At 47.9% G+C, this 138,879-nt stretch overlaps 6 protein-coding genes and 1 long non-coding RNA gene across 16 annotated transcripts; 4 read left to right on the forward strand and 3 right to left on the reverse strand.

The window, feature by feature from the left end:
* Window positions 1-11,337: 11,337 nt before the first annotated feature.
* YWHAB (tyrosine 3-monooxygenase/tryptophan 5-monooxygenase activation protein beta) lies at window positions 11,338-25,176 on the forward strand. Of its 2 annotated transcripts, none has more exons than XM_058036150.1 (6): window positions 11,338-11,434; window positions 18,819-19,119; window positions 20,142-20,265; window positions 21,215-21,378; window positions 22,717-22,812; window positions 23,274-25,176. In XM_058036150.1, the coding sequence occupies exons 2-6, from the start codon at window positions 18,826-18,828 to the stop codon at window positions 23,328-23,330; spliced, it is 735 nt and encodes a 244-aa protein (XP_057892133.1). In that variant the 5' UTR covers window positions 11,338-11,434; window positions 18,819-18,825; the 3' UTR covers window positions 23,331-25,176. The 2 variants fall into 2 exon arrangements, with proteins under 2 accessions (XP_057892133.1, XP_057892135.1); XM_058036152.1 differs by lacking the exon at window positions 11,338-11,434 and adding an exon at window positions 15,515-15,586.
* Window positions 25,177-28,367: 3,191 nt separating this feature from the next.
* On the forward strand, window positions 28,368-39,446 carry PABPC1L (poly(A) binding protein cytoplasmic 1 like). The gene is made up of 15 exons (XM_058036304.1): window positions 28,368-28,560; window positions 29,268-29,461; window positions 29,938-30,053; window positions 30,783-30,922; window positions 31,699-31,793; window positions 32,021-32,158; window positions 32,624-32,719; window positions 33,556-33,822; window positions 34,661-34,751; window positions 35,040-35,168; window positions 36,124-36,263; window positions 36,544-36,637; window positions 37,769-37,899; window positions 38,688-38,776; window positions 39,348-39,446. The coding sequence occupies exons 1-14, from the start codon at window positions 28,368-28,370 to the stop codon at window positions 38,769-38,771; spliced, it is 1,908 nt and encodes a 635-aa protein (XP_057892287.1). The 3' UTR covers window positions 38,772-38,776; window positions 39,348-39,446.
* A 2,836-nt stretch (window positions 39,447-42,282) lies between these two features.
* On the reverse strand, window positions 42,283-47,130 carry TOMM34 (translocase of outer mitochondrial membrane 34). The gene is made up of 7 exons (XM_058036264.1): window positions 47,007-47,130; window positions 46,827-46,926; window positions 46,565-46,717; window positions 45,852-46,012; window positions 45,441-45,585; window positions 44,603-44,729; window positions 42,283-43,358 (listed from the first exon to the last, which is right to left on the reverse strand). Exons 1-7 carry the CDS (start codon window positions 47,128-47,130, stop codon window positions 43,260-43,262), a joined length of 909 nt encoding a protein of 302 aa, XP_057892247.1. The 3' UTR covers window positions 42,283-43,259.
* A 102-nt stretch (window positions 47,131-47,232) lies between these two features.
* On the forward strand, window positions 47,233-95,907 carry STK4 (serine/threonine kinase 4). Of its 2 annotated transcripts, XM_058036368.1 has the most exons (12): window positions 47,233-47,311; window positions 50,006-50,086; window positions 50,916-51,044; window positions 53,224-53,338; window positions 53,839-54,003; window positions 54,405-54,572; window positions 55,140-55,277; window positions 55,938-56,066; window positions 56,491-56,544; window positions 58,309-58,495; window positions 70,677-70,834; window positions 92,824-95,907. In XM_058036368.1, exons 1-12 carry the CDS (start codon window positions 47,280-47,282, stop codon window positions 92,980-92,982), a joined length of 1,515 nt encoding a protein of 504 aa, XP_057892351.1. In that variant the 5' UTR covers window positions 47,233-47,279; the 3' UTR covers window positions 92,983-95,907. The 2 variants fall into 2 exon arrangements, with proteins under 2 accessions (XP_057892351.1, XP_057892352.1); XM_058036369.1 differs by lacking the exon at window positions 56,491-56,544.
* A 4,673-nt stretch (window positions 95,908-100,580) lies between these two features.
* Window positions 100,581-101,443, forward strand: LOC131090708 (uncharacterized). The gene is made up of 3 exons (XR_009115333.1): window positions 100,581-100,997; window positions 101,028-101,345; window positions 101,376-101,443. It is a non-coding gene; the product is annotated as an uncharacterized LOC131090708 (long non-coding RNA).
* A 124-nt stretch (window positions 101,444-101,567) lies between these two features.
* KCNS1 (potassium voltage-gated channel modifier subfamily S member 1) lies at window positions 101,568-113,754 on the reverse strand. Of its 8 annotated transcripts, none has more exons than XM_058036258.1 (4): window positions 112,540-112,556; window positions 111,279-111,468; window positions 107,142-108,134; window positions 101,568-102,015 (listed from the first exon to the last, which is right to left on the reverse strand). In XM_058036258.1, the coding sequence occupies exons 3-4, from the start codon at window positions 108,105-108,107 to the stop codon at window positions 101,578-101,580; spliced, it is 1,404 nt and encodes a 467-aa protein (XP_057892241.1). In that variant the 5' UTR covers window positions 108,108-108,134; window positions 111,279-111,468; window positions 112,540-112,556; the 3' UTR covers window positions 101,568-101,577. The 8 variants fall into 8 exon arrangements, with proteins under 8 accessions (XP_057892241.1, XP_057892239.1, XP_057892242.1 ...); XM_058036256.1 differs by lacking the exon at window positions 112,540-112,556 and adding an exon at window positions 112,320-112,373; XM_058036259.1 differs by lacking the exons at window positions 111,279-111,468; window positions 112,540-112,556 and adding an exon at window positions 112,991-113,754.
* Window positions 113,755-124,914: 11,160 nt separating this feature from the next.
* Window positions 124,915-125,629, reverse strand: LOC131090762 (caltrin-like protein 2). Its single transcript, XM_058036340.1, has 3 exons — window positions 125,556-125,629; window positions 125,239-125,400; window positions 124,915-125,078 (listed from the first exon to the last, which is right to left on the reverse strand). The coding sequence occupies exons 1-3, from the start codon at window positions 125,617-125,619 to the stop codon at window positions 125,074-125,076; spliced, it is 231 nt and encodes a 76-aa protein (XP_057892323.1). The 5' UTR covers window positions 125,620-125,629; the 3' UTR covers window positions 124,915-125,073.
* Between the last annotated feature and the right edge of the window lie 13,250 nt (window positions 125,630-138,879).

The raw sequence follows: 138,879 nt of genomic DNA on the forward strand, positions 1-138,879 counted from the left end.
AGTTTAACAGCCTCTGTGCTTTGTTTTGCTGCCTGCTGGTCACAAGCTCTGTGCAGCTGCACTGTGGACTTGTCATTGCTGAGATTTTGAGGTGCAGTTCCCACAACATTGTCCTGATCCCTCACAGTTATTGCCTGGGTTAATGCCATTAACCACAGGGCCAGACATGCCACAGAAGGTCCCTAGGCACTGTGACAGGATTGTCACATCATGCATACATCGAGGCTTGGCTGCCATCCTGCCCACCATGGGGCTTCCCCAGGCCCAAAGTGCAAAATGACAGCTTTGTCAGATGAATGTGATGTGATAATGCTGCAACAGGTCTTGATTGCGGCTCCTATGGTCACAGGCAGGCTTCAGAAGAGCAGGGCTGCAGCCTCTCCTGCCTTTAGATGGCATTAACCATCAGCTCTGTCACCAGCACTGCTGCACCCTGGGAAAGGGTTTCATCCCTCCTGCCTGCAGCTTTGGCTGCAGAAATGAACTCTCTGAGCACTCCCATTGGAAGCAGAGGATCACCTGAGACCTGGGCTGGTGTGCAGCACAGGATCAGAACAGCCAGAGCAGTAGATGGCAGGGTTTGATGGAGTCCAGGATGTGGTTGCCTGACAGGGGTGTATATTTGCCTCTATTCTTACTCAAAGGTCATTGAATTAAGATTTCATGAGACCCCGCACTGCTATAAATGTTGCTGAGCTCATTTCCCACACTGGGCAGTGATTTATCTCACAGCCTTGATAAAATGACTAAGCTAAAAATGTCACCCAGTGTCATGGAGGTGTAAGGTAGAAGGAACAGGAGACTGACACGATGGATTTTCCTAGCAAGGGAAGCATTAATAAATGGTTTCTTTCTGATGTTCTCATTAGTTCTCTCTCATTCATCCTCAGGACCTGCCAAGAACAAATGGCACCACCATTCTGCACCAGAATGGAGAGCAGATGCCCCCATGCAACCTTTCTGCATCCAAAACCCCATTTCTATCTCACCCTGCTTAGTAGTTGATGTATCAAGGGAAAGCAAGCAAGATACCACAGTACCTCAAGAACCTTTTACTGTCACATCCAGCCTTGTCTCCTGAAATTTTTTACACTCTGGAAGGAATGGTTTAGAGGAGGCAAGTGCAGCACCACAGTTCTCTGACACAGTCCTTTCTCCCTCTTCATCCAGCAGTGCAGGGGGTCACTTATAAAAAAAAATATGTCCTGGATTCATTTCCCTTCCTTTCTGCCTGTGAAGAGGTTATGGACTCTTCTACTTTCTTAGAATCTAATCAAGAATATATTTTTTTCCTTGACTCTTTACTCTGAGGAATGAATGCCAAAGAATTAGTCCTGTCATGATTAGTCCTGACCATGAATCACATTAAATTGCTTCGGTTCCTTTATTGGACATGCTGGCTGGATCCTGGCATGTGTTATTAAATTACTGCTCTGACAGAGAAGAAATAACAATTGTGTGGCAAGTGAGTGCCATAGGAAAGAGGCAGATTTGGGAGCATTGCAGGATCACAGTCTCTGTTTTCCCTGATAAACAGGAAAAAATCACGTGTAGGAGATGACTTCAAGAAGGAGGCAGAGCAGTGGGCTTTGAGGACTTTTGCCCAGGGTTTCTGAGCACCCCAAAATCCCAGCTATGTGTGAGGGTGTGTTCAGAGCAGTGCCAGGATATGCTGTGCACATCAGGCAAAGTTATTTTGCTTGGGATGGATCAGGTGGATCATGCAGCAGAGCAACAGGGAGAAGAGAAATAGGGGAGCTCTAACACAACACTCCAGTGCTGCAGAAGGCTCCATACAAGCAGAGATATGGCTGATCATCACAAAAATTGGTCAGAGAGAAGAATTAGCCAAGAACTGGAGGTGGAGGGAGGTTAAACATAGGCTGAAGGAGGCCCTGTGGGCATCAGGATGTCAGAAAAGTGAATGTTTCTAAACCACTTCTGTGTGAAAGGAACACAAGCCATGCTTGAGCCATTTTCTGGACTTTTTCTCTGAGTGAGCTGTTCACAACTTTCTCCTGGGTCAAATGGCAAATCACAACACTTCTGAATATTATAGCAAAGCAATAAAATTAAGGAGAAACAGTGGGCATGAAACAGTGCACGTGTGTATAGAAACTTGCATCATTGCAGCTTGCTGAGCAGAGATGCTAAACCACAAATGAGGAACAGCAAAAGAAAAGCAACTTGACATTGCACCTTCATGTGCATGTGCAGATCCACAGTTACACCAGCTTGACAAGATCAGAAATATTTGCCTTCTGCTCTTCCATATTGCAGTTCTGAGGAGTTCATTAACACTGAAGTGTCAGTTTTCCCACCCCTCTTTGCTTTCCTGATGTGGCAGCAGTGTTGCTGTACCCTTGTTTAAAAGAAACAATAAGTGAAGCAAGACCAGCTTTGGGATGTGGAAACTCTTCCTCACATCTATGTGTTCAGATCCCTTATTTCTTTGCACCATCAGAGGTACAACACAAGCCCTAAAGAAGGACATATATGTGCTGATTCCAGACAAATCAGCGAGTCTGTTAAATTATACCTTGTCTCCTGCACTGCCAAGTTTGCCCTCCCTCTGTCTGCAGCTGATGGGTGCAGTTTGAGTGCAGCTCTGGGACATCTAGTGGCTGGTAGCACTTGTAGTTAAGGGCTTACAGCAGTTTTGTGGTGCTTCCTTCAAGCAATCTGTCAGAAAACCGATTTAAAACAAAAAGACACCCTCTGCCTCTATTCCTGGGACTACAAAGACTTCATCCCTTGATATATTCATGTTTGTAAAGTGTTTAGGTGTGCATTTGTGATGATTCCTTTGTGTCTCTGTCTCACCCAGCCTGGGAAGACATCTTCAGCTATCCTGATTTCATTGTTTCTTTACCAGAGTTTTTTCTGTATGAAAGGCTTTCCATGTTCCAAGCAGCTGGCATCAGCATAGATAATTGGATAATGTTTTGGCAATCCAAGAGTGGATGTGTTAACACACTCCCATGTACTGCCCTGGCCTTTGGCTGATCTGTGAGCATTTGATAAATGAATCAGGCCTGAAATAAAGATGGCTTGCAAAAACCAGACAGATCTTTAATATTAATAGGGAAGTGTCAATTGGGATTTTCATGAAAGCCTCTGTCTGCTATGGGCCCCAATCCTTATTCCTTCAGGACTGAACTTAGGCTGGAACCCAAAGGACTCAAAGAAGCAGCAAGAGCCTGGTGTGTTTTATGAGCCTGGATAGTCTACAAGGAGCTGCAGTATCCTAACCAGAGCTCTAGTCACAGTTGATGGCTTTCTGGGGATTTGAGAAAAAAATTCAGCTCTGTCTTCTCTTCAGTCTTCAATGCAGCTTGTACCTTTCCATCCCTGATGATAACTATTAGCCCTGGACAAAGCAGAGAGTGTATCTCAGCCCAGGAGATTGCCAGGCTACCAGGAAAAGGGATACAGTGCTGAAAAGAGCTTTGTAACTGTGCAATCTTTTCTGATTCATGTTTGTGTCTGCACTGCCCTGAAAAGGTGACTTGAGGCACAGCTGAAAGTGCAGCAAATGGCCCAGGGCAGACCCCCTGCTCTTTCCCTTGCCAAATCCTTTATCAGCCATTTGGGAATCTCCTGCAGTGAATCCAGGTCTGCAAGATCAAATTAATTTTGTTATAAACTCCTGGGTGTCACGTACCCCAGAGTACATTCTGTCATGGGTTAGATACTGAGTCAGCTGTACAAATGTTAAGAGCAGGATCAATTTTCCATGATTCTCTTCCAGGAATCCTGTTCAGGAAACTCAGGTGACCCAGCATCAGTCTTCAGATTGTTTTCTTGCTCTGTTCCTGGAAAGCAGGAGAACAATGCTCATGATGTCAAAGGGTTCATTAAAAGGTGGATGTCAAAAGTGACTCATTTGGAGAGTTTCTCCTGGAGTCAAGGACTGTTTAAACAGTTCCTTAAAAACACAAATGAACCTGCAAAATGCTGACTTGCTCAGGAACCCAAATTCTGGCCATCTCAACTGCCCCCCACTGCTCACATTGAGGTCAGCAGGAAGGAACTTTTTGTTTACGCTGTTGTTGACTTCTGCCTGGGATAAAAATATGTTCTGTGCTTGGAAATCATTGTGATTTCCAAAAGCTTGTCACTGGGTAAGTCTCAAAGCTAAAGTGAATCTTGGTTTTGGATTCTCTTTTTTGTTTTGCCAGATCAGACTGTCTTACAGTTCAGCAGGGAAATGACATTTTGTTTTGTAAATACTCACAGAGAACTTGAGGTTTCCCTTAAAGGCCTTAAGCTTTGTGGAAAAGTAGATCAAATCTAGTAACATATTGAATCTGGTTAGTGAAATTTCAGGAAGAGCAGTGTGATGAAATGTCCTTACTTCGCCCTTGGGAGAAATGGTACCTTCATTATAACCAAACAGCTTTTTCATATGGAAATAGCAGGTGGCAGGAGTAGAAACAGACTTTCATTTTCAGAGAAACAGACGGAACAATTCCAGTAAAAGCGGAATAGCAGAGCTAGGTTGAAATGGTTGGCAGCTTTATTCTGCAAAAATATTCTACTTTTGCCATGAGAAGACGTGTCACTCCTTCCCCTCTCTGTTTTTCAGCCCCCTCAGTACAGCTCAAATACAAGTGTCTGCTATAAGGACCAGAGTTTATATATAATTTAGGAAGAAATCTAGTTCAGTTTGTTTGGGAAAACTCTCCAAATCTATCCCAGAGCTGCACACAAACTTCCGGGGAGAAAAAGCAATTAAGAGCACTGAATGCACAAAATAATCCAGTGGAGCCAGTGTCAGACAAAACTGAACTCACAGCTCTCAGGGCTATGATTTATTAATCCTTTTATCAGGCCTATGCCATTCTCTGAGTTATTTTCCAGCTCTGACTGCTGGCAAGCATTTCCTTGGAAGCTGTGGACTGTTAAACTATTAACAGTCTAGTGCTAGGTGCTTATTAAGAAAAAGACACCTTGAACCACAAGCCAGAATAAAGAACAGATATCCAGCTGGAGTTGTGCTACTTCAGAACTCTCACCCTGACTCGTCTGAGAAAAATCAAGTTTTTGAGAGTCAATTGCACGGGGAGGGGGATGAACAGTCATCTCCTCCTCTGCAATTGATTCATTGCACTCTGGAATTTGAGATTTGGGGCAGAAATGGAAAGAAGGAAATTGCTGTCCTATTTAGGAGCAGATAAAACTCCACCCTGTGCTGTAAATTCTTTTTTAAAAGTCAGGGTTTTCACAGGATGAAGGTTAAATATTTAATGCATTTATACTAATTATAAAGAAACACTTTGGAGCTCCAGGCAGCTTGTATAGTTCTTTAAACTTCAGATTTTTAGCCCTTTGGATAGTTCCTGTTTAAAAGGAGAAAAGCAAACACCAAAAACCCAGGCTGGACTTTGAAGTATGGCCTGAAACAGATCCATATTGCTGGGAGAGAAGCTGCCTTTCCCCAGAGACACCCAGAGAAAACGTCATGCCAGGCTCCCCTATGCATTATACCAAAGAAGGAGCTCTACCACTCTGTGTATTAAGTAGATTTTTCTCCCAATTTTCCATAAGGGGCCTGGACTTGTCCAAGCTGATCTCACCAAATCCCAAAGGGACCCATCCCTCTGCCAAGTGGAGATTTCTCATCTGGCTGCATCTTCCCATAAAGAATTCCAGCTGACCTGCACATGCTGAGGAGTGAAGCATCCAAACCTTAGCAGACCTACCTGTCATTACCACAGGGAGGGTTATTCCTCCCATAGCTGCTTTTCTAGCAGAAATCCCACGTCAAAGGCACCTGGAAGATAGCTGGCTGTGAGGAAGCTGGAGCTCTGTGGGACCCAGGCAGCCAAGGCTTAGAAGAGACAGTGCCTTGGAAGTTCTACACAGCAGACTGGTATTAAATACCAAGAGAGAAAAGAATGAGAAATCAGGAAATGGAATAATATTGGTATTTCCTAAAGATCAGAGTTTCCTATGAAAATGAACACATGCCATGCAATTTCAAAATATCAAGACATTTGCCTTTCTTTAGAGCTTGTCAGAAACAGCTAATAAATAAAGTTCAGGGTTTGGGAAGTCACCTCTTCAAACCTCTCTTCATATGCTGCTTTGGAACTGGATTTCCTTAGGGTCACTGAGTTGGCAGCTTTGAAGGGTTTACTATGTGTTCCTTGGCTTGAATTTTTCTTAGGCATTACCTGGCATCAGAAGTACACACTGACTCTCCAGGTCCCAGCAGCTACAAAATTTACAGCAATATATTCCATTCCATTTCTCCTTGTTTTTATACACTGCCACTTTTTATGAGCAGAACATAAATTACCTGAGTTTAATTCATGACCCAGAGTTCAGTGCATTTACCCAGAAATAGCATTCTCTGTTTGGGGCACTACTGCCAAAATTGCATTCCTGGAGCTGAATTCCTATCCCATCCAAGACATTTGTTCCAACCACATTTCCCATCATACTGTTTTATACTATTTAGGTCATTTATATTTTCATGCTCCCACAGTTACTTCTTGTAAGTTGCTTTGCAATTATGCTCTTAACTGAGTTCTCTAAAGTCACCTTCAGACCTTTAAACACCTTCAAATTAAAACAGCCATTTGACTTTTGTCCAAATCACATTTAATAGAGAAGCTGCACTAAATCACTTGCATTCCTTGGATAGAAGGAAGGACTGAAAGATGCCCAAACAAAGCATTATTTAGTCTAGCATTTAGTTGGCAGGGACCATGAGGAAAACCTGATGCTCTTTGCTTTAAAGGTTGCGTTAATTAAACTTATTAATAGTTCTATCCTATGCAAGATGCTTATGCCTGTGCCCAGTTTAGTTGTAATTTTAGTTCTAACTAACCTAATTCTAGTTTTAACTTCATCACAGTAGTCTGTAATGTCACAAGCACCTTATGCACAGAGAAAATACAAGACTTTTTGCAGAAGTTTTTCCCTTGGAGCTTTTTAAAATTTCCTATTGCAGAAATATTAATTTTAAAAATACTGTTTTGCTCTTTCACGTTCCTTGTTGCTTCCTTACAAGTCTCCTTTCTTAGGGCCATCATGTGCAATTCAAAGTACACCACAACCCCCACTGGCAAATTATGGAATTCTCGATATTCTGATGAGACTTCTGGTGGACATTCCAGCTGTCAGCTCCAGCAGGTCAGTTGTGTCAGCTGCCATAAATCACTACACCAGTTCCATGTGGGATCCATCACCTAATCCACTATTTAGAGATCTGGGAGATCCAGCTTAGAATAATTGAAACATCCAGGCTGTACACTCTTATACACAGAGCAGAAGATTGGGAAGATGAGTACCAGAACAGTCAAGAGATAAAATATACTCAGTCGGTGGCGATTGCATTTTGTGAATGTCTTTCCTACGGCATGAAAATGAAACACCCTCGTTTTTCACTCAGGCTGCAGGGGGAGATCGGCTGCAGGGACAGCGATCGTGCAGTGCCATCAACCGTTTGCTTCTGGTACCTACAGCAGCTGAGACCTACTACTTTCAACACAAATGACCGAAAACAAAAAAAATCACAAAAATTGAGCGACGGCTCACCATGGCATTTCTGAACAAAGCTTTATGCACTTATTTTAGTACAAATCTCAGGTTCTTCTTTCCTGTACCAGCAGCCGCACACCTGAGGGCAGGTACGGGCTGCAAGAGCAGAGACTGGAGCAGCCCGAGCTCTTGTGCCATCTGCTGGGAACAGAGATCAGAATGTTCTTCTGACACTGCTGCTCGCACGGGGAGTGGAGCCAGCCCTCCCTGTTTGGCATCTTTGTCAAAGAGCTCGTTCCACTTCTTTTACCTGCTCTTGATGGTAAGCACTAACTCAATGCAAGAGAAGTGGTTTGGAGATGGAAGTTCTCTCTCTCTGGTGGATCAGTTGCAAAAGACAGGAACAGTGACCCTGCAGCCCCAGCTGCCTGCAGAGCCTCCTTTGAAAGGTGAAGCCTGGGGTGTATCCAGGGAGGGCTCAGGTCTCACAGTCCTTGGAAAGAACCGCTCCTGCAGCAAAGGGACCCCACCTCGGCCATGAGCTGTCTCCTCTTTCAGGGCAAATCCCGTGATTTCCTCCCGTCTCGATTTACTCTCTGTGAAGCTGTAGCTCAGGGCAGCTGCTCTGTGCTCCCCACGGCAGTGACAGGGTTAACACTGACCAGCTGCTAAAGCCAAATTCCATTTATATCTCACCCTTCTCTACCTGAAATGTGGCTCTTTGGGAAAAACACACAGCAGGAGAGCCAGGCAGGCTGGTCTCTCTGTTGTGTTGTTTACCCAAGGATCCAGCCTGCCCCTGAGGAAAAGGCTGCTCCTGCACAGAGTTTGGTGTCTCCTGTCTCAGCTCCTTTGAGCTGATGTGCACTTCCTCCTCTAAAGGTGACACATTGAACCACGTGCTGCTGGTGCAAGCTTTTCCAGAGTTGAAGTTTGGTGTTGGTTCCAACCTTCACCATCCCTGGAGGAACTGCAGGGTGATGCGGTATTCATATTTTTTGAACATGATTTTTTTGTTAGGATTTTTTTTTTCTGGGAAGCTGAAAAGCAGCTAGAGGTTTTAGAGAAAAGAAAAATAATTTTTATTTCATTTGCTTTTCTTTTGTTGATTTATTTATTTATTATTGTGTTTGGTTTCTTGTGTTGTAGAATGTGTTTGGAGATTGTTTACTTACAGGTGATTGCTTAATTGGATTTTGGTGTGAGTTGTTCTAACTCATTGACTAATTAGCGCTAAGCTGTGTGGGACTCTGAAAAGAGTCAAGAGCTTTTATCATTACTTTTTTAGTATTTAGTAAGGTGTTTTTGTATTTTTTAGTACAGTATTTTTAATATAATATGGTATAATATCACGACTTTTCATTATTATTTTTTAGTATTAAGTAAGGGGGTTTTTTTTGTATTTTTTAGTATAGTATAGTATTTTTAATACAGTATAGTATAATATCACAAGTTTTCATTTCTTTTTAGTATTTAGCAAGGTTTTTTTGTATTTTTAGCATAGTATAGTATTTTTAATATAATACAGTACAATATCGCGAGTTTTCATTATTATTGTTTTATATTTAGTAAGTTTTTTTGTATTTTTTAGTATAGTATATTTTTAATATAACATAGTATATTATATTAAAAATAATATATATCATTATTATTTTTCTAGTGTTTAGTAAGGCTTTTTTTGTATATTTAGTATAGTATAGTATTTTTAATATAATATAGTGTAATATCACGAGTTGTCATTATTATTTTTTAATATTTAGTAAGTTTTTAAATGTATTTTAGTATAGTATTTTAAATATAATATAATATAATATTATATTGTATTATATTATATTAAATAATATATTGTTTAATATAGCATTTTTATTACTATAGTATAATAAAGTAATAAATTATTTTTTTAAGAACATAGAGTCAGATGCATCATTCTCTTCCTCATCAGCAGACCCTATTTACAATAGGGTGCCCTGCTTATCTCTTGCACCAGAGCAGGCACAGGGCTGGGAAGGGCCCAGGGCAGGAAGAGCTCGGGGAGAAATGATCTTTATCATTAACACAGTTATGTCTCAGTGGCCTCTGGCCCAGCAGGAACCCAGCAGCAGGAGCTCAGTGAAAGCAGAGGGTGATGCTTCACCTCTATGACTACACAGCATGGAACCGTCCCACCTGGATACCGTGGTGGAGACTGCACGTTCCAAAAGCACCAGTTGAGAAGGACTGCGAGCACCTCAGAGGTGATGAGGAGACTTCTGCGTGGACAACTTGGAGGAGCTGTGTGAGAGAAGCTCAGCGCACCTCACTGCAAGTAAGAGGCACGAGCTGTGATAAGACAGGCAGGAAGGGGAGAAGGGTGAGGGAGGCACAGTGAGAGTCTAAATGAACAGGTGTCGACAGCACACCTCTGCAAACTGAGTATGGCACACAGATATGCAGGCAAGGAGTGCAAGGAGTGTCAAAACCAAGTGATTCTGCCATGAATCAGCACCCCCAAGGCCTCAGCAAGAACACTGGGAATGGCCCAAATAGAAACTGAGAAGATAAGGACTATGGGGAAGATCAGGGGGAAAAACAAGTTTTGCCTAGAAAAGAAAAAAGGGAGTGATGACAGCAACTAATGGAGCTGAATCAGTGTTTGCAGCTTAAGATAACTTGTGGGTGCCAAGTAATTTTCCTTCTGACTTTCCAAAGTAATTAACCTTTGGACTGAGACTAAGCAGGAAATTAATGAAGTCCCTTCCATCACCAAAAAGGAATCTCACAGTGACTTTGATGGGCCCAGGACTGTATCTGAAAGTAGAAGAGAAAATTGGACTCTGGGATGCTGTAATTGAACTGAGCCCAAATAATAACACTGACGAGTGCTGCTGCCATAAATTTGAGATCTGGGTGCAGAGCAATGGAGTTGTGTGTCCTGTCACTTCTTATCCAAAAGGATTATAAGGATTACAAAACTGAACTCTTTTACTTGGATTCCTTTTTGGAGACTAAGCTAGACTTCTCCTCATGCCCCAAAAATGTTCTCTTTTGCCATTTCCCTGGAAAATGTAGTTTATTAGTTGCATAAAACTTATCTAGCCAGTAAGGATCTTGATTTTTCAGTGAAAACATGCAACTGAAGGGAAGACATTTTTCAGGGAAAATATGCAACTTGAAGTTGCAGGGAAAAGCTGCAACTAAACCAGCATTTAAAGGTGATTTTGCAATTCAAAGCATTTGTGAAATTTTATTTTGAGGGTGCACAGAATAACTGCAGTGCCTGTTTTCTGAGGATATGTCCCTTTGGAATGGTGTGCTCGGGGAGGTGGCAGGGTCGCTGTCCCCGCTGGTGTTTCAGGCCGGGCGCAGCACTCCGTGCCACCCTCTAACTGGCATGGAGGAGGTCAGTCACAGGTCGGACTCGATGATTTTAGAGGTCTTTTGCAACCTAATCAATCCTGTGATTCTGTGACTACCGCGAGCTCCAGCCAAAGAAAAGGCAAGAGCTCCAGCAGCGCGAAAAAGCAAGAAAACCACAAATTGTTTCTTTTGTTGGCGGAGAAACTGCCGCCCTTCCAGGCCGCAGCACCCCCTGCCCGGACTGCCACCCCAGCACTTCCTGCGGCACCGGAGAGCTCCGCGGAGACAAAGAGCGGCGGGTGCGGGGGTGTGAGCGCCCCGCGGGCCGTGTCTGGGGTTCTCCCCGCTCGGGGTGCGCTCACACGGCGGGCAGGCCCCGCGGAGCCCCGGGGCCGGGCCGGGCCGGGCCGGGCCGGGCGGGATGAGCCCCGCTGCCATGGTGACCGTCCCGCCGGGGCGGCGCGCGGGGCGGTGGCGCCCCCTGGCGCCGGAAGGGGCGTGTCGCGCGGCGGAAGCGGGGCCGAGCGCCGCAGGGTGTGTGCGCGTGTCCGTGCGAGCGGCCGCCGCTGCCGTCGCCTCCGCCCGTGGGATCCGCGCGCGCCGCCAGGTGAGGGCCCGCGGCCGCCATCGCGGCGGGCATCGCCATCGCGGGGCATCGCCATCGCGACCCGCGGGGCCGGCCCGCCCCGGCCTGCCCCCGCCCTGCCCGCTCCGCTCCGCTCCACCCCGCGCGGGGAGCCGCAGGCCTCGGCGGGCGCGCCGTGCGGGGGTCCCCGCGGGAGGGTCCCCGGTGCTGCCTCCCCGCTCCTGCGTCCCCCGGGCCGGGTAACGGTGCGACCCTCAGCCGGCGGGCCCCGGCGGGCGGCGCCGCCCCTCGGGAGCTGCCGGCGCTGCCCCGCCCCGCCCCGGTGAGTCACTCGGTGCCCTGGGCGCGGCCGCGCTCACCTGGGCCCGCCCGGCAGGAAGGGCTGCGCGCCCGGGGCCCGAGCGGCGCTGCCCGGAGCGAGCCCGCACCGCCGCACGGCTGGGCCGGCCCCGGGCTGCCCTACGCCCGGAGCTCCGTGCCCAGCCCCGAGAGCGCAGCTGCCGCGGCCGTGCCCGTGAGCCGGCCCACGTCGGTGGTCATGGCCGTGTATGAGCGCTCTAGACGGGAACAAAATGGGTTTAGTATGTTCCGATTTTGATCATTCGTGCCCATTTGGGAATAGGGATGCGTTTAGGGAGGGCTCCACAGGGAAAGAAGGTTGGTTCAAGCCAGTCCCAGCCTGCAGAAAGGTTGGGCAGTAGCTCAGACCTAATGGCTGTGGATTTTGTTTGAGGTAGGTATAACCAGGGATGTTGAAATAACAGTGGCACACAACCGGTGTAGTGGCATAAATGCATCTCGCATAAAGATCACCATATAAATTGATTGCTTTCAGATAGGTTCCTTATTAATAGTTAAAATACATTTTCAGTGATAAAATAACACATCATGCAGCACCATAAAAGCTAAATTCACATGGAAAAATATCAGAGACTCTGGCAATGTTTGTAATGTTTTACCTCTTCAGTGGCTGTAGGAATATTTGTGTTTTCACATGTTCACTAACGCAGGATACCTCAGTCAGAAATTGTAATACTTTTATATTAAAAAAAATGAGCTTACTTTTGTTTTAAAGCAATAATGAGATATAATCTGGTCTAGAAAAGAAAACAAGAACTCAAGTGCCTTTTTCTCCCTTCATATTAAAGGACTGCAAAAATATCCCCTGTATCATATTTTGTTTATTAAATGGGTACCAATAAAGTGATAGACTCGTTGCACAGATGGGCCTGGTGCAGTTTTCTCAACCTCATTATGTCAGTACCGCATGTTCTGATCTCTGCTATTTTGATGTTGAGTCGTTTTATTTTTTCCTGAGCAGGCCTGTGCCAGTATGCAGCTTTTTGTGATGCATGTGAATAAACTCGGATGAGGAGGAGCTCAGTAAATAATTATTTGGTTAATGAGGTAAAAGCTCCTGCTCTGATCCGTGTGGTATCCTAATACCAGGCATTACACTAGTGTGTCTGTTACATGGCCACATTTCTTGCCCCACCCTGTAATATAAATACTGTCAGTTTATCATTAACAAAATTGATTTACCTGTGATATGGATACATTAGTTTGGCATGAACTTTATGCCTGGGGGAAGATTTTTTGGGGTTACTCACAATTTCCACCTGGATTCTAGCCAAAAACAATTCTTCTGGTTGGAACAAAAAGGTGTTGCCATGTGGGGATGTTGTGCTGTGGAAGTGCCAGCATGTCTCCATGCAGCTGTTCTGAGCTAAGGGCCATAGGCAGGAGCAGAGCTCTGCTTTTCAGCCTGGCATTAGGAAGAACAAGGCTGCTGTCACTAAATTTGAGATGTCCATACAATATCAGTGTCCCCACATGCTGTTGGTAGTGGTCATAGGCATTTTGTAATTCTCTGTGGAGACTGAAAACCATTGAGTGTCATTTTATTCAATTTTACGAAGCAACAAGTAATGATGGCAGCAGATGGCCAGAGCAGGGTGAGGCATGGCTTTATAGAATGTTAATTTTATCTCAACATTTGCATAGAGATTTGAGCCGAAGGCCGGGGTAGATGCAGAGGAGGCTGAAGTTATGTGCTGCACAAGGTCAGCAAGAATATCACAGCTGTGAAGTCATGTTCCTTTTTCCCTCATTATGTTTGCAGGATATTTTACTGAACTTGTTATACCCAGGCTACTGGCAGGAAGATTTTGCTGTTCAGATATTACCAGAGCCATTCATTTTCCAATCAGTTATTTAACAACACGTGGTAGCCTTTGAGGGAACCATCCAGAGAAACACAACCAATAAAATCAAATGCCTCATACTGTAGGAAAGCAAGGAAGGTGCTTGCATTCAACTGTAAGAGTTTCACTCCATTTCCTGTAAAAAATAAATGTTGTGAGCATTGTCCAGTTGACAGGGAATGCCATCCCCATCATGCAGCTACTTGTGTCAGCATGTGTGTACCTGAATGGTGGAGAATGATTTTCTGTTTATTTTAGAATTAATGTCCCCAGAGCTCTTACTCTCTGTAGTTATAGAACTGTAATTTGAGATACCACTCACCTCACGTGAATGTTTATTTTCAGAATGAATTGCCTGTCCAGAAATCAAATAAGGTGTGTTCACATATTGTTGGAATACTGAACTGCAAATTCTGTACCAGTCTGCTGCTTCTTCTGTTAGAATTTGAGTGGACTTATGACTGGGAGGTATGATTGCCTCCCATTCCACCAAACCTCGCTTTGTATTCCTTCCTCACAGTGAAATTTGCAGGTCTGGCAACCTGCAGCTCTGCTCAACTCATTAGGGACCAGCATGTCAAACCAATAACTACACTGCTTTCTAAACAGTTCTTTTCTACAAAGTGGAAGTGTTGGTCTGATAGATTCTCATGCTTGCTGTAGAGAGAAAAACAGTGCACAAAAATCAATGAATTAATTAGCATCAGAAGAACAGGTCATCAAGAGCAGCAGACTTCAGACCAATGTAAGCTTATTAGCATTGTCCTGTCAGTTCAATATGTTATATAAGCCAGATTATTTTCAGTGTCAGTTTTTATTTGATTTTTACAGACTTTAAGTACAGTTAGTTCTGATTCATTTTGGCTTTGTCCTAAAGAGCCCATAGAAATGGGAACCAATAAAGGCTACAGAGCAGATGGAATAAGTGCTAAGGAGCAAGCTGTAGTTCTCAAAATCCTGCAGTCTTCTGAAGAGCAGTAGCTGCATGTTTTAGCCCTCAGCTGTTAATGGGATGTGAACCTCCAGTTCTGTTTGTCCATCCACTCTTGAAAGATCCATGGGTGTCCTGACTCCAGGCTGGCCACACCATCCCCTTGTCACTGCATCTTCCACTCACTGAAAGATGCAGATACAAACTAGTGAGTTTTGCTGGTCCTGACCTTCACCTTTGGTGCTTTGTGATATGTTTCAGTCTTTTCCACATGGGTGTAAAGCTTTTCTGGAGTGTGAGTAAGCACTTACAGTGCCTGCATACATGCTCTTCTGCATTTGTAAGAGACATTGAAGGAGTTCTAGGCTGTATGGGCGATAGATGGAAAAAACAGTAAAAAAATTACATTTTGAGTGTGGGACTTCAGGTGATTGAAATTTCTGACTGCTGGGCAGTGGTTGGCATTCCTTACTGTGAACAATGTCCAGCCACTTCTATTTTGAGGGCTGCTCAGTTGTGTTGTGCAGATTCTTAAGCAGACAGTGTCTTAAGAATTTGAACTGTGTTAATGCATCTAATATGAGAATCTTCTGCTTAGAACAGGCAACTTTCAGGACTCCTCCATGGCTGTGATCTGCACGTCTCTGCTCCTTTTTCCATCTTCCCTCTTCTCCCTTTGCCACCATGGCATGGCTTTATCAGTGCTAGAATAGACCATTCCTGTCAGCCTCCTGTTCATCACCTCTGTGTGTTTTGCTCCTAGCTGCAGGTAACCTTTGGTAGATGGCTTCTGTGTGTGGCCTAGGTGTATTTTTAGCTCTAGGCTTTGCTTGTTTCAGACCGTGGCACACTGGTCCATTGTTAGAGTGTGGCTTTCATCTCCTCTCTGGGAGGGACCAGTTATAACTGATAGTTGCTTCTTTGCCTTTTCAAACATCACTCCTTTCCTTGTATCTTTTTTCCTTCTGGCAAACACTTCCCTCTTTTGGAGCTCAAGCCAGCATAGCTCTGCAAAGCTCTCTCCAAGCTTCTAACAAGGTAAGCAATGGAGAATCAAATGAGGATTTTAAGTGTTCCTTTATGCAGCATCCTGGGAAGGAAGGAATGGTAGGCTTACTGTCATTGGCAGATATTTTGGTGTGGGCAATGATTTTCTTACTGCATTTGAGTTCTGTTAAATCCATGTTACTGAATAATACTTGTGTTTCATAGCAAGCCTGCTAACAGTACAGATATTAACACAAATTAACTAAACTCAAGCCTCTGTACACTGAATTCTTGTGTCAAAACTAAGCCAGTGAAGTACTCAGGAGTTCCATCTTTAATTATGAGTTTGAGTTTCATATATTCATAAATGACTTTCATGTGCATAAATTAGTTACTTTGCTGCGGAAAGTTGCTTGATGAGAAGCAACGTTCTAATCTTTGTGCTGGTATTTTACTTGTATAATTGATATGTTAAACTGGTTTCTGGATCTCTTTTTTCCATTAGGTCTTTGTGTTTTCCTTCATGTGCAATTCCCTGTGTGATTTCCTTCATGTGTCCTTACATGAACCGATTGACTCCTGTGAACTGTCTTGCATCTAAATATAAATATGCCAGTGAGCTTGATAAAACAAAGTCTGCACCCTTTCAAAACTAAACTATATTGTTTGTAAACGGAATTCTGCACCGATGACTTGTCTACAGATTAGACCACTATTGGCAAAGTGCAGATCAAAGATAAAAACTAAGTGACTTTTCAATGACAAAATGTAAATTCATTTGGAGCTACTTGCCTCTGCGTTTCAACAAGCAGTCTGCTTCCACATAACAATCACATTCCATGAGAAGAAGAGGAAAAGATAAGCTGTTTGCAGTAGAAATACTTCTAGAAGCTGTGCAGACAATGAAGAAACTAAAAGTGCTCTGAAGTGGTTTAGTTTCAGTGTCCTGTTGTTTAAAGTTGTCTCTTGCAATGTAAAAAGCATTCTTCAGGTGTACTTTGCTCATGTTGGGATTTTAGTGAGTGACTGGAGAAATAACACTCACAAATTACTTCCTGCCTTGAGCACACAGTCTGCAAATAGTGCTGAGTTAAGGGAATGGTTTACAAGGTTTGAAGGACTCGACAGGGAAAAGTGGGATGGGTTGTCTCAAGGGGAAACGGTCTGATGATTTCCTTGGGCTTGTTCTGCATTGGTGCTGTGATAGGCTTTCAAATAGGAAGAAACAAAGCACATCACAAATCCCACTTAACCTTTTCCATCATCAGGAGCTGGCTGTTTGATAAGCCTGTGCAAACCAATGGTAATATCCCCAGGGTAAAAGCTTACTGGGAAAGAGAGAACCAAATGAATCATGCCTTGCCACAAGTTGTCACATTGCTGCCCACAGTCACCCTGTCATGAAAACAAATTTGAGGGCTTTGATCTGCGGTCTGTGTGGCACCTTTAAATAGGTCCCAGAATCCACTGGTTTAAACACAGCACTTGAAATGCAGCTGAACCAGAGCCCATCTTTACTTACCAGTAAAAGATCCCTTTCCAGGAGGCTGGTGGTAATATTCCTTGTCCTTACTTGAGTGCCTTATGAGGATGGATGTATTAGAATCTACAAAGGATCAAACACAAGCAGGAGTGAGTGTGACTTGCAGATACAGAGCAGGTACATTTGGTTGCTGGGTTTACTTCAGGAACTCTTAATGTGAAGTAACAATTTTTTTACTTGATATCCTGGGTGATTTGGTTTTTTTGCCAAAGTGGAATATCTTCAGCTGGAGGTACAGAATGTGCTCAAAATAATTTTGTAGTTGGGACTCATCCTCAGCAGTGTGAGCAGTGTGTGAATTTGGGAAGGTATCACAATTGGAATTTGGGTCTGTGTCTCATTGTCCTGTTTGAGGATTTGGTACAGGGGACTGGTTTTCCTCTATAATAGTGTGGTAGGTGATCCTTGGAGTAAAATACACGCTGTGTGCAAGATGTTCTCCATCAGAAGCCTGTCAGACTGGAATCTTCAAAGATGAGAGCCAGCAAAAAGGCTGCAGCAATCTCTTTTAGCATGTTGGTTCTTTCTAATAGGGCTGTAGGTGCTTCTGTAATGAACAGAAGTCTGTGAAATACAAATGTAAACTTACTGTTCTTGTTTGGTTTTTATTTTGTTTTAGAAGTGCTTTTTAGGCTGTAAGCCTCAGCCTGACAACTTACCTAGACAGTGTGAGCCCTGATTAGGATTTAGGAGTGGGAGAGAATAATTATGCTCGGTACTGATGAGAGTAACAGTTCTGGATCTGTCCAAAAGTGAACCTGCTCACCTGGAGAGTTTTTACAGATTAATTTGAGTTGTCTGTAAGTTTGTGAAGTATTGAGGTCCATTTTAATAAATGCAAAGAAGCTTCTTTATTTTCTCCTGTGAGCCTGGCCCTGGGCAGTTTTTTCATTCTCCCTGGCATAAGCTCTTCAGTGACCCTGTGGCCATGTGAAGTGCATTCACAGCTTTGGTTGCTAAACTGCATTATCAAAAATGATAAACAAACTGGTTCCATATAAGCATTTTGTTTTGTAGCGGTGACCATTGTGTGGGCCACATCCCATTCAGATTTTATGAATATCAATGTTATTTAAAAGGTCTTGAAAACCTGAGACTGCAGCCACTCTAGCTGGGTAGAGTCGTCCATTGTGTGAATGTTGATGCATATGCAAAATAACCCACTTTATTTTCTGGCAGAACATTATAAATGCACTTTCCATAGTTGCCAACACTACAGCTTTCCTGAGTATGGTTTATGTAAACCCACAGAAACATCTCTAACTTGCCAAAAATCTTCAGTGTCAGAAGGAGCTGTCCAGTGCTTCAGTGCTCCTAAGTAGTTGCTCTTGTACTGCAGTGGAGGGAAACAAACAACAACAGCAACAATAAACAAACAAACCTGAAAAAGCCCCAGAAACCTGGTGGTTTCTTGGTTAATATCTCCCCAGCTGAGTAAGCTGTGGCTGGTAGAAAGAGGAGAGATTCACATAGGGCTGTGCTTAATACCAAAATGACTTTTGCTGCATTTTGAAGAATGATGCTTTCATATCTTCAGGGTTGTCATTAGTCATTTACACATGGAAATGATACACATTTGGCAAAAGGTCAAATACATTTTTTAAAAGAAACCCTTTGTATTACTATATTACAGTTGATAGATTTCCCTTTTATTAACGACTGTAAGATCTGCTTCAGCACGAACTTCCCCAGTGCAGACCATGGAGACATTTTTCTCTTTTTATTCCTCGCTCATTGCAGGACAGCCATGGATAAAAGCGAGTTGGTACAGAAAGCCAAGCTGGCTGAGCAGGCCGAGCGTTACGATGACATGGCTGCTGCTATGAAGGCTGTCACTGAGCAGGGACATGAGCTGTCCAATGAAGAAAGGAATCTCCTCTCCGTGGCCTACAAGAACGTGGTTGGTGCCCGCCGCTCGTCCTGGCGTGTGATTTCCAGCATCGAACAGAAAACAGAGAGAAACGAGAAGAAACAGCAGATGGGAAAAGAATATCGTGAGAAAATTGAGGCTGAATTGCAGGATATCTGCAATGATGTTCTGGTAATAATCCAACAGCAAAAATAACAGTAGTTAGTACTGCAGCATTCTTCAGAGAGGCTTAAGGAATTTTAGTAGTGCTGTAGACACTGCAGCACCTTAGCAGGGGAATAATTTTGCATAGCTACATACTTGGGTCCAATTCTAGCTCCTAGGATGGAGCTAAGTCATTTAGCTTGCTTCTTAGGGAATTTGTTATAAAAGAGTATATTTTTTTTAGCAGCAAAAAGCAAACCAGGCCATGTTGAAGACCCCTGGCTCTGGCTGGAGGGGGTTCACCATGAAAACAAATTTAGATCTGGGGTGCTGACATGAGTCCTGCTAAAAGGCCTGCTGTTTAAATTCCTTAATTAATGAATGCTGATGTCCTGAGTCTTGTTTAGTACCTTTTTTTCATGGAGAAGGTGTGTAGTTCTTCTTCAGGACTGATTTTGCTCTTTCTTTCACTCAGACAGGAGGGATTCCTTTTATTGCTGTTCCATTTGCTTAAGATCAGTCAGGAGCAGATGCTGTCAGTGCAGTCAAATGTTTTTATCTCTTTCTGAGTGTACATGTGCTCCCTGTGCCACTGTCAAACTTTTCAGCTGAAGCTGGAGATAGAATCAGTTTATTGTGGACAATTTCACAGCTCTACATAGAATTCAAATGTGTGGCAGCAAAAGTGACCAGATGTGCTAATTTCCAAATTTCCAGCTGCTGCTTTTCATTAGTTTGGTCATGGATGTGGGTTTGCATCAGCAGGCTTAAGCCCTGATAGCCTTCAGATCCTGCAGGAGAGAATTGTGGGTAGGATCAACATAGCACATTTTCAGCTCTCCATAGATTAGGCTACAAGGAGTTTATCTTTTATTTCCCAGACTTTAGACAGCAGTAGGCAAAGAGATTAACACAGGAGTCTGCGTAAGCCATGACAGAAGTCATTGTTACTGTTTGAACAGTTCATGCTCACCATTGTAACAAAGGCTCTGTTTCAAACATTATTTTTATAACTCAGGAAACACTACTTTTTTTTTAATCTTTCTCAGGAACTCCTGGATAAATACCTTATTGTCAATGCTACACAGCCAGAAAGCAAGGTCTTCTATTTGAAAATGAAAGGTGATTACTACAGATACCTCTCAGAGGTGGCATCTGGGGACAATAAGCAAAGTAAGTAGAAATGAAATCTCTCTCTCTCTCTGTGGACCAAGCAGAATCAATTATAAAACCCACTTGTATTCTTTTCCCCAACATCCTGTATTTATTTGTTTTTACTGCTGCACTGTAGTTATGAAGATAGGTGCAGTGTGAGTCACTTCTGGAGAAAGATTTCACTGAAATTAATTGGCAGATGTTCATCAATACAGTCAAACTCTGCTTGTAGCCCCTGACCACAGTAGCAAGTTTTCAAGCATATGTGGCAGTGTAAAATCATTTTCCTGCAGAATGTAGGTTACTTTCTCATAGAAAATGCTGAGTTTGTTTGATCTCATGTTTAAACTATGAATTCAGCTCAAGTCTGCACTGTTTGCAAGCTTTCCCCATACAAATATGGGATATTGGGCTTCTGGGTTCTGAAGTCATAAATTCTGAAATGGGAAAGCAATGCTGAACTGTCTGAATTCCTGTGAGTGTCTGATGTAGTCCATGAATTGCAAACTTAGCTTGATGTCAGTGTGGAGCTTATTGTTACTCATTAGCCAGGAAGGGAATGTTGGCTTTGCTCTGAAACCCCAACCTGAAATACAAAGTTCATGACCTAACTGCAGCATTTAGTTACCTCTTCTTCCCCATATGGTTTTGTCTGGATTTATTATTGGTAACTATGACTTTTTCAGCTGGGCTGAAAATGAATGTTTTAAACCAGAACACTTAAGTAGAATTTGTGTCCATTCAGATTGGTTGGAATTTTAAGTTTCTACTAAAAAAACTATTTCAGCATTAATTGTTCAGCAAGTGGAAGGCTTTTGCATGTAAAAACATTGAAAGAAGTGTCTGTGCATAGGTAATTGCATGAATTTCTGGTGGCATGGTAGTCTAGGCTAAGAATATAATTGCTTCCCCAGTGAAGTAGAGAGATGTACTGTGTATTTATGTGGTTGTAATTGCTTCTTTGCAGCAACGGTAGCAAACTCCCAGCAAGCCTATCAGGAGGCATTTGAAATTAGCAAGAAAGAGATGCAACCAACACACCCCATTCGACTCGGTTTGGCTCTAAATTTCTCTGTCTTCTACTATGAGATCCTAAATTCTCCTGAAAAAGCCTGTAATCTGGCAAAGACGGTAAGCAGACTCTTCATATCACCAATTTTTGTGGAGGCTGAGGAGGTAATTACATGGTTACAGTAGCACTTTGTAGATGATTATGCTTTCTCATATCAAATTCCTTAAAAATGCTGTCATAAAATGGTTGTCATTGTAGTATATTTTCAGGTAAGTTGGTTTGCTAGACTAACTTATCTTTGGATAAGGTTAATTTGCTACTGCAGCTGTTCCAGTGACAGGGAAGATAAATTGCCTCTGTTTAATGTCCACCTAATTCTCTTAAAATGTGTTTGTGTCAAAATTGAAAACACTTGAATTAATTTAGCAATTCTAAAGTGAAATATTTATTTAAATTGAAGCACTTAGCTGGTACATGAAGTGTTGTCTGTGTGCCAGTCTTTGTAGCCCTAAATGTCCTTGTTATCCATATGCATGTGTGCCTCTCTCTCCAGAGACCAAAAAGAGCTTTTGTGATGGGTTGTGGCAAACAAATAGCCAGTCATTTTTTCCTTAGCCTTCTTCCTAAAATGGGATTAGTCTTCTAAATAGAGCTTTTTGTGTCTGTGAAAATTGTCTGGTAATAACTTGAATAACATGGCATTAGGTGAATATTTGTGTTCTTAATATGCACTTCAGTAAGACTTTGTAGCAAGAAGTGATGCTGTGCTGTAAAATGCTGCTCCTGTTCTTGCCTTTTTTAGTTAAAATGCTTACATCTGTTTGAAACCTGAATGAAGAAATAGCAGTTACGGCTCTCAGACTCACAGTATTGATTTTCATGTGCAACAGATGGATGGGAAGAATGGCTTTGTTAATCTCTAGTGGAACATACCTGATTTCCTCTGCTGTTTTGAAAAGAAATTGGAAACCTTCCTCCCCACTGTCGAAAAGTCTTGTGTTCCATTTTCTTGTCTACTGACTCGTGTGCAATATGTATAAATATGTACTCATTCAAGTAATGGTACCTTTGTCTTTCACTGCTTATTTAGACCAGGGAGACCTTCCTTTTTAATGAAAGTCCCTTTTTTGTAAATGTTGTCTTAAACCTGACTTCAAGCTATGTGAACCATTTTTCAGCATGACACATAGAGTGCTCTTGCCTCTTCAGTATTTGGTATTGGCATTTAGTAACATTTTTCTGGGCTTTTATCTGGACACCCCTGAAGACTTCTGTTTTCCCCGGGCTGTCTAGGATCTGGTGCTCACTTTGTTTTACGTTTCTTCTTGTGGTAGGAAAGAAAAATTCTGGAAGCTTTTTTATAGAATGTGGATAGTAATGTGGCAGATTTTAAGCTCTGTATAAGCAGAAGTGACTTCAGGAAGCTGAGTGTGAAAGGGCTGTGTTTATGTTTTTAGGCATTTGATGAAGCGATAGCAGAGCTGGACACGCTGAATGAAGAGTCCTACAAAGACAGCACCCTGATCATGCAGCTGCTTAGGGACAACCTCACTGTGAGTACCATGGGGCAAACCACTGCACTCTAGGCTGCTGCACTCTGAAGTGGGACTCAGCATCTGAAAGCTGATGCGGTTCTGTGCCGTTAAAAGCTTTTTCTGAGGCGTTAACTGCATGTGTTAACTGCGATGCTTTTTGTAACCAGACCAGTTAGACTTGCTTGTTCAAACTACGAATCACTTGTTAACTGCTGTAACAAACTCAGATTCCTTTTGTAACACAGAGTAGAGTTTGTTCTCAACAGTTTTATGTGAAACTTCTGGCTTGTGCTAGCTTCTTGCTTATCTTTTATTCATGTTCTAGTTTATTATTCTTCAGCTTTACTATTAAGTTCAGTTCTGCATTGCTCTTAGCTGAGAAAATTGCACAGCTACTACTAATTACGCTGTATTCCCCTTCCTGACAATTGTAATTAACCGTGCTTCCAGCATAAACTCGTGTTTGTATTTCCTTACAGCTATGGACGTCGGAAAACCAGGGAGATGAAGGGGATGCTGGGGAGGGAGAGAACTAATGGCTGTCACGCTTCACTATATGTTCAATGTCACCCTGTATCCTACACATAATCCCTTTGTGCGACAAGCAAAAAGAATAGTACATTGACTTTCACAACCTCAACGTAGCAAAAACTGTCTGTGGGGTAAAACCGGTTGGTTGGTGTTTTGTGTACCTAGAGCGGAGGTCGGGTATTCCAATGGCATTCCGAACTTTCCTATTCTGAACATTTACAGTTCCGATTACCGTGTTTATATTTTTAACTGAACACTGTGATGATAATAATAATAAAGGGTTTTGTGATTGCAATTGACTTTACAAAACTCTTCTTGGTAGAAAAGTAGACATCAATTATGTAACTCTGGCGAGCTTAATTTGGCACCAAAATAGTTGAAGTACAATTCTGTTGTAAAGTTGTACAGAAAGTTATAGAGATTCTATTGCAACACTGGGGCATGGAAGGAAAACAATCCAATGTATGGCATTCCAGTTAGGGACACTGCTATGAGGTAGTTGAACAGGCACACTCTGTAGACATTTGTAACCGAGTCTGAGGCACCACTTTCAGTCAAAAGCTCACTTTGTCAATCCTGTCTTTCTGGGGATGGGGTTTGTTTTGGGGAGGAGGGAAACAGGGGAGTTAGCAGCTTGATTTCCAAACTCTTTACACTGGCAGATAACTGGGGTTTGACTTCTCAAAGTGCTTTCATGCTCATACCACATGCATGACTAAGCCCCTTCCCACAGCAATAACTTTTACCTAGTTACAACTTAGATATTCTTCAGTAGTAAATATTCTTGGTTCGCTGCCATGGACTTGCAATAGGAGAAGATTCAATTTTTTGAATGGCCTTATTAGTTTGAATGATACCATGAAGTGATCTGCCACTTTTGCATTACTTTACTCTTAGGTAAATCAAAATCCCCATGGTATTCCCATTCTCAATTTATCCTGAAAACTTTTAAAATAATCCACTGAGCCATCTTTTAGTTCACTTTATTATCCCACTGGACTCTGTTCATCCTTGACCCTTTCACCTGTTTAAACTCCATTAAAGCAGTTTTGGACTCCCATATGCATCATCCTCCCGTATACATCTTTGGTTCCTGGTATGTCAGAATGGTGGATGAGGCCTGCACCTCACCAAGGACAGGTTTCTTCCTTGGGTGTTCAAGAGCTGCCAGTGCTGCTGTGTTCTTCAGCTCTTGTCTGCCATTCTTTGGTAGTACCAGGAAACTGGCTCAAGTACTGGCTCAAATATTCAGGATTTCCCATCTCGTACTGGAATGCAGACCCACACATCTGTAATGCTTGTAATATTTGAGCTCCAAATGTCCTCACCTTGTCATGTTTCAAACATGTCCCATTAAACAAAACCTAGTAAGAGTTGCGTGAACAATGCAGTGGAAAAGATTAGGAATAGTCACCTATCAGTCCCGTGGTATCATCCCCTGCCTTCACATTCCACTTAGGTATAGGATCCATCTGTTTGTCCATCTGTCTGCTGAAGAGAATTTCATGCACTGATTTTAAAACTCCCCTCTACTAGCTGAACAAATTGTGCAGTTAATACTTGGCGCTTGATAAATGCAGTAGTGAATGTGGAACCGAGCCTGTCTGTATATCTGGTAGCTCTTTTCGCTTTGTTTTTACTGACCAGTATTCTGCCTAAAGTTTGCTTCTGTGACGGTTATATTGCCTAGCACACGCGTGGTTGTGAGAATAGTATAGCAAAAAGAAATACCTGGTTATTGATGTACTAGATTTGTGTATGTCTTTTAAACAGTTCTAGTTTCACCTTACACAAAATAATCAGGAAAGTGTAAAAGAATTCAAAAGTGAATAATAAAAAAAAATTTTATCATTTGGTTGTCTGTTGTCTTTGCTATAGTAGTGCCGAAACCTGTGGTAGTAAAATCACCACTTATACTCAGTTTTCATTTTGTGGATGGCGTGAGTTGATTCACGGTTTACAAATACTGAGTTACTCATTCCTTTAACGAGAGACTTTCCCACACACCCTCCCAGATTTGGAGGAGAAAACACTGTTTCTCTTCTTTTTCATCAAGGGCATACTTGGAATACATTGCCATCGCAGGGCTTAAATGCAACTCTGAATAACCATTTAACTTGCCCCGAGTCATTGCATATTGTAGGGTCAAACACACTGTAAGTGACAAAAGCCTGTTGGTTACATTCAGAGATTTTTCTTGGGATTCTTTTAAATACCCTCTCTGTACAGAGGGCTGGCCTCACCTCTGCACACCCAGCTCTGCTTGTCTCACACTGGGCTGTGCTAAAGGAGCACCAAGAGTGCCAAATAGCAGAGCTGCACTGGACATAAGAGCACGTGAAGGGATGGATGGCAGTAGCCAGGCAGCAGATGCCAGGCAGTCTGAAAGCTTCAAGGAAGCTTGGTCCTGCTCCCAGAGTGTGACAGTTCCTGCTCAGAAGTGTGCACAGTGGAAAATGTCACTTGGCCGTTCTGGATTGACCAATAAAGGAATTAGGACAAAATCTAACCAGCTGTTGCTTGACTGCTGTTCTGCCCTGTGCCATGGCTGTTCATGGTGGTCGCTCCATGTCTGTAGTTGTTGCTACTTTGTCATTTTCTCCAGCCTTTATGGACATATCTAAATGTATGCACATACCACATATAAAACACAAATGATTTTATAGTGTGCACCAGCTCCCAGTCTGATTCATGCTGATGGCATTGTCAGCTCTGAGAAGAAAAATCCCTGCATCTGCTAGCTGCTCCTGTTCAGAGACCACCTCCTGTCTTAGTCTTTTCACATAACAGCTCTCATCCTGGCTGTCTCTTTTGGGGAAATCGTGAGCTGAGGAGGCTGGTCTGCAGCACTGATGAGTTGAGGGGGTGTTTCCATTTTTTATTTAATTCTGTCTTTCTGGGAAAGGACACTGCAGGTGGCCCAGCCACAGTAAGAGTCCAGGTGCGCTCAACATGTTTGACTCATCCAACTGTTGCTACTTCAGCTTCTCATTCTTGGTGCTGATGCTGATCTGACCTTCAGGTGAGGCCTCGTGGTGTGGGAAACAACTGGAAGGTTTTTGAAGGTGGTGGTTCTGATTGCCTCACAGCTGACCCTTCCGAGGGTGCAGGATGGGTGGAGCCGGATGCCATGGGAGCTGCTTTGGAATTGCACTGCCTGCGGCTGGAGGTTCCTGTGTGCTTTCAACCGGCGTTTCAGCAGCACAATCACAGAACAGCTGGGGTGTGATCTCAGTGGGTGAAAGGGAGCTTACAGAACTCCTGGGCCATACAGACAAGAGGTGATGGTGGCAGAGGCCATATTCCCTGGCTCTTTGTTGGGTCCTGCTGTGGAATTCAGAAATGCATGAGCTCCTGGTGATGAGGGGTTTGTAACCCAGCTGTGTACGGCTCCTGCCTGAACTCCTTCACCTCAGAGAATTATATGTCAGAAGGTGAAAGCAATTTCCTAAAAGCGCGTGGGTGGGACGCGCTGTCAGCGTTCCAGGGTGACACGCAGCTCAATTCCCCTTTGGGAAGGCAGGCGATGCGCAGGAGCTCCGATTTGCAAAGATGAGGAGCTGCATTGCACCTGCCGAACCCCTGAGCCGTCAGCCCCGCGGGAGCCGCCCCTGCCCTGCCCTGCCCTGCCCTGCCCGCGGGGTGTCCGCTCCGCACCTGGCCGGGGTGGGGCGGTGGGCGGGGGTCCCGTCCCGCCCCCGGGGCCGCCGCGGAAGAAGCGCCCGGTGCCGGCAGCCGTGGTGGAGCGGTGCTGCCTCGGCGGGCGCTCGGTGTGAGTGCGGGGCTGGTACCGCTGATCGCTCGCTGTGAGTGCGGGGCTGGTACCGGCGGGCGCTCGGTGTGAGTGCGGGGCTGGTACCGCCGAGCGCTCGGTGTGAGTGCGGGGCCGGCTCCCAGCGCCCAGCTCCGCCGCCGGGGCCGTTTCTCCGGGGCGAGGGGCTCGGGCAGGGTGAGCCCCCCTCCTCCCGGCGCTGTGCGCTGCCCGGGGCTCCCGGCGGGGCTGTGCCGCCTCCGCCCGGCCGCTCCCCGCATCGCCGCTCCGGCCGCCTCCTCCCCGTTTGAGCTCCCTTCCCTCCGTGCCCCGCTGGTTCCAGAGGGGCGCTGGGGCTGCTCTGTTACCCTGGGTTTGGTTTTGGGGGGGTCTCAGGGCGGTGCGAGGAGCGGGGCTGTGTCACGGAGCCGGTGCGCGGCTCCACCGTGGGGATCTGCCTTTGGCTGGGGGATTGCTCGATGCACCTCTCCTATATATGCGTATTAATTTTGGGTATCTATAGGTGTCTAAACAAGTGTCTCAGGAGTTTTGAGCTTTAAGGTAAGAGCCCCAAGGGTGGATGTATACGCTTTTTGGGGCAAGACTTCCATTTTTGTGTTCCTAGCCAGGGGGTCTCAAGCACTGACTGTTGTCTTCACACAGAACTTTATACTCAACTGAAACCAGGCAGAAACTGAGCATCAATTTGCCTGCTATGGAAACAGTAATCAACAGGCTGAGAAACTAGGAAGGGGTGGCTAAAACCCTGTGTCTGCCTTGTTAGAGATGGAGGTGTCTGCAGGGAGCAGTGGGCTGCATTTCTGCTCCCTGGCCATCAATACAAACCCCCAGTCCTCGGGTCTGCCCCATCTGGAGGGAGCCATTAAGGAGTTAAAATGAAAGTCTCTAGTGGAGAAGGGCTGTTTATCTTCTGAGAAATTAAACTCCATTTTGTTCCTCTTGGGGTTTTAGTGTTTTAAGGAGCAAATCTCTGTGTGTGTAGTGTGTCCCTCTGCTTCCTTCCAGGGTGTGCAAGGGCAGTGAGGTGCACACCACTCCAGCTCAACTTTTGCACCAAAATTGTTATGTCCTGGAAAGCTTTGATATTGCAGCTTCCTTGGGGCATTCCTGATCCTAGTGCTGCTGGTGGGAAGGGAAGGGCATTGCTTTGACTTATGTTGCTGCAATCGGGCCAGCCCCAGTGTGGGTCTGTGATTGCACAGGCAATCTGAAACCTGTGCCCTGCAGCCTCGGGTCTGTCTCCTCGTGCAGCTGAGCTCTGTGGGTGACCATGAATGCCAGTGGCCCTGGCTATCCCTTAGCCTCTCTCTACGTGGGAGACCTGCACCCAGATGTGACTGAAGCCATGCTGTATGAGAAGTTCTCCCCTGCTGGGCCCATCATGTCCATCCGGGTGTGCCGGGACGTGGCCACGCGCCGCTCGCTGGGCTACGCCTACATCAACTTCCAGCAGCCTGTGGATGGTAGGTTCCTCATGCAGCTCTGAGGAGCTGCCTCACAGCAGGGACTTGGGTGGGCCTTGGGAGAGGGGGGAGCTGCTGTCTGAGTGGCTGCATTGCTCTTGGGGCTTGGTTTTAACTAACCCCAGCCTTCTCTCTGATGGTGACCCATCCTGCTTCCATCTCTTCTCAGTATCTGGGAAAGGATGCAACTGTTGGGCTGTGGTGAGGGGTTGAAGGTTACTTGCAGGAGTGGCCTCCCTCCTTCTTCTCCATCAGAGAAGGGCACCAAAACCCCTTCTGCCCCTCCCCTGGGGTGCCCAGCTGCCCACTGCCTCACAGTGTATAAAGTGAGGCCATTCCCCTGGCAGGCATTGCCATGACACAGTGCTGTAATTGGAAGGTGTTCCACACTGAAGTGAGGCTGTAATGATGGGAAGGTGTTGATTCAGTTGCCCTAGAGACCAAAATCCTTACTGGGTAAATTAGCTGGGCATCTGCCAGACTGGAGCTTGTTGTGAAATGGCTGATCCTTGGTAGTCAGGCGTGCCTTTGGAGAGAAAAGAAGTAATTAGTCAAGGAGTGGTGTGGCTGGAGGGGTGGGGAGCAGAGCTGCCTGTCCCATTTATGTTAACAAGCCCCTGTCCCTGTTCCTGTGCCCAGCTCAGCTGCTGCAGAGTGTGAGGCAGATCTGTGTGTGTTACTCCCCTCTCCTCCCCCTCCTTTGCCAGCCGAGCGAGCCCTGGACACCATGAACTTCGAGGTGATCAAAGGCCGGCCCATCCGCATCATGTGGTCCCAACGGGACCCCGGGCTCAGGAAATCAGGGGTTGGAAACATCTTCATCAAGAACCTGGATGACTCCATTGATAACAAAGCCCTGTATGACACATTCTCTACCTTTGGAAACATCCTGTCATGCAAGGTAGGTGTGCCCTGCAGGAGAGGACTTGCTGCAGAGCTGCCCCAGCCCTGGAAGCATGCTCCAGCCAGCTGGAATTCCCTTTCTCATTTCACTTCCCACAACATCTCTATTAAATTCCCAGCTGCTTTGAAGCCGAAAGGCTGTGCTATGTTCCCCCTCAGAATGGGGGCTTTTCCCCCAGTCCCTGCACAGGGATGTTCTGTGCCATTCTGCTCCAGCTCAGTGCACCAGTGGGTCTTGGGGAGCCATAAATTCCTGGATACCATATAAGGCAGCATGGATGTGGTCCTGGGATTGCCCACCTCCCTGACCTGCTGCCAACATCCCAAAAGAGCTCAGCTGCAGTGGGAGCAGGATGTCAGGGAGTGAAAATGCCCCTGGAAAATGGAGATGGGTTTTCCTATGATGTACTCATGTACAAACATGGAGAAACACAGTGTCTGTCTCTTTCCTTTGCCCCTCTGCTGTGTTTGCAGGTGGTTTGTGATGAAAATGGATCCCGTGGCTATGGCTTTGTCCACTTTGAGACGCATGAGGCAGCAACTCGGGCCATTGAGACCATGAATGGGATGTTGCTCAATGACAGGAAGGTGTAAGTGGACCAAGGCAAGGGAGGAGCAGAGCCAAGTGCAGAGCCCAGACTCCTTTCTCTGGCACTATCAGGCATCCCCTTCCTGCTGCTCTGTGTTCTTCCCTTTTCCATCCCTGCTGGGCATGGCAGCTCTCTGGGACAGTGAGTCACTTGTGGTGGGTGCTGGGGGAAGTGTGACAGTGGTTTGGAGCTGCTCCCAGATGGTGGGGAAGGAGTCCAGCCCCAGGCTGGGTTTTATTGCTGAGGAGATGTAATGAGTGCCCACAAAGTGGAGCTGGTCCCTGATCTTGGCTGTTGCCATCAGATAATCTGGGCAGGAAGAGGTTTTGTCGTTCCTCTCTCTTTTTGCATTGCATCACCTCACTCTACATCCCACAGAGGCAAGGGCTGCCCAGAGTGTTGGAGATCACTTTGGAGGAGCAGAGCTGGCACTTGGTGGTGCCCTTTGGGGTCTTTTGTGGTGGTGGCATCCTTTGAAGCCTTTTGATGTCTCCTGGGGTGACAAATCCCTACTTTTGGCAGTGGCAATGGGGAGTTTGGGTACATGCACACCAGAGTGAGACATGCTGAAGGTGCTGTATGTGAAACTCATGGTGAGTCTGTGGGTGAGCAAAGCATGGCCTGAGGTGATGGGATCTCTCTTGTGCTCTGCTGTGACAGATGTGACTGAGTCCATCTTCCCTCTGCAGGGGACGTGCAGGGTTTGAGGCCCTTCCTTCCTTCCCACAGGTTTGTTGGACATTTCAAATCCCGCAAAGAGCGCGAGGCAGAGGTTGGGGCCAGGGCAATAGAATTCACCAATGTCTACATCAAAAACTTTGGGGATGACATGGATGATGACAGACTGAGGGAAATATTCTCCAAGTTTGGTGAGTGCAGTTGTTGAAATAGCCTCATGTCTGATAAACTGGAGTTGGGGCAGCCTAAAAGGAAGTGGGGGGAGTGCTTGGCTGGAATAGCAGCCCCTTTTCTTGTGAGATGTGACTTGTTTAAACATCCCCCACACAAAAAAACTGCAGTCACTTCACTTGTGAGGATGTTACATGTGCTTCCCTGCTGTGACAGAGGACAACTTGTACTTGGTACTGTCTTGAAAAAAGTATGTTTTTTCTTTCTTGGATGGTTTTTTTTAAGTTGTCTTGTTATTGCATACTGTGGGGTTACAGGAACCCTGGGAATAAGAATTGTGGAGTCTGAGTTTAAAAAAAAATCAGTTTTTCAGTTTAGTCCACTGCTAGAGGATGCCTCTTGTGATGGGTTTTAGTGTTGTGCCAATCCATGGGCCATACTTGGTCAGTGTCATCCCAAGTAACTTGTGGTTATCCTTCATATGAACCCAATCCATGCTCATATGTAAAGGAGATGAGATTTTCTAGCCAAAGGAACTCCCTGCATTGGCTGAGGAGCCCAGGGCAATGAGAGCAGCAGCCTGGGTTGGAGGTATAACCCTCACCAAACCACACAGCCTGCTGTCCCTGCCTCATGGGGATCCAGCTGTGTGTCCTGCTGGGCTCCTCCAGCTGCCCTGGCTGCCCAGTGTCCTCGCTGGGCTGGTCTCCCATGGGGGTTCCCAGCACAGTTCTGCACACTGGGAGCACCCCCTCACTGGGCACCACTCAGACTGTGCTTTCCTTCCCTGCTGCAGGAAAGACCTTGAGTGTCAAGGTCATGATGGACAGCAGCGGCCGCTCAAAGGGCTTCGGGTTCGTCAACTTTGAGAAGCACGAGGAAGCCCAGAAGGCAAGAGGCTCCTCACTGCCCATCTCTCTCCTGGGACTGTCACCTGGTGATGTCCTCACCTCACCAGCTTTGTGCCTGTCTGGGAGCTGGCACTGGGTACCTGGATGGGCAGGATCTGGCAGGGGGATCAGCTCTGTGCTGGTGCTGGGGCTGCCCTGGGGTGGTGGGTGAGAGCAGAGCTGTGGCCGGGGGCTCCCCGCTGTCTGAGACCCTTCCCTCGCCGGCAGGCCGTGGCTGACATGAACGGGAAGGAGCTCAACGGGCGCGTGCTGTACGTGGGCCGCGCCCAGAAGCGGCTGGAGCGCCAGAGCGAGCTCAAGAGGAAATTTGAGCAGATGAAGCAGGAGAGGGTGAACAGGTACCAGGTAAGGGAGAGCAGGGGGCTCCATCCTGCAGGCCTGCAGCAGGGGCACTCTCAGCTTGGGACTGCACAGAGCTCTCCAGAGCACATCAGCATGGTGGGCACCTCCTGCAATGAGGGGTCAGTCACTGCCTGGGAATGGCCTGGGAAGCAACATCAGGAAAGAGGAGAGATTTAAACCCAGGATGGTGTTGAGAGGTGAACATATGGGTCTGCCAATTTCCAGAAATATTAGTCTGGAAATGAGACAGCTTCGTGAGGTTCAGCAGGTTCCCAGTGATGGTGTGGGTGCCCTCTTCACTTGGGGTGTTTGTATTTTGAGTAGAGTTTATCCACAATTCTGGCCCCTCTCCATGTCTCTGTGAGATGTCCCACCCTTCAGCTGAGCTGCTGCTGAAATGAGCATCCAGTGTGACAAACTGCTATAAACTTTGGGATGCCGAGCTGCTTTATTTTCACCTCTGTGCAGGGGGTCAACCTGTATGTGAAGAACTTGGATGATGGAATAGATGATGAGAGGCTGAGGAAGGAGTTCTCCCCCTATGGCACCATCACCAGTGCCAAGGTGAGGGACTGGAGCTCCTGGGGTCAGTAAACCAGTGCACTCAGCCCCTGGGGATGGGTGGGGGTTATTATCCTGTTGAATTATGCTTCCCTGCTGATGGCTTGGATCTCAAGCCAAGTGTAAGGGACATACTGCTTCACTTCACACTGTCCTGAGGAGCAAATATTTGGTAGCTTTGTTGAATTACCCCAGCCCTGGTGAGGTGCCAGCTATGGGACCTTACAGCTGCAACATTCTGAATACTGCCCAACTGCTCTGTGACACTGGTACAATGAAAATGACCCACAGGCCACCTCTCTCAGGACAGGGGGTGACATGCTGATGTCTGGCATTTTGGAACACCATGAATGTGTCACTCTTTTCACTGGCACTGGTGTCAGGATTCTCTGGAAGGCAACATGTAAGGGATGGTCTGACTTTAAAGTCAGCTACCTTTAACCTGCCAGGGACAGATGCTGCCTGGCCCTTGTCAGAGCACAGAGTCCCACTGATCCCCATCCCTTGCTGGCTCCTGCAGCATTCAGTACCAGAGCATTTCTGGCCCATGAGCCCTGTGAGGCTGAGGCACAGATTACCCCCAGATGATCACAGGCTCCTGATCCCAGGCTGGTCCAGACTCTGCCACCTTCATTTCCCAAACCTACTGCCTGAGCAAATCCTGCCCTTCCCCAGAGAAACCCGTTTGTGGGAGAGATGCAGTCCCATCCATCCCACCCTGGGTGTGGGGGCTGAAATGGGGTGCCTGTGGCTGGATCTCACACACAAACACACCAAGCTGTTCTGTGGATGCTGCAGCGATCTGAGGACTGAGCTGTCTCGTTCTGCTCCTGTTTTAGGTGATGACAGAGGGTGGCCGCAGCAAAGGCTTTGGGTTTGTATGTTTTTCCTCCCCAGAGGAGGCCACCAAGGCGGTGACAGAGATGAACGGGCGCATTGTCAGCACCAAGCCTCTCTACGTGGCGCTGGCGCAGCGGAAGGAGGAGCGCAAAGCCATCCTCACCAACCAGTACATGCAGAGGCTGGCCACCATGAGGGCCCTGCCTGGCCCTCTCCTGGGCTCTTTCCAGACCCCCCAGGGGTACTTCCTGCCCCCCATGCCTCAGGTGAGTCATGCTCCCCAGTGCCAGCTTTGCACAGGGACCCAAATTTGTCCTGGAGGGGGCTGGGGAGCAGAGCTTGGGTTGTGCTGATCTGGGCACACTGTGACAGTGTTCACAGGGGTCTGAGGATGAGGGAACAGATGAGGATCTGACTCCATGTTCCAGAAGGCTTGATTTATTATTTTATTATATATATTATATTAAAACAATACTAAGATAATAGAAGAAAAGATTTCATCAGAAGGCTGGCTAAGAATAGAAGAAAGAATGATAACAAAGGCTTGTGGCTCAGACAGAGAGTCTGAGCTAGCTCACTGTGATTGGCCATTAATTAGAAACAACCACATGAGACCAATCACAGATGCACCTGTTGCATTCCACAGCAGCAGATAATCATTGTTTACATTTTGTTCCTGAGGTCTCTCAGCTTCTCAGGAGGAAAAATCCTAAGGAAAGGATTTTCCATAAAAGATGTCTGTGACAGGCACACCCTGTGGAGCCAGTGGGATCTGCCTGGGTGGGGGTGCCGGTGCTGCAGAAATGGGCTGGGGATTTCACAGTTACTGCTAGGGAAGGAAAGCAGGAGGAGTTTGGTGGGAGGAAGCATGGAGAGCAAGGGAGAAGGGTTGCAGAGGGGCAGAAGCTCCTGAGGAGGCATAAAACAGAGCTGCTGGAGGGCATGCTGACAGCAGGGCTGGAGGTCGGTCTTTAAAGTGCTCTGGCAGCCTGCAGAGCATGGTTTTGGCTTGTCTGTCTGTGTGCAGCAGCCACCAAGAGGCTCTGGGTTAGTTCTAGCTCAGCTCAGCTCCCCAGTCACGTTGGATGTGTTCTTCTTCTCCAGCCACAAACCAGAGCTGCCTTCTATGGCCCCAGCCCTGTTGTCCCAGTCCGCCCTGCCACTCGCTGGAGTGCGCAGCCCTCCCGGCCTCCCTGTGAGTCTGCCTGCCTCTCCCTGGGGGCTCTTGGCACCAGCTGGGCTCAGACAGGGACTGAGGGGCTTTAAGAGCAGCAGGGAGTGTGTAACCATGAGGGTTTATCTTGGGAAAGCGTGCAGGATTCGGTGCAGGGTCACGGTGATGGGCACCGGGAGGTGAGATGTTGGTAGGGACACCAGAGGTGAGGTGCTCCTGAGCTGTCCCCAGCCACAGCCACTCTCCCCACGTCTCCTTCCATGCCTCTGCTACCCAGCAGCTTCACTGTGCGTTTCTCTGTCTCTGCAGCAGTGTACCCTGAAGCCACCCCCATCCTGAGGGCTGCGGTGCCGCCCCGGCGCCTGCTGTCCAACATCAGCACCACCAGACAGGCCTCCACCCAGGTGCCCCGAGTGCCCCCCCAGGCCCAGAGAGTGGGTGAGTGGGGGAAGGACCCCCGTGGTATCACCAGGGTGGCAGGGGTGCTTACTGTGAGCTCAGGTCCCCAATAGGATGGATTGGTTTGTGGGGTTGCTCATGGTGGGATGGAGTTGGAGCAGTGTCTGTAGGAGCTAAGTTTGTAACTTTTTGGGGAAGGTTGGGATCTTTGAGGTAATGGGACAGGTTTCTGATGTGCGGATTGGTCTTGTGGGTGGCTATACCTTGAATACGATCCTTAAAGCAGATGGTGATGCAGCCACAGCCCCTGGGCTTAGTGCCTGGACAAAAGCAGAGGGTGGGAAAGGATCTTTGGGGTGCAGGAAGGGATCTCACAGGCTGAACTGCTGTCAGTGCCAAGCCTGATGTTAGAGGGTGTTTGGAGCTGAGAACCAGACCTTGCTGGCACCCCCAGTGCCTGGCTGTGCTGAGGCTGGCCCTGGGTCTTGGAGTGTCCCCTCCACACACGCCATCTGGGGCAGTGACTGCCTACAGCCTTCATGGGATTTTAGACACTGAGTGTCTAATTGCTGAAGTGAGCACTGGGACTAGGAGGGCTGTCTGTGTCTTGTCCCTTCTCCTTTTGTCATTGTCCTCTCATTTCTCTGCCTTCACCTCCCTTCAAGATGGGCAGGCAGACAAGGGTCTCACAGCCCACCCTGCCCAGTGCTGTTCCCCTTCCCTGGCTGCTGATGGGTTTCTGCTGGAGGGCTGACGAGCTGTGGGTGCCTTTGCCAGCTCTCCTGCCCCCTGCACAACACCAGAGCACCCCACCCCAAGGGCAGCAGTGCCTGCCTGTCCTGGGGAAGCTGCCTTTCACCTGGGGGCTGCTTTGAGCCCACGTAGGACTTTTCAGGCCCTCCAAACAAGCACACTGTCCTTGTGGCTTCAGCCTCCATGGCACAGGCACGCACTTAAGGACCCCTCCTCACAAATGTTCTTGTCCCCACTGCAGCCAACATCGGGACACAGACAGTGAGCACCCGGGTGCCCTCCTCGTCTGCCCTGCCACGGGGAGCCCAGCAGTACAAGTACTCCTCCTCTGCCAGGAACATGCAGCCCATGGGGCACATGCCACCCATGGTGGCCCCACAGGTAAGTGTCACCAAAATGTGACATTACTGCTCTGGGATAATGTGACTGCTGAGCCCAGGGATCTCCATGCTCTGTGAGTGGGGCTGTGGATCCAGCAGCCACACAGCTCCAATGCTTGATTCCAGCCTTTCTGCAAGCTGCTGTTTGAATGCAAACTGACAATGCATCTTGGAAGGCTGCAATGCCCATTGTGGCTGGTATTGAGCACCATTCCTGCAATTCAAGTAACTCACATCCCTTCCAGCCTTTGATTGCTGTTCTTCCCTGTTTTTCCCCTCAGCTGGGAGAACCTGCTGTGCATGTCCAGGGGCAGGAGCCACTGACAGCATCCTTGCTTGCAGCAGCCCCCCCTCAGGAGCAGAAGCAAATGATAGGTGGGTGCCAGGCTGCTCTGCTGGAGCAGGTCCAGCTGCAGGGCCCTGGGGGCACATGGGCTTGCATGCACCAGGGCAGAATTAACTGCTGGGAGAAGCTGTAAGGCTTTGTGGGATTGCTCTGATATTATGCTGCTTAAAGAAAAATAATAATAAATTCAGTCTGTGTTGGAAGTGGATGGGAACAATAAAGCCACTCCCTGTCTACGTGAGCTGCCTGACAGTGAGAAGTGTCTGGTGAAGCTTTGCAGAGAGGCAGAGCTCCATCCAGCCTGCCTGTGCTGCCAGGCCATGCCAGGGCACTTCCAGTTACCCTGAGCTCTGAGCCATCCTGCACTGATGAACGGCCTGGTGGCCATGGGGTTTAAGATCAGCTGTGCCACACAGCCCTTGGGTTTCAGGTGTTGTGTGGTGCCCACAGGCAGTGCCCTGGTGTGGGACAGCATCACTCGGCCTGGCCAAAGTACAGCAGGTCACAGACTGTGGTGTTCACAGGGGTCTTAGGATGAGAGAAGGCATGAGAATCTGTCTCCATGTTTCAGAAGGCAGATTTTTTTATTTTATTATATATATTATATTAAAACTATACTAAAAGAATAGAAAGGATTTCATCAGAAGGCTGGCCAAGAATAGAAAAGGAGTGATTACAAAAGCTTGTGACTGACCAGACTGGACTCTGATTGGCCATTAATTAGAAACAACCACATGAGACCAATCCCAGATGCACCAGTTGCATTCCACAGCAGCAGATAACCATTGTTTACATTTTGTTCCTGAGGCCTCTCAGCTTCTCAGGAGGAACAATCCTAAAGAAAAGATTTTTTCAGAAAATATCATGACTACAACAGACCAGCTCTTTGTTCCCAGGAGGAAACTGCTCCTGCAGAAACTGTGCAGGGGTGGGCAGGAGTGCCCAGCTCCACTGCCCTGTGCCCACTGTAGGTGCCTGCTGCTTACTTCACCCAGCAGCTTCCTGTGGCTGAGATGTGGTGGAGCAGCTCTGCCTGTGAACAGTAGTTTTCCCACCACCATCACCACCCTTGTGTCCCAGTTAGGCTGAGGAGGGCTTGCAGTGGGTTAAAATGCTGGGGACCTGCATGTTTCTCATGCCCTGGCTGCTGTTTGGAGCAGGCGAGCGCCTCTACCCTCTGATCCATGTGATGCACCCCTCTCTGGCTGGCAAGATCACTGGGATGCTGCTGGAGATTGACAACTCCGAGCTGCTGCTGCTCCTGGAGTCCCCAGACTCCCTGCACTCCAAGGTAGGCAGACCCTGTGCCCAGACAAATCCCTCTCCAAAGGGCTGGTTTCCTGCTGCTGCAAGGGAGGGGAGCACAGCCCAGCACATTGATCCCTGTGGGAGGAGCAAGCAGCTGCTGGTTTTGTTTTCAAGTGAAAAAGGAGCCCCAGGTTGATGTCACCACACCCAGTGCCTGGATGTCTGCCTGCCCTCAGCAAAAGGACAAGCTGGAAGCAGCTCCCTGAAACACAGACCAAGCTGGAGGGTGGTTTGGAGGTGGCTAGGAAGCAAGAGGGGAGAAGCAGGGTGGTATCTCTACATGGAAGCAGCTCTTTCCTCAGAATAGAAACCAGGCAAACTGCTGCCTCTCTGCAGTATTTCTTGAGTGTCCCTCTTAATTCTGGTCAGTATTTAGATTTGGTTCCCATCAAAGTAGTTGGAACGAGTTGACTGCATCTTTTTGTTGCTCCTTGGAGACAGGGGCTGCTTTCACTCCTCCACTGCTGTATGTTCGAGGAGCCTGGGCTCTGCTGGGTGGTGTCAGGTGTAGCTTTACCTGTGAAATCTGACTTGCGTCTAGCAAGTTCTGACTTGATAATAAAGGAGAGATGCCTCAGAATTTCCTTTGGTAAGAGACAGAAAAGTTCTTTGTGCTGATCAGTCTCCTGCAGAAGGAGCGGGCTTGGATTTTGTAATTATTTGAGTCCTTTTCCTTTTGAGAGCGGGTCTGTGGGGACCTGCAGTGTTGAGCTCCGGGTGCAGTTTTGCACTGGAGCAGCTCCACTCCTCCCCCTTGTGCTCTGTTGGCAGATCGAGGAAGCCGTGACGGTTCTCCAGGCACACCAGAGCACCGAGACAGCCCACAAGGGCCCTGCTGGGGCCTTCCTGCCCTGATCCAGGTGGGTGCTGGGCCCTGCTGTGCTCAGAGCCTCTGGTTTATCACTCTGGGATTGGGGATTGGGCTTCTCATCCAGCCCCAGCAAGGTTTAATGAGCAGTGTCAGTGTGTTTGACTGTAATATTCCATTTCTTAAATTGCGTCCTCTATTTTCTGGATTTAGCTGTGCCACAGAGACCTGTGCGGGTTGTTTCTATGTTGATGGGGACAATGACTCTGCTACTAGAAAGGAATATAGGGAAGGTCCTTGCTTTTCTGTAGGTCTAGTGGAGGCTAGCACAATCTTTCCTGGGGGTTCCCAGTGGTTTGTTGTTTTTTTTTTTGTAGATACCCTGTAAAACATTATTTGTGTACTTCATCAGGGAACAGGCCCTGCTGCTGAGGCTGGGATAGACACACTAACAAAGCAATTCAGACTGTATGTACCCCTTTGAAGATATCTGGAATATCTTCTTGACTTATGATATCAAAGTAACAGTGTTAATCCAAGTTCAGGTGAATTTCATGTTTTCTGAATGAAACTCTTCCTTTAGCGGTTGAAAATTACATGTGTGGGTTGTCTGTTTCTTGCAGATTATGGGACTGAGAGCAAGCCCTGAGAATGTGGCTGTTGAAGAACAGGAGCAGGAACCCCACCATGCTGTTGGAATCATGCCCATACAGTGACCCTGGCTTGTCCTCACAGGCCCCATCCTATTGTTTGTGTGTATTGTAACCCCTGTAGAATTGCCTCCTCCTGCACCTGTAAAAATCCTCACATTAAATGTCTTTTCACCACTGAAAACACCTTGTGAAATGTGGTGTGGAACCCAGCCTGGGGCAGCTGCCCAGAAAATGATGAGTGCTGATGAATCATCATTTTAGTGAATTTATTGGGTTCTGTAGTTTTATTTGTCCATGTAGCTGACACCAATAAAAGCTGATACTTCCACCCCCATCCATAAATGGGTTAGTTCCCTTGGCAGGGGGACAGCCAAGGCTTTGCTTCTCCCAGGTGGAAGGATGGACTCAGGCTGCAGCAATGAGGGATTGAAGGTGGTGGTGCTGGTGTGGTGTCAGTCTGGAGAGCTGACAGAAGGGACATAGAGCACTACATTATCAAATTGCCAACCAACAGGCTCCTCTAATCCTTTCTGATTCCCTAGGAGGATGGATTTAAGCAAAACAGGATGGATTGCTGCTGTTCTCCTCCAGTAATGAACCTTGTAGACTGCAGCAATGGCCTCCAGCGTCTCCTGCTGCTCACCCCAGGGTCTGTGTGTCTGTGCTGCACAAGATCAACTTTTTGAGGTGTTGTAGCAGCTGTAAATCAAAAGCTGCATTTCCAATGTGTGTCTCTGAGCAGAGGTTCCCAGGAGTCGCTGAAGAGCCTGCAAGCATTCATGACTGCATTGTGACCAACAAGGACACCTCCTGCTTGCAGGGGGAGCTGGCACCTGTTACTGCTGTCTTTACCCTGGCCTTAATGCCCTGCTCTCCCTAGTCAGGAAAGGACTCTCAGTCCCTGGAGACTGCTCAGCGCTTGAGGCTGGTGATGCACTGACCTCACTTGACTGCAGGAGCACACCTCCACCAGCACCACCCACCTGCTTTCTGTGCAGCTTCTGCTGCTTTTGCTGTCTCAATCTCCCTTCTGTGCTGTATCATACTCTCCCTTCAGCTCCCTGCTGAGTCACCCCTCCTACCTCTTGTTTTCCTTCCAGCATTTTAATAGAACCACTTACACATTTGCTCCTGCATGGTGTCTGCTCTGCTCTGCTCTGCTCCACTGGGATTCTTCACTGGGGCTTTTCATCATTCCTTTTTCTCACCTTCATTTCACCAGTTCTTCCTCTGATGTCCTTAAATATTTATTTTCCTCTTAGTGGATGCCTCAGCCTGAACTGTTCACTGTTTAGATATCATCTCCTCAGTGAGATGTTTATAAAGGACTTTAATTCATTTAATATACAGGACCCTGATTTGTTATTTCTCTAAGTGTCAGGGGGCTGGAAGCTTTTCTGCTTGGTGTCTAGAGGAAAAGCATGTTTTTGCAGGAGTGTAATGCACAAAAGGAGAGCTGGAATGGAGGTAAATGGAGGTAATGGAGGTACAGGTAAACTTCATTCTGCTGCTGTTTAGCTTGGCTGCAGCCTTTTTCAGGTGTACCAGGGCACTCCAGGTGTGCCTGTGACACCACCCACAGTGCCAGATGGCTGTGCTGGGTGAGCCTTCCTTAAAACCAGAGGTGGGGCCCAGGAACATGAGGATATCAGAATAGCCTCTGAAAGGATGTGAACAAGGACAAGAGGTTTTAAAATGATGATCAGAAAAGATGAAGCTGGCACTTAGATCTAGATGATACAGAAATGATTCAGAGTAGCTCCTTGGCTGCAGTCTGAGGCTTTAGGGAGTTGAGGCAGCAATGCAAATGAGTCTGGAGCAGCTGCTGTGTCTGGGAGGGGCAGGTGAAGGTGAGTCCCTGTCACACACCCTCTCTGTGTCCCTGTGGCCAGCATTACCTTTGCCTACCTGGGCAGTGTTGGCACAGACAGCAGCCCCTCAGCAGGAGCAGAAGTGACCCTGAGCTTGCAGTGGTGTCTCACTGCTGCTGTTGCTGGGGAAATCTTTGGTATCAAGCATAGAAAACCTGCAGTTTTGAGAGGAAAGGGATGGTGACTGCTGCTGCTTAAGGGTGCTGCAATGAGCTGCTGTTGAGCAGTGCAGGTGTCTGCCAGCCAGGGACCAGCAGGGCTGCCAAAAGGAGAGCTCTCAGTTGGTGAAGCCAGTCCTACTCCTGGACTCCCACTCCTAGTGCTTCTCTGCTGTGTGCTTTCCCACCCTGGAATCCATCACAGCTGCCCCAACAGCCTGGGCAAGGGCTGGCTGTGGGATCAATGGAGCTGCCATGCTTAGCAGCAGGAATGGAGTGAATGGAGCAATCTGTGCCCCTCAGGGAGGACTTGTTCCAAGCCCTGGCACATCACAGCTGATGGAGTACAGCCCTGGGAACAGTAAAAAGCTGTTTAATGCCAGGCTAAGGTAAGAGGTCTTTGTCTTCAATGGCATTAGAGGGATTGCTCTCTATTCAATTGCTCTCAAAATTCAATTCAGTGGGGTACCTGCCTGAAACACTGCTGGCAGAGGCAAGGTGGGAAACAAATATTTTTGAACCCTGACCAAGGGCTAGCTTATTATGTAATCTTATTATTCTGTATTATGAGTTGGATCAGGTCAGCATTGGCCAGCATCTTACTAGCTGAGGCAGAGTGCAAGGCTGAGCAATGGTTGGAAACCCTGATGCAGTGCTGTGCTCTCCTTGGCATGCCTTTCCCAGCCCCAGTGTCCCTGGAGCTTTCTGGCTCTCTGAACTCTTAACTTGAATAGCAACTATGAGCTGAGGTCCCTGTCTGAAAGAGCAAAGCCCCGTACAGTGCCTGAAGTCCTCTGCCAAACAGAGGGGACAGGATGAAATGGTTAAACAAGTGTTTCCCTTCCCCTATTCCATCCATCACAAAAAACATGGTCCTAGAGTGAAAATAAACATGGCTTTAATGAGAACAGGTTTCAACAGTTCACAAAGTAACTCCAAGTATCTCTTTATCTACCATTTAAAATCAGTGCCATCAATATCAGATGAGGAGAAATTTAAACATGCATTGAAGTAGTAAGCCAGACCTCAGCTGGGGTGTTACTGTGTATTTTCCTCCCTGTAACACCCCATAGCAACTGCTCCGAAAGGCACAGAGGAGCTAAAGTGGTTTTTTTTTTGTTTTTTCTTTACAAAAAAACACAAGACAAAAAAAACCATTGCGAAATTCCCAAGCACCCAGAATCTGAAAGAATAGTGCACAGTGTAACAAGGCAGGCTGAACTTGCTGCTGTTCTCTTAAATGTGCAGAATAATTCAAGAAAGCTGCTACTGTAAACATCTGCCCAGCCACACAAAGCAGCAGAACCCAGCTGAGGGCCAGCAGGCATCAAGGGGGGAGAGGGAACAAGCTTGGCCCTGTGCAGCAACTGTGCCCCTGCCACAAGAAGGGTATGTGGTGCTCTGGCAACTACAGCAGTTCTTGCAGCCACTTTCTTTCAGTAATAGCAGCACAAATGCAGCAAAACTGTCACCTGAATAAGGACTAAAACCCCTCTGCTTGTAGCTCTTCAGACAGGAACAGCCACTCCTGTGCATCTTAGCCAACATGTAAAGAGTCCCTGAGGCCAATATAGTTAGAGGCAAGTTGACTTCAACCAGGAAAATGAACCTAAATGCCTCTTGGGGAGGGGCACTAAAGCTATGCATGATCACAGAGCCAGCTGAATAGAGTTTGATACAGATTATGCCTTAGCAATCATTGTGCTGGTACAGAACCTCTCAGATCTCAGCAGCACTGGAAGATAGATAGAATTAACACCAATCCTGCATTGACTGGTCCCTGTATCAACAGCAGAAGGGAGAAAGCTTTTCTCTGCAGTGGAAAAGCAAGCTTTCCTGGTTGCTTGGTTACCCTAGGCTCTGTTCAGTTCTTGCAGTAATCTCAGTGCAGCTGTGTTCTTTGGTTCAGTTTTCAACAAGCTCTTGATGTCAGCAATACTTGATTTGTAATCCTAGAAAGAGAATATTTTATATTTTTATTTCATTAATAATTTATTTCATATATATTTTATTTCATTAATATGAAATCCTAGAAAGTGAAGGGGTGTTGAATTTGCAGGCAACTCTGACATGGGAAGAGATGAGAATCTTGACTCCATGTTTGAGAAGGCTGATTTATTATTTTATGATATATATTAAAAGAAAATTATATATTAAAACTATACTAAAACAATAGAAGAAAGGATTTCATCAGAAGGCTAGCAAGGAATAGAAAGGAATGATAATAAAATCTTGTGACTGACCAGAGAGTCCAAGATAGCTGGACTGTGAATGACCATTAATTAGAAACAACCACATGAGACCAATCACAGATGCATCTGTTGCATTCCACAGCAGATAATTCCTGTTGATATTTCATTTCTGAGGCCTCTCAGCTTCTCTCAGGAGAAAAATCCCATTGAAAGGATTTTTCATAAAATACATTCGTGACAGAAAGGGTAGTGCATTAAAAAAGTCTAAGGCAGAACTACTGCCCAGCAACAGAGGCAAAGACAGCACAGTCAAGCCTGTGACTCCCTCTCTGTGACTGCTCAAGCACTGGCATTGATGTAGCTATTGTAAAACATGTTCAAACGAGGGCTGAAATGATAATTTCATCACTCAAGTGCATTCTGAGTCCAACACCAAGGCAATGTGTACTCCAGTACTGACTCCTGCATTCCTCGTGAGACAAAAAGATAAAGCTCAACACAACCCTGGTGTCTGTGGGGACCAGGGACAGGATCTGTGGGAATGGCCTGAAGTTGTGTCAGGGGAGCTCTGGGTTGTGTATTAGGAAAAGGTTTCAGCCAGAGGGTGGGTGGGCAATGGACCAGGCTCCCCAGGGATGTGGTCACAGCACCAAGCCTGACAGAGCCCAAGAAGTGTTTGCACAACACTCAGGGTATCACTGCTGGGGGTGGTGTTGTGCAGGGTGAGGAGCTGGACTCAAGAGTCCCAGTGGGCCCTTTCTAACTCAGAACAGTCTGTGATTCTGTGAAAAGCAGTCGCCTTCAGTATCTCAAGAAATAGGACCTAATGCTGACAAACTCATGAGATTCAAACAGCAAAGTGTGATGTCTGACTCAGTCCTTAAAGGTCTGATGGCAGAGGTTCTCTAGCACAGGAACAAGCCCTAAAGGGTATCTCTGGCTCTGATCACGCACCAACAGCCATCATGTCCTAGCCTAAAGCCCTGCAGAAACAACTGACTTACCTTCAGCTCTTTAAGTGCTTGAGCACGCCTGTAGAGTGCCTTGACATTCTTAGGATCCAACTTGAGAGCTTCAGTGCAGTCCTGTGCTGCTTCCTTGTATTGCTTCAGGCTCAGGTAACAGAGAGCTCTGCAACACACACACACCTGCTCAGAGACCTTTGCAACACACACACACCTGCTCAGAGACCTCTGCAACACACACACACCTGCTCAGAGACCTTTGCAACACACACACACCTGCTCAGAGAGCTCTGGGAGCATCCAGAGCCACAACAGAGCAGCTGCCAGGGCACCACAGAGCTGGCCTCCAAAACCATCCTCGTGTGTTGTGCCATCTTATTCTGGAGCTCAAGTTTGTTTCATTTGCAGGGAGGGAAAAAAGGAATTGGTTTTCAAAGAAACAAAAAGGAAGATGTTTAGAGCAACCTGCCATAAAGACAAAGTGTGCTTGCACTTGGAGGATGCAGGTTCCTGCCTCTGCCAGTGCAGCACCTGCTCTGCCTGCTGCAACTGCCTTACAAGTACTTTGAGTGTTTAAGAACAGCAGTTTGAGGTTTTTAGGAGAGGAGAGACCACTCAACATACCCTAGTCCTGTCAGACAAAGCAGTCAAGGCAGAAATGCCCTGGCAGCCCAGAGGGGAGTGTCTCCAGGGGGTTCTGTACTACCTGATCAAAGAATGTTACACTACAGGGGAGGCTGCACTTGGGGCGAATCTGAGGGGGTAATTTTGTTTTATTCATTAGTTTGGGAGCAAATATTAAATAGATCTGCCAGGAAGTGTCATGGTGGTTTTTATACAGGTCCAAGAAATAGTTGGGCAAAGAGCTGAACAGTACCTGTTGGTGTAAGTTGCACATTCCTTGTTGAGCTTTAAACTCTCAGTATACTTCTCTACTGCTTTTTTATGGTTTCCTTTCTTCACTAATTCATTTCCTTCTTCCTTAAGCACTCTAGCTCTTTCCATGCCAGCAGCAGTCTTGTCTGGAAATGGTGTGAAAGGATACAGAACTCTATAAAACCAACAGGAATACCACAGCCTCACAGAAAACAAATATCCCCATACCAGAGGCAAGACACACAGACATCAAAGAAACCAGAATCAACTGAAAAGGCTGCGGCAGAACCAGGCCTGGGTTTCTCCAGGCCTCAGCCCTGGCTGCAGACACACCAAGCAGGTGTGGCAGCTGTCTTGTTCATCACCCTTGGGACTCCAGGGCTCTCTGCCCAGCCCAAGGGCACGTTCCCACCTCCTTCTCCCCGTGGTGCAGCTGCAGGAGGAGTGTTTGCCCCAGGGGCCTGGGCAGAAGGAGCGCTCCACCTCGTCTGGGCAGAAACAGGCACTGTGGGGATTGGTGGCAGCTTCTGACGCCAGTTCACACCATCCTTCTCCAGCAGGGCTTTAGTCATCCTGGAAGAGACAGCTCCCAGTCACCCTGGCTGGGCCATGCAGTACCAGCCAGGTCACTTTTAACCTGGCTTGTGCATTAAGAACAGCATCTCTCTGATTTCTTTACATGCATCTCTAGGTTTGTTCTATAGACAGGACATTTGCAAAAAGATTCTCTTCACACCAGCAGGGCTAAAAACACAACAGGACATGGGCTGGGGCTGTGACTGCTCAGGTGAGCAAGAGCCATGCATTTCACTCCTTGGTCTGGCAAGCAGAGGGCACCAGAAAGAGAGCAGGACTATAGCAGCCTGTAAACACAGAGAGGCTTAAAGGATAGGGCACTGAACTTTAGTTCATTATCTCCTTTAAACCAGGCACCGAGCAGAGCAAAAACAGTCCCACAGCAATGACTCCCAGACCTCGACCAGCACCCTGAAAGGCACCAGCAGGCAGAGGGAGCACAGCCAGGGACCCGTGTGCCTGGGACCCAGCTTGGTCCTGCCAGGGCAGCAGGAATGAGCACGGCTGGAGCAGCAGCACCAGCTGCGGGCACCGGGCACCGTTCCTCACCTGTTGACTCCATCGTGCGCCGCCTGCACGGAGCAGTCCACCTGCAGCGCCGTCTTGTAGTCCACATAGGCCAGCGAGTACCTCTCCAGCGCCTCGTACGCCGCTGCCCGCCGCAGGAGGGGCTTGATCCCGAACGGGACCAGCTCCAGGGCGCTGCGGCGGAGCGGGGAGCGCCGTGAGCCAGGCGCCCGGGGCCGCGCCGCTCTCCGCCCGCCCCGGGAGCACCGGCTCAGCGCTCCCCGCGGCCCCGCCGCTCACTCACCTGGTACAGTCGGCCACGCAGAGGCTGCAGGCACCGTCCTTGAGGTGGCAGGCGGCGCGGTTGGCCAGCAGCACGCTGCGCTCCTCGGCGCCGGCATCCCCTGCGCGGGGCACACGCCATTCAGAAGGGTGCCCCCGCTCGCCCGCCCGCTAGCCCGCCCCGGGCCGTGCCCTTCCCTACCTGCGGCTTCCAGCTGCGCCAGCGCCCGCGAGTAGAGCTCGGCGGCCGGGCCGTACTGCCCGCGGCGGAACTCCTCGTTGCCGGCCCGGCGCAGCGCACCGGGGGAGCCGGGGGACGCGGCCATCGCGCCGCCGCCGCCGCGCCCGGGAAGCCGCGCCCCTGCCGCCGGAGCCGGGGCGGGCGCTCCCCGCTGGCATCCGGCAGCGGGCGGAAGCGGCGGCCGAGCCGTGCCATGGAGCAGTGAGGGACGGAGCGGCTCGCCGACAGACCGCCATGGAGACGGTGCAGCTGCGGAACCCGCGCCGGTAAGCGCGGGGTGTGTCCCTGCCGGGAGCGGGGATGCTCCGGCCCGTGTCACCCCCTTGCTGGCGGCGCGGGGCCGGGAGCGGGGCTGCGGGCGCGCCGAGCTCCGGCCCCCTCGGTTCTCCGGAGCCGCGGGGCCGTGGGCAGCAGCCCCTGGCACCGGGCAGGTCCCTGCTGGGACAGCCCCGCACTCAGGTGCGGGAAAACGGCTGAAACCGGAACGCTGGGGACAAGGCGCTGCCCGCGCTGCTGCGGGAGCTCCCGCCGGCTGCCGCGGCTGTACGAGCTGTGCTGGCCCGTACCCGTGGGGTGACACTGCCCCGGTCACTTGTTCTCCTGTCGCGTCTCTCCTTGGGTGAGTTTTGTGCGGGTCTGTGCCCCCGGTGCCGTGTCCGGGAGCGGTGCCCAGCCCTGGCACTACCGCCTTCCCGCCGTGCCCGGGCACAGCGAGCACACCGGGCTCACCGGGTACACAGAGGACACCGGGCACACCGAGCACACCCGGCGTGCCGGGCAAACTGGGCTAACCAGGCACAGCGAGCACACCGGGGACACCAAGCACACACCGGGTACACCGGTGCCTGGCTGGCACACTGAGCCCACCGGGCGCACCGGGCACAGCAATCACGCCAGGCACACCGGGCACAGCGAGCACACCGGGCACACCGAGCACAGCGAGCCCGGACCCTCGGGGGTTTCGGGGCGACCCCCACACGAAGCCGTGAGTCCGTATCTCGGGCTGGCAGACCGGGCCGGGCTGCGGGGCAGAGCTGGGATGAAGTGTCAGTGTCCGAATCCTATCAGTGCCTCGCAGCTGGGACCCGGGGACGCTCCGGCAGCGAACAAAGGAAGCGGCTGGCGCTGCTCCCCAGTGGCATTGGCCCCTTTGGTTAAACAGTGATGTATGTTCTGTTAAAAAACAAAACAAGCTTGGTTTTATTCTATAATTGCTTATGGGGCAGGTGATTAAGATTAGATCTGAATAACAACAGAGGTGAGATTGGGTTTGTGTTGCTGTTCCGTCTGTGTGGTATAAACATCCAGGAGAAAGGCAGTGTGTGTCAGACAGCAGTGAGTGCACTCGGTGGAGCAGGACAATGCAAAGTAATTGGGCTCCTGGACTGTAGTAGAAATTACGCTGTTTCCTGCAAGCACAGTAGTTGTCTGATTATTGTGTTTGGGTATATGAAGTCTTTTTTTTTTTCCTTTTATGCTAGTAGAATTTAGGCCTCAACTTAAACAAGAAAGGTCTGCCTCTTGCGTCACCACATTTTGGGCTCCTTGGAAATGGTGTCTTATGTGTTTTCTGGTGCATGTGTTACTTGCTTTTCCCCTTTTCCCACAGCTTCTTCCCTCTCCATTTTCACAGGGACAAGTAAATTCTGTTTAATGCTTATCTGAGCAGGGAAGCCAGCAGCTACTTTCAGTATTTCACCACTTCCTGAGTCTGCTTCTATATAATGTTTCCTCTGCTTCAGGAAGCCATTGTATGTGCTCCATGCGTGAGCTGCTCCTCCCTTGTGGCTTTTGTACATAAACATAATAGCCAGGGGTCAATGAATGGTTTTTCATTCTATTTCTGAAGAAATTGGGTTAAAAAGTTACATATTTAGTATAAAAATTAGTATTCCTGCGACTGGAGTCCTGATCTTCAGCAGCAGCTGTAAGAGCTTCCAGGAGCAATTTGCGGTTGCAGGCAACCACACGTGTTTTACTTTAAACACCAGTCAGTGCTAAAAACTCTGACTCTTTTAAGTTTCTGTGTTTGAAAAACTCAAATGAGCTGATTTAGGGAGTTTGTAGGGGGTTTTGTTGGCTGGTTTTTGTTTGTTGTTGTTTCAGATTTTTTTAGTTCATGTGAAAATGAAAGAGCACTTGTTTGTGGGCTGTTGGATACTCTTACCACTGACAATAAAAATACTGTTTTCAGACCTTTTTGTAATGTTGTCCTTAGCTGTTTCAGGAGGTTTGGTGAACAGCTCTCCAGTGCAGACTCAAACAAATATGATTGAGCTTCGTGTTGCTTTGTGTACGGCATCTCCCTAAAAGCTGTTCTGGGGGAAAGGGGGGCCACAAGAAGAACCACAGCACATGGCAGGTTTTTATTCCTAGAAATTATTTCAGCTGACACTTATTAGCATTACTTTAAGAGGGATGGCATCAAGATCCTGAGAGTCAGATGCAGTTTCCTTTTTCCTGATAGAATCTTCCTAGTAAATGGATCTGAAGTTACGATGTTAAAAATGTGCAGGTGAGAGCAGTATTGCCTCCTGCCTGCCAGCAGATGTATTCCACACATACTCTAAACATCAGGAGAGATGATGTTCCCTTTTTTTGGTAGGTATCCTTCGATTCCAGATATTGAAATTCAGCAGGTATGTTCAATGGCTTCAAGACTGTGCCATGCTGAGATGTGACCACCAGCATATAGATCCTGAAACTGATTTCTGCCAAGAGGAGTTGTGGATTTGTGTGCCTGCTCACATTCTATTCTTTGTAATTCCCAGTCCTTTTTTGCAATTGGATACTAATAATATTGGGTCTTCTCATCAGGTGAAATAAACTTACTTCATAGTCCATTTACTTCATGCCAAACCTTTTGTATGTTTAAGTGGTGGTATTTATTCTTCTGTTTCAGCAGAGCCCAAACTGTCTTAAAATTAAATGTAATAATTTCTCTCTCCTTACCCATACAGGCAGCTGAAGAAGTTAGATGAAGACAGTTTAACCAAACAGCCTGAAGAAGTATTTGATGTCCTGGAGAAGCTTGGAGAAGGGTATGTGTTGTGTTCCAGTGGGCCCAATGTATATTTCCCTAGGAAAACACATCTGTGTAACAGAGGAGTGTTCTGATGTTTCACTTTTGTCATAGTCCTGTTTCTGAAAGGTAGCTACTGACATAGTGACATTGGTTAATTACAGAATAAAGAATTTGATTCCCAGGAGCTTAATCTAAATAGCAGGTTATGGGTCAGCAGAAGGGAGTTTAAAAGTTTGTGAAAAATCCCAGCCTGGAGTTGGTGGAGCACTATGAGGACTCAAAGATTTTGTAGCTCATCCCTGGTACATCTTGAGGAAAATCTGCCTGGTGGAAGTGAACTTTTGATGCTGTGCCCTTTGGTGAGGCTGAGCAGCATGGGAACACTCCAGGAGTGACATGTTCACTGCCTGGAGCAGTTTGAAATGACTGAGTTGTAAATCTGCCTGGCTGCTGTAAGTAAAGAAGCTGGAAATAAGAGTGATAATATCTGACAGGAACAAGCAAGCCTCTCTGACCAGAGCTGTAGCTCTTGCTGATGCTCAGCTTGTACTCTATGCTGGAAAAAGAGACTTTTTAGGTGTTGAATTTGTGTGAAAGGCCATTCCAAAGCTATGCTCAGTTTAATGATGGTGTGCTCTTTCCTCACTGTCTGTTTGCTGATTTATTTCTATTACAGTGTTTAAAAGCTAGTGGGCTGATTATTTACATTAAAATACAAAATATTTTTAATAAAAGGATAGTTAATGTTTTACCTGATGGTTACACTCACAAAAAGCAAAACAATAACATTTATATTTTTAAAACATTACTATATTCAGTATTTGTTTTCACATTCTGTTTTCCAGTTCTTATGGCAGTGTATTCAAAGCCATCCATAAAGAAACGGGTCAAGTTGTTGCAATTAAACAAGTTCCTGTGGAATCTGACCTGCAAGAAATCATCAAGGAAATCTCCATAATGCAACAATGTGACAGGTAAGTGTGTGTTCCAAAACCTTTTATTGGGACTCAAGGAAAAGCATCGCCTGTGACCTGGCATTTAATCAAATTAGAGCCATGATCTTGTGTAGGAGCATTGCGGGTTAGGACAGTGGGGATGGAGAGCAGAGATCTCTGCAGCCAGGGCTGGAACTTGGGGTTCATTGCAAAGGGCCTGGGTGCAGGGCCCTGCTGGGAGCTGCCAGACACAGCTCAGAGCAGGCTGGGAGAGGAGAGGGGGAGAGAGGATGAGAGGGTGAGAGAGTAAAAGCATAAGAGAGCGAAGTTCCCATTCCAATGCAATAAATCTTCTTCTGTGCTGAATATTCTGATTCTCACTAACCAATCTAGTACAATATACAAATCCTATAGCATTTACATACAGCCTATAAGAATCACTACATCACCATACTGTGTTACATTTTAAACCCTAAAAACTCCTCTTTGGGCCCGTTCTGCCAAGCTGTAGGGTCTGCTCTGAGCCTTGGGCCTGTCTGCAGGCAGAGGGTGTTGTTCCATCAAAAGGGGATTACCTTCAGCTGGCCACACCATTGTTTTCCAGTTGTTCAGTAACTGAGGTATCTCAAAGATTGCTTGCATTTCAATCTCGCTTATAGTTTCAATATTCTCAAAATCTTTTGCCAGACAGTCATATTTATAAGGCTTTCCCGTTTCATCTTCCCCAACAATCTTGCCTTGGTGCTGCCTTCCCAGCAAGGCATAGAAAACTGTCAGAGGGAGGTTTTTTGTTTCTGTTTTAAAGGGCACGTGGATGAGAGCCGCTAATGCATGGCTGCTCTTGCGTGTGCACAGCTCCGTGCTGTCACCTGCTCTTGTGGCAGGACTGTCCTTCCTGCTCCTGTCCTGCCTCTGCAGGCTCTGCTGCAGTGCAAGCTGATCTGAGCATCCCCTGAATAACCTGCTGGCAGCTCTGTGATGGTGGTTGTTCCCCTTTGTGCATGTTTTTATAGGAAGAAGTGCTGCGGTGATTTAGCCAGTGAAGAGCTTGTGGGTAGGGAAGACCCTCTCAAAGTGCAAAGCTGAAGGTTTTAAATACACTCATTTCTTCTGGTATTGTGAATCTGGCCTTAGGAAACACTACTTTGAAGGACTTCCTGTGTGGAAAGCCATTTAAAATAAATTACATGAGCAGTATAAGACTGTGGTTCCAGTCACTTACTCTACTGCATTCCACTCTCACTGTAGTTAAATGAAGATGACTTAGGGGCAGGCAGCAGAGTGTATCTTGAAAAGAAATTGTTCCTGAAAAATCTTACTGTGTAACTTGAAATGCATTACTACTTTCTCTTAAATTAAATATTAGTGTTGTAAGGCCTAAAGTGAGACCTCAGAGTTGTGAACAGCAGAGGGAGTGAATCACTGGAGCATCACATTTTCTGTGCAAGCATTAAGGGACACTGCAGTGTGACTGACCTGCTAGTTTTAAAGCTTTTTCATTAGAAAATGTTCAGCAGAAAATAAATTAAACACGCTTTTGTTCCTTAGCTCCCTTCCCATCAAATCAGGGACAGTCTTTCTGTTAGTTTCTGCTTTACCTTTTCCAGAGGACACATGGTTTTTCTGAGCAGTGTACTTTACTAGGTTTTTTGCTTCTTGGGCAGCCAGAAAGCTGACTGAGGCAGTCTTAGGTTGTGCTGAGATCCTAAAATATACCCTGGACTAAATCAAAGAGACAAGTAGGTTCACGTGGTAGTGGGGGAACATTTGTCTTTATGAGCATGATAGTTATTTTCCAGCAAATTGTGGGCTTTATTTATTGTTTCTGTTTGTCTGCAAATGTTCTGCAGAAAAACCCCCTTTTCCAGGGGCTGCTGTGGCCTGTTTCCCATTCCCTGTCCTGCCCCAGCACTGACCCTGCTGTAGCCTGGTTCAGACTGAAGGCTAATCACCCCTTGTTTCCGTGGGATTTGTGGGACAGTTTAGCTCCCTGGAGTGACTTGCTGGCAGGTCATGTGAGCCCTGCTGTGGGAGCAGGCTTGGCAGGACTGGGGAGCCCTGTGCAGAATTCAGGGTGTTCTGGAATGCTTCTGCCCTGGGTTGGCACTTCAGCACTGAGTTTCTGAAACGTACTCAGGGTTTCTGCAGTGTATTGTGCTTATTCAGTGATGCTGGTTCCTGGTGTCTGACCCTTTGTTTTATCCTTCTTTTTTCCTAGTCCTCATGTGGTGAAATACTACGGCAGCTATTTCAAGAACACAGACCTGTGGATAGTCATGGAGTACTGTGGGGCTGGATCTGTGTCTGACATTATTCGGTTACGAAATAAAACTGTACGTGTGTCCTTTCTCCTTTGAGGGCAGGGGTGGGACTGTGGGTAGTATGAGTAGTTAGGGCTGAATTCTCAGAGTTCAGTGCCTGACACAACCATTGGCCATAACTTGAGAGATGCAGGTCCTTTGTTACTCTGAAAATGACAAAATTGATTGCACTGAGTTTTGGTTCTCTGGACAATTTAATTGGTGTGTTTGTTTTCTTGAAAACCCAGATTGATTCCAAGTAAGGCCCTACTTTGCCTTACTTTGGTTATTTCAGGATAAGGATTACAAGCTGAGAAAAGGTTGTGGCATATGAAATGTAGTAGTGTGTTTATGTATGCTGGTTGTGATCTAATTCTGCTACATAAGTCACTAACTGATTCCCCATTGGTATGGCAACCTTTAGTGAAGGCAATTAAGTGGCAATTAGTGAATCTCAGTAAAATACAGACCAAAGCACAATAGTGCTGTGTCTCGTCCACTGGCATGCTGGCAGTAACTCTTCCCTTCTTCAGCTCACAGAGGAGGAAATTGCCACAATAGTGCAATCAACACTGAAAGGACTCGAGTACCTGCATTTTATGAGGAAAATACACAGGGACATCAAAGCTGGAAATATATTGCTAAATACAGAGGGACATGCTAAACTTGCTGATTTTGGAGTGGCAGGACAACTTACAGTAAGTAAAACCAGGGTGGCTGTGTACATTTCAGTTTGTATTTTTAACCTGTGTGTGTGATGGGAATGTGGAGCTGGACAAATTGTTCATAGATGGTTTTTAGCACTTTGCACCATGAGATGCTAAACCACCAGCAGATTAGAGCAGATCTTCCTCTGTGGAAGCTGTTACAACTAAGTAATGGTTTGCAATAGCATTTGCTGCTTTTTTTAGTATGCTTTTAAGTTCTGTGAGCACATTTTAATTGATCTTTGCAGACTTCTGTATTCTAGTCTTGCTGAGCCTAATAATCTGCATGCGTGCAAGATAATTGGGGTGATAATTAATGGTGATTAATCTTTAATGACTGTTTATGGCTAATACAGTTGCTGTTGTCTGGATCTTTATCCTTTTCTCCTCAGGACACCATGGCAAAGCGGAACACAGTCATAGGGACCCCATTTTGGATGGCTCCAGAAGTGATTCAGGAAATTGGGTATAATTGTGTGGCAGACATCTGGTCCCTGGGAATCACTGCAATAGAAATGGCTGAAGGAAAGCCACCATATGCAGATATTCATCCCATGAGGGTAAGGACCGTGGCCTTAAATGTGTTGCTGTATGGAAAAGGTTTGATATCATAGCTGGCTGAATCATATATCAGCATGCAATCTTATTTTTAATATATAGAACAAGTTGTTTTCTGTCAGCTCTTTGTACTGTTGATTAAATTTAAACAGGTCTTTGTCAAGAAGAATCTGCATGGCAATAAAAAAAAATCACAGTTCTCTTCTGTTAAGACATAGCTGGTGCTCTGTGTTGGATGTAAAGGGTATTTCCAGCTGGGTTATGCAAAGTGGATTTTTAAATTTTTTTTTTTAATGCAAGCACAAATTTTAGGGACTGAAAAATGTCAGATTCACACTTTTGGGGCCCATAATGGCTCTGCCAGATATGAGCACCTAGTGAGAAAAGTCTGTTTTCCTGCTGCTTGATCCCCGTGAGCAGATTTGTGTGAAATATTGGCACAAACTCCTCGGGGGCAGCACCTGGAAAAGTCACTGTTCTTTAGTACCAGCGTGTGTTTGGGTGTATTTCTGTTGAATCGTTGGTTCTAAGCTTTGCTGTGGAAATCTGAAATACTCTCCTGCTTTCAGGCCATTTTCATGATTCCTACCAATCCTCCTCCAACGTTCCGGAAGCCGGAGCTGTGGTCGGACAATTTCACAGACTTTGTGAAGCAGTGTCTTGTGAAGAGCCCGGAGCAGAGAGCCACTGCCACACAGCTGCTGCAGGTCTGCTTTTCCTAGGAGAGCACAAACTCTGGGGGAGGCTTGCCCAGGGTGGCTCTTGAGATGTTGGTTTCGTTTCTTGCTGCTCCTGCTCACTGCAGATTGTACTTTTTAGTAACTTGTTATAAAAATTTCACACTCAGCTTCAACTTCTCAGTTCTTTAAGAACCAGTCTGACTTCAACTTCCTCTTGTCTTCTCTGGGGTGTTTTTGTTGTTTTGGCTTTCAGAGTTTGTTGTTGGTTTGCTGGTTTGGTTTGGTTTGGATTTGTTGTTTTACTTTCAAATTCCCACCAGCACTGCCAAGAAAGTGTCTCTTAAAACACAAAACAGGGCAGGCTGAGTGTAAGTGGTTGCCCAGAATGTTCCAGGCATGGTAATGGTCTGTGTAATTGATTCTTGACAGCTAAGCTAAGGAAAGAAGTAAGTGGAGCTGTGGGTGGTGAATGAGCCCAAGGTCTCTCATCGGTTGTGCCCTTGGAGCTTGATCTTGTTTGGGGGGTGGAAGTTCTCCCTCCTGTGCCAAACAGAAGGACTGGGTAATTATTTTAGTAATGTTTCAAGTTAAACCTTAATTTGATTTGAAGTAGGCCATAGTAACAGTGTTTTACTGTTCTGTCCTGCTTTGGATGCAATGCTTATTTGTTTTTAAAATGTTTCTCAGCATCCATTTGTTAAAAGTGCCAAAGGAGTATCAATTCTGAGGGACCTGATTAATGAAGCAATGGACATCAAGCTGAAACGCCAAGAGGCACAGCAGCGTGAGCTGGATCAGGAGGATGAAGAAAATTCAGTGAGTATTTAATAGCAGCAGTGTGCAAAGTCCAAACTCTCACTCCTTTCAAAAGGCTTAACTGCTTCAGGTTTTGTTTTTGCAATATTTTGTCCCATTGCCAGTGGATTTGACTTAGTTCTGGAGTTTTCTTCTTTATGAGTGTAACGTGATGGTTGGTCCCTGCTCAAGCTGTATTTGAGTGGGACAGGCAGCATGAGTGGGGTCCTGTTCACCTTACAGTGTAGCTTGAGGCTGGGCTACAACGTGCTGTATGCAGAAGACTTGATTAATTTTTCCAGTTGGATTCTATTATTTATGCAGTAGTGAGAATATTTTCATTGTAGGTTCAGGTCTTAGACTGCTCTCCTTGTACAGAGTAATAACATCATCTCTGATGCACTGTGATATAAGTCTGTTGTGTTGTTTAACTGTTGTGCTTTAGAACATCCCTTATAGAAACTTTCTTCTGCACAAGAGCAACCGACAGAAGCCTGAGGTGAGGGCATGGGAAGTGTTCAGGGCTTGCTGTGGATTTCAGTTTGGCTCTCTGTTTCAGTGGTTACAGCATGTGGATTTGGGAAGCATGTTGAAAACTGGTTTTTGAGCCTCTGCCTGCTTCAGCCTGAGTAAATGAAATGGGCAGCACAAAGCACTGTGTGCCAGCCCTGCTCAGGGGTGACACTTGAGCAGCATGGTCCCTGGTGTCTGTGCTGAACACATTGTGCATCTGGTTTTGCACTCCAGGACTGGGTATTTATTCAGTGTGGAAGTAACTTTATTGGTCACATTGCCATGATGTCAATTCTATGAGTACTGTCCCCACCCTGAGTTTTGTCTTTGCCATCCCTTCTTCCTTTCTGACTGATCTGGGGTCACAGAGGTGGTGTCTGTGTGGTGGAGTTGAGTCCTCTCTGTTGGTGTGTGTGTTCTCCTGAAGCTTCTCTACGCCGTGTCTGCCAGCAGAAAAGCTTCTCAAACACTTCCCAAGTGATGTGAAAACTTCTGATGCAGTCCTTTGCTAAATGATGTGTAGCTAACAAATTTATTACTTCCTCTCACCCACTCAACTCCACACAAAATTAATTCTCCTCTATTAGCATCTTGTGTAGTTTTCTCCTCTCTTGCTGTTGGTTTTGAGGTTGGAAAGTAAATTTTATAGGCACTCTTGACACAACAGGTAAAATGCTGGGAACACCAGAACATGGAGAGGTGACTTCTCTCTTTCCATGACACTGAGATGGAATATTAGAGCTTGATGTGCAACACCTGTGTGCTTTCCTTCTAACATTAACACAGATCAGTAAGGCCATGGTCACATAAAGAATGTGAACTTCATCCTGAGAACAAAACAGGAGCATCTCAGCTAAGGTGAGATGCCTAGAAACTCTACTGTAAACCTGAAAAGGGACTTCTGTTCCTGCAGTTGGATAGCTGGTCCACAATTTCAAGAAACCAAATGGATTGTGGAAATCTTGACCCAGTTCTTCATGAAGTCCTAGTCACTATCCACACTTAACGAAGCACACACCTGATGGAACTGCCACCTTTGGCTAACATAACCCTGCCAGGAAGTTGTTCTGCCAGAATTGGTTTGAAGAGGTTGTGTTTTCCTACAGAATCAGTCTCCTAAGCCTTGGCAGCAGTAATTCCAACTTTTTTTTATTAGTCCCTTTAAGCAAATGGAAAGATAAAAAGTAATTTTCACTGAAAAAAAGTTACCCAACTTTGATCATTTGTTTGAATCCTTTTTAAAGATTTGTAAATGTAGTTAATTTTTTTTCAGTGGCCTTGAAGTTTATAATGAGTAAAACTGCCTAAATGTTAGAAATAGAAAGAAAAACAGGATGAGGGGCTTTTATTTCCATGTGCTACATACTCTCCAGACTTAGACCTCAGTGAGCTGTACCACTGGAGACAGAGGGTTAGGGTCAGCTCTCAGAACTGCCTGCATGAATAGAAACACTAATGACTGATTGAGTGCTCTAATCTACCCTTTCAAACACTTCAGCAGCTTAGAAATGAGATAAACTTCTCAGTGCAAGTTGTATTTATCTGTTCTCTTACTTATCATGCTGGCAGAAAAGTATTCATTAGTTTTCATTACCTGTTTGGAGATGACAGGGAGAGAACAAAGTGCATAAACCAAACGTTGCTTCTGTGTGTGTCTGTAAACAAACCCCTTGAATTAGTGTGACTTAAACACAGCCATTCCTCATGGCACTTCATCAGTAAAATCTGTGTTTGTGGCATGTTTGAACAGGAGGAGGATGAGACAGATTCGGGCACCATGGTGAGGGCGAGTGGAGATGAAACTGGCACAATCAGAGCTGTGAACACCATGAGTGATGGAGCCAACACCATGATAGAGCACGATGGCACCCTGGAGTCCCAGCTGGGCACAATGGTCATCAACACCGAGGAGGAGGAGGAGGAGGGCACCATGAAAAGTAAGGAAACATCTCTGACTTCTAGAGAGTATTTCTTAAAGCTTCATGCGGGCTATGATATGTATTCCCAACCTGCTTTGATAGTTTTGGTTGATTATTGTGTCTTTTGGATGTAGGGAGCCAAACTTTTAGGTCAGTGCTCTCTGAGAAACCTTCCTAGGCCCAAGCCTTCCTAGGCTTTCAAGCCACGGCATAGCTGAAGTGCAATTTCCACAATTTCCACAAGCTTTTGTGTTAATCAAATAAGATCTGATGCTTGCTAGTAATTTGGGGTGGTTTTTTGTCACTTCTGTTTTGCTGGTCTTGTATTTTTCACAGAATGTAGAGGGAGACTCTAACAAGAGGTTAATCACAAGATGTGTGTTGCTTTAGATGATGATCTGGCTGTAACCTGGCCTCTGAAAGCTGAAAGTCTGTTTTAGGAGTGGTGCATTCAATGAAGAGACAGATTTATGAAATGACAGATACATTGAAGGCTTCATCACATCAGGACATGCAGTGGGAGGGGTTGGCCTCTCTGGAGTGGTGCTCTTCCTTTGTGTCACTGCAGGCACTGAGGACAGCCCAGTGAGCTGTGTTGCTGTTTTAGACAACCAAGGTGAAATCCATACTGCCCTAAAAAAACAGGAAAGCTTACTAAAGCCACAAGCCTTGTCAGAGGATGTGAGATTTAAAATTATGTGACTGACAGTCTTACAGCTTGAGCTGGAAAAGAGTTGAAAATGTTTCTTTGATTAAAGAAATGGCAGGGAGAGCCTTCCTAGAAAAGTATGACTACAAGAAAAGGAATCTTTTCTGAATTATGGGTTCTCATAGAAATCCTTTTCCACTGGTTTGTTAAGCTCCCAGTCCTGAGGCAGAGGCAGTCAGGGATGACTCAATGGCCAGCCTGGATGTTTGTTTGCTCAAGGACTGGAGAAAGTGCTGACTGAGGGCTCAGCAGTGCTCAAGTATGATCACCACATGCAAGGCTTGTTCTTTTGGCTCTGGCACTGCTTCCAAAGGCTTCCTTGGCCAGCTGGTATTGAGCCTTTAGCTGTTCTTCACAGGAGTTTGGAAGAAGCCTTTCCTCAGGAATATCTGTGCTGAAAGCTTCTTCCTTGTCAGGGCCCTTTGAAGCTTGTGAAACAATGCTGGGTTTGAGAGGGAGATTTCAGCAGAATCCCTTTGAAGATTTTTCCAAACTTTGATAAACATCATTCAGCTCATTAAAACCCAGAGATGTCAGTCCATGTTGCAGCTTGGGGCAGCAAAGACATTGGTGTGGTGGGACAAGGTTGGTCTAGCAAGGAGATGGATGCAGCAAAAATGTTCTCCAAAGAAAGGGACATTTCAGTGGCATTAAATAAACCTGGTGAAGCTGCAGTTTCTTTACTAACAGCCAGCACTGATAGTCTCTCATCCTCAGTGTGTATTGTTCCATTTCATGGCTCGCAATATCAGAGGTTTTGCTGCCTGGTGCTCCTGCACTGCCAGCACTGCGAAAAGTGAAGCACCTCTTGGATTTATGTTCCATGTTTGACATGTGCTTATCTTCTCTCTATCTGTGAAAGGCTGCAGTGCTTGTGTCTCAAAAGCACCTGGTGCTCTGTGTGCAGTGGTGTTCAGAGGCTCGAGGAGATAGTTTTATTGGATGGATGGATGGATGGATGGATGGATGGATGGATGGATAGATAGATAGATAGATAGATAGATAGATAGATAGATAGATAGATAGATAGATAGATAGATAGATAGATAGATAGATAGATAGATAGATAGATAGATAGCCTTTGATAGTCTCTCTTTATCAAGGTCACCCAGGTTTTGAGCAGAGTTTCAGGGCTGCAGCGCTGCCTTCAGCACAGGGCAGCCTCTGCCCTCAAGAGGGAGCTCCACAACAAGCTCTGGCGCCTCCAGAGCTCCGGGACTGCAAAGTGCGGATTTATTTTAAACCCTCCTTAGACTTCAGGTTCCTTAAGAGCTCGCTGCTCCTCAGCTGCTGCTGTGCAGGGTGTTCACAGCCAGGTGTGGCAGAGATGCTGCAGCAGCCCTGGAGGTGGTGCCTGGCACTGGGACCCTTCCATGCCACGGGCTTCACACAGCAATGCCCACTCAGCCCATTTATTCTGCATTTTGCCTGCTTGTACCTTCATTCCAGCAAATCTGATGTTAATGAAAATGATAACCTTATCTTAACACCCTTTTCTCCTCCTTTTTGGTGTAACTCTGAAATACTGAGGGCACTTCTCAGTTTGTTTTGGGGATGCAAGGCAGTGTCTCTGAGCAGCTTGCCCTATGTGAGGATTCCCTGCAGCTCCATTTTTCAGCTTGCCACTTACATATTCATAACATTCAGTTAAATGCATTTGGCCCTAAAGCTCATCAGCCTGCTGCAGAACCCTCTGGAGAAAATGTTTTTTTGAAATCTTAAATATAAATATAATAATGCTGTTTGAGAACAACTGAGTTTTAAGGAGCTTCATTGAATCATATTTTTAAAGGCACCTATAATTTTTTTTGGCAGTTTGTCTTATGACTCACAATAGAACCTATTTTAAGTCAATAAAAAACTTCTGGTTTGTTTTTTTACATGGTATTATAGCTTCCCTAGGTGTCCTGGGCTTTTTAACTGTAGGTTTCTGAAGTTGTGTTCTAGCCCTTCCTTCTAATTAAAAAGTATAAATCTGTATCTTAACGAGATTTTTGTTTGGTTGTATTTCTTTTTAATGTAAAAAGTGTATAAAGTGTTGTATTTCAGTGTTTTATAGATAGGATTGTCTTAGAAATCTCTAGCAAACAACTTCCAATTGCCTTGAAAGTGCAAACAACTTCAGTAGGCTTGAAAGTGATTCTTGCATAAATCAGTCTGTGACTTCTTAGCTCAGAGGAATCTTAAATTCCACTATTTTACAATAGAGGGGAAGTTTTGTTTTGCAGTCAATTGAGCTGTAATTGTGTTTGCCTAAATTCTTTCATTTGCTTGGCTTTATTCTGGGCACTCAATATAAATAGTCAGGCATCATTAAAAATGTCACTGTGACATTCTGTTACACATTGTGAAAGCACTCAAGTGATTGCCTGAGACTGCAGGTACTAAATTGTGCTGCGACACATTTTACTTCGAAATCGATTGCTGAAAGATTACTTATGGATTGCAGTTAAACTATTCCAGGAAAACTTTAAATGTAGCTGGAGAACTATAGATGAGCAATGATTTGTAATAACAGGCATTTCCATTGTGCTTGAGAGCTGGAATAACTTTGGGGCTGTTAATATGTCTGCAAATGTCATTTTTTAATTTTTTCTATGGGAGAATATATAGTGCTAGTAAACAGTGAAGCATTTTTTATTCTTTATGCTTTTACTTTTCCTTTTTCTGCTTTACTTGCTGTACTTGTTTAGATAGTGGAATCTTGGCATGGATTTGTCTCTTTAAATCAAAGAGTGGAACATAATTTTATAATAATGTTGCCTTCCTTGAACACTGCAATACAATCAGATCCAAGTGAAATTGGATCTAGTTTGTCTAGTACTGTAGTCTGCCCTATTTTCTCTGTTAAAGTACATCTTGCTTGTTTAAGCATCAAATAATTGGTGAATTACACTGGAGGAAGCAGAACTGCCAGCAGCAGTGTGAGTTGCGCTGTCTGGTGTTTGGGTTGAGATGAATGAGGGATCTGGAGACAGGGGAAGGATTGTGGATTTGGGGTTTTTGTTCATGTGGCACACATTCAGTACAGGGTCTGGTGCAGAAATACACCAGAAGCTTTAATATCACTGTTGTCTGTACCTTGATAATGCAATGTGCTGGTAAAAATTATTTAGAGTCTGTAAATGTTAAAATAAAAAAAAATTCCAGGCTTCATTCTTACACAGTTTGAGGTGGCTTGGGTTTTGTTGTGCTTTTACCATGCCCACACTGCTAAGCATGGTTGTGTCATTTTAAAAAAGTATTTCCCCTTTTGAGGGGGAATTGGGCTTCATTAGCAAATTAAATGAGCTAAGATGCAAACTTGGCAATTTCCTATTTGAAAAATGATTCAGAGTAAGCTTGTCATCTTGGTGGCTGTGTGAGACATCCAGTGGGTGACACTTAAACCTCAGCCAGAGAAATGTTTCTGCCAAGACTCAGGAAACATTTTTTCCCCGTGAATTAACCTGAGATTTTTCACATAAAGCATTGACTGTAAAACCTGCAGTGTGAGCAGCAGAATGAGAATGGGTGGCCGAAGGATTATGTGATTGCATTAATATTGTAATTGACTAAAGTATTACTGATGTATAGCTGAGGTAGCTATAATATATATCATTAGTTGTCCAGAAAAGTGCACTGGCACTTCATCCAAATTGCTCATGCAGCTACTGTGGAGAATAACTCTACATCTTGTCAGGATTTCCATCGTGTCTGTGTCAAAGATACTGACCAAAGGTTCTTGTTTTGCCTCTGCTTTTCTCCATGGACAACAACAGCTCTTTGCAGCAGCTTCCCACTACTTAGTGTTATTGATGTCCAGTGGTGCAGTTCTGTGTTTAAAGCAAATTGGTCCCTTTAGTCATAACTGAACCATAAAACACTCCCAGCATTATAATGCATTTAAATAACGTGCTGCTTATACCAACTCCTACATTGATTAAATTGTTCTCGAGCTGTAAGAATCATCCTACTGCCACTCTTGGGGTGTGGAGAATACAAATCTGCACAGAGAAATGTTCCTGTTGCTTTCTGACTTTTAATAGCAGCCTTGCTGGCAAGTTTGACATAAGCAGTGGCCAGCAAAATTTGCTTAAAGAGTATTAAGCTTTGTGAACATGCAGACAGCATTTCTGATGGATGGGAGGTGTTGTGTGTGCTGTCATTTTGTTGTGGGGTTTTTGTTGTGTGTTTTGTTTTTCTTTTGGAACACTGACCCTAGTAATTGAAATATTGGCTCTGTGCAGGCTGGAGAATGAGGGGAAGTTAATCCAGGATCTGAGGGGGATGCTTATCTCCCTTTGGTTGTCCTGCACATCTGACAAAGCTTCATTGCTAAGACAAAGTTAATTACCTGTTTATCTTGTCAGAGATACTGAAATTGGAGAAAGGATGTATGTGTTTAACAGAGCTATTTTTGCTGGTTTTAACAGTTTATTATTGAGCACTCCTGTATTTAGTTAGAAAGTAGGAGATTTTTAATTTTTTTCTGGACAGAAGCATTTTTCTTGGAGAAAATGGGGGATGTGGTTAACAGGGTCCTGAGCACTGTGCAGGAGGCAGAGTGCTTCAGGAGACTCAACCAAGAGACAGAATAGTAGTAAATCACTCAGTAAGTACATCTCTGTCCCATGCACATTCATGCATTTGCACATACAGGCAAACTGCAGCCTACCTGTCTCTTCTAAGAATAAACTTATTCCCTACTGGATCAAAATAAATCCTGGAGAAAGCCTTACTCCTAAGCAGGAAGAAGAAAAACTGTAAACTCTTAAATTTCTTCATTGCAGAAGTTCAAAACCAAATTTGTTTCCACCAGCAGATTTTTCAAGCTTCGGCAGAAAAAAATGTTCATTGCAATGTTGTTTTCTGCTCTCTCTAGATAAGCAAATGAGTTTCTGGCTTATGAATAGGAGGGAGTCAGGAAGTGCTTACTTGGTTCTGTGCCATCTGGGGAGCCTGAGCTCTTACCCACAGGTGCTGGATGTGAAGCCTACATCCCTGCTGATGAGGGTGTTCCTCATTAACATTGATGAGGAGCTGAGCCAGAGGATGCAGAGTGGGAAATGTTCACATTTTGTGGATGCACCTTCACATCTCACTGCCTGTCACGTGCAGTGGCTGCTGGACTCAATTAGCAATTCAGGATAATGAGGTGAAAGACATGAGGTGGCCACTGAAAATCTGTGGTGGAGGAAGGAAGCTGTTCTGTATTTATAATCATGTCTGAGATTTGAAGCAGAGGAGATATAAAAGGAGGTAACCTGACCTTAAGCACCTTCAATTACTGTGAGGATTTCCTCCCCTATTTTTGGAAGGGTTCTCACTGTAGATGTTGCAGCTTTGGGTAAGTGTTGGTGCTCTTCTCCTTAGATGTCTTTCACACCTTATTCATTCATAGGTTGATTTTTATGTTCATTTAGGAGTTTCTTATTAATAGCAGAAGCTGTTGGGAGTGTTTTGGTTTGATTTAATTTGAGACAGGCCATAATTATGAGGAGACTTGTCCTCATAAAGAGATAAAAAATGTTACGTGTTCTGCTTTTAATGTGAGGAAATTTCAGGTGCTCTTGCCATGGGATGAACTTATTAACGATGGAGCAATTTTTGCTCTGGTTGAATAATTTGACATCTCTCTGCTCTGCTGCTTAAAATGACTCAGTCCTCTTCAGACTGTACAAATTATGCTGTCCAGCTGCTAAAGTTCATCTGTGATCTCTAAAAAATAGCCCAAAGTAAAGAAAACTGCAGTTCCATTTGGAATTTAATATTAATGAAGAGTTGCTTACACATGACCATCAGGCACTCTTTTTGTGCATCCTAAGTTTGTATTTCCAGTCTCAAAGTTACATAATTGAATATAAAGCAGCAGCTTACTGAGACTAGTGAGGACTAAGGCTTAGTAGAGGTTGCAGCCTCTGAATTTTTGACAAATGCACATACATATACCAAGGATCATGTCTTAGTTGGAAATCACTAATCGCTTAGCTGATCACTTCATTGTAAATCAGTTTGTAGCATTATCTCCTGACTGTGCCCAGCCATAACTCCAGCTCCAATTTTTGTGGTATAGGGAGGAAATCCAATCATTGTGACTTCAAGAACAGGTATTTGAGTGTTAACTGTATAAACTGCACACAAAATGTGTTCCTGAGGTTATCTTACTCTCCCTCTCATGACAAGCTTTGTAACTCCAGAATATTCACCCCAGGTAGACCTTAGCAATCCCTTTCAAGAGGAAAGAATAATAAAACAAGGATTTTTCTGATGTCAAGTTTGAGTAGAGAAGAATAATTTTGGAGAAAAGCAGAAATTTTAGTTTCATTGCTCAGCAAGCTTGTTCAGATAGATAGAAGGCCTTTGTAAATCTCACTTTCTTTTTGAAAGCATCCTTTGAAGCTTGTAAGCTTCTGAAAATTTTCAATTGTGAGAGCTAATTTGGCAAAATCAACGAAATGAGTCTTTTGATTTCTGGGGCTAGATGATAGCAAGTGATCTGGTTCCATGGATATTCTTTACTGCTGAGTATGAAAAGTAAATCTCTTGCTGGTTTGATTGACTGGGCTGTTTCTTCTTTATCATTCTGCTTTCTCTGCAGCATCATATGGAAATGCAAATGGCTTGGAGGCTCTCCACACCTTCTTTGTCATCTTTTGCTTCATGTGAGGTGGTTTGTATGCTGCAGCCAGCCCCTAAGACTGACCTATTCCGTCCCCTCAATTATTCAGACATTTTTGGAAAGGAGTGGACTGTTGTTCAGTTTTTTCCTTACAAGTTGCCCTTGCTGTAGCCTGGCAGAGAAGGGGATCCAAGTGCTGGTTTCTTGCAGAGCCCTGCCTGTACCTGTCAGTTGTCTTTGGGCTGTTTGTGCTTGGAGAGGGACCTTGCCACGTGCAGTTGGACGTTGCTTTCCAGTGCTGAAGGACAGCACAGAAATGGAAATTTACAGGGATACTTGTTGTGCTCAACTCAGAGCATTCTCTACCTTTGGACCCACTAGTTTCACACTTTTTTCTGTTCTCAGACACAATAGTACTGGTGTTTTTATACTTTTTAAGCATGACTTTAAAACCATGTGAGTTTTCCATGGAGGGCTTCTGCTCTTCACAGAATGCAGGCTGAGTTCTGAGCAGCCCTCCCTGCTCTGCACAGCCACTCTGAACCTGCAATTCTGCAGTCAGTTGGACCAGCCCCAGCAGAGCTGTGGTGTTCCATTTGTGTAATTAATATAGCTCCTAAAAGATGACTGCATATCTAAATGATAGACCTTTAATGGCTCCAGGGAGCTCTCATGGCTCATCCTTAGAAGCAACTCTTTAGATTCCAAAATAGATGCAACAGTGAAGCCTTTCTTGTCACCACGGGGTGACCTTCTCATAAAAGGCTCTTCTCCACCACAGTTGTGATCTCACTTGCTGTCAAATGTTCATATTTTAGCCTAACCCTATAAAATTAGGAAGTTAAATGCTTTTTGGCACGGCTGCATTTGGTGCGGTGTCATCTTTCAGCAGCATCTGCTTCTGCAAATAGCAGGGATCGATTTTGGTCTTTGGCTGCCTGTTATCAAAATTTTAAAGATATGGTGGTGTGACTCTTGTGTTGAATTAATAGCAGGTCATCTTTGGAAAGATGACACTGCTGCTAAGTGCTAAGATTGACGAAAAGAAGTTCAGTTGTGCTGGGATTATAATTGATTTGGTGTAATGTCTTTCTGTCTCCAGGAGCGTTTCTGTCCATCTTGCTGCATCCACACCCCTACAGAGATCATAGCAGCAACTAAAATTTCAGATATCTTAGATCTGCATCACAGCTATTTCTCCTTTTATATTGCCATCTCTTTTTTTCCCCCATTTTTTGTCAGTTAGCAATCTCTGCTTCATATCAGTTAAAGCAGCACTAAGACGCAGTGTAATGTGTTGATGTGTGGAAATGTACTACAATTGATGACTAAATGTACTTAAATTGGTGACTAAATGTATTTAAATTGGTGACTAAATGTTGCTTGTGTTTGCAAGGCCTAAGGTGCTGCAGGGTGAGAGGTGTCTGATGGTGGGTGTGAAGAGCATGTGCCACAGAAGCACTTGGGTGGGCAGGGAGCTCTGGTGTTCATCATGCTGATTCCCTGTGTGCAATTGTCCCTGGAATGGGACAAGTGCAAAGTCAGATCTGGTTGCTCCAGGCCTTGCAAAGTCACCCCAGTCCCATTCTGTTGCACAACCATCCTTGCTGTGAAACTTCCTTCCTTTTGTTCAGCTGAGTTACCCTTTGCAGCACTTCATTTCCCCTTGTCCTCTCACTGGGAGATCTCACAGAAAGTTCACTGCCCTGCACTTCAGGAGAGCAGATTTTGGCCTCTTCAGGAGTAAGTTTGGTAGAGTATCATGGAATAAAGTCATGGAGGGAAAAGGGGCCCAAAAAGCTGGTTCAAAAATCCAAGGCTAACTTCCTCCAAGCTCAGTAGCAATGCATCCTGACAGTGGGAAAGTCAGGCAAAAATGCCCTGAGGACTGCATGGATGAACAAGGATCTCCTGGACAAACTCAGCCATAAAAAGGAAGCCTGTAGGGTAAAAGCAAGGACAGGTAGCATGGGAGAAATTCACAGAGATTGTCCGAGCAGCCAGGGATCAGGTTAGGAGAGCTGAAACCCTGATAGAATTAAGTATGGCCAGGGGCATCAAGGGCAGCAAGAAAATCTTCTACAGGTCCATAGTTTTCCCTGTTCTTCCTTTTGTCACTGACAGCCCTGAGCTGTGTGGTGCAGGTGGCATGCTGGATTAAGGGGTGCCCTCAGTGGGACCTGGGCACACGGGAGAGGTGGGACTCTGCAAATCTCTTCTGCCCAGTGCAAGTGCTGCAGTTCTGGTAAAACACAAGATGTGAGGAAATGAGCATGGTTATTTTAACTGACACCCTGAATTAAGTTCTGTTTTGAGTGAACAGTTTTTTAGGAAGTAAATAGACAAGAACTGAATAAGCCAATGTCACTGGATTGAAACATTTGCTTTCACAGTCTCTTCTGCTGCAAACAGTGATCTTCGAAACAGAATACAAACATGATTTAGATTTTCTCTTTTTCTCCCCCTAGGAAGTCTTAATTGTTGAGACCCAGGCTGGCTGTCTGTGAGCTGTGTATAGATTAGCCTGACTAGTTATGAATTCCTCTCTTTCTACAAAATTAGTTGGTGTTAAACATTGCCATGACTTTCCATAATAACTTACCTCCTGCTTCAAGCAGGCTGAGCTGCAGCAGGGTACAAGGGGTGTGTTTACTTCATTCTAAATAAATGTTTTATCACTCAGCAGTAATTGGATTGTGATTGTATTTCAGTAATTATTCCCAACAGCAAAGCTGTTCTCCACTTTGCAGACGTGTTCTCTGCCTGACCTTCACGCTGCTGGTCTGAAGGTGTCTTTCTTGATCTAATTATGTATGATGAGTTCTTTAGTTTTGTTTTTTAAAATAAGGGGAACTACTGCCAGGGGTATAATAATTTTGTCTTTGCTCCAGTTGTCATGGTGCAAAAGTATCAGCACTTCAGTTCATGCTTGAGCTTTTAGCTGGCCCTGGAGAGGCAGAATGATGCATGGCTTTTTCAAAATGCATCCTGACATTTAGGGCTGTGCAGAACCACACTTCTCTCAGTATCACAACCCAAATATCCTGCCAAGATTTCTCATACTTTGTAGAAATTTGTTCTATAGACAAATAATTTCCTAGTGTATCTTGTAGCTGACCAAGGACTTCATCCACTTATCTGAGGTTCAGACAGAGTCTGCCAGGGAAGTTCTGGATCACTGGGTGGCAATTTTGTATGCAAGAATAATATTCTGTGATTAAATCTTAATGAGTTTCCAGAGCAGCTAATATTTTTTCAAGAGGAAAGCGCTGCTGGATGTCCTCAGAGAGGACTGGTTTGTGACAGCCTGCCTTCTGTACAGACTCTTGTGGGAGAGTCTCTGCATTACACAGACCTTGCCAACCCATCACAGGACATCCCCTGTGTGCCTGTTGGAAGCTCTAAACTCTTGGTTGGTTGCCTGCCTGACAGATTATATTTATTTCAAACGTATGGCATTCAGCGCTGAACTTATTTCTGCACTCCAGACTTTAGGCTGTTCTGATGCCATTTTCTGCTAACTCCAGCCCTGATCCTGCTTTCTGAAAATTGTGGTTTCTGCATCACCTAAAACATATGTTTCAAGTATGAGTAGCTTATTCTGGAGAACCTTGTGTTACAGAACAGAAGCATTCAGTGGGTTACAGTGCTTGCTTCCGTGCTGCTCACAGCTTTTGGGGATTTCAGGAGCAGGGCAGTGGCACTGAGCTGTGAGCAGCCTGCAGCTGTGCCTGCAGCTCTCGTGGTCCTGTGCTGCAGCCCTGTTAAAGCACATTTGCTGCCTCTTGCTTTGGACTGAGACTCTTCAGGAATTAGCTGTGCTGAAGCTCAGGACAGCCCAGTTTAGGTGTGCACAGCTGGGCAGCATCTGGTGCTGGACTGGTTGCACTGATGAAGAAATCTTCCCTTGGAGATGCTGGAAGCCTTGTAACCTTGACTTGCTGTGGAGTTAAATTTCATGTTTTCTTCCTGTTTTGGCTTTTTTTTTGTTGCTGTCTGTGTTGGGAATTAGCATTTCCATCCTCTCACATTTCATCACTTCCTTCCTTACTGTGCTGTCATCACCCTACAAATGAAGCCACCCTCCCATTTCTTATTACCCCAAGTTTCTTAATTAGAGCCTAGAAATGAATGGTTCATCTGTATAGCTGCCTTGTTGAGTCTAAGTCTAAGCATTTCTTCCACTATGAAAGTTGGTTCTAAGTCTAAGCATTTCTTCCACTAAGAAAGTTGGTTCACAAGAGCTAATTTACAAAAATAAAACTAGGGCAGTAAACTTGATCACCTACTGACTATTTATAAAAAGAAAAAAAACCCCAAATTTTGAAAGCTAAATAAGCCTTTCCACCCAAACAATGTAGTAAAGTTGACTGCTTCTACCCAAGGCAAATTTTGTGGTCTTTATAAGGTGTTTGTGGTCTTTGAAAGCCTCATTTTTGTCCTGTTCACAAATGTGAAGGTGAGTTTCTTGTAAAGCAGCAGTGTTAATTTTGAAGTTTGCTTCTTTAGCAGTGCATCCTGGCTGGGATGGAGGAGCCCAGCCTGTCTGGCCAGCAGCTGCTCCGTTCTGGCATTCAGGGCATGGGCTTGGTTACCTGGAGTGCTCTGGCAGGGATGGATTGCAGGTCTAGAGGCCAAGGCCTCCAGCACTGTAATCACTTCTGTGCTGGGATTTCAGCTCTCCTTCTGCACTTTTCTCTCTCTCTGCCGTCAGTTTTATGATGGAAAAGCTGCTGAAAAATAGTATTTTAGCAAGTGGTTTAGCAGTACTGTGTGATTTAGTGTGTGCTAAAAAAAATAAAATCACTTCTGGGTATGATATAGGGCTGTATAACCAAAATTGTATTTTTCAAAACAACAAATTTTTTTCTTATTTTTAATGCTTCCAGGGAGGGATGAAACAATGCAGCCAGCCAGACCATCATTCCTTGAATACTTTGAACAGAAGGAGAAGGAGAATCAAATCAATAGCTTTGGGAAGAATGTTTCTGGCCAGACAAAAAATTCATCTGATTGGAAAGTACCACAGGATGGAGACTACGAATTTGTAAGTCTATACTTTGAAATTCAATCAGTGTGACAATCTTTAAGAATTTTAGTCAGCTGCCATGAGATTATTTCTTGTTTTGACAGACTAATGGAAACTTGAGGAGGTTCTAATTGCTAATGCATTTGGATGGGGCATTTTGAAAAACTGGTTTTCTTTATGTATTTCTCAGTAATCACAGCCAGTCATTATCTGTAAACGTTCCTTGTTTAAAAGCAAACAAAGGAACAAAAAAGCCTGAGGACATGAAGGTATAAGCTGTCTTGCTTTACTTGCCCATTATGCATTTACAATTAAAAAAAAATAATTCCAGATGGCAGTTGGAAAATGCAAATCCTCAGTGTCTAGTGCTTGACAAAGAATAGCGTTAGAACTATTAAATTTCCTTGTTTTTCTCAAGCTTTGGCACTGGATTTTGTTTTATTATACAAACATCAAGCTTGTCTTCATTTCTCGTTTCAAATCCTTATTTTCATTCTTTCTTCCTAAGGCTGACATGCTCAGAAATTTCAGGAACTTCTCAGAAGTTCAAAGAAAGACCCGTTATTCATAAATTTGATTTCAGTTTTTGTGTGTGTGTGTGAGGATGTAAAATTTCATGTTTGATTTCGCAAAGCCAGAAGATACTGGGCATTGTTCCCTCCTCATTTTTCTGCAGTGATCTTTCACTGTGGGCACTTTTTGCCCTTTCAGTGCCTGCCTGTGGTTCAGGCTGTCACTCTGGCAGTAGCTGGTGATATTCACCCCCCAAACTGTGCAAAGCAAATTCCCTCTGCTGTTCACAACTCGGGGAGATGCCTCCCTTCAAGGCTGGAATAACAGCTGGAGCTTTTCTTTCTCTTCCTGTAGATTGTATAGATTTACTGCTGTTATTTTGTTGTCTTTGCTCCTGCTTTTCTTATTTTCTTGCTCAGGCTGCAAAGAATAGCTGAGGGGACCTCCTGCATTCCCTCCCTCGTAGCCCTCTGCACTCTTATCTTTGTTATCTTTGGTCACTGCATAAATGAGTTTTGTGCAAAAATAACCCTCAAGCTGCCTGTGTCTCACAGGGCCTGGGCCCAACACACCATTCCAGTCAAGTCAGATACTTCATTTATCTCATTCACCTCGTGCTGTACCTTAATTGAATGATAAACAATTGGTTTTTAATGAGTGGCATTTCCCAGGAGACAAGGGCTGCTTCAGAGGATCTTCAGAGTTTTTTATAGTCTGCAGGGGATGGCCCAGGGGGAAATTTGCTGTAATTATTTTCCTTTCTCATTGGGTTGATAACAAGTTTAGCAGTGTATTTCCTCTGAGTGGGAGCTGTAGGTGCAGGGAACACCCAGCCAGCACAGGCAGCACAAGCAAAGCTCTCTGCCCTTTCCAGCAAGCAGGACCCACAAATATTTTCAGAACATGAAAAGCAACTCTTGTGACGTGTGTGACCCTGTTTACTGATTTCCATTAGGACTGCAGTATTGCCACGTGCACAGATTCCCACTGTGCTGGAAGCAATAAAAATGAGCAATAAATTGGCCTTTGGGTCACCTTTGTGAAGGAATTTGTAGAAATTTCACTTCCCAGCTCTGTGTGTTTCTCTAGTTCAGTTGTGTATGAATGTACCAGCCTGCCTTGCATATAAATTTTGGAACAAAGCTGCTTTTCTTCCTGTAGGATGAGAAAATTGCTTGAAAGCAGCTTTAATAAATAACGTGGGTGTTTTTATTGCCCTTATCTGAGGGTTTGTACAAGCTCACGTTGTATAATGTAGTCAAAGACTTAAAATCATGGATTATTCCCATTTGGATAAAAATTGATTGATTTGATGACTATCTATGGGTAAAAGTCATGCTTATTAATGATTTATTAATTGAAAGCATCAGTGTAATAAGCACTGTGGAATAAGAAAAAAGGCATTAATCAGTTGTATCCAGTTCCTCTGTCCTAGACCTGCCTGCAGCTATAATTTCTGCATTGCCAAAGTAGGCAGGTTTGAGCAGCCTTTTTCTCCAGTTTGCAGCATTCCAAGTAGAGATGAGATCAGTGAGATGCCAGGTAAATCTTTGTTCCTCTGGGCATTAAGAAATGATTGAAATATTATTGCTTTCTGCTACTGCAGACTACATAAATTTGCCTTCTCTCCTTTTCTGTATTCCTCTCCCTCCTGTGTGACTAGCACCTGGAGTCTCCTGTCTTCCAAAACAAACCAAAAAAAAGCAATATTAAATTACAAAAGATTTTTACTCTTTTTTTGCCTGTGGCAAAACCATTTGACCTTTTCTTGACTAACATTGTTGTTCTGAAGCAGGCAAATAAGACACTATTTATATCACAATGGCAATGTCACATTAGATGAGGGTTAGATTGAGTCAACCCCATCCTCTGCAGAGCTGAAAACCCAGAGATCCCCTTCTGAAAGGTGATGAACTCCTAAATTCCTCCTAACTGTGATGCTTGGCAGTGTTCTGGTTGTGGTCAGAGATGGCATTAATCCAAAGTATTTCCAGAAAAGTATTTGCAGCCTTGGATTTCTGAGGTGGAAGTTGTTATTAAATGATTAGTCAGTGCCTGATGCTGTTCATGTTTATCCCCTCTCATGTTTGAGCAAGGATCTTTAAGCCCTGTTTGACTGTGAACAATATTTTCAACAACATTATGATTTATTTAACGTGGGGAGAAAAATACTAATTATGGGCAAAAATTCTTGCTTTTAGGAAGAACATAACAAACTCTAGCAGAGATTGCTGCAGGGGTAGGCTGATAATAGGCAGGCTGCATTGTATGGATAATTCCTAATTGCCATAATCAGATCTCAGAATTTTTGTTGTTGCATTTGATTTTGCCAGTGAACATTAGTCACATGCTGTTGCACAGACTTAATAATGCTAGAAGATTTGTTTAGACAATGTCCTACATTTTTTCCCTTTAATCTTTCAGTAGTACTGTAACATATAGGGAAATTAGCTGTGTAGTGTTTCCTGCCCTTAGACACAACAAATCCTTTACTTATTCCTATTTTAAAAGCCTTTTAACTGCTCTGAGCACGTCAGTATTCTAATATCACTTGTGGTTAAAGCACAATCACTTGTTTTTATTCTGGCCCTGCTTGAAAGGCCCTCAGTGTTGCCAAACCCATTGTAGCACATATTTGTGGATCAGCCACTCATGAATGTTAGGTATTACATCAGTAATCCTTTTATTGAAAGCCTGTTTTGTTAGCAAATTAGCAGGTGCCAGCCTCTCCTGGCTTGTGGCAGCTTTGACAACACTGAAACCTTTTCAATTTTATTCCATGAGTGTGGTTCCACAGGCAAAAATCAGTGGCACTTGGGCCCCAGTGTGTCTCCAATTTTGCCATCATGATGTGGCTGTGGGTTTTTTAAAATACCTGTAGTGTTGAGCTTAGGTTTTGCTGTAATTCTAAGTCATATTTTTTCATTTATCAGTGAATTTTTGCCATCCTGGGGGCTTGTTTTGGATGTCAAGTGAAGTCGGACATGAACTTCTAACAGAGATTAGGGCAGGAGTGCTGCAGGACATCAAGTCCTGATGGAATTGGAGCTGTTTGCTCCAAGGCTTTCTTTGATTCCAGCACCTGTGGATGTGCCAAGCATTCCTTGCCTTGTGGGGTGCCTGTTGAGAGCTGGATTGGTGCAGGCACTGTCCTGCTCTGCAGCTCTCCCTGTGCTGCCCTGCAGAGCTGCAGGAGGGAGCTGGGCTGTTGAAGGAGGCAATGCCATTCCCCTGCAGGAACTCCTGCTTTTCTGCACTGGCAATCTCCATCCTGCTGGGAAGGAAGATAACAACCAGAATCAAGGTTTATGTCTTTTTCCTAAGAAGTGTGCTGCTTCTTTTGGGAAAACCTTGATTTTCTTACATCTGCAAGGTCTTGGTGAGTCAGACCTGTTCCCATTCCTGCAATTATCAACAGCCCTGATGTGGGCCCATCCTTCTCTCCTTGGCTTAATGGAGAGGATCTGCATTCACAGGTCCTCTCATTGAAGCAGAGACACTCTGGAGCAGAGCTTCTGTCCTTAGGAAAATAAAACTAACACATACTGTCACTGTCATATTGTCTGAAAATTCCCTTTGCCAGGATTTCTTCTCCTGGGAAGCTGAGACTCCTCAAAGAAAAATGAGAACAATAATTATCTGATCCGCTTCTCCTGTGTTTTGCTGCTTTGGAATGTGGAAATTGTTTATCCAACATGTGAATTGTTTTTACTTAATGACCAATCATGGTCCAGCTTTGTCAGGACTCTGGAAGGAGTCAGAAGCTTTCATTATCATTCTTGTTAAGCCTTCTGTCTGTATCCCTTCTTTATTCTTTAGTATAGTTATAATATAGTATAGAATAGTATAGTGTAGTTATAATATAGTATAGTATAGTTATAATATAGTATGGTTATAATATAGGATAGATATAATATAGGATAGATATAATATAGGATAGATATAATATAGGATAGATATAGTATGATATGATACCATATGATATGATTATAATATAATATAATATAATATAATATAATATAATATAATATAATATAATATAATATAATATAATATAATATAATATAATATAATATAATATAATATAATATAATATAATATAATATAATATAATATAATGCCTTCTAAGAACATGGAGTCAGATTCTCAATTCCTCCTTCATCCAGGGGACCCAGAATATACCCCGGAGGATGTCAGGCTTTGCAGAAGTGGAAGCAGTAGACGTGGCCAGTTTGTCACATTTCTGTGGAAGGTGACAATTGCCGTGGCCTTTGGTCACAGTGCCACCACCCTGCTGGGAGTGAGCCTGTGTTTGTTCCAGCCCTGTGTCCATGCTGGGAGTGCCATTCTCTGGGCTGGCTCATCCCTCTAGCTCCCTCTGAGCTGTGTCTCCCTGGCTGCTGATGGGAATTCCTTTGGGCAGGAAAGATTGCTGTGATTTCCCTGCACTCCAAAGCAGCCTGCATCACTTCTCAGTGCACAGTGTCAGCTGTTTCTCTGCTGCTGCTGCTGGGGAGGGCTGTCCTGCAAGCAGCAGAGCTGTGGCTTAGGAAATTTTTCCAGGGGGAAATAAAGGATGAGCAGGAGGTGTTAATTAGCTCTAATTGGGAGGAAGAATTCAAGAGCTCATCAGCTGCCACTTCTGCCAGGGCGGCACAGGCAGAGCCCCCAAGTACAATCAACAGTCTGGTCTGTCTGTCCCGTTCCTGCCTGTCAGAGAAGGAGCTTCAGTGATTGCAGGAGCTGTGGGGTCACACCCAGCTCTTGCCCACCTGTTGATCCCTTCCCAGTTGTTTCAGCTGCTACTTCCAAAGTCTCAGGCCACAATTTGCTGTCCATGTGTGACTTCTGTGTGGAATGTGCTCCTTAAAACAGACCGGTGTTGAAATGAGACATCTTCATTTCAGAAGTGTCTGTGCACCACTTACTCTGGCCTGTCACAGACAAATTTTATGAAAAACCCTTTCCTTAGGACTTTTTCTCCTGAGAAGCTGAGGGGCCCCAAGAACAAAATGTAAACAATGGTTATCTGCTGCTGTGGAATGCAACAGGTGCATCTGTGATTGGTCTCACACCAATCACAGATGGTTTCTAATTAATGGCCAGTCACAGTCAGCTGGCTCGGACTGTCTGGTCAGTCACAAGATTTCATTATCATTCTTTCCTATTCCTTTCTTTCCTTCCTAGCCGCCTTCTGATGAAATCCTTTCTTCTATTCTTTTAGTATAGTTTTAATATAATATATGCAATAAAATAATAAAGCAAGCCTTCTGAAACATGGAGTCAGATCCTCGTCTGTTCCCTCATCCTCAGACCCCTGTGAACACTGTCACACGGGCCTCTGGTTCTGTTTGTTCACCCTGTGCTGCCCAGGGCTCCTTGGAGCTGGAGGCTGTAGGAGCTGGATGCTGCCTCACCAAGCCGGTGGTCTGACAAGTGCTTGAAGCAAAACATCAAGGAAACTCTTAAAATTTAATTAAGTCCAATTTCTAAAAGTATATTTGCCTCCTTTGGAGATCTTAAATTGCAGGAGTTGGTATTACAACTGCAGTCTCCTTCAAATAGCTGAATAACTGTATGTCCCTTTATAATTATTTGATAGGAAACTGATATTTTCTCTGTCTATAAGCAGCTTCTGGCTAGGGCTTTTAACAGCTACTGCTTAGATTTTTCTTTTTTTACAAGTATAATGTAGATAAAAGCAAACCTTCCTCTTCCCTGAGTGAAAAATATAATTATTTTTCTTGAAGTAGTAAAGAAAAATAAAATTTTCTGTTTACTGGAGACAGTGATTGATTGTGGTGATCTCACCTGGGATACTCTGTTGTTATTCACATCCTCATTTCTGTGATTTTACTAAGTAGTTCAAAATGTTACATTGGAACCAGATTTTTAAAATAAATAAATAAGGAAACCCAATTCTGATATCTTTACCAGTAGAAAAGGGAAGTGTGTTGGTAATGGTGTCTTCAGCTTGTTTAGCCTGAACAAGAGGCTGTTTGTTTGCAGTGAAAATGGGAATGTGAATCTGGTTAGACAAGTTAGGTATTGGTGTGACAGCAAGAAATTGAAGCGTATAGAAAACTGAATTCTTTCAGAGCAAGGCTGCCAGAGCACCAGGACCATGGTATATTTTTTATATGTATTTTATTCTGTATTTTAGGGTAGACAGCAGCCTGCAGATCAGAGTCTCTGTGTGTCAGGTGTGGTCCAGGCAGGCAAGACCCAGCCACGGGGGATGGCAGTGGGCTGGAACCCAGGCCAGGGAGTGCTGGGGTTTCTGCTGCTCACAGTGACCCCAAGATGTGTTAGAAAGTCTCTTTTCCCAGCCTGCCCATTGAAGAAGGAGAGCTGAAGAGCCTCTTCAGTTCTCATTCTCAAGATTGTGTATTGTTCCTTATCTATAAAATTCTTTCTCCTGTCTAGCTGAGGTCCATCCAGCAGGACAGACAGAGGCACTCTGCCTGCCCCCAGGCTGATGTTATCTTTTTATACAAAAAACTTTGTGTACATTATTTACCATAACTTCCCAATACCTATCACCTATGTTAGACAGTGAGCTTCTAACTAATCCAAAAGTGCCAACATCACAGCAGAAGATGGAGGCCAAGAAGAAGGAGGAGAAAGGCTGGACACGCCCAGATTCCTCCATCTTGCCTCCTGAACCCCATTCTAAAAACCCCAAAAAATCTATTTTTCACCCTGTGATAAATTCAACATCATTCTGCTTCAAGTGTCATGGCTTGCAGATCTTCATATAAGGTTGATAGCTTGCTCCATGGGTCATAATCATAACCACAGGCATCTTGGGCTCTGTGCCAGGGTCTCTGAGCCCCCTGGCAGGGGTTTGAGCAATCCAGGACAGCCTGAGGGATGTCCTGAATTCCAGCAAGGGAGGTGCAGTGAGGATGCCCTCTGGAGCAGCAGGTGCTGCTCAGCCTGGCACCACCCAGGCACGGTCCCAGTGCAGCCCCAGGTGCAGGAACTGCAGCCCCTGCCCCTGTGCAATACCTGCAGTGAGCGTGGCCGTGGCTCAGCACAGCCCAGCCCCTCTCCCAGCCCTGCTCAGGAATGGCTGCACACTGGAACCATCTGTTTCTTTCACTGCAAGTGATTTATGGGGAGGAACTGTTGGAGGGCAGGTGATTTATTGCTTATCAATAACAGTAAACACATGCTGCTTTACAATGACCAGAGTCTCTAATTTATTGCATTCTGTCTGTGAAGGTGTCATTTGTCTTGTGAACAGCTCGTTGTCTGCCAGTACCTGGAACATCCAACGGCTTTGGTTTCTCTGAACATCCATTTGGATAGCATTTGTTAGCAATCTAATATTGATGCTTTATAGCTTTACTACCTTTTGTCCTTTTAAAAGTTCAATCGATTAAAAACTTGAGAGTATTTTCTGTGCAGTTGCCAGCTTTGAAAATGATGGCAGACTGAATAATTGGCTCTTATTTTGTTGGAATTGGCCTTTGGGTCTTTGCTAGCAGTAGGAAGAAGGCATGCTGAGGAGGCAGGGTCAAGGCAGATGCTAGGAATACTTGCATTATATAGGAAAGCTGGTGGTGTGTGACTTTTTATAATTTGTCTTTTTACAGTGTTTCCTGACTTTGCTGTGATCCTCTTAGGTTTATTTTCTTTTTACTCCTGCCTTTTAAGCAGCTTGGTAAAGGTGTCAGATGCAGGCCTCTGCACTAATCTTTCTGTTTCTCCTTTCTCCCAGACAAATTACTCAAGTGGGTAATTTGAGTTGGTTACTGAGACACCAGAAAGTCTGTCTGCTTGGACAGCAGCAAAAAAAGCTGTGTTAGAGTGTGCACATTTGTAGGTCATTTAAACAGCATCACTGAAAATCAAATAATCTTCTGACTTCTATTGAATTATTATGAAACTTAGATTATATTCTTTATTGTCTAAGACAGCAAGTTTCTCTGACCCTTGTGTGATGAATGAAGATTGATTGTTCAAAAAATCCGTCTGAATACATATAGTTTTGTGTAGAAGAATAAAAAAGTTTGGTTAAAGTAGAGCATTTTTCAATAATATTTTTTGAAGACTGAACCAAACACTTTGAGTGAATCTTCAGGGATTTCTCTGTCCAAGTGTTTCTTCCCTTCATCTATCATGAACTCTCCTTTTTCCCAGTGGTGACTGGAATAAAAATTACTTCTCAGACACTGACTTCTTCCAATAGTCCTACTTTGAACATAAAGTGAACTTATTTGCTGGGGCATTCATCAGTTTGAGAGATAAAGCCAGATCTGGGATGGCTGATGGATATCTCTGTCCAGGCTCTGTGGAACTAGGGCAGGTTCCTGCTTGGGAAGCAAGAAAACTTGAGCTGCTTGTTTCTGCTGTGCTGGATCTAAAATAAAGATTTCTTTCTGTGGGAGAGCATTAAGGCTACTATTTTTTTCCTTTTTGTGGGAGGGAGGGAAACAAACTGGAATAAAAGGACTGTTTTTCTGACAAGAGGAGGCAGTCCAGGATAGACAATTATTAACTTTCAAACCTGAATTGTACCCCCATGGTATCTCCTGCTTATTGAGGAGGATCCTGAAGTGTTATTGCTTAGATGTAGTTCCACTGTGAAGTATGATTTATAAAAAGAGACAGGTTTTCCTGATGTTTTATTCATTGGTTTTAAATGTCACCTGTCTTGATTCATAACACTGACATTCCTTGAATGGATTTCCTTTTTTTTTTCTCTTCAGCCATCTGCCAAGAATTTTTAAAGCTCTGTTAATTGTTTATTTCTCTTTTAAGCATTACCTTTCCAGCATATTTAGTATGTTCTTCCCAGCAAATACTTTTAACTTGTGACATCTTTATTAAGTACAAATGGTTCATTCTGTCACCTTGTAGTCAAACAATGTTTTTAAAAATAAGCCCAGGAGCAGCTTGCTTCTCTCTTTTATTGTTTAAGTAGTCTTGAATGTTCTGTAACATTTGCATGAGGAAGACACTCTGAACCTCACTGCAAACCTCATTGGATTTGTGGCCAGTGTGATTCACAGCGAGTTCTGTGTACGTAGGTTTGATAAACCTTTCCAAATTCCCTTTATATCAACACCAACAACAAAAGAGGAATATACCACATTTGTTTTAAAAATCTGTTAGCAATATTTAAAATTGAAAAAGGCGCTTCAGAGACATGACTCTTGTCTCTGCTGGGGAAGAGAATAGATTCCTGCTCTCTCCCATTTGGTAACAGGGTCATTGCTCACCACCTGCTATCACTTTGGTGCAAACTGACATTGATTGCAAAGCACTTACTGCCACAACTTGCTGTCAAATTTTCATTTTTTGCTATATTTTTGTATATAGCAGGCCTTCTGTGACATGAGGCTTTTAGATGAAACCTGCAGCGAGTGGGAAGTAAAATGAGTTGCTGTAGTTTGTTGCTTAGGTCATAGCCCTTAATGGAGACTGAAATAATGTAACCTGAAATCGACTTCGTATCAGAGTACTCAGACTTGTAAATTCAATGTCCTGGACTATCTTGGAGGCCCCTTGCCTACTGCAGATTTAATCTGCTAAGACATTGACTGAAAGTTTTGCAGATGAGCTAAGTAACTAAAAGAATTTCATCCTGGGCCTCTGATTATTGGGTTTGTTCCACTGCTGCTGCATGGTTAAGGTCAGGCTGCAAAATGCATTTCTGCTTTGGGAGAAAGGGGAGAGGAATTGGTGGCTGGAGGTGTGATGCTGGAAAAATGCTCTCTGACCACACTGAATTCTTTAGAAAACCTGTTTGAGCCTTGTTGTGCCTTGAGATCTGTTTTCAGGGCTGGATGCGTTCTTGGCACAGCATCTCCCTCAGAGAAAGAACACTGCTGCTGAAACAAGATCTATTTGAAATGCTTCTAAAATCTTCTTCCAGCTCATCTGTCAGTGCAAATGTTTGCAGAGGGTAATGTAGCTTAAAAAGACAGGCTTGTCCAGGTTTTTCTCATCTGTACCAAAAAGGGGCTCCTTTTGGAGACTCTTTGCACGGAGAGTTTATTATAGCTGCTCTGGGTTGCCTTTGGGGGATGGAGTCTGGACCATCTGCAGAAGTCAGGGGATGAAGCTTCCATCAGGCCTCTGTGAGCACTTCCAGTGGGCAGGGTCTCATCTGGAAAAGTGCCTGAAGTGATGAACTGTGAGAGGAGCAAATTTCCCTCAGTTCTGGCTGCTGGACCTGGTGCATTTGACCTTGTGCAGCCTCTCTTGTGTCACTTTAAAACCTGCAGGAGCATCGAGGCATTGCTTATTGCAATGTGTGTGTGTAACCTTGGGGTGTCTTAGATCAGGTATTGGGGTGAAATTCTTCCCTGGGAGGGTGTAAGGCCCTGGCACAGGGTGCCCAGAGCAGCTGTGGCTGCCCCTGGATCCCTGGCAGTGCCCAAGGCCAGGCTGGACAGGGCTGTGACACCTGGGACAGTGGGAGGTGTCCCTGCCATGGCAGGGGTGGCACTGGATGGGCTTTCAGGTCCCTTCCCACCCAAACCATTTTATGATTCATAATCAAAGCTTTCACCTTCAGGAAGAGGGAGAAAGAGCAGCTTAATGCACATAGACTGATACAGTCTGAAAGGAATATTATTCAGGAATGTTTAATTCCTTCTTGTTTTGTGTTCTGCCATCATGCAGGATTGTTATAAATGGACACACGAGTAAAAGTGAACAACTTGGGAAACCTTTCACAGTGAATTCTGCAGGTTAATTCAAGACAGGTTTTGTGGAGATGGTTCACTTGGGGACTGTCCCAAAAAATATTTGCCTCTTAAACACATGCCCCTGGTTTTAAAGACAACTGCATGGACATGTAGCCATTTATTTTTCCAGAATGCCCTGGGAATCTGTGTAATTCAGTTTTTTCTCAGAAAGCTTTTAATTCTCCTTCCTGTCTTCTCTGCCTTCGAGTTGCAGCTGTTTCCTCCTTTCCCTGAGTGAAACGGGGGAGGCAGAGCAGCATTGGACCAGGGTTTTGTAAATAAGCCTCACTTTTGGGTAGACAATGTGGAGTCTTCCTGAAAGCAAACCCCTTTCAGCAGCTCTCCTGGAGCTGCAACTAAAATGGGAGACTAAGACTTAGAAATGTTTGTTGAATAAAGTTTAATACTCTTAAGATAAGTAGGCCCAAGTTATTTAAAGCTGCAATGGCTGCTTGCCATGGATGATGTAGTCTGAAGCCTTTGAAAGTGGAACTGTGTGTTTTAAGCCTTCACTTAAAAGTGAAAACGTTTAAAAATCTGCCTTGCAGATTTGAGTGTGTGAAGTCTTCAGATATGTTAATGATGCTTCTTACTCCACACCATTAATAAAGGCTGTATTCAGGTACTGATTTGGTCTTAATTAATTGGTTACCACTTCAGTTACATTTGTATTTCATACTGAGAAATATTGTATGAATTAATCACTCTGAGTTCAGGTATTCTTACTTCTTCAGTTCTTCTGCTTTATTCAGGATAGGTGATCCTGAATGAGGAATTTAATTGTTAATCCTTCAGGACAAGGGAGAGTGGGATTAAGGGTACCTGGAATTGGAAGGGAGCTCCTTTATGGACATATGTACCCTTCCTAGAAGAACTTTGTTAAAGTGAAGCACCTTATTGTTATGAATGCCAATAAGGATTCTGTTTTTTCTGAATTTATAAAAAAAAATTGATTTGTAAAAAATTTTTGTTTGATTTAAAGGAATCAGCATTTTCTGACCGATTGCTCTTCTTCAAAGAAAGAAAAAAAAAGGAGAAAAAGCTAACGTTGGTCAGCCCTGTAATTTATAGCTGAGTTGTGCAGCTAGCCAGATCCTCATGGCCTAATGACATGATTTATTTTAGCATGTTCAGAGGTATTTTTGTACTCTTACTTAAGAAAATTAAATCATAATCACTTAGAGAAGGAAAAAAACCCTGCTGTTTCTATTTAATCAAACCTCTGGCAAGCAAGTGCTTTTTAAAAGCAAAAGGTGCTCGTTTTTTACTTCTTTTTTTTTTCTTTTTTTTTCCCTTGCTTGCTTGTCCAGACAGGCTGACCTTTTAGCTTGGTTTGTAATTCAGTTACTGAAAAAAGAATAGCAGTGAGATAACTTGTCTTTGTGGTTATAGGATTAGTCAGCCACTTTCTAAACTGCTAAAGAGTTTCAAGGTTTGGACTCCTTGAAGTTCAATACTGCAGAATAACACTGCCATGACCATTTGTCATTCCCTTTGTTTACACTAACTGTGCACAGAACTTGGGATGATTTTGGAAGTCAATGGGGCTATTCACACTCATAATTGACGCTAAAATAGGAAATTTAATCTTGGAGTTTAGAAGATTAAAATGAATTGCTCTTTATAAAAAAGTTTTATTTTTTTAATGATCACTCAGCACTCATATCTGCAAGTAGACCTTTGGATGGGTTTTCTTAATACTTGAGGACAATGCTGAGGGTAGTAACAGCTTGCAGAATTCTATGGTTGGGCTTCCAAAACTTCCCTGAGCCTTGTAAGGATGACAGCAGGGATGGGTGAAGGGCAGTTCTTGGCTGGGAGCAGCCCAGGGATGCCCGTGCTGCTGATCCAGGCTGTGGAGTTCCCACAGTTCTGTCAGGGTGGCCAGGGGGAACGGGATGTTTGCTGTGATCCTCTGAAATTGGGAATTCCCTCATACCTTGCTGTCTTGGTTTGGAAAGACAGGTGTGTGCTGAGGAAGGCAGGAGCGTCCCCTGAAATGGAGAATGTAAAACCCCTCCCTCTGAATTATTAAAAATTTGAAATTAAGGGGCTCTCAGGCAAAAACATGGGAGCAGGAATAACAGTTCTTTATTAGGGAAGAAAATAAAAAAATAAAATAAACAATGCAGTAATCCAAAACAACCCTGACAGAGTCAGAACCCAACCTGACACCCTGTGGGTCAGGGTGGTGGCAGCAGTCCCATTGGAATTGTGGCTCAGCCCTCCTGCAGTGTCAGGGCTGGTTCTGCTGGAGCAGGGATCCTGTAGAAAGGTGCAGTCTCTTCCTCTGAAGATCCAGGGGAAGAGGCAGCTGCTGTTCCTCTGGGAAATCCAGTGGAGAAGCTGTGCTGGCATCCCAAAACCTCAGATTGTATCCAGGTAGGAATGCTTGGCTCCTCCCCTGGGCAGAGCATCTCCCAATGGGATGATGGAATTTTATCAGCCATGCAGTGACATGACCCATGAACAGAAGAGATCTCCTAGAGGGAGGATTGGTTTGTGGAAGAGATAAGGAAAACTGGCCAATGAACAGAATTGCCACACCTCTAACAGATGGCAAATAAAATACACATTGCCCTGCAATAGGGGACACTTGCCAATAGCAAAGCTGCTCTCTGGTTCCTAAAGGCTTTTGAGGAATAGGGGAAAATGTCCAAAGTGTGGGGAGGGTGGGAAGGCAGAGGTGTCTCTGAACTGGTGAGGAGCATTTGTGTGCCCAGGGTGTGTGAGTCCCTTCCAGAGCAGCCCCAGGAATGGGCTGCTCAAGGTGGGATTGAGAAAGGTCCTTGCTGAACCAGCAGGATCAAACATTATGGGTGTAAATGTAGCCTGAAATAAGGTATAGTGCAGTAGCAAAGCTGTGGCAGTTCTTGCTAGAGAAGAGCAAGAAGGATGGCACACATTGCCCTCCAGGAATTCTGCAGGGGTAGTACAGATACCATGGTCTGGTGTCATGAGCCGTTATGTTAATCAAGTAAGCAGAGCTACGTGGAAAATTACCTGGGATCCATACTGGCATTCATAAGAATAAAGTGCTTCGCTTTCAGTAGCCCCACATCTGTGTCAGTGAGGTAGAGCCATCCCAAACACATCACTTGAGAGCCCCTGGCTCTCTGTTGAGAGATGCACTTTCCCAGTTCAGCTGGGGATCAAAAGCTGAGTGTGTGGTAGTGTCCATCTTTTCTTCCACAAAAGTGATGCTGTGATTGCAGTTAAATATTTAACTGGCTGAAGCTTCCTTGACCTCTGGGTCACCTCTGATCTCATTGGAAGTGGTGTTTCTTTGTGGAGAGCCACCTGCTGCTCAGGTGAGGGGGCCTGAGAAGAGTCTGCAGGTGTGTACTGACCACAGCTCCTGCTGTGATCTCTCCATCTTTGGGCATTGTAGCTCCAGTGCTCTTTTGGCTGGTGCTGGATGCTGCAGCCCATTATGTGTTTTGCCAGTATATTGCCTAAATAATTAAGGTGCTTTAAAAGCAGAAGCTTGTGCTGCTGAGACTTATTTTTCAAATCTTTTGAAAGATTAATATCTGTATTTTTAATCTTGCATGAAATCCCGCAATGAGTGCATTTCATCCACTGCTTTCATAACAGTGAGAAACTTCACTGACATGCTGATGCTAAAAAGGAGGAAAAGCAAGATAATTAGTGCTTGTGTAGGCACAAGGGCTCGTTCTGATTTACTGCAGCCCCTCTGTAGCATGGCTGCTTGACAGATCTGTGAAGTTGTAAGGACCTGATGGATGAGGAAAAATGGTCAGAAAGTGCCACTAGGTCCTTGTGTCCTTTGCTTTTGACAGCTTAAAGTGAATAAATAGTTAATGCCTGCTCATACATTACATCAAAGCTTTCTTGTGCTGGAAACGTAAACGAGAACGAGGCACTTAATTTTTAGAGCAGTGATTGAAAGTATGCCAAGTGATATTGAGGCAGCATTTCAGGAAAAATGCTATGGGAGAAAAATGGCATGCTATTCCAACACCAATTTATATCACCATCTTCAAGATCTAAAGTCTGGAGCACTGCTGAGCCTGAGAAATTACCTTACTACAATTTAATTTTGGCTGGAGAAATTGAGGACTTTTTTTTTTTTTTTCTGGTTTAAAAAAAGTGCATAGTACTTTTGAGTAATCTGTGTCCTCAGAGTATATTTGATGCGAGCATTTAACGGATACCTTGTTTAACCAGTCTTTCAAGTTACAGGAAGCTAATTCCTGGATAATCTCAGCTCTTGCACTTGTCAGAGCTCCCACTGAATCCATGGGTTCTCTCTGTAGCACCACTGCAGTCCTGCAGCTGCAGCCTGAGCTCTGCCCCAAGGTGGCTGCTGCAAACCTCCTCCCAGAATTAAAACTCTGCTCAAGGAGGTGATAGCAGAAAAGTTCAGGAGTTGAGGTGAATTCACATCAGACTGATCTGCAGGGTTTGGAGAAGGAATGTCAGTGTGCCCTTGGTGTTATCAGCAGAGAAGCATCTTGATAGCCTTGGTGATGGCCAAGGTCAAGTGGAGCAAGAGTTTAATTGTTCTCTTCTGTGAAGAGCCTCCCTTCCTAAAGGACACCTGAACATATAATTGAACTTGTAGGAATTGTTTTATGCTTGTCTCACATGTAGCCACTTCTGCTGTCGAGTGTGATCATCAGCAGCCTCCCCTGAGGGGTTTCCACACCATTGCAGTCCCAGTTGGTTGTTCTGGTTTTGTTTTTCCAAAGCAGACTGTTGCTGCTGTATTACTGTGGAAATGCTTTGCATTATCTCTAACAGCAAATTCCTGTTTGGCATTTAATGTTTAGCATAGCTTAGGTAACTTGATTTGGGTAAAACCCCTTCTCAAGCCACACTTAGAATTTGCCTGTCTAAATACACACAAAAAATTGATGGGTTGTGCTCCCTGCTGATGGGATTGATGAGTTTTATGGGGGGCTTTGATCACTGCATGTTCAGTCAAGAGCTGTTAGATTGCAGCATAAAACCAGGCTTAAAAGGAAACTATAACAATAAAAGCTGTGCTAAATAGACAATTAATTTGTTTTTCCTTGGCTCCCATCTAGCTTGTATCTTTTCTACTAAGAATTTATTTCCCTGTGTAGCGTGGGAAGCTGCAATTTTATTACTTCTGTATTTTAGTCTTCAAACTCCCACTGCCCCTTATGAAGTGATAATTGCCAAAGCCAGTTTTTCTAAAGGCTATATAAAACTTAAAAGTTTGACATCAAGTTATGTTGAGCAGTAAATGCCACCTGGAATCTCTGGGTGAAAGGCAGGCAGAGCAATTGCTACAGCTGGGTGTTTTCTTTCTAAAAAGCCTCTGGGTAACAGTGGGAGGAAACTTGGAAAACACCCTGGGCATGTGGAAGACAAGTGTTCAAACTCACAGGAATGATGGTAGAGGAATATGTCTAGAGGGCTAAGGAAGAACAACTTCCCAGTTTTATTTGTAGGATTGGTTGTAGTACCAAGGCTTGAAAATATTCTCTTTTTGAAGAACTGTTCAAATGCTTTCAGCAGGAGGAAAGTAACTTCATCTCACCAGTTTTACTCCAATTTTCTGCACATTTGAAAATGGTAGAAAAGCTGCATCCACCCAGGGGATGGAGGGTTCCTGTTTGGCACAAGCCTCAGGATTTCAAAGACAGTATTTAAAAGCAAAGCCCAGATAGCCTGAAACCTTGCAGACATGCAAAGAAAAGGCTTTGTGCTAAATGCAGGGGTCAAATTCAGTGTCAGTGAGTAAAAAGACAGTTTCAGGAGGAACAAGTTTTCCACTTGCCCCAAGATAATATTGTTTGATTCCTGTGCAGTCAGTGAGTTAGAGCTTGGCCAAAACTCTTTGTTGGGAGAGAAATGTGTGAAAGCTGCTGGGAAGCAGCTCATTTCTGCTTGGTGCTCATAATTCATGCAGCAAGGAGATTTGGCTGGCAGTGGTTTTGCCAGAGGAGCAGATAAGAACGATGGCTGGGGTGTCTCAGGGGTCACTGGACAGCTGTATTTATGTCAGTGGTGCAGGCTGGTCCAGGCAGTGCTGACCTTGTGCTGCTCAAGGGCTCCTTGAGGATGTGCCAAGCCCCAAACTGGGCAAGCTGCAGACAAACCAGCTGTAGCAAACCAGCACGGCTGCTCCTTGCTCTGAGGGCTGTGGGTACTAAAAGGACTGGGATAAATTATTTGCATCAGGTTCTAATTCAAAAAGTTTTCACCGTTTTTGGGGTTTTTGTTTAGTTTTCATGGGGACAGGGCAGAGACTGAGTTAATTCTCTAAGCTTTGTGTTTTACAACAGATTTTTTTGTTTTGTTTTATGTGAAACAAAAATCTGGCATGGTGGTAGGGTTTTGGGCTGTGTCCTGCTTGGGACAGAACAGCAGAGGTATAAAGTTCAGACCATGGTGCCCTTGAATGCCAAACCTGTGGCTGTGTCTGCAGAGAGCTTAGATTATTCTCCTTTTGCTGCTTAGGCTCATTTACATTCAGTGCAATATCATGTTGCTGTGACACTTTACCTGACTGTGGGAAATGCAAGTGGGGTTTCTTCTCCCCCTGTTTTTAAAATGCTGATTTGAAAGAACTGCAACTCAGAAGCAGTTTGCTGAGTTGAACATTATTCAGTGGGGTAGTTGTCTGCAAATCTGTCAGAAATGCTGACAAAGGAATGTCATGAATAGCTTACAAACCTTCTCCTTGAGGAAGAAATTGTATTTCAAATGATCTGTTCCTGATTTGTCCATTACCACTGCGTAGGCATGGAAAGGCTGGAGGTTATGTCCTTCCAAAGGATATAATTATGTATGTCCTTCTGAATTATACAGTAGAAATCATCAGCATGTTAAAACAAGATGTTGCTGTCAGTGGTGTCTGAAGAAAACAAACAGCATCCAACAGCTGTGGGTGAGAGGCTTTCAGATGAGCACTTCCACCTCTGGCATTTGTCTTCAGTTGGGCATTTTTACAGAGTTAAGATCATTCTCAAAATCTCAAGTAAAAATTCAACTGTTAATCAAACAGTTAAAAATTAGCTTTCTCAACATACAGGCTTGCTGGAAGAGTTTCATGTGCTGCCTCCTCACCATTTTGATAGATTTGTTTGGCCAACCTTAGAACAAGTATTTTTTATCCAGCTTTACATTTGAAATGAGATTCCTTCCTTTAGAAGTTTCACTTAGGTATTTGATCAGCATGGACAAAAATAGATAGCTTTACAGAGACAGTTAGGCTTCTTAGAGCAGAGGAAATGCTGAGAAGTGAGGAGAGGAATGGGACTGAGCCGGTGGCTAAAACCAGCTCTAATTGCAGCTGCTCAGTGCTGAGACTTTACCCTGAGTAACTGTCTGTCATGAGATGCTGTCCTTGTCCTTCTTGTCTTATTTTGCTCCTGGCGTTTCTCTAAGAGAATAATGTCATTGTCCCAGGAGTGCAGAAACAGATACACTGGAGTCTAAAACTTCATTTCTGTGCCATTGCCTTACAGTGCAATGCCAGGCAGCAAAGTGAAATGGAGGCCATCACATTTTGAACAGTTTGTTGGGGTTTTTTCCCTTCTGAAGATGCGTGTGTGAGTGGAAGGACAGGCTGAGTGATTGCCCAGGCCAGGTCCCCGGGCTGTTGCTGTCACAGCAGGAGCAGAGGGCTGGGTGTCCCCTGCTCTGGGTGGCTCTGGTGGCTCTCACTGGGGACCTGCCAGTCTCCCATCAGCTCATCTGGGCTGAGCAGTCACCTCCTGCACCAGTGCTGCCCTTTGGCTTCTCCACCCCTTCCAGGAGCAGTGTGGCATTGTTCCAGATGAAAACTGTGAGTTGTTCATGTTCACTGACAGGGTGTCCCTGTGCTCCCAGGTTCCTGGGCACATGGACTTGCCTCCCTGTTGGGGAAGATGAAACAGGAAAGCCTTATCAATATGATTGTCTGGCAAAAGGTTTTGAGAATATGGAAACTATGAGATTGAAATGAAAGCAAGCTTTGAGATCCCTGAGTTACTGAACAACGGGAAAACAATGGTGTGGCCGGCTGAAGGCGATCCCCTTTTGATGGAACAACACCCTCTGCTTGCAGACAGGCCCAAGGCTCAGAGCAGACCCTACAGCTTGGCAGAAGGGGCCCAAAGAGGAGTTTTTAGGGTTTAAAATGTAACACAGTGTGGTAATGTAATGATTCTTACAGGCTGTATGTAAATGCTGTAGGATTTGTATCTTGTACTAGATTGGTTAGTGAGAATTAGAATATTCAACACAGAAGATTTATTGTATTGTAACAGGAACCTCGCTCCTTTTGCTCTCTTACCCTTTTACTCTCTCACCCTCTCACCCTCTCTCCCCCTCTCCTCTCTCAGCCTGCTCTGAGCTGTGTCTGGCAGCTCCCAGCAGGGCCCTGCCCCCAGGCCCTTTGCAATGAACCCCAAGTTCCAGCCCTGGCTGCAGAAATCTCTGCTCTCCATCCATCCCCACTGTCCTACCCCCCGACACTCCTACACCTCCCTTCCTTCCCCAGCCTCCCTGTCGTGTTTAAGCCATGATCAGCTCTGTGAGCTCCGCTGTGCTCTGCATCATGCAGGTAACCCACTTCCAGTTGGCTCATACTCACATAAATCTGTGGGCTTTGCCCACTCCAGACTTAGCTGTGCTCCAGCATCTTCCACACTGTTCAGCCATCTGTCCTGGCAAGCACAGTCCCTGAATTGTCAAAGCTGTGGTGTCCCTTGGCAAGCAGCTCTTACACTTTGCAGGAAGGCTTGGTGTGTCACTGGAGGATGTCCCTGATGCTCCTCCTGCTCAAGGACAGCTGTAGGGCAGTGTTTTCTTACAGCCACGTGTTCTGGAGAGCCCACTGTTGTACATCTGCTCTGCCAGCTCAGGCGCTTTGTTTCTGGCTCTGAGCAGCACCCAGGCACTTCAGGAGGATGGCAGAGAAGGCTCAGAGGGCATCTCTGGAAGATTGCAGCCCTAGGACAATTTCTCACATCTAACAGTTGGCTTACACCTTGAGCAAGGTGGTTTAGATTTGTTCCAATACTCTCTTTAAGCAGTCCAGCACTGGGAGAGGTGTAGCTGCTTAGTGTATGTATTCAGTACTTGTATTAATATTTTCTTCTGGTTTGCATTTTTATTTGACTTTTCAATTCCCTGGACTGTGAGGAAGTGGAATGTTGAATAATTACCTGCTCCTTAATAAATTAGTGTGAAAAGGCAACTGGTGCCATGCATCAACTTAAACTGCTGCCTGTTAAAGTTGCATTAATGTGTATAAATAATATATATCTTTGTGGAGGAAGTGCTTTGTCTTCCTAATGAACAGTTGCCTGATTGGAAAGGCTGAAATACTGTATACCCTGGGCAGAAAGGTTGTTCATGTATGCTTGGATTATTAAAATGGATTTGTGATCTTGAAACAGCAGAATATGAAGTTCTTCAGCAGAATATGCTGAAGAACTTCAAAAGACATTGTGAGAAATTAAGTAGCAGGTGACTTTGTGATTTAGGGACTGGTATCTCTTTCACCTCAGGAAAAGGCATCAGGAGTTCCATATCTCAGTTTTAAGCAGTGATGCAAACTGCCATTAAACATTCATTTGTTGCCTTATTGTAGGCAGCAAACATTTCACTTCATGTTTTGGTTCAGAAATGGCTTGAAGAAAAATCATGACAGCTGATTAATTAACAGCTAAACTAGGACAGCCCCACTTGCAGGAAAATAAAGATAAGTCACTTAATTATGACATTTGTTGAAAACAACCAAAAAAAATTGACAGTTTTTTGTGCACAAGAAAGAACCCACATTATTTTGCGTATTCTTAGCATCCACAGCAGGTGCTTAGTGATAGCAGGTGCTGCACAGTCATTTCTGTCCTGCTGGAGTGCCTGTAAAACAGTTTCTCCTGTGATCATTTGGTCTTGGATGGGGAAAGGACTGGTGCTCAGGTAAACATCTGAAACATTTCCAGTGTCCATATTTTTAACATTATACTAAAAACCTGTCTGTTGCACCAGTTATAATATTATAACATTACATAAAGGCTGTAGCTGTGGACAGTTTAGACTGTCCCAGGCCACGCTTGGCATCTGTAATCACAGAGCAAAACTTCTACTTGGCAAATTGCCACAAAGCAAAAGACAGCCAATTAAACAAGGGTCAGGCAGAGAGAGAAAATTCAGGGAGAGGGAGTTTGTCCAGATGAGCCTGACTTCTTCTTCACATGTACAGGAAAATACAAATTGTACTTGCATATTTTATCAGTACAAGGCTGACCCAAAGTGACCTGGTGTGTGTTTGTGCTCTGGGATTTCTGGTGTAGCAGAGTCTGAATTTTTCACCATAACTGACTGAGATTCAGCCTCATTGTACATAATTGCCTTTTTTTTCACATGTATCTTTTGTCAATGATATTACTTTCTTCGTGTTCCCTATGGCTCCATTAGTCATTTAGCATAAGGAGGTTTAGTTGCAAAGAAAGGAGAGGAGAAGAGAACTTTGCTTTCCTTCCTTCTCAGTGCAGCATTTCTGTCCTAAGCCTGCAAAACAAAGCATTAAAAAAGCAACTCCATGGGGGAAACATTTCACTGGTTGGTTGTGTGCTCACAACCAGCAACCAGAGCATGTAATGTACCTGTGGAATGAGCAGCAGCAGTATCCTGGGGCTCACACCTCTCTCACTGAGGGCAGCAGCCTGGAGCAGAGCTCTGGGTGCCTTTCCCTGCTGGAAGATGCTCTGTGGCCGTCAGAGGAGCAGCAGGATCCCTGCAGGCATGCAGGTGATGGTTGCACTGATTTATGTGTCTGTTCCTCTTGTGTCTCCCTGCTAGCTGAAGACTTGGAGCGTGGATGAGCTGCAGAAGAGGCTCTCTGCCCTGGACCCCATGATGGAGCAGGAGATTGAGGAGATTCGCCAGAAGTACCAGTCCAAGCGCCAGCCCATCCTCGACGCCATCGAGGCCAAGAAGCGGCGGCAGCAGAACTTCTGAGCCACGGGGGAACCTTCCCCCACCCTCCAACAATCAGCCCCTTGCTTTTATGACTACTGAACAGATTGATTTCTATTGAAATATGCTAGCAAAATAGAGGGCAATACTTCTGCTCGTTTATTTTTCCATAGCACCTTTTGTGAACTCAGGAATGCCGTCACGTGGAAAATCCTGATTGTGTGTTTTAGTGTTAGACTTGTATTTAAACCGTAATTCCAAAAGAGTTCTGTTACTGTTTTTAGGAGGGTTGTTTATAAACCAGAGGAACCAGATAGAAATTGGATAATGAAAGTTGGCTCACTCTCTTTTCAACTGAACTTTCAGGAGTCTATTTTGGTTTAAGTTAATACAGATGGCTGTCTGTAACAGCTGATTCTTTTGTGGGTTTTTTGTTTTTGTTTTCCTTTGTGAATGCACAGACTCAATTTCAAGCTGTTAACTGTTTCTACTGTTAAGGTACTGGTAAGTTTTAGGTCACTGAAGAGAGCAGGTGAGAACATGTACAAACTGTTCCAGCCTTTTGAAAGAAACTTAAATCTCAGTTTTTAAAAAGCCTGTAATAAGCCCCATGCCTTACACTGTGTGCTTTAAGCAAGTGTTATTTCTTCAAGACCTCAGTTTTGTCCTTGTTCTGTGTACTTCATGAATTTACACGAGTAGATAAAGCATGTTGTGCCTCCATAAGAAATTACATTCTGTAATTTAAAATCCACATCCACTTAAAACCAAAAGCCAGTCAGTGATCTGATACCCCTTTGTCTGTCTGTTTGGAAATGTCCTTCAGGGAGACCCTGCTGAGAATGGAGTGCTGGGAAAAAGAAACAGCCTTTGAATGGGTGGAAGTTGTGTGAACCTCTCTCAGGAATTAGGTACTTCAGCTGTGTCTAAGAGGACTTAAAAATCTCCACAGCTTGTGAAATATTTTATAGGCTTCATTTCAAATTTACATCTTTGGATGCTTGAACAAAAACTTGATTTCACAATCCTTCACATTTCTGCAAGGTTTAGCACATCAGGAGAGTCAAACTGAAAGTGAAGACTGTTAAATTAACAAAGATGTGCATTCATGGTGGTGGAGCAAAGGCGGAGTTGATCTGGATGAGAAGACAATTACCAATGTCCTGCTGGAAGAGGTTCAGTCTCTTCCAGCTCCTCTGGATGCTCTTGTGTTTTTGTTTTTTGGTTTTTTTTTAATATCCCTGCCCAGCATAGCTCAATCAGCCACGATGCCCCAAGCACGTACAATCGCTGTGAGGACGGTGCAATCAGCTCACATCAGAGTGGAGAATAAAACAAAGCCTGTCTGAGGGCAGAGACTGAGCAATGCCTCTGCCCCCTGGGCTCTGACAGCACAGCTGTGCAGCTCTAGGTGTGCCTAGCACATGGTGGAATGTTTGGGCAAAGCAAGTGTTTCTACCAATGTTATTTTTATTTTGTTCTGATAGACGGAATGGTTTCCACATCGTGCTTCTGAACTAGGCCTTGGTGCATCACCCAGATGATTAAACAGCAGTGTCTCCTGAATCTAATGCTGCTACAGAGGTGATGTGTTTGTTTCATGTTTCTGTAGGGTCTTGTTTCCCCACTGGAGCAGGCTCTTGGCTGCTGCTCACAGCTGTGAAAGGAACCAAGCCATCCTTACCCTCCTTGCATGGGTTTGTCTCAGTTTGCTGATGCAGTGGGATCACAGCTGTCCCCAAGGAAAAGGGAGACAGTGAGCAGTGTATGTAGGGTGCTGCAGGAGGAGCACATCCTGGGATAGCCAGCAGTCTGACAGCCCCAGGTGCTGGGGAACATCAGGGCTCCTGCCGTGCTCATCTGGAATCTGTGCAATGGGCTTTGCCCTAACCATGTCTTCATGATGAGCAATTTTCATGAGCATCCTTTGCCTCAAAGGAACTCCTCCAGCTTAGCAGGGAGTTCTCTGGTCAGTGTTGGATGCTGTATAAGTCATTTGGGTGGATCAGGCCCAGCACCTCTGGTGTGACAGACACAGAGGTCTGTGACATGGTAAATTGGGCACTGCCTGTGTGGTGTGGCTCAAGCCTGTTCTGCTGGAAGGATTTTTTCCTCTGCACTGTATAGATAACTCTGTGGAGATCAGAGGGCATTAGAAACCCCAACTTTAGGGTGAAACACCACGAGGTGGTGTCTATTTACAGAATATGCAACCTGTGACTGCTGTAACTGAATGTAAGCACTCTTGAAATACTCTGCTTTGCTGACGTGATTGTCTTAAAATATAGCAAATGAACCAAAATAACTAAAACTGGTCCAATGGCTTAACTGTCTTTGAACCTTTCTAAAATGCTTGCAGTGGGTGAGACTTAATGATGTTTCTTGCATTTGGAGCTGTAGTGCAGAGGAATTATTTTCTCCTTCACTGATTTTCAATTTGTTGGAGAAAATATTTCCCTTTTTGGTCCCTTTGTAGAATGTCTGGGAGCACAGTACCTGTTCATTCCTCAGAGTCCTCCAAGCTGTGATCAAGGCTGGTACCATAAGAGAAAGATGTTTTGACAAAGTTTTAAGCAAAAAACTTGCATAATTGAGAAGCTGCATTCATGTGCTCCTTGGGCCCGTCTGCATTTGGAAAGGGTTCTGGACAAACCATTCTCTTTGCTTCTAAAACCCAGAGATACTGATGGTGTCAGTCATGTGAGACTTACAAATGTGAAGTTTGTAGCTTTAACTGTTTTTGTAACAAAGACATTAGCAACACTGGCATAAACTGCTGACTTGAAATGCTGTTTTGTAAGATCTGGCTGTTTGTATATAATAGTGTTGGGTCTTTAGTTTGTATATGTATGGAACAATAACTTTTATTGCATTCCTCTCAGTTTGATACAGGAGATTTTGTTTGATCTTTCTCAAATATCTTGCCTTATTTGTTCAAAGGGGCAAATAAACTGTCCCTACCTGAAAGCATCAGTGTTGTGTCTCATATTTATGCCCTGCAGTGCTTGGGGGTGTTGCTGTTTACCAGGACAAGTTTTAACAGGATGCACTTCTACTCAGCCAGTGTTATGCAACGTGCTGGAGGAGGGCACAAGCTTTCGGGAACATGGGCAGTGAACATGTCAGACACATGTTTTAAAACATTACCAATTCTTGCAGCTTGAGCAGAGGGGCAGCTCCATGTGCTGGCAGCTCTGTGGGGTTCAGGAGGCGATGCTCAGGCAGTTCCAGCAGGGAGGAGCACAGGCAGCCCTGCCTGGAGCTCCAGCCATGCAGGAGGGATGATTTCCCCACGGGATGCTTTGGCAGATGGGGATGCTGAGCCCTGCTGTAGGTCCTTGCTGTCTGCAGCAGCTTCCCTGAGCCTGCAGGCACATTTGGGGCTAGGTACATACCAATCTATCCACCTTCCTACACAACAGGTGAGGCTGGAGGCTCGCTCCTAATTCTGGCTCACTTGCTGCACTTTGAGCTTTCTAGCTCAGGGAAAGATGAAGCTGACAGTGAGTGGGTGCTGCCTTCCCATGGTGAACTGTTGGCTTCAATGTGGTTTCCCTGAGCAGTTACTAAATCTGTCCTGGAGGGATGACTAACTGGAGCAGAGACAGAATTCATTCAGGAGTCAGCTTTGGTTAGCAATTCCGGAAGAAACAAAATAGATCTGAGCTTTTAAGTGTTGGGAAGGAGCTTGGGAATCAAAGGGAGGGAGGCTGCGGGCTTTTCTAGTAACTGGGGAAGCCTGGAGCCCTCACATCCTCTCAGCAGCATTACCAGGCTATTGTGGAGCCCCAGAGCAAGGGGAGGGAGAGTTGTGCAGCCACGCCAGGGGAGGGTTTGTGTGCGCTCCCTCTGTGCTGGCAGCACTGCACCTGCTGCACCAACTTCTGCCTGTGGCTAACAAACCCAGCAACACCAGCTACCCTGATGGTTAGCCTTGGTTTTCTCCCCTGTAAGGTAGAAAGTCAGCTCTCCACAAAGCCCATAGCACCAGCACTTTTTAATAATTATAAGCATTAAGGTACAGGAGTTGCTGTGCCAGTGTCCTTTTTGCCCAGCTACTCATTTCCTACACCTTCATTTTGTACCATTTCCTGCTGTCCACAGGCCAAAAGAGTCTGAGCCTGGATAAATGCTGAGTGTTGGCTGACAGCCCTGCCTCGAGAGTTGACAATTTTTCATTTCACTAATCATTTTGGCAAAATTTTGACGAGTCAAACCAGGAAATACCCATCAGCTCTTTCTAGACTGAAAGTTAATTGCTCTTTAATTTAAAAGCCCAGGAAGAAAGCCAATGAGTTAAAAAACTTTAAAACAATTCAATTCCATCTATGAAGGACTGCCCTGCTCCCCTCTAGGTGTTGCTGTCCAAACTGATACAGTGCTGGACGTGGAGAGAACCCAGAGTCCCTGAGTCCCATCCTGAGTGGTGACAGCAGCCTCCTGCAGTCCTGTCTGTGCACAGCCAGCACACAACTGAGCTGTAAGGTGCATTTTCCTCAGCCCAAGGGGCTCACAAGCTCTGGACCAATACTACTTCACTACAGAGAGCAGGATCTTGGAAGAAATGTGGGGCAGTTTTTCTCTCAGCAGACTCGAGGTCTGGATGTGAAGATGCTGTGAACATTGCTGGTGCTGTGCCTCCCTGCAGGCCTGACCTCTGGGTTTTATTCCCTGAAATGGTGTGGCCTGTCTAGGCACATTCGGTTAATTTAATTCCATGCCTTCAAGGCTGCTCATTTGGCTCTCTCAGATGGTCAGAATAGAAGTTTTGATTTTGTGTTTCTCCTACAACTAAGTTAGCAGCTCGGGTTCAGGGAAAGGCTAAAGTGAACCCGTAAGTATATGCAGACCTTGGGGCTGTCTCACTACAAGGCAAAAGTGGTTTAGCATTATTTTGTAAAAAAAAACCCATGGAATTACTGCACTGTTTGTTTTTACTGATCTCCTTCCATAGTTCAGCAAATAGAAGTAACACTGATTCAACGTGTCAAGCACTGTGCTCAAGCTGTGAGAACTGATCTTTGCTGAGGTCAGCAGGGTTGTAAGAATCTGTGAGCAGGAGAGATCCCAGAAACACTACCAGTGAGGAGTCTTTCCTTCCTATAGATGAAGCCCTTTAAAATCTCCTGGTTTTCTAATTACCAGCCAAGTGCACACTCCATGCTCAGGGTTGTCATGGATCTGAAAGTTGGCACACTCCATGCTCAGGGTTGTCATGGATCTGAAAGTTGGCAAAGGAAAACAAGTTTTAAACAAAGGTAATGAAGTTTACTTTGTCTCTTTGAGCAGAGTTGTCTAATTCTCAGCTGCATTAAACAGCTTAATAAGGTCACTCCTTAATCACCATTCCCTGGAGGCAAGAGAGTCATGCTTTAGTCAATCATTTGGTGAATGTGGAAAGCAGCTTTGTAGGAATAACCTGATAAAGTGTGTAATTGATTTTCCCACTGTATCAAATGAAAATGCAGCCACTCAGGAAAACTGATTAGGGATTAGCAAAAGAACAAGAGTTTCCTACTTGCCTTAGCACCAGGAAGAGAAGCCTGTCCTTGCAGCCCAGTGCTGCACAGCCTGGCTGGGAGCGTGGGCTGTGCTCACCCACTCTGCTGCTGGGCACCTTCCTGCTCTGCACAGCTCCAGCTCTGCCAGATCTGCCTGCACAGCAGTGGGAGGATTTTCCTGGTGCACTTACTCAGAGCCATACAAATCCTAATGTCTTCACAGGGAGCAGGAGGCTAAAAAAAGAAAACATCTTGCGTGGCTTTCCCAAACCCGAGCTCGGAGCTCTCGTGCCCCAGCCCCCTCTGATGTGCCAGAGGGGCTCACAGATCCTGCCTTGCTTGTAGCCCCCAAGGTAGGGCAGCTTTTGCCTTGGAATGATTAGCAGAACGTGGATTTTTAATTTTTTGTTAATTTTTAAAATATTTTTGTCTTTTTTGAGAGACAAAAGCTCTCAAAAGAATAAAGATTGAACTGGTTTTACCCCATCATGCCCAGCAGACAGGGAGAGCAGTGATGCCCTCCCCAGCCAGCCCCTGCAGAGCAACAGCCTAGAGAACCCCCCTCATTTCAGAGTACCAGAGAGCCACAGACAGCACCAGGATGTCCAGGCATGAGGACAGCTGTCAGCTAGAGAGCATCCAGCATCCCACAGTGTCCCACAGCATCCCACAGCATCCCACAGCATCCCACCATCCAGAGCAGCATCCCACCATGCATGAGCACATCCAGCTGCCACAAAACAGAAACCAGCATCCACAGCAGGTCATTGAAGTCTTTAATAAAATATACAGTATGCATCCCATGCATAGATAGAAAATTAATTTACATGCTCCTAATTATTTGCATAATGCTTTTTCATTAATAGATATAATTTACTCTTCACATTTGAATACATTTTGCTACTGGAATATTGATGTTGAGGAGGGGAAACTCCTTCCTGTATTCAAGTAACAGTGCAGCAGGAGCTGGTTGGAGCAGAGGGTGCTGCTCCCCAGTCCCAGCTCCCAGCAGGAATAAGCACAGAGAGGACCATGGAGTTGGTACTGGAAGACTTGATGATGCCAGAAGCGTGAGCACCCTCCCATCCCACCCCACCATTCCTTGGGGACCCTCCCTGGGTCCCACTGGGCTTGGAAAGGCTGGACCTGCACCAGTGTTGGCTTTCCTTGCCCGTGACCAGCAGATGGCTACAGGCAGAGCCAGCATCAGCAAATAGAGCTGTGCTGAAAACCAGCCAGGAAAGCAACAGCAAAGCCATGATCCAGGTACCTGGGGTCATCCTGCAGCCTTTAAAGTGTGTTTGAGGTGCTTTGGGATTGTGGGATGCACGTTTCTCTGTTGGATGCACTCCTCTGTGTGCAACGGAGCTGCACAATTTCCAAACAGAGACCAGGGGTGGGAGGGAGAGGAAAAGCTCTGTAGGGAGTTAATGCTGTGCCCTGAAAGTGCTCAGGTGGGCTGGGGTCCAGGCAGGAAGGGTTTGTGTTCCAGGCTGGCCTCCCTGCCTGGCTGTGGGGGGCTCAGAGGCCGTGGTGACAAAAGCAGTGCAAGGTCCCCTCTGCCCCAGCCCTCTCCCTGCAGGGGGAAGGTGAGTGCAGCAGCACTCGGGGGGCTCAGCTCCCTGTGAGGACACCTGGGCAGTGTGAGCCCCTCCTTACAGCCCTGAGACAGGGAAGGAAGAGGCAGGACACAGCCAGGCTAGGGGCTGTGGTGAGGGAGAGCAGGGTTTGGGGGACAGCCCCGCTGGGACTGGCTCCTCAGCTCCCCCAGCCTGACCCCTTTGACTGTGCTGCCTCAGAGTTCAGTGTTCCCTCTGCCCTCCTGGCCACCCCCAGGTGTGTGGGCAGTGTCCCTGCCCCATGTGGGCAGTGCTCCCAGCTGTGCCCCACTCCCAGCACAGCCCCACATCCCTGCAGGTCCCAGCAGTGGCAGTGCAGGAGGGCAGATAAATCCCAGCAATGGGAAGAAGCTGGGGTTCAGTCCATTCCATCCCATGGGGGGCTCACCCTGGGCACTGCCTCTCCTCCCATACAGGCTCATTCCCACCCCTTGCCTTTATGGCTGGAAGGGCACTTGAGCCTTTTGAGCCGTTTGAGCCTTTTGAGCCTGTTTCCTGCTGGGGGTAGGACAAGTTGTCAACACAGCACAGATCTGTAAGGGCTGCCAGCCTGTTGAGGGCTGCCTCATCCTTGAGCTATTTAACCTCACCCTGGACAACACAAAACACTAGGGCAGAGGAAAATCTCTCTCCATACACCTGGGGCAGCACCTGATCAGGGGTCACTTGCATTTCTTATTTTCTGCCTCCCTTTCTGGCAGGGGTATATCCAGCATCACAACCTCCCTTTGCAGCCACGGGTGAGCAAGGTGAAGGCTGAGACACATCCAGGCAGGTCTGGAAGCAGCCAGCACCCACTGGGCATCTCCTCCAACCCCTCTTGTCCTTCACAGGGTGATGCCAGCCATGGCTCCTCCACTGTGGTGTGCTCACCATGAGCAGGTCCCATGGGCCCCAGGTGGGTCCCACATGTCCCACAGGCCCCAGGTGGGTCCCAGTGCCCCAGGTGGGTCCCAGCAGGTCCCAGGTGGGTCCCAGAAGGTCCCAAGGACCCCAGGTGGGTCCTAGCAGGTTCTATGTGCCTCAGGTGGGTCCCAGCAGGTCCCTCATGCCCCAGGTGGGTCCCAGCAGGTCCCACATGCCCCAGGTGGGTCCCACATGTCCCAAGTGCCCCAGGTGGGTCCCAGCAGTTGCCATGGACCCCAGATGGCTCCCACCAGGTTTTATGTGCCCCAGGTGGGTCCCAGAAGGTCCCTCATGCCCCAGGTGGGTCCCAGCAGGTCCCATAGGCCCCAGGTGGGTCCCAGCAGGTCCTGAGTGCCCCAGGTGGGTCCCAGTGCCCCAGGTGGGTCCCAGCAGGTTCTGCATGCCCCAGGTGGGTCCCAGCAGGTCCCATAGGCCCCAGGTGGGTACCACATGTCCCACGGGCCCCAGGTGGGTCCCCAGCAGGTCCCACATGTCCCAGGTGGGTCCCACATGTCCCAAGTGCCCCAGGTGGGTCCCAGCAGGTCCCATAGGCCCCAGGTGGGTCCCACATGTCCCGTGTGCCCCAGGGACACAGGGGGCAGAGCAGGGGCTCAGGGGCTGGGCTGGGCCCCGGGGGTGAGGCCCCGGCGCTCGGGGCTGGGCCTGTCCAGGGAGGTCTCGCTCAGGGCCTCGGAGTCGCTGCCGCCCTCCTCTGGCTCCTTCTTGCCGCTGTTCCTCACGGCCGCCTCCAGCGCCTTCTGCTTGCGGTAGAAGTGGGAGAACTTGTTGAAGATGATGGTGATGGGCAGCGCCACGACCAGGATGCCCCCCAGGATGCAGCCCGAGGCTGCCAGCTTGCCCGCCACGGTGACGGGCACCACGTCCCCGTAGCCCACGGTGGTCATGCTGACCGTGCCCCACCACCAGCACGCCGGGATGGTGTCAAAGCCGACGTCCTCCTCCTTCTCAGCAGTGTAGGCCACGCCAGAGAACACAGAGACCCCCACAGCCAGGTAGAGCAGCAGGATCCCCACCTCCCTGTAGCTGTGCTGGAAGGCAAAGCAGAGCCTTGGTCAGTGAGGGACACAGGGATCCCACAGTGATCAGGACACGGGGATCCCACAGTGATCAGGACACGGGGATCCCAAAGTGATCAGGACACGGGGATCCCACAGTGATCAGGACACAGGAATCCCACAGTGATCAGGGTACAGGGATACCACAGTGATCAAGACACAGAGATCCCACAGTGATCAGGACACGGGGATCCCACAGTGATCAGGGTACAGGGATCCCACAGTGATCAGGACACGGGGATCCCACAGGGATCAGGACACAGGGATCCCACAGTGATCAGGACACAGGGATCCCGCAGTGATCAGGACACAGGGATACCACAGTGATCAGGACACGGGGATCCCAAAGTGATCAGGACACAGGGATCCCACAGGGATCAGGACACAGGCATCCCACAGTGATCAGGACACAGGGATCCCACAGGGATCAGGACACAGGGATCCCACAGTGATCAGGACACAGGGATCCCGCAGTTATCAGGACACAGGGATCCCACAGTGATCAGGACACAGAGATCCCACAGTGATCAGGACACAGAGATCCCAAAGTGATCAGGACACAGGGATCCCACAATGATCAGGATACAGGGATCCCGCAGGGATCAGGACACAGGGATCCCGCAGTGATCAGGACACAGGGATCCCACAGTGATCAGGATACAGGGATCCCACAGTGATCAGGACACAGGGATCCCACAGTGCTAGCACAGCCCTGCACAGACTCCCTGCACTCCTCCACAGGGATCCCAGTGCCTCCATCCACCCCTGCTCTGGGATGTCTTGCTCTGGGTGTGGGCTGGGATGGGCAGGAGTGACTCTCACCTGGAGCAAGTGGTGCAGCCAGGAATCATTCCTGGCACCCACAGCTGCCTCTCTGCACTCCACCAGGCTGTGAGAAGACAGATCTGGGCTCCCCAGCCAGGGATCCCCGTCAGAAGCTGCTCCCCTGCCTCCAGCACTCACTCTGGCCTGATCTCAGCTAACAATATTTAGCACATTTTCCTTTTATCTTGGCAGGTCCCCAGAAACCACCTAATAGCAGCCACTAAAAGAAGCAATTTGTACCTTCCTGAGTCGCTGGCACTGCTCGCAGGGAGGACGAGGTCTCTGCTGCAGGCTCAGCTCAGCTCTTACCCAGCTCTCAGCCCAGGCTCCCTGGGGACCCCTGAGCCCCAGGGTCCCTCCGGTACCCCACACCACTGAGCCTCAGCATTCGTGAAACCCTTTGTTACACACACATAGAAACATCACATCAGAGCTGACACAAAACCAAACATCCCTGGTCATCAGGGACACATCCAGTGTCAGCATGGGCTGGTCTTAGCAGCCATCCTACAGGGTGCTGCAAGGCCCACCTTGATGAGATACTGCCCAAGGGATCTGGGAACCTTGGTGGGAGTAGAACCATGGGACACCAGCTCTGATGGCAGTGGTATGCAACACTCCTTGAAGAAGAAATTTCTCTGGTTTCAACCTAAAACCTTCATGCTGTGATCTTTCTTTTTATATTCCTAATATTTGAACAAAGTATAAACCTGTGCCAGAAGCCCAGGGGGAGCAGGCAGTGAGCAGTTGAGCAAGTGATGCCAGGAAGGGACTGCCAGGGGACACCACCATCCTCCCAGCATGGCTTTGTACAATCACTTCTTGACTGCCATAGGTGAATTTTTTGGATATTTCTGCCCACTGACCTGCCAGCTTGCTCTTCATCTTTTGGGGAAAGGAAAGCAGAGCTCTGTTTGTGGGGGTTTTTTCCCCAGTCTCCTAACAAGCAGAGAATGCTTTATTGGAGACCACATAACAGCTAAAGGAAACAACATTTGAGCAAAGCAAACAGCAGCAGATGTGGGAAAAGGCTTCTGTGGTCAGGATGAGACTTAAAAGGAGGTGGATTCATGGCAGGGAATGAGGAGACTTTGCTTAGACAGCTGGCAAAATCTGCTCAGATAATGCCAGTAATACCAAATAACCTCCTCTTCCTCCCCTTCCTCCTCCTTCTCCTCCCTCACCTATAGCAGTGCCAGGGGAGCTCCTTGAGAAGGACAAACAGCTCAGAGGCAAGGGTGTATCACTTGGCTAAGAATGACCTGGCTGGAAGTTAACAGCAGGTCTGTACATCCCAGCTGGGGACCAGCAGCACCAAATAACCTCATGCATTTTTAAAGAGTATCACTTCTGGCCCTGGGATGTGTTGGAGAGGGAAGGTAAAGGGGAAGTCAGGCAGCTCCATAGCTCCTGCTGCTTCAATTTACATGCAGGGTCAGAGTTTGCAGCACAGGGAAGGCTCCAGAAACCTCCCAGCTGATCCTCAGGGACTGGCTGCCATCTATTTGCAGCCTTTTATCTGCAAAACTTCTGTTTTGCTCATTGATTGAGGGGGAAGGCAGGTGGAGTTTGGCTGGGATGCAGTTTTAGCCATGGTTTGAGTGGGATGCAGGCTTAGCCAGGGTTCAGATGGAATGCAGGTTTAGCCAAGGACTGGGTGGGATGCAGTTTTAACCAGGGTTTGGGTGGGCTGCAGGCGTAGCAAGCAGCCAGCCTTGGGGGAGGCAGTGCTAGGTAATAAAAGACTCCAGCACAAAGCCCTCCAAGCAGCTTCCTGCCAAATGCACATCTTTCCTCCAGCACAGCAGAAGAGCTGGAATGGAAGAGCCCACTTTGAGTCATGCTAGAAACAGCAGTGTGGAGACTGAGCAAAGATGGCCCATGGTAGTGAGAGCAGGGTGACAGGGAATGTGCAGAGTTCCAACCTCTTTATGTATTTAGGTCCCTGAGGGGACAGAAGCAACTCCTGAAGATCCCTGTATGTGCTGTAATTACCCAGGCACCAACATCTATCAATAACCAGTGGGAAAGGGGATTCAAACCCACACCACAGAGCTGCAATAGCATTAAAGGATGTCAGGCATGGTGGGGAGGAAGAGCAGACACATGTAGGAAGCCTCTCCTCAAATTAAACACGCTGTGGATCAAGCCCCAAGCAGTCTGAGGGCTGTTCAGGGTTTACAATGCACAAATGGCAGAATTCCCTCTGCTAGCACTCTGGTGGCAGGGGAGCAATCACTCAGCTTGCCAGAGCCATCGCTCCCTCTTCCTGGCTGTGAACAGCCTCCACTGCTCTGCTCCCGCTCTCTGCTCTCGCAATAGGAAGTAAATTATGATTAACAAGACGTTGTAATTTATGTGCCCACTAAATCACAATGCCAAGCTGCTGCATCAGATTTGTGTCTTTGCTCATCCCCATTTAGAGCTGGCTGTGGAGTCCCCGGGAAGGGGCACTTTCCAGCACGTCACTGGGTGAATCAGCCGCTCGTCAGAAGCCAGAGCCGCGATGCTGCCGGCTCCCCAGACCTCCTTTGCTGCTTAGTAATGTGCACATGAGTCCATCAGTGCCTGAAAGGTGGTGTTCATGCTTGCATGGAGCATCAGCAGGACTTAGGGAATCCTTTCCACCTGTCCAAGTTTACTTAAATTTCACCAGGGGTTTTACCTGAGTCTGTCACTTGTCAGTGCCCTTTCAAGGTGAGCGTTCAGAAGCAAGTGTGGTGCAGGTAGGACTTCAGGCATCTTCATTTCAAGCAACCCACCCTGGACCCTGTTCTCAGCAGGTTTTGAGGATGCCAGGAATATTTTGATGCTCTGTGGGCTCTGCAAGATTAGTTCTGGGCAGGGCTGATCCTGCGTCAGAGCAGAAGCTGGCAGACCTTTCCTGCTGCCCATCCTCACCCCCATTCACACTCAGTGGTTGCTTTCCTCTGTGACTCAGCCATGGGAACGGCTCCAACCCCAGCAGCCAAGGCCAGCACACCCCATGCCAGCCCTGCCACTGCTGCAGCAGCAAAAACAGGGTGTCCCCAGCTACTCATCCCTGACATGGCCCTTCAGAGGGAGCAGCATCAGGAGCTGCAGCTCCCTCCCATGCCAGGCACTGAGTGGGAGGAGAGTGGCCCTTTGGTTGAATTTCAGGCTCTGTTACAAAGATTGGCTATTCGTGTGGTACACCAGCTGTTTGAAGGGGGTAAAGCACAGGGATATTTGTGCAATTGGCCCAAGAAGAGGCAATGTTTGCCCTGGTGATCATCCCCCCATGCCCAGCATCAGCTCCATGTGTGGTGGGGCATTGGGAGCATGTGTCACTCTGAGCAGGCTCAAGGATCAGCTTTAGGATTCCTGTTGATGCAATCACCAAGAACCAGAGACAATTAAAGGCTGAGTTTAACTGGCCTCTGCACCAGGCTGGATTTTCTGTGTAAGCAAGGGAAGTGAGTTTCCTTCTCCCCAGATTCAGGAGCATGGCCCTCAGCAGGAGGAGGATGGAGGGGAGAGGTGGTGGGGGTGAGCAGAACCACACTGGGTATGGAAGCTCTCCTGCTTCACCACTGACCTGCAGTGATGGAGGTCTGGCTGCAGCACTGGGATAGTGAGGATTTCAGGACAGATTTCAAGTTGTCCTTGCTCTGTCTGAAGAGGCCAGGGGTGCTGTGGGTGGGGGTCTGGAGAAACACAGTCTTGGGGCATGTTATGAGGGATGTGGACCCTCTCACCAGACCTGCAGGGATGCCACTTCTAGGTATACCTGAATCCTGGTCTTCCACTTGCTCAGCATTTCCTCCACACCTTCCTCCTGAGGGCTGCATGGTCCTGGGACCAGCTTCCCCCAGCCCTGCATGCCAAGTTTTCCATCACACTGAGGGGCAGCTGCTGGAAACCCAGGCTCTGCTGAGGGCACAGACCCTGCCAGGGGCTGGCTCCCACACCATGAGACTCACCCATTGCTTTTCTATTGCTGCTTTGTGTCAGTTCCAACCTCACTGCATCCTGAAGCATTCAAGTATCAACTCAGCTGGACCAGGATTTCTGTTTCCCTAAATGAGCAGACACCAGGGGTTGGACACTGGCCTCTGGTCAGCTGGCAGCATGCCCTTAGGAGGGTTTTCCCCTTTTAACAGAATGGGGTCAGGAGCAGCCCCGAGCCACACACACTGGTGCTGGCAGACCCAGCAGCATCTGGCTGGCCTGCTACCTGTTCAGCAGGTCACTCTCAGCCCTACCAGGCACTAGACTAAAGGAGTAGGCAAGGAGATAGAGAGCCAGTTTACCTTCAAGGTGGCCCCCAATGACCTGAGTCCGGTGGAGTGCCGAGCCAGCTTCAGCACCCGGAATATCCTCATGAGCCGGAACACCTGCACCACCTTGCCCAGGTTGCCCAGCTCCGAGTCACTGCCCATGGTCACGTCCACCAGGAGGGTGAAGTAGAAGGGCAACACTGACACAATGTCAATCAGGTTCAGTGGGTGCTTGAAGAACTTCCTGGGGTTGGGTGAGAGCAGGAGGCGGGAGGACACTTCGAAGGTGAACCAGGAGATGCAGAAATACTCCAGCTTGTGCAGGATGGGTTCATCGAGCACGTTGCCATTCTCATCGACCTCCTGGTACTCGGGCATGCTGTGGATGCACATGGTGGCTATGGACACCAGCACCACGCTGATGGACACGAAGCTGAAGAGCTTGCTGGGGATGGAGTAGCCGGGGTTCTCCATGGTGAGCCAGAGGCGCTTGCGCAGGTTGCCGCAGCGCAGCGTGCTGTAGCGCAGCAGGTCGTGGTTGATGTCAGAGATCTCATCAGGGGACGTGTCCACGCTGCTCACCTCGCTCTCCTCATCCCAGTTGTGGTGCCGGCTCTCCAGCTTGCGCTCGTGGTAGCGGTAGCTGCAGCAGGAGTCCAGGAAGAACTCGTTGATGCCCCAGTACTCGATCTCCTGGCAGAAGGAGAAGACGCACAGCTCCTCCATGACGTGCAGCTTGCCCGTCTGGTAGAAGTGGAGGACGTAGAGGAAGAAGCCGGGGTTTCTGTCGAAGTAGAACTCCCTGGCGCTCACGTCGTAGTCATCGCAGAGCTGCAGGATGGACTCCTCCGAGTCGCAGGAGAGCAGCCGGCCCAGGCGCGTGTCGGGGAACTTGGAGAGCGCGCTGGAGCTCAGCCGCCGCCGCAGGCCGCCCACGTTGATGTTGATAACGTCCTCCTCAAAACTGGGACCCCAGTAGTTTAAGGTCTTGTTGACCATGATCAGCAGAGCAGGAGCGGGTTCCACCTGTGGGTGAGACAGCAGGGCTGGAGGGGTGCTCCTTGCAGAAGCACCCTGGGGAATGAGGAGGGATGCTTGCATTTTGAGAAGTGAGGACCAAGGAGAGAGAAGGGGAAAAAACCAGCTTTAGACTGCTGTTCTCCTGTGGTATGGAAGCTAAAAAAAAGAAAAGCCAATGATTTTCCATGTGAAACTTTTCCTTGCTTTTTTACCTGCTAAAGTTTCTCTCTCTGCAGGTTGTTAATGGCCTAAGGAAGGCAGTTTAATTTACCTCCAGCACATCACCCATGGGGCTCTCCTTCTTCAAACAGGTAATTAGTCACTGAAGAGAAGATTTATTCCCCAAAGGGCCTCCCGGAGGAAGAATTAGATCTTGTCAAATCACCACTGCTGTGATTCTGCCAAAGTGCTTTGTAGCCCCACTACCCTCACTACTAATTAGACCTGGTCAAAAAGTCCTTAGATGGTGCAATCTTTCCAGCAGCACAGGCAGTTTTGCCAAAATCAAAGTATTGTCACAGAAGGTGTCAATTTTAAGGAGAATTTGAGAGGAAGAAGTGTCAAAACAATTCATCTGTCTGTTTTGTTTCCTCTTGTGTGTTCTGCTATGTAGAATATTAAGATTATTTTGATTATGTTGAAACATAACAAAAACATGATTCAGAATCATTGATGACTGAATAAAATCTGTATGTTGATGGGGAAATAAAAATCCAGAGTTTTGATTTCTATTGCATTTTAGGGATTTATAAGTTTCAGGGAGCTGGGCTTTTTTGTGCAGCAGAAATTCTATTTTCTAATGAGAAACAGTTAAAGCATCAAAGAAAGAGAAGCATTCCCAGAAGCAGATGCATTTACCTGTCTTGACCAGAAATTTAGAGCAAAAAGGCAAATAAAAAGCATTGTGATCTTTATGCACCACCTTGAAATCAGATTTTTCTACCTGCCTTATTCATCAGAGGACACATGGAGCAGCCCTGTACTCATGGGATCTCCCTGCTCCTGGCACAGAGTAGGGGGGTTTGAGGGACACTGCTTTGCCCTTTTGGTGGAGAAATTACATTTTTTCCTGTCTTCTGTCACCTACAGAATTTTTCCAAGCTTTTAGGGGCTGCAGGGACAGAGGGAACAAACAGGCAGGAGGAGCTGAGGGGAAAAAGGCTGCGGCCCCTGCAGTGATGCTGAGGTGCCAGCAGACCCCACACAGAACAGCCTGGTGTCACACCAAGGGCCAAGGCCAGGTCAGGGACACGAGGTGGGTCACAACACCCAGGGGAGTCCTGTGAGCTCTTCCTCAGCAGTGCCATCTCACAGGATTTATGGGGCAAACACCAGGGCTCTGCCTGCTTTCCAGTCTGAGAAACTCGGTGTAAAAGATCTGTCAGACTGGGAGGGACCTGGAGGACACAGTCACCTCTAAACCTGTAGGGCAGGGCAGAGTTGCAGAGGAACAGGTAATGGAGCCACGGTTAAGCCCTGGAGGTGTTTTTAAGCTGAGCATGGCTGTGGGTGCAGGAAATGCCAGATTTGTGTGAAACAGCCTGGCAAAGGCATCTGTGAACTCCACTGCATCTCCCAGCCCGGGGCTCCTTAAAGACACAGCTTTGCACCACAAGCAGCACTTCCATCACACCACGTCTGGAGGAGGCAACCAGCTGGTGATAAACCTCAGAGCTTAATGGACTCCATGTCTTGCCTTTGAAATGGGAGGGAAGAAGGAGAAGGATCCATTTTTAATGCTTAAGCCAAAAGCAAGGGAGAAGAAGGGGTGTAAACCCTTCTTTCCGGGATAAATTGGAATTTCAGTGTCAGATTAGCTTTTGCAGAGAAGACATCACACAGCCCATCTGTGGGGTAGGGATGACTAATCCAGGTTCCTTCCAGAAGGATGCTCATGCATTCAGGCTATAAGCACACACACACAGATGGGGGGCCCTGGAGGTGCATCTGTGGGATCCAGCTGATCCCAAAACCAGCCTCAGACTCTCTCTGCACCCTCCCTATAGAGCAGCCTCTCTGAAAGGTCAGGCCACCAGAATCAAAGGCAAGGTGGTTTGGGGGATGAGCTGGGGCACAGGACAGCCCAGGATGGCAGGACAAGCCTGAAGCATTGCTCCAGCTCAGCAGGACCATCCTCAGAGCACAGCTGTGGCTCTGGGTGAGACGTGCCAAACCCTGACAGCCAGAAGGGGATGGCTCCTACCTCTCTCCCAGCTCAAAAGTAAAAGGTGGGTGTCAGGACCCTGCAAGCTTTATATCCCAGGGAAATCCCTCCATCCCTCCTGTACTGGAAGCAGCCTGAGGAGAAGGGTCACGAGCTGCCAGAGATGTTCCTTTATGATGTTCGCTTATGAATAGACCAAATTATTTCTGCCCACATACAGCTTTCATCTAGGAATCTAAAGCAGCAATTAATAGTTTTATAACTCTCTTGCCTATTTGTTCCACAAGCAGCTAAGCTCAGCTTTAGAAGAGAACTGGGCTTTGAACTGGGACCCAGTGTGATCTCCCCTGTTGGACCATCAAAGCGTGCACCCCATTCACATTTGCAGGGGAACCAGCTGGGAAACAGAAGCTCACTTTGGAAGCTCGGGTGATTTTTATTTAAAAGCACGACGGACAGAGAATACAAATGTGCCTGTCTGGGAGAAAGTGAATTTGCAAAATTTTCCTTTAGTTGACCCAAAATTTCCATGAATGATTGGAAAAAGGGAACAGATCAAGCCAGTCTCTTTCTGATAGATGTTGAAATATATTGTAAGCTATTTTGAGACAACCGTCAGAATTACACAAGCCCAGTGTGAGCTGGGTGTTGGGCGTTCAAATTAATATCTATCTTGTGGAGAAAAAAAATCCCTGGTATATGCATTTATGACAGTAAAAATAAAATATAAAACACATCAAGCATGTCTATAAGAAATGCTAGAAGAGTTTCCCTTGACAACATATTTTTTTTCTCAAAGGCTTTCAAATGGAAGTTATGTATATTTATTCTACCTGGCAGAGGGAACTCAGGGGAGTGGGAAGGAAGGTGCTAATAGACATTCAAGTGAGGATGCAGCAAGGGCAGGGAGCATTGCACACAGGGTCTTTTCCAGCCAGGTACAATGGATTTAGATTAACAGCCCAAATAAAAAACCCTGTACTTACAGCTCAGCGAGGCTTCCCAGCAGGGAGTCGTGTGGCTTGTCTCAAAGGAGCCATTAGAAATGCGTAGAGGAGGAGGAGGAACCTCTTATCCTTTGCCTGTAGCCTACCCTAAATGCCCTGTCACCCGGGGCTTGTGGCCGTGCATGTCCCAGGTGTGCAGGGCTGGTGGCTGCAGACCACTGAGGAGATCCTGTGCAAGATATCCATGAGACCAGGGTAGGACTGGGAGTCTCCTACTGAGTACCTGAGGGGGCCCATGGGGCTGGGGGGCGTCCCAGCTCCTGCAGGGTGCTGTCCCCACATGCTGGGACAGGACTGGGGAGACATCTGCCTTCTGGTCATCCAAAATTGTCCCTGCAGAGCCCCATCCCCATTGCTGAGCGTCTCTGTGCTCATCGGCTTGAAGATGCTCAGGTCCAAGCCCTGCCTTGGGCGGTGCGGGGGTTTGCCAGGCAGGCAGAGGGGAGAATGGAAGGGGGATTCCCACTGCTGGCTGCTCCCTGCAGGCAGAGCACAAGCTGCTGCTCTATGCTGAGAGGCCACCAGAATGCTCAGGGCTGGAGATGGAGCTGACGGGGGACTCCCTGCTCGCCTCGGGTGCGGGAGAGGGTGATTACCAACAGCCCAGCGCTGTGCCAGCCTCCACTCCCGGGTCTCACGCTGAGCGTGCACGGCTCTCCCGAGGCACCTCCGTGCTCCGTTCCCCGGGAAGGGGGAATGCAGCCCCCGGGGAAGGCAGGCTCCGGGGCCAGGGACTCCCCTACACCCGCCCGCAGAGGCACGGGGAGGAGTGTCCCTGCACCCCGGCACCCAGCAGCATCCCGGGGCGTGGATGCTGGCACGGCGGCTCCCCGCTTACCCCGGGATGTCGGTGCCTCGCTTCCCCGCTCATCCCTGCATGCCGCTGCTCCGGCTGCCCTCTCACCCCGGGTTCCCAATGCCCCGAGTCCCCGACGCACCCCAGGCTGCTGACCCCTGCAATGCCCGGGGCTTCTGGCACCCCGGGTACCCGGCTTGCCGGTGCCCCGGTCCCTGTGTTACCGATCTTAAGGTCCTCGCCGCGCCCCGGGATGCCAGCGCCGCGGGTCCCCGGGCTGTCGGTGCCTGCCGCTCCCCGGGATGCCGATGCCGCGGGTCCCCACCCCGCCCCGGGATGCCGCTGCCCTCGTCCCCGCCCGCCCCGGGTGCCGGTGCCGCGGTCCCCGCGCTGGCGGAGCCCGCAGCATCCCGCTGCCGAGCCCGGCCCCGCGCCGCCGCTCACCTGCCTCGGCGCCGCCCCCGCCGCAGCGAGCGCCCCCGGCGCGGAGCCCGAGCCCTGCGGGGCCGGCGGCGGCGGCAGCAGCTCCGCGGGGCCGGGGTCCCGCCCGCCGCCCTTCCCGGTGCCGCCCTCCGCCCGCCCGCCGGCGCCGCGGCGCGGGAGCAGGCGGGGAGAGCGCGGTTCCCGATTCCCGGTTCCCAGTCCCCGGTTCCAGACCGCCGGTGCCCGGTTCGTGGCTGCCTCTGCCTCCCGCCAGCTCCTGCCGAGCTCTGTACAGGGGACGGGGTGAGGATGCCCGGGGAGAACGCACCGGACGAGACCAGCGAGCTGAATTTGGCGAAACCGGCTGGCGGGTCCGCACAGCTCCGTGCGAGGCTGGCGGTGTCTCCTGCCACGGAACCGAGCGGGGAATCTGGAGCAGGCGAGGGTACCCCTGGCATTCCTGAAGTCTTACCTGCTGGAAGAGCCTTGGAAGGCGGGAGAGCTCGCAGGATGGCTGTGCCAGCCGCGCTGGGGGTGCCCGTCTCACCCGGCCCTGGGCTACCCCAGGTCTTTGCGAGTGCTGCCCTTGGGGCTGAACCCCGGGAGCCAGCAGGGCCGGGCTGTGCCGTGCCGTGCCCGTTCAGGCCGAGCCGGGCCCGGGCAGCGCCGCCGCCCCGCGCCGGGCACACGATGCCCCCGTGCCCTGGCAGTCGCCCTCCGTGCGATCCATCTCCATCGTGCTCCTTGGAGCTGGCAGTGTGCGGGGCACCGGGGCAGCCCCGCGGGGAAGCGCTGCCCTGGCTTGCCGAGCTCCTCGGTGTCTCTCCAAAGGCTCACTGGGAGGTGGGAGAAGGCAGCGAGCCCCGGGCATGGCACACGCTGCTTTCAGGTCAGCGAGCCGCCCGGGGCCATCCCCACACGGCGCACCAAGCGCCCCCGAAATCAGCCGCTGGAGCAGAGGGATGGGAAGGACAGCAGGGGAAAGGGACCTTCCCAGGGTGACGGCCGGGGCTGCGTGTCCCCGCAGCGATGGCTCATTGCTCCTGCAGCCAGCACAGAGCGGCTGTGTCACACGGGCGGCTCGCACGGGGCGAGACTTCGCAGCACCCTCTGCATCCCTTCCATCGGCTTGATGATTATAGCCCGAGGGGCTGGAGCCTGAGGGCTCTCAGCCTCCTCCAGGCTTGCACGAAGCGGACTGAGAGTTCTTTTTGGTGGCGAGCATCCTTCCCCCTGCCCGCACGCCCGCCTCCCGCGTGTGCTGCCAGTCCTGTCCCTGTGCCAGGCAGAGCTGGCCGCTGCAGGGCCATCAGCGTGTCTCCATGTGTGTGATGTGTCAGACTGTGTGTGCCTGTGCTTGTTTACATGGCAAGGAGGCAGCGGAGGGAGGGGGAAGGGATGACTTTGAGGGAGGCCTCAGAAAAGAGGAAAAAAAGAAAAAAGAAAAAAAAAAAAAAGACGGAGGGAAATTCCTCTGTTCTGTGATATGAAGCAAAAAGCATTTATTTTTATGGCAATTAGAGATGGCTGAGCATCCCTGGAAGCTGCAAGATAAACATGCCCATCTTTGTCTGCTCCAGGCAGCTGCGAGCCTGGCTGACAGTGGGTGCTGAGCCCACCGGGGTGCAGCCCACAGGGTAGGAGGAGGGCTGGCTCCCACGTGGGGTTTTCTCTGCCTGTCACTGACATATGGTGATCAGGGTGAATTTTCTTTTCCCTTCTGAAAATAGTTCTCATCCAGCCATTTTTCAGGGAAGGAGCTGTGCCTGGCGCTGCAAGGGCGCCCACTCCATCTGGCACTTTGTGTCTGCACCAGAGCCCTGTTTATGCTCTACTACAGAGCAGACCTCAGCCCTGTCCCCCCAAAATCAGCTCTCCCAGTTCAAGGAGGTCTGCTGAGTGTCCCTGGGCCGTGTGGAGGAGCTGAATCATGAGTAGGAAAGGAGTTGACAGGGCTCTGTCCTTATTGCCCCCAGACTGGAGGGATCACCCTGGGAAGGAGCTGGAGAGACACGGAGAGGAGACACCTCCACATCTCCTGCTGCAGCTCAAGGCTCTGGCTGGAAACAACTGCAGACAAGGGAAGTTCATGTCCCAGGCTGCAGAAGCCCCGTGCAGGTTTGTGCTGGCATCACAGCATCCTTCAGAGGGGACTTGGCTGCTGTATCAATGGCACCTGAGGTGACTTTTCTCTTTTCCCCACAAATTCAGAGGCAAAAGGTCTGACTCTGCCACGAGCCAGCCAGAGCCTGTTGGCCTGCCTTCACACTGACACTGGCAAGCTGTGGCAGGAAAGGGAGACTCCCATTTTAAGGCTGTTTTCCAGCGAATTGAGGTGTAAGGGCTGTTCCTTGGCACAGCTGTGTTTGCAATGGCCCTGGTAAAGCACAGCTCCCTATGGCACAGGCCAGCCCCGTGCCCCTGCTGCCAGTCCTGAGCTAACCAGCACTGATGTGGAGATGGGAATGAGCAGAAAATCAGGTCAGCTGGAAATGCCTCGCCATCTCTTCCTTTCATGTCTCCCCCCATCTTCCTCTCTTGAGGAAGGCGAATCTCCACCCGCTGAAGGCCAGGGTGGATTATATCAATAACCCCACAGCAAATCCTCCACCTGGGCACAGGGGCAAAACCTCTTGCCGTGGTCTCTTCTGCAGTCTGGAAGCAAATCACAGAGGCAGGGTGAGTCTGAAGCCAGCAGCCATTTCAGTGATGCAGTGACTCATCCCAAAAGGCGCTCAGCTTGTGGCAGCTCCCTTCCTTTCTTCTTTTTGCCTTTTTTTTTTTTTTTAATAGCTGATGTAGCAATAAATTTAAAAAAATAGCAGGAAATACATATGAATGTAGCATGTCTCCAGAGCTCCTCTAATTAAAAGAAAAATCTTCAGGCACTTTTGAGCCCCTTGGATATCTGTTGTGAAAGGCTGGAGCCGCTGGGTACCTGCCACGTGGGAGGGTGGGATAGAGCAGTGCACCTGCGAGTGCAGGGGGATCCGTGGAGCTGGAGGCTGACAGGGGCTGATTAATGCCAGGGACATGAGCACAAAGCATTTCACAAATAGTCCTTTCCAGAGGGAAAGAGCTAAATTAGGGCAGACGCTAAAGCCTGGTCTTGTGTTTCTCAGTGGCAAAGATTTAATACTAAATACACAGGGTTTTCCTTAATGCTGTTATTTCCTGGTGGTTTCTGTGCTCACTGGTGCGTTTGTTCCCCGAGCTATGGGAGGGGGTTGCTCCAGCTGGAGGGGCTTGGGCTTTTCCTTCCCATGCCATTGGCTGCTCCCATTCTTGTGCTGTCAACTGTCCCAGTTTCCATGCCTCTCCCTGGAGCCAGTTCATGGGGGGGCAGGAGGGAAAGCGAGCTGTGATGGCAGCATCCTCTGAGCAGGAGGAGGAAAGAGAGGACACAAACTCCATGGGATTCCATCCCTACAACCCTCATCTTCCTCCCAGAGCCACTGGGTGTCTGTAGATGCTGCTGACAGGGGGATATCAGCCTGCTCCATGCTGGAAATTAATTAACCAGCTTCATTCAGTCTCTGGAGACCTTGGATACACCTGCATATCCAGCTCCCTGCAGAAAGGTGATTTGTTGGAATCCATCTGCAGCAGGCTTGGGACAGACATGGCCTGCAACAGCCCATCCCTCTGACAGCCTGGAACTCTTCTGGACTTGGGTTTTACTGAGCTGACGGGGTGCCTGAGCGAGGAAAGATTAATGGACATTCACTGAACTTGCTGGAGACCTTGACTTGTGTTTGGACTCTGAAAGTCTAACAGGAAACGTGAAAGAATCTGGAGAGTTGTACCAATGCAGTGGCTATTTTTTATAGAGATGGAGAGCCCCTGGTGAGGGAGCAGGGAGATGCTGCAGTGTAAGGTCAGGCATTTCAAGCACTGATTTACTGTCTGGTGAGCTCCCACATGCCTTGAGCGTATGGATTGCCTCCATCTTACAGCAGCCTGCAATCTCCATGTGCTGCATGCCCTCTGTCTCTGCTCCAGGTTGTCTCACCATCCTCCAACACCCAGGACACATTAAAAACTGTATTCATCAAAAACAAAGGCTCTTCCCAGGCTCATTGTTAACCTGGAACATCTCAGACCAAGGCTTCCCATGGGCCAAGACCATTCCCAGCAGGGCTAAAGCTGCCAGAGGTAGGGATGCTGGCAGAAGGGCAGCATGGTGTCAGAGGAGAGGTTGAGGGCAGGACCTGCTTGTTCCTGTCACCCATCTTTGGTATCAGGGTCAGTCTGGTCACACTTCATTCACCAGTACAGAGAAAGCCACAAAACCCAGTGATCACAGCCATGCTTGCACAGGCAGCACGGGCTCACTTCCTGGATTCTCTGCCAGGAGAGAGACAGGTGAAGATGGAAGCACAACTTTAACTGCAATTAAATCTTAAAATAGTGCAGGTTAAATGGTGCAAGTAACCAAGAGTGCAGCCAAGCTCTGACTCTCTGCAGGCTCGTGCAGTGAGGACACTTGCCCTGTGTTTTCCTTTTGATAGCTGAGCACAGCCAAGGCCATGGCCACGGAGGGAGCCAGGGGTGGCCTCTGATTGCTGCCAGCAGGGCCAGGCTGGGTGGGGCAGGGAGGTCCCACCTGCCTCTGTGCTGCACTGCACATGAAATGCCTTATAATTTAGGCAAATTGGAAATCAGTCTTTTCATGAAATAAGGGGGTCAATTAAAGGGTGATTTCCCTGAGATTTATGGGATCCTGTGGATAATTTCATCCCACAGCAAACTCAGGTGAGGGCCTTGCGCTGGTGGAAGCAGGGGCAGCAAAGCTGGGGCTCTGCCTGTCCACCAGAGCTGCAGACAGAGAGTGGCCACTGGCTTTGGGGCTCTTCAGTCTCTGCTCAGCTGTGGTGACACAGATGACACTCAAAATCATAAATTGCTGGGGAATTATCACTGTGGTAGATTTGCAGGTGGAAGTGCCCTGGTGGTTTGAGTGCCCTGCTGCCATTCCAGCTCTGCCTCCAGCTGCCTCTGTGCTGACAGGGATGAGCACACAGGGACAAGCACAGCTGGAGATGCTCAGGTGCAGGGAAGGGTCTGCTCTCCTGTCTCTGCAGGGATGTTGTCTCTGGGCTCTCTGCAGAAGGCTCAGGCAGAGCTGGGGGTGGTGAGAGAGCTCTGCTGCCACAGTGTCTTCAGGTCTTGAGGCTCTGAAGGTTGCCAGGGACTTGCTGGCTCCCTCCATCCCATCTCTGCCTCTCCCTCCTTCAGACATCACCCCAGCATGGGCAGGACCCTCAGTCCAAGGAGGAGGATGTGGGGATGGAGATGCTGGAGCACTGGGGAGTGGGGTGCTGTGACACCCAGGGCTGCAGGGTGCCTCTGGGGGCCAGACTGGCAGGGGACCCCCCCCAGCCCCCCAGGTGCCCCTGGCAGTGGATCAGCCCTGCCATGGTTCTGTGGTTCTGTGGCTCAGGGCTGGTGACTCACTGCCAGCCCTGGAAGGCTGCAGAGAGGGAGCAGGGTGTCTGACAGCTCCTGAGTCTCCTGATAGATATTCCTCTGATGCTGCATGGAGAATCACGGCTGTCTCCAGGTCTGAGCCCAGGTTTGCTAAGCTGGCTGTGGGTTTCTCCCTGCTGTACAGGATCCTGGCTGCCTGGCACTGGATTTTTGTAGTTTTGAGGGGTTTTTACCAGGAATATACGAGCAAGCAGCAGAGGAGAAATCAAGGATGCAGGATGCAGGTGGATGAGAGCTTGCTGGCTGGGGGAGACACAGGCACTTGCTCCTGCAATATGCACACAGGATTCCACCTTTCATTACCTCCTTCCACCTGCTGCAATGTTGAGGGCACCCCTCATTCTTTCATTGATACTGACAGAGTTCAGGGCTTGCCTCTTTAGGGAGATTCGGGTACCAAGAGAGAACACATCTACCTTCTTTCCAAACTCTTGGAGCAGTGGAAGCAGCACTTGTGTCCCAACAAGGAGAAGCCTGTTGGTTTGCTGGGATGCACCATGGCATCCAGGTAGAAGCCCCGTTTGAGCCCTGGAAAGAGCCTCCTGATGACATTTCAGGGAAGCATTTTCTATTTTTAGAGGCCATCATGCACAGAGCCAGGGAGTCAGTGCAGGATTCCCAAGCTCCTGCAGAAAGCAGTGGAGCATCTCGGGATGCTCGGAGCAGCAGCCCTGGGCTCATTAACACGATGCAGTCACAGCAGTCCCTGAAGCAGAAAGGTATTTGGGCACTTGGGCAGCAGTCTGCTGCCTCTTCCAGCCTCTGCTGGGTCAGGCTCTGATCATGCTGGGACCAGGCTGCTCCTCTGATTGGCACCACATCTCTGATCCGTGCCTTGGAGGTCCAAAGCCTCCCATTCCCCTGGCTGTGCAGGGCGGGCTGCGAGGCTCTGCTGCTCTGCCCATCTCTCCCTGATTAATGTGAAATCCAGCCTCATGAATCATTCATGAAGCTTTATTTAGTATAATGGTTTCTGACATCCACTGCCTGGGAACAGCATTTTGGGACAGACCGCTTGCGACCGTTTCTTTTTGCCAGAAATAGGGAGCTGACGCTGATCCCATCCGAACGGGAAAGGCTCAGAAAGGGAGGGAGGGAGGGGCTGAAGCAGCCCTGCCTCCTTCTCAGGGAATCACAGGTTGCTTCCTAATTAGCCAAATGTGTAAAAGCTAAATATTGACATTGCATTGCAGTTCCCTGCGTCTTGCCATCACATTGCATGTTATTAACCTACATAGTGTCAGGGAAAGGAGCATCTGTGTGTGCCTTGGCACAGGCAGGCCTGAAGAGACAGGAATTCCCCCTTGCTGGTGGGACCTGAAGGAGCTGGGGAATGGATTCCCCTCTGTGGCTGGAGCTGGGGAGAGACAGAGAAGCTCGTTGGGCTGCCCTAGAGCATGAACACCCACCCTCCTCCTCCTGAGCACTTGGCTGTGGGGAGGAAGGGTGATTTATGACTGGTTCCAGCTGGGAGGGGCTCTCTGCCCTGTCTGGGAGGGGTGTGCAGGTACCTTTGCTCCTGTGCTGCTGGATTTGGGAGTCATGGTGAGTTTCTGGCCGTGTGTGGGCCACAAGGTGGGATCTGTGCTGCAGTTTGATGCGTGATGAGCAGGGGCTGGTGCAGGGCTGGCATCTGTGGGATGCAAACTGCTTTCTTCCCTGCAAACTGCTTCATGTGAGCCTCAGAGTGCCTCAGCAGCCTCTGCCAGAGCTGTTATTTGTGGAACATCCCAGCTGCTTGGCTGAACACAGCCATCAGCCTCTCTGAGGGGCTGTGGAGGGAGTGCCCTGCAGGGAGATGGGGCTGCAGAGAGGGCAGGGATGGTGGAGCCCAGCTGCCAGGGGACACCAGGAGGCCCTGCCTGTGCCACTGCCAGCCTCCTGCTGAGCTCTCACGTGTGTCTTCATGCAGTGTGGCTTGCTGCAGAGTCTCCTTTCCCCTCTTTCAGCATGGGGAAAAGGATTGCTGGCATGTAGGGATCTCCCTCAGCCCCAGGGTGCTGTCAGTGCCTCACCTTCTCTTGCCTTCCTTTTGGCTGCCTGGCTCAGGGAAGTCCTGCCAGCATCTGAAAGGCTTCCTGGGTGTGCACAGCCTCGTGCAGCTGCAGCAAAGAGCAGCCTGCTGAGGATTCCTGGTGGGATGGAGGGGATGGAGCCAAGCAGCTCAGCACAGCTCTGCTGCCTCTTGGCTGGGGCAGGCAGAGCTGTTCCCTGCCAGACTGGAGGCCTTTGTCACAAGCAGCTTGTGAGAGCTTTGGCAGCACTTTAGGCAGGAGAGGAATCACAACAGAGGGCTGCTCTGGCATCGCTCAGCCCTGGCTCCATTCCCTGTGGGGCTCCCCACCCTGCAGGGGCTGGGCAGTGCACAGCTGGGCTGATGTGCCACAGCCAGGCAGAGGGGACAGCTTGTGACGGTGTTCACAGGGGGCCCAGAATGAGGGAAGGGATGAGGATCTGACTCCATGTTTCAGAAGGCTTGATTTATTATTTTTATCGTATGTATTACATTAAAACTATACTAAAAGAATAGAAGAAAAGGTTCTCAGAAGGCCAGCTAAGCTAAGAATAGAAAGAAAGGAATAAAAAGGGTTCGCGGCTCGGACAGAGAGTCCCTGCCAGCTGACTGTGATTGGCCATTAATCATAAACATCCAGCATGGGCCAATCACAGATGCACCTGTTGCATTCCACAGCAGCAGATAACCATTGTTTACATTTTGTTCCTGAGGCCTCTCAGCTTCTCAGGAGGAAAAATCCTAAGGAAAGGATTTTCATGAAAAGATGTCTGCGACAGACAGCTCCCACCCGTGTTCCCAAACCTGCCCTGCTGGCAGACACTGCCTCCCTCCACCATGCAATTCCAGGGTTCCCTCTGCCCTCCCGGCACGGTGGGAGCTGCTGTGCTGTGCTGCTGCTCACTGGAGAGGGTGGGAGGGCACTGGGAAAGGTTACTGCTCTGTGCTGGCAAAGCAGCCCTGTGCCTTCAGAAAGAGAATGCTGGAGGGCATCAGCTGGAGTGAGGCAGCTCTGGCCCAGACCCCTCTCCCTGCCTCTGCAGAGGGCCTAGGTCCAGGTGAGGAGCTGAGTTTGTATAAACCATCCCACAGAAAAGCACAGAGTGAATTTGTGCATTTGTTGGCCTTTAACTGTGAGGATGGTTTGTTTTTCTGCAGAGGTGTGTGTCTGTTTATTTTATGGTGGGGAGCAGGGTGCTATTGACTCCTTTTCCCTCCTGGAACATTGCTGCTCCTCAGCAGGAATGATGAGGGCTGTGCACAGCTCCTGACCATGGGCAGAGCTGCTGCTGAGTGGATCTGCTCTGCCCAGGGTATTTTCTCCTCTGGAACTAATGTGATTGCTGAGATCCTGCTGGGACTACAGATTCCCACTCCTAGGCCAGGCTGGCTAAATAACCCTCCCCTTTCAAAGGCTGTCAAAGCTGTAGTAATTCTTATTAGGCTGGTTTGAATCATGTCTTGAAAAGGTCTCACATCACCATTGAGCACCAAACTGTTCTGTATTCAGACCCCAACCACCCAGTCTTCTGAGCCAGACCATAACACATGCAGGCTCCAAGGAAATATTAAAGATGTTCTGAAGGGCTGTGGGTGAAACTTGACTTCTCCACTCTCTGTCCTGCGCACATTTCAGAGTGGAACAAAGGGCTTTGCATGGAGCAAGGATGTTCTGTGGTGCTGATGGATCCCTGGGGAGACCCCTGGGATGCTGGGGAGCGTTGGGTGTTTCCTTTGGGAATTGGGCAAAAGAGACTGGCCTGAGAACCTTTGCTTTGAGAGAGTTTGGAGTAAGCCAGCCCTGCAGCCTGCCCTGCAGTGCTGCTGCTGCTCTGATGTGCCATGGTGGATGTTTCTGACCCAAAGCTGGGCCCTTGAGTGCAGCCTTTGTCCACATTCCCAGCACCAGACCTGGTGAACCTGTCCCAGGAGAAACAGCGAGTCCTGAGCCCCCAGGCAGAGAAAATGAACACCTTTCATCCTCTCCAGGCTGCTCTGGCCCTGGCTAACAGCTGATGTGAGAGGAATTTCTCTGGCACAGCACTCATTGCTTTTCCCATTGTCCTGCTGGCACCTACCTAGGACAAAAAGGGAAATTTCCTTCCTCCCCAGAGAGCTGAATCCAAGGATTTCAGCCAATGCACACGGCCAGGAGCCTGTCACAATCAGTGATCCTGACCTGTGTGTGTTCTGGTGCACTGCCCAGCCCCTCCCAGGTGGGTGCTGCTCCATGGAGGGGGGAGAGGGGAGCCTGATGCAGTGCTGGAAGCTCCCCAGGCTCCCCAGCAGAGCTGGTGAAAGCTGGAAACGCTGTGCCCAGGAGGCAGGGACCTGTGCCTGGGAGGAGAAAGGCAGAGGATTTGTTGACACAGCTACAGGTGGAGGCACAGTTGGTGCATTGCCCCTGGGATTTCTGACTTGCAGGGCTCCAAAACAGAAAGCAGCAGGACTGAGACAGACTTGACGTCCCCAGAGCATCCTCTGGCCCAAAGCGCCTCCTCCTGCCTTTCTGGGCCAGCAGCTGGGTGACAGTGGTGACACGAGCTGTCTCAGAGCAGGTAGAGGCTCCTCTCACAGGAGATCTGGAGGCCTCAGGCAGCAGGTTTGGGCAGGATGAACCCTCCCTGCCATCTCCTCGTGTCTGCAGAGGAGCTGCTGCCCTGGGCACGGCATCCATGAGGTTATGCAGGGCCAGCCGAGAGGCACCCCACGCCTGCAGCTCTGTGCTTAATCAAACCAATTAGCAATTTAATCTTGTTAACAAACCAAGATAATTGCGGCATTATCAAATTAGCCAGCTGTATGGAAATGCCTGCTTAATAGCTGATAATAGCTGGTGCTGATGGAGGAGGAGGAGGGCTGTGATCTGTGACGAATGGCCGCGGGAGGTGCAGTCTGGCTGCTCTGCCCCGGCTGCCCCAGCCCCGTGCGGGACGCGGGGGGATGGCTGCGGGATGTGAGGGGATGGATGCGGGATGTGAGGGGATGGATGCGGGATACAGGGATGGGTGCGGGATGTGAGGGGATGGATGCGGGATGTGCGGGGATGGCTGCGGGATGTGCGGGGATGGATGCGGGATGTGGGGGATGGATGCGGGATGTGCGGGGATGGATGCGGGATGTGAGGGGATGGATGCGGGATGTGAGGGGATGGATGCGGGAAGCAGGGTATGCTGCGGGATGTGGGGGATGGATGCGGGATGTGCGGGGATGGATGCGGGATGTGCGGGGATGCTGCGGGATGCAGGATATTGCTATGGGATAGCTGTGGGATGGCTGCGGGATGTGCGGGGATGGCTGTGGGATGCGGGATGCAGGATGGCTGTGGGATGTGGGATGCGGGATGCAGGATGGCTGTGGGATGCAGGGATGGCTGTGGGATGTGGGATGCGGGATGGCTGCGAGATGCAGGGATGGCTGCGGGATACAGGGATGGCTGCGGGATGCAGGGATGGCTGTGGGATGTGGGATGCGGGATGCAGGATGGCTGCGGGATGCAGGGATGGCTCTGGGAGCGCTGGGGCTCATCAGCCTCTCCCAGCCCACGGTTTGTGTGGCACAGCTCTCCCTTTCCAGAGGGCTGGGCTGCTGTCAGGGAGAGTTTTTCCCTGCAAGGACCCTACCCTGGGCAGAAGCAATGTCTGATTGTACACCGAGTTTGGCTGCTGAGCTCCCGGTTCTTGTTTTGCCTGTCCCTGCCGATCCCCGGGCGCTCTCAGCCTCCCCAGCGCCGCCTGAGCTCTCGGTTCTCTCTGCCCTCCCGTGGCCAGGCGAAGCAAAGAGTTGGGTTTTTTCAACATAGCACTTCTTCCTTCTCTGATTAATCTTTGACTCCTGCCTTCCTCTAGCTGCTCCATAGAGGTCACCTACACAGATGTGACCATATAAGGACTCCAGCAGATGCTGTGCCCAGTCTCGGCCAGGAAGCTCCCAGCATCTCACATGGACCATGCAAGGTGGCAATGCCACAGCCAGAGCCTTCACCCTGCTGTGTTTGTGGATAGTTTAAGATCTGGCCAGCTGTGCTGCTCTCCAGATTGCTTTGCTCGAGCCTGGCCATGGGGATCCTTAGCCCAGCTCTCACACAGCAGCAGCTCCTCTCTGCTCCCTCGGTGTGTGCACACAGACCAACCTCCTCCTCCTCCAGGCTGGTGCAGAATGGGGCATTCTCAGCCAGCAGGGGCTGGGCAGGGCTGGCAGGCCCCCTTTGGGCTGGGTGATGCTCTGCCCTGCAGTGGGTGGTGGCAGTGCCTGGTTCTGCCATGCACAGAGGCCAGCAGCTCCTCAGGCTGGGCACACTCTTTTCTGCTGATGTTTCTTGGCAGTTCCTGAAGTTTTGTCCCCAGCACTCAGCTGTACAAAAATTACAGGAACCCCTTGGAGCTATGGTTGTATTGCCCTGGCTTGAGGCTTTCCCAGGCAAGATTCTTCAGCTGAATTTTCCCCACCAGCTCAGGCTCAGCACCGTTTGGGGTTTGGGTGTGTGTAACCCCCCCTGTGCTCCCCAGGTGAGCCCCAAGTGGGGTATCCATAGGGAGCCTCTGCCTTCTGTGCCCCCTGGGCAGGCAGGGTCAGTGCCCTCCCACAGCCCTGTGCAGCTGGGAGGGCCTGGAGGACACACTGCTCTCCAGGGCCCCTTGCAGCCTGCCTAAAGCAGCCTGGCATGTTTTGCTCCAGTCCCTTCCCATTGCTCTCTCCTCCTGGAGGCTGTGTGCCTCTGGATGGGTTTTCTCCCCCAAGCCAGCCCCTAACCACACTGCAGGTGTGAAGCCAGGCTGTTTTCATCCTCTTTCCCCAGCAGAATAAATTCTGGGGTGAAAGCAGCAGGGGGACTGTGTGCCAGGGTGGAGAGAGGAGGTGAGGAAAGGAGTCACACATGACAAACACCCTTGAGAAAAGCTGCTTTTATTTGTGGAAAGAGCCATGGGGAGCACAGGGAGAGGGAAAGGGGTGGCACAGAGCACAGTGCAGCAGCTGTCACAGGGTGATCCTGGAGCTGAGCTGGGGTGGCAATGCTGAGGTGACCCTCAGTCTGTCCTGGAAGCCGGAGCTCACACTGGCAAAGGGAGAGAAAGGAAGATGTTGGTGTTCACCCCAGCCCTCCTTTGCCCACGTTTGCCCACCAGGGGCCCGCCGGGGGCTCTGGCAGCTGGGCACAGCCCGGAGCATCACACCCCGCTCTGCCCCAGGAGCAGCCGGGGCTCCGGAGCTCCTACCGTAGGTGACGGGGATGGCAGGCGGCTTGGAGATGCATTTCCTCCCGCAGAAGGTGCGGCAGCACTTCTTGCCGCGGGGGCATTGCCGGTCCACGAAGCACTGGTTGGGGGGGTTGTGCAGGGCGCAGATGAAGCGGACCGGCGGGCAGGACCAGGCGCTGCCTGCGGGACACGGCACCGGTGGGGCAGCGAGGGGCACCGGGGAGATGCTGCCCGGCAAACAACACCCCTTCCCCTCCCGTGGGATCCGTGTAAACACGGCTCCTTCCCAGCCCCCCAGCTTTTCCTCCCGTGCCTCGCCCTCGGACGTGTCCTACCTGTTGGCAGCTCTGCCCAGAGGATGAGCATCCCCACCAGGAGCAGGGCGGCCGCCGCCTTCATGCTGCCAGGTGCGAGCGTGGGCGGTGCGGGACATCCGCATTTAAACCCTTGGGCAGGGTGGGGAACGGGCCGGTGTTTGTGCCTCTTTCTTCTGCCGATTGCGTTGTTTCCAGAAAAGCCTCTTGCGCAAAGTTCATATTTAATTGTCTAGTTGCTCAAAAAGCAGCTTTTGTATTGCACAACTCACACCTGGGGCTGAGGGACAAGCCAAGGGAGATGTGCCAGGGCATTGTCCACCCTGACAGGCAGTGGAGCTGCCTTCCCCTAGGCAGGTATCTTCTCCAGATATTCTTTTTCAGGAGAAACCCTTGTGGTGCCTGTGTTCTCCTCTGGGGTTCTGTTAAATGGGTTTCCCTCTGTACTTTGCTTGCAAACCAAACCTTACAGCATGATCCAAATCAGCATGAGACTGCCAGTGCCTTCCCAGGAATGATCCTTCAAGATTTTTCTCAGAGGTACCTTGTCCCAGCCCCAAATCCTCCTTACTCCTGCCCCACTGGGAGTATGAGTTGGTGTGGGGAAAGCAGCTTTGACTCAGCCCAAGGTGAGTCTTTCTCAAGCTCTGTGGAAGGTCACCTGTACCCCAGTACCTTCTCTGGTGGCTTCTGCCATATGGGAGCAGGTTGGTGCTGGAAGAAGGTGGCTGATCCCTCTGGGGTAGGATAACCCACTCCTCACAGACCTGTCATCAGCCACGATGCAGCACAAGGACAGCTTGACTGAGCCCTGACTCCTTATGGCTGTAGGGATTAGGGGCTGTATTCCTTGTTTGGATGGCAAAGATCCCACCACCCATTCCTCCCTCCCAAGGAAATTGTAACCCTGCCCTGGCCTCTAGGTAAATCTGTTTTCTTTAGGTGCCCTTGGGCAACGGGCACTAAAATGGGAAGTTACTCCATTCCCCACCAATTGGTCAATGTCCCACTCAGCTTGTGTAAGGGGTTCCTCAAATATTTCTGTAGGACTTCTGTGGCTGGCAGGAGCCCAAGCTGTCCTGGAAACATGCTCGGGGAATGGCTGGGTAGGGAAAGGCTCCCCCAGCCCCGCAAAGGGCAGCCCTGATCTCACAACCAGGCAGGGACAAAGAGCAGCTGAAGCCCAGTATCACCTCTGCTGCTCTGTGCAGCCCCTGAGCCCCCCAGAACTGCACTGATCCAGCCCCTGGAGCTGCCACTTTCCATCCAGGGCATGGTGGGTGTCTCACTGTGCCCTTTCCTGCTCAGACTTACCATTCCTGAGTCACAGCTGGCCCCGTTAACTTGGCCACACCCAACCTGTTATCTGTTAACTGCTGTCCTGTTTTCCTAATGACACTGTGGCTGCAGCTTTTTCTGAAGTCATTTATTAAACAACGTGCAGATGTTATCACCAACCCAAAAAAATTTTCTGCCCTGTGCACTAGCAATGTAGCACTTTTAATGAGAAATACAAGCACTGGAATAATTTTTAAAAAAATCCATTGCCATTCAGCTGCTGTTGAGGCTAGAGAGGGCATGGCTGCTCACAGCTTGTGCCAGAATCTGGTTGAGGTTGTTCTTGAACCTATGCCTCCAAGACAGGAGAAAATAACAAGGACCAAGGCTTGGATTAAGCTGCAGAGAAGATGGAAAGGACAAGGGAGGGAAACAAATTCACCTGAAGAAACATTCTGAAGTGCTTTATTCACAGCAGGGGGAAGTGTGAACTCTTCCTGTTACAAACTCACAGGAAATAATCAGGACCCAGCATTTCTGGGCACAGGATCGCCTGCAGTCCACATGTTGCACTCTGTTACCTGCGCAGCACCCATTGCCCCAGCACCCTCAGAGCAGTCCCCATCCCACATGACTCATGCTCTTCTCCATGAAAACCACTTTGTTTCCCTCCTTCCAAAGCTGCAAGGTCCCAGTTGTGCAGTGCCTGAGGGTGTTGTGGCAGATGCTGCTTTCTCCAGCCAGAGCAAGGCTCTGCAGTCTGTGTTCCCTGGGGAGGGAAAGGAGGGAGACCAGGAGCCCCTGATCCCCCAGCCCTACCCTGGGGATAAGCACCCCAGGAACAGCTTGTGCCCCACCAGTGATGCAAAGCTTCCAGCCTGATGATGAGCTCCGTCCATCCATCCATCCATCCATCCATCCATCCATCCATCCATCCATCCATCCATCCATCCATCCATCCATCCCTCCATCCCTGCCCAGCTCAGGGAGCTCCCCTCAGCCCCAAGCCAGCTCTGGGTGTCCTCAGCACAGCGTCACCCTCCCAGCGCTGGTGTGTGGTGACAGCTACTGAAACGTGGCAAGGATGGCAGTCTGGTGCCACAAAGGCTCGTCCCAGCTCTCAGATGGATTCCCACGGGATCCCTGTGGGAGCTGCCTCTACACATACAAAGTGTGCACAGACCTCTAAGCGGGACCTGCTCTGTGCACCCCAGGTACCCCCAACCCAGCTCAACCAGACACCTCCAGTGCAGGGAACATGGAGCAAGTGGAAACCATAAACTTTGTGGTGTCCTGTGGTACTGTCCCGGTTCAGGGTAAATTTGGGAGAGAACCCCCAAAGGGCTCCTCTTATAAAGCAGATTCAATGGGCGCCTCCCCCAACCAGTCCAGGAGAAAATACCTCCTTGGAGAAAAGTGAAAAAAACAAGTTTATCAAACAATAGAACTTAAACAGTATTAAACAGCAAACGTCCTTGCTGCTCCAAAATAGATTACTAATTGAGAAAGTCCCTTTCCGAACTGCAACTCAGCTCACTCGGTCTCCAGTCAGTGGAAGTGGTGGGGCTGGCTCCGTTCGTGCCCGGGAAGACTGGCAGCAGGGAGCAGCAGCCTGGAACGAGCAGCCAGGAGCAGCCAGGCAGTCAGGTGTAAAAAAGTCCAAAGAAAAGGGGAAAAAAAAAAAAAAAAACAAAACACAGTCCAGGGAACTTTTTTGCCTCAGATAACTAAAACTAACTAAAAGCAAAGGAGAGCTCTGTCCCACTGTTTGTTCATCTGCAGACATCACAGTCCAGGAGCAGGAATGGGGAGGAATGAGTGCAGTGTCTGAAAACAAACTGCTGCTTCTTCTCTCCCCAGTTCACTCTCTGCAACAAGTCTTAAAGGTGCAAAACTTATTATTCAGCATAAACAGAACAAGACGATTGGGGATAAAAGCATCATATAGTCAACCTAGGACAGTGACCAATGCAAACCAAAAGAGAGCACAGGGATGTGAAAAACTGAGATTTTTTTGTCCTAGAAGAGCCACAAGTTACACATGTGACATATATTTTTAAATTATAAAAATACCAAATTATAAAATATATTTACATAAGAACCTATATAACAATTATGTTTGGAAATATATTTGCAAAAGAGAACAACACTCTCTAAAGCATATATACAGAAGACTGATAAAGAGCACTCTGTACATGTCCAGAAGGATGGCATCCCTGCCCGGCATCTCCAGCAGTCCTGGAAGAAAAGCAAGGGACAGGGTCACCCCAGCCAGGCACACAGGGCTGTTCCCTGTGCCCCAGGCTGGGAACACAGACTCTGCTGCTGCCAGAGCAGGACTGCTGCCTGCACTGAGCCTGGCTGGGGCTGAGGTTGGGGCTGAGGTTGGAGCTGAGGTCAGGGCTGAGTCAGGGTCCCAGGCAGAGGGACCCAAATCATGCCCCAAAGCAAGCACAGGGCAGCCTGGCACAGGGCAGCTTGTGCCTCCAGAACCCAGGGAGCCCCCCTGGGCACCGTGTCCCTGAGCGAGACCACCCAGCCCAGCCCAGCCTGGCAGCAGGGGACCCACCCTGCCCATGGACAGAGCATGGCCAGTGCCTGCCTGTCCTGCTGCTGGGCTCCACCTTCATCCCAAGACCATGTCCTTCTCCTCACCTTTCTCATCCACTTCCATGTCTTCAACATAATCCTCCATTTCCACCTCCATCTCCTCCTCCACATCCACCTCCACATCCACCTCCATTTCTTCATCTCCATTCTCTTCAACATCCATACTCTCTTCTCTATCAACCATCATATCGATTTCCATCTCCTCCTCAGTGTCAGAGACAGCCTGCATAGGGAGCAGAACCTCAGAGAGGGGTCCCTGTCCCACACCATCCCCACAGAGCTCCAGCCCACCCAGGCAGTTCAGGGGTTTCCACCTCCATGGAATGGCACTGTACCTTCACTGGGACAAAAGTGAGCATCCTGCAGAGATGGGTGGCAAGATCCAGGCAGCAGGGACTGTTCAGGACCGATGACAGCGCAGACAGGACTGAACTGCACCGAAGCCAAATGACAAGGACGTGGGGGAGTGTACGGCAGGGCAGGGAGGGTGAGGTGGGGCCAGGAACGAAGACGGTAATTGGCTATGCACGGTTTCTAGTTAAAAGACAAATTATGAACCTCACTGGTTTCACACCTGCTTAACTTTCTTCCTTCATGCAATTTTTTGTGTAACCACCCCAAAACTGACTGTGATCTGAGGAATCAGAAACCATCCTGATGGTTTGCCCTGAAATGGACCTTGAAGTGCATTCCGTACACAACCTGAGCTACTTCCCACCACAGCACTGGTGGGAAGAGTCCTCTCCCCCTGGCCATGGCTGTTCCCAGGGATGGAACATGCACAGCTTCTGTGCACAGCCTGGGCCTGGGACTTCCCATCCTCAGTGTAAAATAACCATCTTCATTTTAACCCAAATCAACCTCCTGCAGCTGAAAGCCATCCCCCCTTCTCCTCCCACCACAGACCCTGTTGAACACTCTGTCCCCATCTTTCCTATGGGACCCTTCGAGCCCTTCATGGATGCAGTGTGGCCCCTCCATGGCCCTCTCTTCTCCAGGCTGAGCATCCCCAACTCCTTCAGCCTTTCCTCACAGCAGAGGGGCTCCAGCCCTTGCAGCACCCCCATGGCCTCCTCTGCACCCACTCCAACAGCTCCACGTCCTTCCTGTGCTCAGGACCCCAGACCTGGAGGCAGGGATGGGTCCTGGGGGGGCTGCAGCTTCATGAGGAGCAGAGGGGAATTTTGTGTTATCCCCTGAAAGGAACTAAATGCACTAATGAGGATAAAATCAAGAGAATGGAGCCTGCCCCAAGCAGAGTCCTGCTGTCAGGGGTGGTTCTTTCTTTGTGCAGGGATCCATCAGGAGCAGAATACCTGTGCAGCAGTCATTGCCCCAGCACCCTCAGAGCAGTCCCCATCCCACATGACTCATGCTCTTCTCCATGAAAACCACTTTGTTTCCCTCCTTCCAAAGCTGCAAGGTCCCAGTTGTGCAGTGCCTGAGAATGTTGTGGCAGATGCTGCTTTCTCCAGCCAGAGCAAGGCTCTGCAGTCTGTATTCCCTGGGGAGGGAAAGGAGGGAGACCAGGAGCCCCTGATCCCCAGCCCTACCCTGGGGATAAGCACCCCAGGAACAGCTTGTGCCCCACCAGTGATGCAAAGCTTCCAGCCTGATGATGAGCTCCGTCCGTCCATCCATCCATCCATCCATCCATCCATCCATCCATCCATCCATCCATCCATCCATCCATCCATCCCTCCATCCCTGCCCAGCTCAGGGAGCTCCCCTCAGCCCCAAGCCAGCTCTGGGTGTCCTCAGCACAGCGTCACCCTCCCAGTGCTGGTGTGTGGTGACAGCTACTGAAACGTGGCAAGGATGGCAGTCTGGTGCCACAAAGGCTCGTCCCAGCTCTCAGATGGATTCCCACGGGATCCCTGTGGGAGCTGCCTCTACACATACAAAGTGTGCACAGACCTCTAAGCGGGACCTGCTCTGTGCACCCCAGGTACCCCCAACCCAGCTCAACCAGACACCTCCAGTGCAGGGAACATGGAGCAAGTGGAAACCATAAACTTTGTGGTGTCCTGTGGTACTGTCCTGGTTCAGGGCAAATTTGGGAGAGAACCCCCAAAGGGCTCCTCTTGTAAAGCAGATTCAATGGGCGCCTCCCCCAACCAGTCCAGGAGAAAATACCTCCTTGGAGAAAAGTGAAAAAAACAAGTTTATCAAACAATAGAACCTAAACAGTATTAAACAGCAAACGTCCTTGCTGCTCCAAAATAGATTACTAATTGAGAAAGTCCCTTTTCGAACTGCAACTCAGCTCACTCGGTCTCCAGTCAGTGGAAGTGGTGGGGCTGGCTCCATTCGTGCCCGGGAAGACTGGCAGCGGGGAGCAGCAGCCTGGAACGAGCAGCCAGGAGCAGCCAGGCAGTCAGGTGTAAAAAGGTCCAAAGAAAAGGGGAAAAGAAAAAAAAAAAAAAAACAAAACACAGTCCAGGGAACTTTTTTGCCTCAGATAAGTAAAACTAACTAAAAGCAAAGGAGAGCTCTGTCCCACTGTTTGTTCATCTGCAGACATCACAGTCCAGGAGCAGGAATGGGGAGGAATGAGTGCAGTGTCTGAAAACAAACTGCTGCTTCTTCTCTCCCCAGTTCACTCTCTGCAACAAGTCTTAAAGGTGCAAAACTTATTATTCAGCATAAACAGAACAAGACGATTGGGGATAAAAGCATCATATAGTCAACCTAGGACAGTGACCAATGCAAACCAAAAGAGAGCACAGGGATGTGAAAAACTGAGATTTTTTTGTCCTAGAAGAGCCACAAGTTACACATGTGACATATATTTTTAAATTATAAAAATACCAAATTATAAAATATATTTACATAAGAACCCATATAACAATTATGTTTGGAAATATATTTGCAAAAGAGAACAACACTCTCTAAAGCATATATACAGAAGACTGATAAAGAGCACTCTGTACATGTCCAGAAGGATGGCATCCCTGCCCGGCATCTCCAGCAGTCCTGGAAGAAAAGCAAGGGACAGGGTCACCCCAGCCAGGCACACAGGGCTGTTCCCTTTGTCCCCAGGCTGGGAACACAGACTCTGCTGCTGCCAGAGCAGGACTGCTGCCTGCACTGAGCCTGGCTGGGGCTGAGGCTGGGGCTGAGGTTGGAGCTGAGGTCAGGGCTGAGTCAGGGTCCCAGGCAGAGGGACCCAAATCATGCCCCAAAGCAAGCACAGGGCAGCCTGGCACAGGGCAGCTTGTGCCTCCAGAACCCAGGGAGCCCCCCTGGGCACCGTGTCCCTGAGCGAGACCACCCAGCCCAGCCCAGCCTGGCAGCAGGGGACCCACCCTGCCCATGGACACAGCATGGCCAGTGCCTGCCTGCCCTGCTGCTGGGCTCCACCTTCATCCCAAGACCATGTCCTTCTCCTCACCTTTCTCATCCACTTCCATGTCTTCAACATAATCCTCCATTTCCACCTCCATCTCCTCCTCCACATCCACCTCCACATCCACCTCCATTTCTTCATCTCCATTCTCTTCAACATCCATACTCTCTTCTCTATCAACCATCATATCGATTTCCATCTCCTCCTCAGTGTCAGAGACAGCCTGCATAGGGAGCAGAACCTCAGAGAGGGGTCCCTGTCCCACACCATCCCCACAGAGCTCCAGCCCACCCAGGCAGTTCAGGGGTTTCCACCTCCATGGAATGGCACTGTACCTTCACTGGGACAAAAGTGAGCATCCTGCAGAGATGGGTGGCAAGATCCAGGCAGCAGGGACTGTTCAGGACCGATGACAGCGCAGACAGGACTGAACTGCACCGAAGCCAAATGACAAGGACGTGGGGGAGTGTACGGCAGGGCAGGGAGGGTGAGGTGGGGCCAGGAACGAAGACGGTAATTGGCTATGCACGGTTTCTAGTTAAAAGACAAATTATGAACCTCACTGGTTTCACACCTGCTTAACTTTCTTCCTTCATGCAATTTTTTGTGTAACCACCCCAAAACTGACTGTGATCTGAGGAATCAGAAACCATCCTGATGGTTTGCCCTGAAATGGACCTTGAAGTGCATTCCGTACACAACCTGAGCTACTTCCCACCACAGCACTGGTGGGAAGAGTCCTCTCCCCCTGGCCATGGCTGTTCCCAGGGATGGAACATGCACAGCTTCTGTGCACAGCCTGGGCCTGTGACTTCCCATCCTCAGTGTAAAATAACCATCTTCATTTTAACCCAAATCAACCTCCTGCAGCTGAAAGCCATCCCCCCTTCTCCTCCCACCACAGACCCTGTTGAACACTCTGTCCCCATCTTTCCTATGGGACCCTTCAAGCCCTTCATGGATGCAGTGTGGCCCCTCCATGGCCCTCTCTTCTCCAGGCTGAGCATTCCAAAACTCCTTCAGCCTTTCCTCACAGCAGAGGGGCTCCAGCCCTTGCAGCACCCCCATGGCCTCCTCTGCACCCACTCCAACAGCTCCACGTCCTTCCTGTGCTCAGGACCCCAGAGCTGGAGGCAGGGATGGATCCGGGGGTGGCTGCAGCTTCATGGGGAGCAGAGGGGAATTTTGTGTTATCCCCTGAAAGGAACTAAATGCACTAATGAGGATAAAATCAAGGGAATGGAGCCTGCCCCAAGCAGAGTCCTGCTGTCAGGGGTGGTTCTTTCTTTGTGCAGGGATCCATCAGGAGCAGAATACCTGTGCAGCAGTCATTGCCCCAGCACCCTCAGAGCAGTCCCCATCCCACATGACTCATGCTCTTCTCCATGAAAACCACTTTGTTTCCCTCCTTCCAAAGCTGCAAGGTCCCAGTTGTGCAGTGCCTGAGGGTGTTGTGGCAGATGCTGCTTTCTCCAGCCAGAGCAAGGCTCTGCAGTCTGTATTCCCTGGGGAGGGAAAGGAGGGAGACCAGGAGCCCCTGATCCCCCAGCCCTACCCTGGGGATAAGCACCCCAGGAACAGCTTGTGCCCCACCAGTGAGGCAAAGCTTTCAGCCTGATGATGCGCTCCATCCATCCATCCATCCATCCATCCATCCATCCATCCATCCATCCATCCATCCCTCCATCCATCCATCCATCCATCCATCCATCCATCCATCCATCCCTCCATCCCTCCATCCCTGCCTGGCTCAGGGAGCTCCCCTCAGCCCCGGGCCAGCTCTGGGTGTCCTCAGCACAGCGTCACCCTCCCAGCGCTGGTGTGTGGTGACAGCTACTGAAACGTGGCAAGGATGGCAGTCTGGTGCCACAAAGGCTCGTCCCAGCTCTCAGATGGATTCCCACGGGATCCCTGTGGGAGCTGCCTCTACACATACAAAGTGTGCACAGACCTCTAAGCGGGACCTGCTCTGTGCACCCCAGGTACCCCCAACCCAGCTCAACCAGACACCTCCAGCACAGGGAACATGGAGCAAGTGGAAACCATAAACTTTGTGGTGTCCTGTGGTACTGTCCCGGTTCAGGGTAAATTTGGGAGAGAACCCCCAAAGGGCTCCTCTCAGAAAGCAGATTCAATGGGCGCTTCCCCAAACCAGTCCAGGAGAAAATACCTCCTTGAAGAAAAGTGGGAAAAAACTGTTTATTAAACAATAGAACTTAAACAATGTTAATCAGTAAAAACCCTTGCTGCTCCAAAAGAGATGACAAACTCAGAAAGTCCATCCCTGGGCTGCAGCTCAGCTCGCTCAGTTTCTTGTCAGTCCCTCCGCTGCTGGAAACGCCAGGCTGCGCCCAGTGCGCTACAAATCTGAAGTGCCCGTGCTTCGCTGGGTGTTCAGTCCTGAGTCGGTTTAAAAGTGAACTAAAGAAAAAAAAAAAAAAAACAAAAACAGTCCGGGGAACTGAACTTCCTCTCCTCATCTGGCAAAAAAAAAAGATTTCATCCAGCTAAAATTCTTAAAGGAGAGGAGAGCTGAGAGGTCTTTCCCGCTGTTTTAATCTGGAGACTAATGGGGAAAAAATGTGGAAGAGTGAGTGCAGTGTCTAAGACAAACTGCAGCTTCTTCTCTCCCCCCTTCACTCTCTGGAACAAGCCTTAAAGGTGCAAAACTTATTATTCAGCATAAACAGAACAAGATGATTGGGGATAAAAGCATCATACAGTCAGCCTAGGACAGTGACCAATGCAAACCAATAGAGAGCACAGGGATGTGAAAAATTTAGATTATTTTTAGTCCTAGAAGCTCCACAAGTTACACATGTGACATATATTTTTAAATTATAAAAATACCAAATTATAAAATATATTTCCATAAGAACCTATATAACAATTATGTTTGGAAATATATTTACAAAAGAGAACAACACTCTCTAAAGCATATATACAGAAGACTGATAAAGAGCACTCTGTACATGTCCAGAAGGATGGCATCCCTGCCTGGCATCTCCAGCAGTCCTGGAAGAAAAGCAAGGGACAGGGTCACCCCAGCCAGGCACACAGGGCTGTTCCCTGTGCCCCAGGCTGGGAACACAGACTCTGCTGCTGGCAGAGCAGGACTGCTGCCTGCACTGAGCCTGGCTGGGGCTGAGGCTGGGGCTGAGGTTGGAGCTGAGGTCAGGGCTGAGTCAGGGTCCCAGGCAGAGGGACCCAAATCATGCCCCAAAGCAAGCACAGGGCAGCCTGGCACAGGGCAGCTTGTGCCTCCAGAACCCAGGGAGCCCCCCTGGGCACCGTGTCCCTGAGCGAGACCACCCAGCCCAGCCCAGCCTGGCAGCAGGGGACCCACCCTGCCCACGGACAGAGCATGGCCAGTGCCTGCCTGCCCTGCTGCTGGGCTCCACCTTCATCCCAAGACCATGTCCTTCTCCTCACCTTTCTCATCCACTTCCATGTTTTCAACATAATCCTCCATTTCCACCTCCATCTCCTCCTCCACATCCACCTCCACATCCACCTCCATTTCTTCATTCTCTTCAACATCTATAGCCATACTCTCTTCTCTATCAACCTTCATATCGATTTCCATCTCCTCCTCAGTGTCAGTGACAGCCTGCATAGGGAGCAGAACCTCAGAGTGGGGTCCCTGTCCCACACCAACCCCACAGAGCTCCAGGCCACCCAGGCAGTTCAGAGGTGTCCACCTCTATGGAATGGCATTGTACCTTCACTGTGATAAATGTGGGCATCCTGCAGGCACTGTTCAGGACTGATGACAATGTTCTGTAATGAGCTCATTAAAACTATGGTCTCAGGGAAGGGTGTGGATGTGGTGACACTGTATCCCATGGTTGATTTTTGCCACCAATCACGCAGGTGCAAGTGTCCTTAACAGAAATTTTAATAGAAGCTTCTCATCTTACTTGGATGGGCATCCACCTCTGTGCCGCCCAGATCCTGTGACTCACCACCTAACCATGTAAAGACGCAACCTTCATTTTAACACAAATCAACCTGCTGGAGTAGAAAGCTATTCCCTGCTCTCATCCCACCACAGACCCTGTTGAACACTCTGTCCCCATCTTTCCTGTGAGACCCTTCAAGCCCTTCATGGATGCAGTGAGGACTCTCCATGGCCTTCCAGGCTGAGCATTCCCAAACTCCTTCAGCCTTTCCTCACAGCAGAGGGGCTCCAGCCCTTGCAGCACCCCCATGGCCTCCTCTGCACCCACTCCAACAGCTCCACGTCCTTCCTGTGCTCAGGACCCCAGACCTGGAGGCAGAGATGGGTCCTGGGGGGGCTGCAGCTTCATGGGGAGCAGAGGGGAATTTTGTGTTATCCCCTGAAAGGAACTAAATGCACTAATGAGGATAAAATCAAGAGAATGGAGCCTGCCCCAAGCAGAGTCCTGCTGTCAGGGGTGGTTCTTTCTTTGTGCAGGGATCCATCAGGAGCAGAATACCTGTGCAGCAGTCATTGCCCCAGCACCCTCAGAGCAGTCCCCATCCCACATGACTCATGCTCTTCTCCCTGAAAACCGGTTTGTTTCCCTCCTTCCAAAGCTGCAAGGTCCCAGTTGTGCAGTGCCTGAGGGTGTTGTGGCAGATGCTGCTTTCTCCAGCCAGAGCAAGGCTCTGCAGTCTGTATTCCCTGGGGAGGGAAAGGAGGGAGACCAGGAGCCCCTGATCCCCCAGCCCTACCCTGGGGATAAGCACCCCAGGAACAGCTTGTGCCCCACCAGTGAGGCAAAGCTTCCAGCCTGATGATGAGCTCCGTCCATCCATCCATCCATCCATCCATCCATCCATCCATCCATCCATCCATCCATCCATCCATCCATCCATCCATCCCTCCATCCATCCATCCATCCATCCATCCATCCATCCATCCATCCATCCATCCATCCATCCATCCATCCCTCCATCCCTCCATCCCTGCCTGGCTCAGGGAGCTCCCCTCAGCCCCAAGCCAGCTCTGGGTGTCCTCAGCACAGCGTCACCCTCCCAGTGCTGGTGTGTGGTGACAGCTACTGAAACGTGGCAAGGATGGCAGTCTGGTGCCACAAAGGCTCGTCCCAGCTCTCAGATGGATTCCCACGGGATCCCTGTGGGAGCTGCCTCTACACATACAAAGTGTGCACAGACCTCTAAGCAGGACCTGCTCTGTGCACCCCAGGTACCCCCAACCCAGCTCAACCAGACACCCCCAGCGCAGGGAACATGGAGCAAGTGGAAACCATAAACTTTGTGGTGTCCTGTGGTACTGTCCCGGTTCAGGGTAAATTTGGGAGAGAACCCCCAAAGGGCTCCTCTCAGAAAGCAGATTCAATGGGCGCTTCCCCAAACCAGTCTGGGAGAAAATACCTCCTTGAAGAAAAGTGGAAAAAATGTTCATTAAACAATAGAACTTAAACAATGCTAATCAGTAAAAACCCTTGCTGCTCCAAAAGAGATGACAAACTCAGAAAGTCCATCCCTGGGCTGCAGCTCAGCTCGCTCAGTTTCTTGTCAGTCCCTCCGCTGCTGGAAACGCCAGGCTGCGCCCAGTGCGCTACAAATCTGAAGTGCCCGTGCTTCGCTGGGTGTTCAGTCCTGAGTCGGTTTAAAAGTGAACTAAAGAAAAAAAAAAAAACCAAAAAAAAACAGTCCAGGGAACTGAACTTCCTCTCCTCATCTGGCAAAAAAAAAGATTTCATCCAGCTAAAATTCTTAAAGGAGAGGAGAGCTGAGAGATCTTTCCCACTGTTTTAATCTGGAGACTAATGGGGAAAAAATGTGGAAGAGTGAGTGCAGTGTCTAAGACAAACTGCAGCTTCTTCTCTCCCCCCTTCACTCTCTGGAACAAGCCTTAAAGGTGCAAAACTTATTATTCAGCATAAACAGAACAAGATGATTGGGGATAAAAGCATCATACAGTCAGCCTAGGACAGTGACCAATGCAAACCAATAGAGAGCACAGAGATGTTAAAAATTTAGTTTATTTTTAGTCCTAGAAGCTCCACAAGTTACACATGTGACATATATTTTTAAATTATAAAAATACCAAATTATAAAATATATTTACATAAGAACCCATATAACAATTATGTATGGAAACATACTTACAAAAGA

Source organism: Melospiza georgiana, chromosome 17 (assembly GCF_028018845.1).
Source record: "Melospiza georgiana isolate bMelGeo1 chromosome 17, bMelGeo1.pri, whole genome shotgun sequence".
NCBI classification, from domain to species: Eukaryota; Metazoa; Chordata; class Aves; order Passeriformes; family Passerellidae; genus Melospiza; species Melospiza georgiana.

Excerpts from the sequence above, each read along its gene's own strand:
- TOMM34 (XM_058036264.1), bottom strand. The coding sequence starts at position 47,130 with ATGGCCGCGTCCCCCGGCTCCCCCGGTGCGCTGCGCCGGGCCGGCAAC. Across the intron at positions 44,730-45,440 it reads TGTGCAACTTACACCAACAG|AGCTCTCTGTTACCTGAGCC; the intron begins GTACTGTTCAGC and ends TGTGTGTTGCAG. Across the intron at positions 43,359-44,602 it reads AAGCACTTAAAGAGCTGAAG|GATTACAAATCAAGTATTGC; the intron begins GTAAGTCAGTTG and ends TTCTCTTTCTAG.
- KCNS1 (XM_058036254.1), bottom strand. The coding sequence starts at position 108,209 with ATGCAAGCATCCCTCCTCATTCCCCAGGGTGCTTCTGCAAGGAGCACC. Across the intron at positions 102,016-107,141 it reads CATTGGGGGCCACCTTGAAG|CACAGCTACAGGGAGGTGGG; the intron begins GTAAACTGGCTC and ends TTTGCCTTCCAG.
- YWHAB (XM_058036150.1), top strand. The coding sequence starts at position 18,826 with ATGGATAAAAGCGAGTTGGTACAGAAAGCCAAGCTGGCTGAGCAGGCC. Across the intron at positions 19,120-20,141 it reads ATATCTGCAATGATGTTCTG|GAACTCCTGGATAAATACCT; the intron begins GTAATAATCCAA and ends AATCTTTCTCAG. Across the intron at positions 22,813-23,273 it reads TGCTTAGGGACAACCTCACT|CTATGGACGTCGGAAAACCA; the intron begins GTGAGTACCATG and ends ATTTCCTTACAG.
- PABPC1L (XM_058036304.1), top strand. The coding sequence starts at position 28,368 with ATGAATGCCAGTGGCCCTGGCTATCCCTTAGCCTCTCTCTACGTGGGA. Across the intron at positions 29,462-29,937 it reads GAAACATCCTGTCATGCAAG|GTGGTTTGTGATGAAAATGG; the intron begins GTAGGTGTGCCC and ends CTGTGTTTGCAG. Across the intron at positions 30,054-30,782 it reads TTGCTCAATGACAGGAAGGT|GTTTGTTGGACATTTCAAAT; the intron begins GTAAGTGGACCA and ends TCCTTCCCACAG.
- LOC131090762 (XM_058036340.1), bottom strand. The coding sequence starts at position 125,619 with ATGAAGGCGGCGGCCGCCCTGCTCCTGGTGGGGATGCTCATCCTCTGG. Across the intron at positions 125,401-125,555 it reads CTGGGCAGAGCTGCCAACAG|GCAGCGCCTGGTCCTGCCCG; the intron begins GTAGGACACGTC and ends CGTGTCCCGCAG.
- STK4 (XM_058036368.1), top strand. The coding sequence starts at position 47,280 with ATGGAGACGGTGCAGCTGCGGAACCCGCGCCG. Across the intron at positions 50,087-50,915 it reads CTGGAGAAGCTTGGAGAAGG|TTCTTATGGCAGTGTATTCA; the intron begins GTATGTGTTGTG and ends TCTGTTTTCCAG. Across the intron at positions 56,545-58,308 it reads GCAACCGACAGAAGCCTGAG|GAGGAGGATGAGACAGATTC; the intron begins GTGAGGGCATGG and ends ATGTTTGAACAG.